At 38.1% G+C, this 144,179-nt stretch overlaps 1 pseudogene; it reads left to right on the forward strand.

Moving 5' to 3' along the window:
* The first annotated feature begins 15,569 nt into the window (after nt 1–15,569).
* Nucleotides 15,570–95,107, forward strand: LOC122225957 (annotated as a pseudogene).
* Nucleotides 95,108–144,179: the final 49,072 nt, after the last annotated feature.

Consider the following 144,179-nt stretch of genomic DNA (forward strand, 5'->3'; position numbering starts at 1 on the left):
TTTATTTCTTTTTGAGAGACAGACAGAGACAGAGTGTGTGCAGAGGAGGGGAAGAGAGAGAAGGAGACAGAATTGGAAGCAGGCTCCAGGCTCTGAGCTGTCAGCACAGAGCACCATGTAGGGCTCTAACTCACAAGCCACTCGATTGTGACCTGGACTAAGTTCGGACACTTACTGACTGAGCCACCCAGGTGCTCCTGTAAAGACTTTTTTCAATGTTTATTTATTTATTTATTTTTGAGACCGAGAGAGAGAGAGAATCTGAAGCAGGCTCTGTGCTGCCAGCACAGAGCCCAATGAGGGGCTCAATCTCATGAACCTGAGATCATGACCCCAGCTGAAATCAAAAGTTGGATGTTTAACCAACTGAGCCACCCAGGTGCTCCCACTTAGTAGAGACTTTAGTAACAGGCAAAGGCATTTAGATATTATTCAGTGGGCAAAAGGGAAGTGATAAATGTTTTAGATAGGTAAACAATATGATCAAAATTGTAATTTAGAGTGACTGCTATGGTGAGAGCAGAAAGAGATGGAAGGCATGTAGACTAGTTAGGAACTTTCAAGGACTTTCAACTCCTTTTCAGGGAGGTGATAATTTAAGAACATGAACTGACAGAATCAAAGAATGAATAGAAGAAACGAAGAGGAGGTGACTAATACATAAATGAAGCCATCATGGATTGATTGGTTCAGCAAGGGTAGAGTGCACTATTAAAGGAAGTGGCAGGATTCTTGTCAAGACACAAGGCAGGTATCTCCAGAGCATACAGAGAAAGACTTGAGCAATGTTTCTCTCTGCAAGGTAAAACTCCATTTTTTATCTTTTTTCAGATGGAATGTGATTGAACACTCCTCCCCCTCCATTTCTGTTCTGTGGCTCCACGAGCCCTATCGCTCCAGAGGCTCTGACCTTTCTTTAGTTGCCTGGCATCCAGGCAAGTTCTTAGCTGTCAAATTTCTATCCAGGTGGCCTCCATAAATATCTCAACAGAATTTATTTTCTTTAATTTTCTTTGGCCTTGCTTGAGAATTTGCTGATTGGGAGACTGTTTGGGGGCCAGTATGCCCCAAGATGGATAGCCACATCTGCTAGCCATTTGGATTAATTATTACACCTGTGTCATAAAACCTGCATTAATAAAGAGGTGGCAAGAAAACTCATACTGAAACCTAGACAGGACCCTGATTCCTTCCCAACTTTCCGTCCTCATCAATGGCGTGCTACCATCCTACTTTCTTGGCACACCACCTGGAGCGTTACAGGTTACTTCCTCCAGAACCCCCATGACTAGCGTGTCTCTAAGTCCTCATCTTTCTTTATCCGAAACACCTTTCAGAGCCATCCTTTCCTACTTCTTTCTAGTCCATGTTCTAGTCTTGGCCTTCTCTAATCACATGACACCTAAAATATTACAAATCATCCCCCTTGCCAGCTGCCTGCCCCTTCAGTCTGCCCTTTATACAGTAGAAACAATTTTCCTTCTCCAACATTTGTATGAAGTTAGACTCCAGTGCCTTGACTGGTAAGCATGAATCTCATCTTTGATCTATTGATAGGTTCTCAGGAATTTACTGGTTTTCTGTTGTCTTGGTCTTTTTAATTACAAACAAACGTTTCATACTAGTCTTTAAGACTGTCTATCAACATCCCTTAGTATTCTTGTTCTTGTTCTTCTATAATTACTTTATGCTCCAGACAAGTAAACTTGCTCGGTCTCATGTGCACAAATGTTTGATTCTTTGCTGCTGGGTGCTTCAAACCTTAGCTGCACACAATACCCCTAAACACCTTTCCCTTTCTTTCCACTAAGCCCCTCTGCAAGATGCTCTCCAGGAGTCACAGCTGACACAGCCTTCAGACCCCAGGATATGGGGTCCATATTAACAAGAGATCTATAGCCTTATGGGAAGCTGTTGAGAATCCAATGCATGAAAATCCAGAGTTGGCATTGAAGATGAAAAGGGAAATAGCCTTTGTACCTTTAACATCCAGCTTTTGTAATGTATCAGCCCCTGGCAGAAGCTTTTTCCATGTTGCAGAGCCTTTGACACATGTGGGGAAGTGGTCTAGGCTGTCAGACCTGGAAAATCAACTATATCAATAAATAAGGTGACAGATGTTACAACTCACATCCCTCATGATAGGATATCGATAAGTATAGATGCATCATATATATGCAACATATCATGCTAATCTTTTGGTGGTCAGGTAGAGATGACTTAAAAACAAAAGTTTTATAGTGGGGGAGAACCTCTTTTAATTTTCCTTTCTCTTTACTGTTTTCAGTAGAGTGTATTATTTAGGTAATATTGACCTAAGTAACTTGCTATACTTATGAGGGGCAGAAGTAGAATCCTTTATATTAGGAGAAAACATACCGTTCTAATTCTATGAAATGTTCTCTAATATCGAAAAATTATTTTCTTTCCTTTCCTCCTCTTATATAGTTTCCCCCTTTTTACTTTTGCATCTCGGCCCTCTCCCTCATTCCTCTTCTTCAGCCTATTTCTCTCCCTTTCTTTCTGAAACACATTGCTCCTAAACATAAAGGGAAAGAAAAATCATTAATCACGCTGCAGGACACAGTGCTTAGATGGCTATAGTTGCTAAAGGAGGTCTGTTTAGCATCAGCCGATTTTTCATTTCCTTTCAGTGGGGACAGTGGGCTGCTCTGGGTCCCTGGGGCCAGCCAGCATGAATGCAGGTATTGAGTGTTCAAGAGGAGACAATTAGGACCAAGTGCTGGAGATACAATAGCATTTAAATTAATCTAGTATCTGGGCTGGAGTTCTTCAGCCCCTCTTTTCCTTTCTCTGGCTTAAAGATACAGATTTAACAGGCTAGACATCAGTCATTGTTAACTCTGCATTTTCTGATGGACAATGATTCCTTCTCACATAATTTATTCTCCTCCGTTGAAATTGTGTTCCTCAATTCTAAAAATTAAACTCTATAGTTTCAAAAGGATGGAAACACATGCCTAGTTTTCCCAGCAAACATTTGCTGAATTTGGGGACAGGGAGCCTAGGAAGCTGGAGTGCAAACTTCTAAAAATCAGAATGAAATTTCCATCACCTTGGAGTACTTAGGGAATAAAGTCCCAACAGAGTGGAGGACTCAAGATTATTGCTATTATTTTGAAACTGCATGGGGCAGGAACCTCAAAAGGTAAGTTCAAAATCTCTTCAGGGTAAAACCAAATCTCACATGGTATTTCAGGGTCAAAATTTCTCAGGCTGTCAAAGCTGATATATAAGAAGCATAGTACATTATGACTAAGTGCGATTGGTTTATTCCAAGGCTGGTTTAACAGAAAAAATCAACCAATGTAATTAACCATTTTAAAAGAATAAAGCGGCGGTGGGGGGGGGGGGAGGGACATGTTTATCTCAATAGACACAGAGCATTTGATAAAACTCAACATGTTTATGTTACAAACTCCCAGCAAACTAAGGATAGAATTTTTAACCTGATAAAAGCCATCTATAAAAACCCTACAGATAGCATACTTGCTGTTGTGACATTAAAAATTTCCTCCTAGGGCACCTGGGTGCCTCAGTCGGTTGAGTATCTGACTTAGGCTCAAGTCATGATCTCGTGGTCCATGAGTTCAAGCCCCACAGTGGGCTCTGTGATGACAGCTCAGAGCCTGGAGCCTGCTTCTGTGTCTCCTCTCTCTGCCCCACTTGCACTCTGTCTTTCTCTGTCTCTGTCTCTGTCTCTGTCTCTCTCCTCTCTCTCTCAAACATAAATAAACATCAAAAAAAAAAGTTAAAAAAATTTCCTTCTGAGGTCAGAAATAAGGCAAAGATATCTGTTTTTACTACTTTGATTCACTCCCATACTCCAGTGTACTAAAAGAAAAAGAAATGAAAGGAAGAAGCAAAACTACTTTTATTCATAAATGATGTAGTTTTGTACTATTGAAAAGTCCCAAATCTACAATTTGAGTCAACGAGTTAATTTAGCAAGGCTATCATTGATAAATTAACTCACAAAAGGGGCACCTAGGTGGCTCAATCCGTTAACCATCCGACTTCAGCTCAGGTCATGATCTCATGGCTCATGAGTTCGAGCCCCATGATAGTCTCTGTGCTGCAGCTCAGAGCCTGGAGCCTGCTTCGGATTCTGTGTCTCCCTCTCTCTCTGCTCCTCCCCTGCTCACACTCTCTCTCTCTCAATAATAAATAAACATTAAAAATGTAAAAACAATTAACTCACACAAGGTGAATATATAAAAATCAATTGTACATCCTAATAACAATTTGAAAATAAATTATTAAATACCATTTACAGTAGCTTCAAAAATAATAAATATCAGGCTAACAAAATACTAATACTAAAGCTAGCAAAAAGGAAAATTAAAGATCCAAATAAATGGAGAGATATCCCATGGTCATAGATTGAAAGATTCATGTTATTAAGATATCAATTCTCACCAAATTTGTCTATAATCAGCATTTAATTATTTGAAAACTTCAATAAAATTGGTAACTCCCAGCGGGGTTGATATAAAATAAAAATATATAGTAAAATATATTTTTAATCACAGAAAACATAAGTTGCTTTAACTCACCTAGAAGAGAGAGATTTTCAAACAGGATGAAAAACAAAAAACCCTATTTTGTTTACCTGAGATTAACCTGAATATAATATCACAAAATAATAGCCGTTTACCAGAAAGAAGAGGAAATCCAAATGGCTAGTAAACATATGGAAGGTTGTACAATCTCACTGTTAACAGAGAAATGCAAAAAACAGTAATGAAATGCCACTCCTCAAGTGACTCTTATTTTTTAATAGTTTTTTTTAAGTTTATTTATTTTGAGAGAGAGAGAGAGAGTGAGAGAGAGAGCACAAGCATGGGAGGGACAGGGAGAAAGGGAGAGAGAGAATCCTAAGGAGGCTCTATGCTGTCAGGACAGCACCTGACACAGGGCTGGATCTCACTAACTGTGGGTCCTGACCTAAGCTGAAATCAAAAGAGTTGGCTGCTTAACTGACTGAGTCACCCAGGCACCACCCCCCAGCCCCCGCATCAAGTGATTCTGTAAGTACTGATGAAAGTGAGGGAAAATAGTAAGTCCTATGCATAACTAATGGAGTTATAAATTTGCAAAGCAGTAGGTCAATATGTAGTAAAGTGAAAACATACATATCTAAGGCTCAGAAGTAGAATGTTAGAAAAAACTTGCACTTGGACATCAGGATACGTGTTTGAAAATGGTCGCTGCATCACTGCTTATACTACCTGAAGTTGGAAACAATGTAAATGTCAGTCAATACAGATGCATAAAAACTGTAGCATACTTAGGGTGACCTTACCTCCTGATTTACCTGGCATAATCCTAAGTTACTCCTATTACACTGATGTCAGTATTAATTGACCCTATTTTTAATTCTCAAAAGAGGGTGCTTTGATAATAAATTATATAGTCATCCTGATATATCCATATAATGGAATACTGAATAGTTAATTAAATGAAATAAACATGTTGGCATAATGTGTTTAGCCTGGATGAATCTAGAAAAAAGCATAATGTTGAATGAAAACAGTCAAGTTGAAAATAGATATACACCCCTCTTGATACCATTTATGTAAAATTTACAATAAAAAGCAGTACTATCTATAGATATATACATATATATATGCATATATGACATAGGTGTGAATGTATATACATGCCTGTATATGTAAAATTTTATTTTTTAAATTTATTTTCTCAAGTTTATTTATTTATTTTTGAGAGAGAGAGAGAGAGGAGGGGCATAGAGAGAGGGAAAGAGAGGGAGAGAGAATCTTAAGCAGGTTCTGCACTGTTAACGCAGGGCCCAATGCAGGGTTTGATCTCACAAACAGTGGGATCATGACCTGAGCAGAGATCAAGACATCAGGTGCCCCAAAAACTTTATTTTTTTTAAATATCTGTCAAAAATTTTTTGTTAAATCCGGGGTTTGCTATACTACTGAGATTATTTCACAATTAAAAAAAAAAATTTTAATATTTTTAAACCATTGGTGGTCCCATCCATCATTTGTACTTCAGAAAATGTTTTTGGTATGGCAAGGAGATTGGCCTGGATGAGCTTTAAGATATTTTTGAATTTCATTACTCCATAAATATAAAAGCCTTTCTTTATTAGAGGATGAATCATCTTTGCTTTGAGGTCAAACAACAGCCTGACTTTGAACAAAGCCTATGCACTTATAAAAAAAAGGCCGAATGTGTTGGTCTTGGATAGGTCTTAAGCTTGGAAAATATTTCCTTAACCATTTTCCATTACCCTTTGTACAACAAAAGCAGCTTTCTGTGTTTGGCTAGATCTGAGAACACTCTTTGGTGTCTGGTCTGATCTGACCCACTGATAAAAGGAGGAGGCAATTTTTATTAGAGTGAAAGTTCCATGTTATTACCCATCTGTTTGATATGATAAGTTTATGTCTGGGGAGCTCACAGGTGGGGTCATGAGCCTTGTCATAGATCACAGATCTAAGAATGGCTTTGTGATGAGCAAGTGTGTTGCTATGGCAGGTAGGGCTGCATTTTAAAATAAGATGGTTAACAGCTGCACTCGGAACTTGTTTCTTCTTGCTTATTGAGTTACTTTTTTTGATGGAATTTAGAAAAGGTTGATGCTCTCTGAGCACAGGAAATACCTCGGACTGGTCATGGGCAAGAGGACATGTCTAGTGTGCCTCCTGCCTGGGGTCATCAGGCCTGAGTGACCGAACACTGGTGTGAACCTGGGTCCAGGTGTGCTTCTAGAACCTGCATGTAGCCCAGTGATGGAAGGAATCTGGGCCAGTGCCCCAGCCCCCTTCTCTTCTCAGGGGCCTGCTGTTTCCTCCAGTGTCAGACTTAGTATGATCACAAATGCTAGAGTCAAACAGGACATTGAAAACAAAGTTCCACTTAATCATAAATTATATCACCTTCATGCAGATCTGGTGCCCAGCGTTTCTCATAACAAAAATCAAAGGATGCTTTCCTTAATTATCATCTCATTAAAAACAAAACACAGGAGATACAATGCAATAATGTTTGCCTGCAGTACTTAATAAAGTGAAAAGCATAGGAATATTTGAAGTCAGACCTTGGGTTGAATCCTGATTGTACTACTTACTAGACTTTTTTTTTTTTTTTAATTCAATTTAGTTAACATACAGTGTAGTCTTGGCTTCAGGAGTTGAGCCCCGTGGTTCGTTCATCTCTTACATATGACACCCAGTGCTCATCCCAAATGCCCATCACCCATTTAACCCATGCCCCCACCTATCTCCCTTCTAGCAAGCCTCAGTTTGTTCTCTGTATTTATGAGTCTGGGGGCACCTGGGTGGCTCAGTCAATTCAGCCACCGACTCTTGATTTCGGTTCAGATCATGATCTCACAGTTCATGAGTTCAGGCCCCACCTTGGGCTCTGCTCTGACAGGGCGGAGCCTGCTTGAGATTCTATCTTCCTCTCTCTCCACCCCTCCCCCACTCATACTCTTTTTTCTCTCTCTCAAAATAAATAAATATTTAAGAGGCGCCTGGGTGGCTCAGTCGTCCATCTTCAGCCTAAGTCATGATCTCACCATTCCCAAGTTCAAGCCCCCTGTTGGGCTCTGTGCTGACAGCTCAGAACCTGAAGCCTGTTTCAGATTCTGTGTCTCCCTCTCGCTCTCTGCCCCTCCCCCACTCACACTCTGTCTCTCTCAAAAATAAATATTAAAAATAAAAAAAATTTTTTAAATTTTTTTGAAGAGTCTCCTATGGTTTGCCTCCTGTTTTTATCTTATTTTCCCTTCCCTTCTCCTATGTTCATCTGTTGTGTTTCTCAAATTCCATACATGAATGAAATCATATGATATCTGTCTTTCTCTGACTTATTTCACTTAGCATAATACCCTTTTAGTTCCATCCACATAGTCGTGAATGGCAAATGTCATGGATGTGTTGTTTTCCTCGCCGAGTAGTATTCCATTGTATATATATTATCCATTCATCAGTAGATATACATTTGGGCTCTTTCCATGGCTTGGTTATTGTTGATAGCACTGCTGTAAACATTGGGGTGCATGTGCCCTTTTAAATCAGCATTTTTGTATCCTTTGGATAAATACCTAGTAGTGCAATTGCTGGGTCTTAGGGTAGTTCTTTTAATTTTTCTGAGGAACCGCCGTACTGTTTTCCAGAATGGCTGCGCCAGTCTGCATTCCCACCAGCAGTACAAAAGGGTTCCCCTTTCTCTGCATCCTTGCCAACATCTATTGTTTCCTGAGTTAACTTTACCCATTCTGACAGGCGTGAGGTGGCATCTCATCTTTTTCACTAGATCACTTTCACTGTACCTGAGTCAGTGTCCTTAGTGTACCATCTATTCTATCTTACTTTGCCCTCACTTGTGTTTACCTTTCTAAAGCTTTTCTTAGTGTGTAATTTTGATTTCCAGAGAGGCAACTCCATGGAGGACATATCCTGGTTTTACTTATTTCGTGTCCTAATCTCCATTATGTATAGTGAATATTTGGTTTTCACTGAATACTCAATAGAGCAGGAAAAGCTCTGACCTCAGGTAATACCTCCATGGTAGGGATAAAATGGCTCAGGGATAAAATGGCTCCACTTTTGGTGAATCCAGTTTGCTGTGTTACTGATTCTGTCCTATATGTTCACACCCAACTAAGCAAGGTACATCTTAGTTTTGTGCTGCATTTTTAAAGAAAACATTTTAAAACTGAGAAGCAGAGATAGAGTGGTAGAAGCAAATAATTTAAAAATAATAAGGATGCACACATACACACACACACAGAGGAAGAGAAAGGCCAATTCTGTAATGTGCCTGCCAAACAGAATATGGCCCTAAAAAATTTCAGAAGTCATGGAAGTATTTTATTAAGTATTTAGATATTTATGTACTTTAACATGAAAAACTCCAGTGGAGTACTTAATTTTTCAATAGAAAAGATACTAGTCAGGCCTGAAATACTGATTTATAGGTCATTAATGGCACACTAAAAACTGGTTTGCTTTTTGACCAGGAATCACTAAAAAAAAGCAGGGGTGGGGGATCACTTAAAGCACTTCAGTATGAATAAAAGAGACTAGTAAGGCTAGAATATTGAGGGTTGGGAGGTAAGATATGGTATGCTTCAATGGTAATGGAAACCAGTTGCTCCGATCATTTACCAGTTGAGTTATTCTTTTAAAAGATTCCCCTACTTCTAAATACCCGTTCAAACAAAAATAACATGGACAATGCATATGGGATCCCTTTCAATTTAAAGGCTGGAGATGAATAGGAGATGATGGATAAGAGATAGCTTATGCCAACAGACACATGTGTTATATTGGAACGACCACTGGATTTGGCTTCAGGACACAAGGACAAGCCTCTTATTTGGCCACTGGCTGACTAATCAGCCAAGAGTCAGATCTACCACGTATGTCTCATACATAGTGGATCAGTAATAAACAGAGGAAAATGTTTATTTTATTTATTAAGTGTTTTTATAGCATCTAATTGTACTATATCTTTTTTTTTTAAGAGAGAGATAAACCATGAAACACTCTTTTTTTTGAAAATGTTTAATGTTTCTTTTGGAGAGAGCACAAGTGGGGCAAGAGCAGAGAGAATGGGACACAAGATCCAAAGCAGGCTCTGCACTGATAGCAGCGAGCCCAATGTGGGGCTCGAACTCACAAACTGCGAGATCATGACCCAAGCCAAAGTTGGACATTCAAACAACTGAGCCACCCAGGTGCCCCTGTAATTATATATTTCTCTACCACATGTTCACCACCATTTTTCTTGTTCACTTGCAGATGAAGAAACTATAGCTGAGTAACTTGTCCAAGTTGAGGCAAGTGTAGAGATAAGTCCATTTCCAGAGGTGTTGTTGGGAGACCTGTGTTCTAGCCCTGATTTTACTTCTTACTAGCTGGTAGGTTTTAGGTAGCTGAATTCATCTTTTTGAACCTTAGTTTGTGATTCTATAATAAGATAATTACCAGTATAATAATAATGCATGACAAGGTTAGTGATAGAACTGAGTTTACCAATTACTGAGCACTGACTACCAAGATTAAAGAAGACACACATGATTACATCTGACACAAGATAGCAAAAAATGCTATCAAACCACATGCTGTGGGATTATGGAAGTATAAATAAAGACATAGGACTTCCAGCTGGGGTAACATGGAAGGAAGAGATAGAATTTCCAGTGGGTCTTAAAAGAAAACAGTGCTTTGATGACAAGTAATGAACACTGAATGGGCAAAGAAGGATCAAACAAAAGGAATTAGTATCTTGTAGAAAGGCACAGACCAATGAAAATGTAGATTTAATTCAGAGAATTTCAAGTATATGATCGGCTCTTTAAGAATTGGGACCATATGTGTATCTTGTTCGTTGCTTATCTCTGGGACCCGCACAATATCTGACATGTAGTGATAGCTGAAGTTTACTTGACAGTTACTTTATCTGTATTATCTACTTTAATCCTCATAGCAACAATATAATGGAATAGAATTATTCTCTTCCATTAGAGATAGGGATACTGAAGATTAGAGAGATTCATTTACCCACGGCCATGCAACTAGGAAGGGGCAGAGCAAGAATTGGAATCTGGGGTTTTAATCATTACACGCTGCTGCCTCCCCAGGTAGCAGAGAAGGTTCAGTAATAGTCTTTGAATGTTCACATTAATGCAAAAATGATATGTCCAAATACAGAGTAAATGGGAAAGTGTTTTTGGAAAATGACAAAAATGGGAGCCATACTATGAGTATGTAGGACTTTAAAACCTGTCTGCACACAGCTACAACCATTCAGAGGAAGAAACACTTCAGCACCTGATCATAGGTGGAATATAATGTCCTTTTATTACATTTCTTTTTCAAAGAAACCTAGTCTAGAGCCATGAGACTTTAATCAGAACGGTGACATTTCACTAGTTATGTGACCTTGAGAAAGATAACCTCTGTGGGCCTCAATTTCCTCCTTGGTAAAATCAGGGGACTGGACTTACTTATTTTAAATCCCTTTTAGCTCTCTCATCCTATACCTTTATGATGTTAGGAATTTACTCTGTTTCTGCCATGTGAACTGTCTATCTTTAAGGCAGTCCTGGCTACACAGTTCCAGGAGTTGCCTAATCTAGCTTTCAGCCCCCCATCAGTCCAAATCTTCAAGTTTCTTTTTTTTAAATTTTTTTTAATGTTTATTTATTTTTGAGAGAGACAGAGACAGAATGCGAGTGGGTTAGGGGCAGAGAGAGAGGGAGACACAGAATCCAAAGCAGGCTCCAGGCTCTGAGCTGTCAGCACAGAGTCCGATGCGGGACTTGAACTTATGAGCTGTGAGATCATAACCTGAGCCGAAGTCGGACACTCAACTAACTGAGCCACACAGGTGCCCCCCACATCTTCAAGTTTCTTTATCAGATGTGAATATAACGCTGACTTTTCTCACCTTTTTTTGATACACATAAAATATCCTACACCAATAAGGAATGGTTGACTATGTATATTATGGAATATTACATACCACATAGCTGCTTATTATATATTACATATAACTTTATGACAATAAATTGGATATGTGTATATGGGTTTTTATGAACAAGAATAAGTTTTTTCCTTATAAATTTCTAAATAATTTGACTATTTAAAATAAGCATTATTTCCTTTATAATTATAATAAGGAGGAAAGAAAATAATAACCTTCTAACTTTCAAAAAATTTACTTACATACCCTCTCTACAAAATACTAATCCCTCCTCATTTTCCTTCTCTAATATTATGGATCTTTCCCTCTTCCCACACAGAATCACTACTTCCATATATTCTTCATGAGCTAAGCAGATTTTCATAGAGGTTTACTTAATATTAGCAAAATAAAATGCCCCCCTCCATGTTTTTCCAAATAGCAGATTTCTATTGTGCTATTGGATATGCTTTTGGGGGAAAAAACCCTCCTAGAGACTGGCAACTACTCTCTGTCCCCACAGAACCCCACCCCCCCCAGTAATGAATTCCCACTCCAGGACAGCAATTTATGAGTTTATGTTGCTGGCAAGGTATCACTAAGATCATGCATGTGTTCATATGTTTCAAAAGAAAATGTCTCTTTAACATTTGTAGAAGAATGCTAAACAATCCTTTTTAATGTCTGACCCACAGAGAAAATCTGGGAATGTTATTGCTATCCAAATCAAATCCTTTTGTGGTTCACAGGCCAAAAAAGAGGGGAGGGAGGCAGAACAAAAGAAAAGCAGCCAATAATATATATATATATATATATATATATATATATATATATATATATATATTTGCCAGCAACATTTGATATGTTGAAATCCACAAAGAAATTAGAGGCGATTTGAGTATCAGTATTAGGATGGAAAAGCTAAGACAGAAACCAATGAATCCAACCTCTGAATTTTACAAATAAAGCAGCTGAAGCCCGGAGAGATTAGCTTATTTGCACAATATCACACATGGTGGCAGTGGAGTTGGAATTACACCCTCCATCCCTCACTTCCCAGTTTACAGGTAAACACATACAGAGGCTTGGGGTGCAGGCTGACCTATTTGAGGTCTTGGATCCTCCACTGAGTAGTTGTGTGACATTCTGGTTCATCATCCATAAAAGGAGGAATGTAATAATATCCAATTCATGGGTTTATTGTAAAGATTAAATGAAATGATGCATACATATGGCTTAGTACAATGCTTGGGGCACAAGAGGTATTCATAAAATGTTAGGCTTAGTGTCCCTTCAAATGTTCTGTTCACTGTGTGTATTTTCTTTGCATTTCATGGATTACCTCTACTTCCAGCACATTTTATCTTTTCTTACATTCATGAGGTAAAACAAGGCCATCCAAAATCATCCTCTTACATCACTGTTCTTATCTTCCATGTTTATCATGGCCCAGACGTTCTTAGTCTTCATCTGATCACATCCTACCGTAACACTGCCAAGTCACTTCTATCTTAGAAAAAACAAACATAACAGGATCTTTGGGGCCTAGGCCATGGTAGCAGACTGTCTAGATAGCTTTCTTATCCAAATCATCTCTGAACTGCTACTCTTTAGCCTAGAAATGGCTGAGCAGAAAGAAAGGTAGAATTAATTGTGCTCTGCAATATGATAGCCACTACCCATATGTAGTTAAATAAACTAAAATTAAATAATATTAAAAATTAAGTTCCCCAGTCACACAAGTTAATGGCTACCATATTGGACAGTGCAGATTATAGAACATGACCGTCACTGCAGCAAGTTCTAGCGAGCAGTGCTGGAACAGAACGTGATGCTGGAGTAAACAGATGGAGGAAATGTAGTTATTAACCAGAACCTGTAGATAATGGTCACTATTATCAGACCAAATCTGAAGGAACTAGAGAAGAGACCTTAAAGGTGAAAAATGATTAAGACCAAGCTCATGTGAGAGAAAGAAGGTGATAAGCCTTGCTATCCAATATAATTCACAGCAAAAGAATGAGTCCATCAACAGAAAAGTGACTATCAAAAGACAGTGAGCTTCAAATTCCTCAGAGTTTCAACTGTTTCATGAAGGTGTTTTCACAACGAAGGTGTTTTCAATAGTCCAGTCCTTGTCCAACATGCTAGGACTGTAGTCTCCAGGAGCCACTCTCAGTAGAAGACAAAGACTGTCGAGAAATAGAGGGTCATTTTTTTAATGTTTATTTATTTATTTTGAGACAGAGAGAAAGAGTAGGGGAGGGACAGAGAGAAAGATAAAGAGAGAGAGAGAGACAGAGAGGGAGAATCCCAAGCAGGCTCCATGTTGTAGCACAGAGATTTAATAATAATTCACACAGTTAATAACAGACCATGAAAATATATGAAGCAAAAATTGACATAACTGAAGAGAGAAATAGATCGAATAATTCAAAACACCATTCTCAATAACAGATAGAAGAACCAGACAAAAGTCTTGCCATTTGCAACAACGTGGACGTAGCTAGAGAGTATCAGGCTAAGCAAAATAAGTCAGTCAGAGAAGGACAAATACCATATGATTTCACTCATATGTGGAATTTAAGAAACAAAACAAATGATCATGGGGAAAAAAAGAAAAGAGGCAAACCAAGAAACAGATTCTTAACTAGAGAGAATAAATTGATGGTTACCAGAAGAGAGGCGGGTGGGAGTATAGCTTAATAGGTGATGGGGTTAAGGAGTGCACTTGTGATAAGCACCAGGTATCATATGTAAGTGCTGAACCACTAAATTGTACACCTGAAACTAATAATACACTGTATGTTAACTAACTTGAATTTAAATAAAAACGTTAAAAAAAGAATGTAAGGAAATGGAGTATTTTTTTTTTTTTTCAACGTTTTTTATTTATTTTTGGGACAGAGAGAGACAGAGCATGAACGGGGGAGGGGCAGAGAGAGAGGGAGACACAGAATCCGAAACAGGCTCCAGGCTCCGAGCCATCAGCCCAGAGCCTGACGCGGGGCTCGAACTCACAGACCGCGAGATCGTGACCTGGCTGAAGTCGGACGCTTAACCGACTGCGCCACCCAGGCGCCCCAGGAAACTGAGTATTTGAACAACACCATAAACAAAGTAAATACATACAGAACATACTTCACAGTCGCAAGTGCATACACATTCTTCTCGATTGCACATGGGGCATTCTCCAGGACAGACCATATTTGAGGCCACAAAATTAAGTTCAATATTTGAAAAGATACATATCATGCAAAGTATCTTTTCTGACAAAATGAAGTTATAAATCATAACATAAATAAAACTAGAAGTGTCACAAATTTGTGGCAATTAAGTGACACACTCAAACAATAAATGAACCAAAGGAAAAATCACAAAGGAAATTATAAAATACTTAGAGATGGATAAAGATGAAGATACAACATACCAAAACATCTGGAACACAGTGATAATAACAAGGGGAAATGTATAACTATAAGCACACATTAAAAAATGAAATCTCAACGAACAACCTAATTCTACAACTTCAAAAACTAGAAAAAGAAGGACAAATTAAACTCAAAGCTAGCAGAAGGAAAGAAATAATAAAAATTAAAGTAGAGATGAAAGAAAGAAAGATAAAAATAACAGATAAAATCAACAAATTTAAAAGTTGGTTCTTAGCAAATATCAACAAAACTGACAAACCTTTAGCTAGATTAAAGAAAAAGAGACCAGTCAATTACTAAAACCTGAAATGAAAGTAGGGACATTACTACTGGTTCTACAGAAAGAAAAAGGATTATAAGGGAGTGCTGTGAAAATTATACACCAACAAATTGGATAAACTTAGTTGAGATGGACACTTTCCTAGAAACACAAAATCTACCAAGATTGAATCACAAAGAAATAGAAAAAGGAACGGACCTATAACTAGTAAGAAGATTGAATCAATCATCAAAAATCTCCCAACAAAGAAGAACCCTGAATTTGATGGCTTCACTGGTAAGTTACACACAACATTTAAAGAAGAGCTAACGCTAAGCCTTCTCAAACCTCTTCACCAATGTAACTGCTTGTGCTCCTGCCTGCTATCCCTGACCAGAGCCACCATGCCTAGAGGTCAGAAGAGTAAGCTCCATGCCCTTGAGAAACGCCACCAGGCCCGTGGTGAGACCCAGGGTCTGGGGGGGCACTCAGGCTACTGCAGGAGCAGCAGCAGCTTTGGGAGAGTCCTCCTGCCCTGCCTGCCCTCTCTCTGGGGATAGACCTCAGAATTTGCCTGCTGCTGTGACACCCAGCTGTCCTAAGGCGGCTGAGTGAACCCCATCTCCTGCCAGTGCCAGTGCAGCTGTTTCATGCACCGATTCGGATGAAGGTGCCAAAAGCCAAGAGGCGGGAAGCCCAAAATCCTCTAATGGCACTGAGGTCTCATGCAGAGACCCATTAAACAAAAGGTGGTTTGGTTAGTGCAGTTCCTGCTGCAGAAGTATCAAAAGAAAGAGACAATTACGAAGGCAGACATGCTGAAGTTTGTCATCCGGAAAGTACAAGTATCATTTCAATGAGATCCTCAAGAGAGCCTCTGAGCACATGGAACTGGCCTTTGGTGTTGATTTGAAGGAAGTGGATCCCATCTGGCACTGCTAGGCCCTTGTCAGCAAATTAAACCTCACCGTGGAGAACTATTTATCATGCCACTGGAAGTCAAAAGAAAGCTGGAGTAGCCATACTTATATCAGACAAGCCAGACTTTAAATTAAAGGCTGTAACAAGAGATGAAGAAGGGCATTATATAATAATCACAGGGTCTATCCACCAGGAAGAGCTAACAATTATAAGTCTATGCGCCGAATACAGGAGCCCCCAAATATATAAAACAATTACTCACAAACATAAGCAACCTTATTGATAAGAATGTGGTAATTGCAGGGGACTTTAACACTCCGCTTACAGAAATGGATAGATCATCTAGACACACGGTCAATAAAGAAACAAGGGCCCTGAATGATACATTGGATCAGATGGACTTGACAGATATATTTAGAACTCTGCATCCCAAAGCAACAGAATATACTTTCTTCTCGAGTGCACATGGAACATTCTCTAAGATAGATCACATACTGGGTCACAAAACAGCCCTTCATAAGTATACAAGAATTGAAGTCATACCATGCATACTTTCAGACCACAATGCTATGAAGCTTGAAATCAACCACAGGAAAAAGTCTGGAAAACCTCCAAAAGCATGGAGGTTAAAGAACACCCTACTAAAGAATGAATGGGTCAATCAGGCAATTAGAGAAGAAATTTAAAAATATATGGAAACAAACGAAAATGAAAATACAACAATCCAAACGCTTTGGGATGCAGCGAAGGCAGTCCTGAGAGGAAAATACATTGCAATCCAGGCCTATCTCAAGAAACAAGAAAAATCCCAAATACAAAATCTAACAGCACACCTAAAGGAAATAGAAGCAGAACAGCAAAGATAGCCTAAATCCAGCAGAAGAAGAGAAATAATAAAGATCAGAGCAGAAATAAACAATATACAATCTAAAAAAACTGTAGAGCAGATCAACGAAACCAAGAGTTGGTTTTTTGAAAAAATAAACAAAATTGATAAACCTCTAGCCAGGCTTCTCAAAAAGAAAAGGGAGATGACCCAAATAGATAAAATCATGAATGAAAATGGAATTATTACAACCAATCCCTCAGAGATACAAGCAATTATCAGGGAATACTATGAAAAATTATATGCCAACAAACTGGATAACCTGGAAGAAATGGACAAATTCCTAAACACCCACAAGCTTCCAAAACTCAAACAGGAGGAAATAGAAAGCTTGAACAGACCCATAACCAGCGAAGAAATTGAATCAGTCATCAAAAATCTCCCAACAAATAAGAGTCCAGGACCAGATGGCTTCCCAGGGGAGTTCTACCAGATGTTTAAAGCAGAGATAATACCTATCCTTCTCAAGCTATTCCAAGAAATAGAAAGGGAAGGAAAACTTCCAGATTCATTCTATGAAGCCAGTATTACTTTGATTCCTAAACCAGACAGAGACCCAGTAAAAAAAGAGAACTACAGGCCAATATCCCTGATGAATATGGATGCAAAAATTCTCAATAAGATACTAGCAAATCGAATTCGACAGCATATAAAAAGAATTATTCACCATGATCAAGTGGGATTCATTCCTGGGATGCAGGGCTGGTTCAACATTCGCAAATCAATCAATGTGATACATCACATTAATAAAAGAAAAGATAAGAACCGTATGATCCTGTCAATCGATGCAGAAATGCCTTTGATAAAATTCAGCAACCTTTCTTAATAAAAACCCTCGAGAAAGTCGGGATAGAAGGAACATACTTAAAGATCATAAAAGCCATTTATGAAAAGCCCACAGCTAACATCATCCTCAATGGGGAAAAACTGAGAGCTTTTTCCTTAGATCAGGAACACGACAGGGATGTCCACTCTCACCGCTGTTGTTTCACATAGTTTTGGAAGTTCTAGCATCAGCATTCAGACAACAAAAGGAAATCAAAGGCATCAAAACTGGCAAAGATGAAGTTAAGCTTTCACTTTTTGCAGATGACATGATATTATACATGGAAAATCCGACAGTCCCCACCAGAAGTCTGCTAGAACTGATACATGAATTTAGCAAAGTTGCAGGATATAAAATCAATGTACAGAAATCAGTTGCATTCTTATACACTAACAATGAAGCAACAGAAAGACAAATAAAGAAACTGATCCCATTCACAATTGCACCAAGAAGCATAAAATACCTAGGAATAAATCTAACCAAAGATGTAAAAGATCTGTATGCTGAAAACTATAGAAAGCTTATGAAGGAAATTGAAGAAGATATAAAGAAATGGAAAAACATTCCGTGCTCATGGATTGGAAGAATAAATATTGTCAAAATGTGAATACTACCCAAAGCTATCTACACATTCAATGCAATCCCAATCAAAATTGCACCAGCATTCTTCTCGAAACTAGAACAAGCAATCCTAAAATTCATATGGAACCACAAAAGGCCCCGAATAGCCAAAGTAATTTTGAAGAAGAAGACCAAAGCAGGAGGCATCACATTCCCAGACTTTAGCCTCTACTACAAAGCTGTAATCATCAAGACAGCATGGTATTGGCACAAAAACAGACACATAGACCAATGGAATAGAATAGAAAGCCCAGAACTAGACCCACAAAACTATGGCCAACTAATCTTTGACAAAGCAGGAAAGAACATCCAACGGAAAAAAGATAGTCTCTTTAACAAATGGTGCTGGGAGAACTGGACAGCAACATGCAGAAGATTGAAACTAGACCACTTTCTCACACCATTCACAAAAATAAACTCAAAATGGATAAAGGACCTGAATGTGAGACAGGAAACCATCAAAACCCTAGAGGAGAAAGCAGGAAAAGACCTCTCTGACCTCAGCCGTAGCAGTTTCTTACTTGACACATCCCCAAAGGCAAGGGAATTAAAAGCAAAAATGAACTCCTGGGACCTTATGAAGATAAAAAGCTTCTGCACAGCAAAGGAAACAACCAACAAAACTAAAAGGCAACCAACGGAATGGGAACAGATATTTGCAAATGACATATCGGACAAAGGGCTAGTATCTAAAATCTATAAAGAGCTCACCAAACTCCATACCCGAAAAACAAATAACCCAGTGAAGAAATGGGCAGAAAACATGAATAGACACTTCTCTAAAGAAGACATCCGGATGGCCAACAGGCACATGAAAAGATGCTCAACGTAGCTCCTCATCAGGGAAATGCAAATCAAAACCACACTCAGATATCACCTCACGCCAGTCAGAGTGGCCAAAATGAACAAATTGGAGACTATGGATGCTGGAGAGGATGTAGAGAAACGGGAACCCTCTTGCACTGTTGGTGGGAATGCAAATTGGTGCAGCCACTATGGAAAACAGTATGATGGTTCCTCACAAAATTAAAAATAGATTTATCATATGATCCAGCAATTTTGCTTCTGTGTATATATGCAAAAGAAATGAAAGCAGGGTCTTGAAGAGATACCTGTACACCTCTACATATAGCGGCATCATTCACAGTAGTTAAAACGTGGAAGCAAAGTGCCCATCAACATATGGAAAGATACGCACAATGTGGTATATAATGTAATATTATTCAGGTTATAAAGGAAAGGAAAATTTGGTTTTCGAAGAAAATTCTGATAAATGTTACAATATGGATGAAACTTGAGGACATTATGCTAAGTGAAATAAGCCAATCACAAACCGACAAATACTATACAATTGCACTTACACGAGGTGCCTAGACTAGCTAAAATCAGAGACAGAAAGAATGGTGGTTGCCAGGAGATGGGAGTGCAGGAAATAAGGTGTTCTTGTTTCATGACAATAGAGTTTCAGTTTTACTAGATGAAAATAGTTCTGGAGATAAATGTACTTAATACCACTCAACTATACACTAAAAAAGTATGATGATGATAAACTTATTTTATATGTATTTTATCACAGTAAAAAATGTGGGGCAACAGCTGGAATGTAATTTTCCCAGTAATTTCGTAGACACTTTATCCTATTGCTGTTTTTGTCAACTTGATTGGCCCTTTTTCCTATGTTGTCTTTTAAGAGGAAAATATCTGCTTATGCCCTTCAAAATACTTAGTGTTATTTTCATGGGAGCCCTGGTTCCCAGGGATCATTCAGTGGACTCGCTGTTTTGTCCCAGTTCCCGGAACATGTACAGATGGATGTACTACGGACTCCCAGTTACCACCTTTCTGAATGCTCTTTTACACAACAAGCCTGAAGGATGCTGACTTGGATTGGTTGTGGCTGAAGTGTTTTCTGGTTTGGTGTTCCAATCCTTCCTTCCATATCCAATGATTACTGGATATCCATCAGTCCCCAAATGGTGATTTAGTCAGCAGTGAGGAAAGGCAAACACAGATGTTCTCCAAATGTATCAAAGGATCAACAAAGTGGAAACAAGAAACTTTAAGTAATAATTAGAAGATTTTAAATTTGTTGAGCAGAACTGAACACCAGTTAGTAGCTTGTTTTCTCCCCAAACCTCTTGTATTCTTTTCTGTTTCACAGACAGAGAAATTAAGACTCAAACTTCGTGAATACTATCAACAGATCAACTCTCTCTCCCTTAGGTTCTGAGGTTTCTGGCTATACGTTAATTAATTATAAGCAGAAACTTTCTATCTTAAGTACCTTTGAATTCATCTCAGCAGTGAGCACAGTGACTAGCACACACTCAGTTTTCAATAAATATTTCATAAAGGAACAAATGTCCTAATAATCAGGACATATGCTTAAGCACAAATAATCTAATTTTCTAAAACCCAAATGGCACGGTTGAATAGTTCCTGAGCCACCTTCTTAGTTTTGCTTCCGTCATGAGGAAAAGAAAAAAGATAGTAAAATAAACACTTTCTTTAGAGAAATAAACTCTTTTCTTTAGATAACCAGACATCTGTGTTACTTAAACTGCCATTTCTCCAGTTCTGGCTAATTATTATGCATTTTATCATAGATTTTCCCTTGTATTTCCTGCAAGAGAAAATTTCTGTTGTATTCTTTCTTTTAAGTCTACTTTTTACTTCGATCAGCTTCTCAAAACACCTGGAGGACTAATGTGAACCACCCAGAGAAATGCTATCTGAAACCTACCAGCAGCTCATGGTAGCATAAAAATCAATGGTTGCCATAATAGCCCTGAGCTATCATGATTTCATCTCTGCCATTACCTAGCTGTGACATTGAACAGGTCACTTAACTTCTCTGTACCTCTCTTTCTTTGCGTGGGGTGTTATGAGGCTCAAAAGAAATAATGTATTTAAAAAACTTTGTTCTTTGAACGTACAAAGCATGGTTACAAACTTTTATAGAGTCTTATGAATTAAAATCTTATGGGTCTTCATGACCACCCACACTGCCATCTGTGAAAGAAAGGAGAAGTTCTTTGTTTTTTATTTTGTTGCTGCATTCTTTGGCAAAAGGGAAAACTTGTCTCCCTGCTAGAACCATAATAAAACAATAATAGGAGCGACGGCCTCCATTTGGTAATCAACTATCCATATCCATAAAATATCTCATACTTCCAGTGGCCAGTAGTTAAATTCTCACATTAAAAACCCCTGCACTTGGGGTGCCTGGGTGGCTCAGTCGGTTAAGCATCTGACTTCGGCTCAGGTCATGATCTCATGGTTCATGAGTTCAAGCCCTGCATCAGGCTCTGTGCCAACAGCTCAGAGCCTGGAGCCTGCTTTGGATTCTGTGTCTCCCTCTCTCTCTGTTCCTCTCCCACTCACACTCTGTCTCTGTCTCTCTCAAAAATAAATAAAGATTAAAAAAATTTTTTTAAACCCATGTGCTTGGTTCTTCCCCTACTTCAGATTGTGTGCTAATAAGCATATGGGACAACAGATCTGAGTGTGTAAATATATAATGTGGTAAAGAAGAACTTTTAGAACAAATGCCACCTTCCCCCCAAATAAGAAGGCCTCATGGTTATTATAATCTTGCAGGAATTCTCCCTAGGTAACTAATTTTGTGGATATTGCTGAATGGCATTATTTCCCCATCTTTCGCCTTCTTGAAAATATCTGAAATAAAAGATTTCTTAGACTAATCTCTTTGGATTGTAAATGACGGAAATCTAACTTGAAGTAGCTTAAGCAAAAAAAAAAAAAAAAAGGGACTTTATTGACTTGTGAAGTCCAGGACTTATTTTAACATTGGCTTGTTCCTGTGATATAAGTCCTTCCTCATAATCAATTTCAAGCTACTGATGTGACATTACAGGATGTGGAGCTGGGAAGAAAGGTGCCACTTGAGCACACCCCTGCTCAGATGCTGGGCACGGTGCTGCGTCAGTTACCGAGGTAAACAGGGTAAACCATGGTCCCTCTTCTGACACAGGGAATGAGGAGGAAATAACATTTATTATAACATTAAGAACTTGCCAGATGTCTCGCACTTATTTCCATTCTCTATTTGTTACAAGAGCTTAGACTCTGAATACAGATTGCCTGAGTTTAAACATCAGTACTATAGTTTACTTAGTGTTTGATTCTGAACAAATTAGTTAACCTGTGTCTCAGTTCTCTCATCTACAGAAAGAGGATAGTAACAACATCTGTTTTATAAAGCTGTTTGGGGAATGAGATGTATTGATACATGTAAAACATTTAGCGTAATTTATCATTCATGGTGATCAATCATCAGGGGTTCACTGTTCACACATTGTTATTGCCATTTTCTAATCCTACAAAGAGCCTTTTGACTGATAGGTACAATTGTCTCCAGTGAAGAAACTGAGAGGTTAAGTGGTTTTTCTCAAAGACAAATAAAATGCACGTAAGTTGGTATTTGACTCTGAGTCTGTATAATTCCAGGTTTCATACTTGCTGTACATACAACAGTAAAAACAACAGCACTATTTATCATATGCCCATTCTGAACCAGTAGCTTTAAATATATTTCCTAGTGTATTACTCATAATAGTACAATGGACTTGGGTTTTTCTTTCCATTTGACAGATAAGAAGACTGAGGGTCAGAGGGTTAAGTAATTTTTAAGGCTATATAGCCAGTTGGGATTTGAAGCAAGTCTGCCAGATTCATAAAAATGTCATCTTAATTACTCTGCTAAATGACTTACAAGTATTTTTTTAATCATTATTTGGAGCTGTATTTCTTCATTTTACTCGGACAAAAGATGTGGATCATGGGTAATGTGGAAAGTGCCATATAGGAATTCCAAGAGATAGGAATCTAATGCATAACATAAACAGAAAGAAGGGAGAGAGATTTTAGTCTTTGTTTTCCTTATTGTAGGGTCAGAGGACTTCTCAGAGATGGCATTTTAGCTGGGTCTTGTTGGATAAACTTTAACAGGCTGATGGTGGTGGGGTGTGCACTTCCTATATAGGAAATTCTATGAATAAAAGCATACAGGCCTGAGAGTAGCTGTATATTTAGTGAATAGCAAACAGACTCAACAGGCGTTATGCAATGGACAGCTGAAGATGGAAAGGGAAATATTGCCTTGATTGTAGAGGGTTTTTCTGAGCACCACACTAAGGAATTTGGACTTCACTATTTGGCACTAAGAAGCCCCTAAAGGTTTTTGAGAAGGGGGATTACATGAACTGGACTGTATTTAGGAAAACAAGGCTTATAGCATTATGTAGAGTAGACTGGAGTGGAAGGAGTCTGGAGCCAGGAAGATGAGTTATATGTAATTGCAACAGTTTATGCAAGAGATTATGAAAGCCAGAATTAGGGTGGAGTGGGACAGTAAGAAATGACGAAATAGCATTAACAGGATCATCCTCGCTCATTAAAAACAACAAAAACAAAAACAAAAAAACTCTACATATGTAGCTACTGGTGGCACACTGGTAACAACATTTTAATGCATTACCATCTTTACTGAGCGCCTGATAGAGACAGGTATTATATTAGGTAGTGTCAGGAATATAAAAATAAATATGAAAGAGCTTCTAAACAATTTTTTTTCGTTACTTACTATTTGCCATGTACCATTCCAAGCATTTTACATGTAGTTTCTAAATTAATTCTCATAACAACCATAGGCAGTAGTTACTATTTTCTCCAATTTGCAGATGAGGACACCAAAGGTGGGAGGCAGGATCACTGGCTGAAGACCACATGGTACTCCTAGTCCCTTGTACGATACACAAATAACCATATTGGTGTCCGCCACGGCATCCCTCTCTGGGCTGGACAGTTGCGGTAGCCTTCTTAGCTGATCTTTGTGCTTCCACTCCTTCCTTAAGAACTCTTCTTTACTCAGTAACCAGAATAGTATTTTTAAAAACAAACATAAATCACTTCCCTGCTTAAAAGCTTGCTGTGGTTTCCCACTGTGCTTAGAATACACTCCCAAATCCTTTCCCACCCTGAATAATTGGTCCTGACCATTGGCTATCATAGTCCAACAATACTTACTTTTTTGCAGGACTATTTTAAGCACTTTCTCACCTCAGAGCCTTTGCAAATGCAGTTTTCTCTTACTGGCCTCATCCCCCATTCTTTATCAGCTAAAATTCTTACATATACTTTTTTGTTCTGGTGTGTGTTTACCGGTTTTGTTTTCATTTTTGTGTGTCTTTGTTTGTTGAAGCATGATACTGAGCCATACTGGAGGCTGGGGCAAAAGGAGAAATTAGTAATATTGATCCTAACCTTATTTAATATTTTTATTTCTTTCTACATGGAATTTTTGCATCGATTTTTATTTTTTTAAATATTGCATTCATAGGTTATTGATCTTGATGATTTTTGAGTTTTAGGGTGCCCCTTTATTTATTTTTTTAAATGTTTAGTTTTGAGAGAGAGAGAGAGAGCAGGGGAGGGGAAGCAAGAGAGGGAGACACAGAATCTGAAGCAGGCTCCAGGCTCTGAGCTGTCAGCCCAGAGCCTGACACGGGGCTCGAGCTCACGATTTGTGAGATCATGACCTGAGCCGAAGTCGGACGCTCAACAACAGAGCCACCCAGGCGCCCCTGGTGGGGGGTACCCCTTTAAAACTTATACCAGAGGCAAGAGCCTCCCTCTCTTCACCCTCATCCTAGCCCTGGTTATCTGTCTCTCTCACTAACCTGCAAGCTTCAGGATAGAGGGGCCATGCCTGTTTTGTTCGCTACTACATCTGCTGTGTGTAGCAGAGTGACTGGCATAGAAAAAGCAAAAAAAAAAAAAAATCTGCTGAATGATTGAATGAGTGTTCAAATGTATCATCATATTTTGTCATCATCTAACCCTGTTTGGGGCTTTTCTCTCTTGTTTATAGATGAAGAAACTGATGCTTAAAGATGTTAAGTAACCTGGTCAAAATATGTACACAGTTAATTAGTGCACAGAAGAGCTGGAACTGGAATCCAAGCCTCTGACTTTAGACCCAGGGCTAGTTCACAAGCCCCTCCCCCGAGGTGCTTCAAACAAGAGCTGAATAGACATTTACCAGGGCGGTTGCAGAAAGAGGTGCTGGAATGTATGGGAAGCCTGACTCGTTGACTCACTTCTCTTCCAATACTTAATGGTCTTTAATTCCATGATGATCACCTTATAATATAACCTGCAGTCTCTGTAGAACTTGGTAATCTCAGTGTATTCATCTGCAAAGTAGGAAAATAGCACCCATCTAACTAACTTGTTGGAAGCATTAAATAAGATGGTGTATGCCAGTTTCCTAATACAGTGTTTGTCATATAAGAGATATCAAATGTCATTAATTTCAATAATAATAAAAATAAATGACTTTGGTGAAAGAACTCTGGAGTTTGAAAGTAAAATAATGTCTCCTTTCCTTGACTTTCACAGGAAGGGCCACTCTTCCAGTTGGAAGAAGAGAATTAGACCCGCTATGTCACTTCTGTACTTGCCTTCCTGGTAAGAGCCTGGTCAACCCTGTTTGAAAGTTGAGAGTCTTGGGCTCTGAAAGTAACAGAAATAGAACCACACTCAAGATCACCTGCTTTTCACCTAACTCTCTTGCCTCCTTACTTTCTCAAATGGAACTAATTTCCAGTAGCCTGTAACCAAGCCCTCTTTCCTGGCTCTTTTCTTTTAGTCAGAAAGAACTTCCTCCTTGAGAGGAACAGGGAGGAGGCTCCACTTTACAGAGAACTTCTCTCCAGCAAAAGCAGCATTATCTATAAAAACTCTCCACATGGAAGGGAGGGAGAAGAGTGATGTTTTATCTACTGAGAGTAAAGTCACAGTGAGTGTTTCACGGGAGAGAGTATGGTTTCAATCAGTTGATGCTGCACGCGGCAGCCTCTTGGCTCCTCTCCTTCACCTTTTCTTATGCCAGAATCTTTCTCCAAGAAGGAGGAACCAGACCAGTGATAGAATCATATCCAGTGCAACGCTCACCCCTGGGGTCAACTTCATAACCTCCAGAATGGTGTGGGTCTTGTAGCAGACACCCAATAAACACATGTTGAGTGACTGATAAAACCGAAGTGTATAATGGACAACTTTACACACATGCTCACACATTTTCAGGCCTCTGGTATGAGGCAGCTGTCTTCAGACACTTTCTCCTTTGAATTCCCTTTTATGTTTTTTCTTTCACTTTCTTGGTTCATTTCTTTGCCCCCTCCCATCCTTACATACACTCACACATACACATGCATGTGTGGGCACATACACACACATGCACACACCCCCTGAAGATCAAAAAGATGTGGAGGGATAACAGATCAATTTTACTTATACTTCAAGGAAACTTACATTTCAAATGAGATGTACTGCAGGAAAAGTTCCTATTTCAATTGTTATAAAACAATTTCAATTTCCTAGTTCAATTGTTATCAAAATGAAAGCAAGGCTTGGCTGAGTTTGCTTCAATATCTAGACAACTTAGTATTCTATATCATTTCAGAATGAGTTGGTGAAGCATACTGGCTATTCAAATTTAAGTGAAACACACAGGAAAGCAGACTCTGAGACTAGAAAATAAACAGAGGAGAAAATGGAGTAAGAATATGTATTGACAAGGGGTGAAAAGATAGATCAAGGGCAAAGTACAGCAAAGCAGAATGGACAGAGGGTACAAAAGGTACGGTACTTACCTTGCTCTCACTGCTAAAACCAATGTGATCTGACAGACAATGTAAGAGACCCAGCATGTACTTTATGTCACATTGAATACAAGTACCCATGGGATGCTTGGGTACTGAATACAAGGCCATAGGATGCAGCAGAAGGTATTTAAAATAATGTAAAAGCATATACTATCAGCTAAAACAACACAGGAATGAGGAATCTAATGTGTGTAACAATAAGGAGTCCAGATGGGTAGCAAGTTGGAGATCTGCCAATGAATAAGTAACAGTGCCCCAAGTCACAAAGACTGGCACCTGATGTGGGGCTGACTGGTAAGAGCAGGGCATGCTCCAAACTTGGCAGGAAGTACAGTGTAGCTGATCACAAAAATGGCCCCTCTGCCATGTAAACTTTGCAGCTTATCCCTTCAAGAGGTATAATCTATTCTCCATCCATTGATTCTCCACCCATTTGACCATTTAACCTATTCTGTCATGTTTCGAGTGGATGCTTGAAAATAACTTGCTCACTGGGGCTTACCTCTTCTCTCCTGATATTGGAACCCTGACCATCACCACCATGTGAAGATTCCAAGCCTACTGAATGATGAGAGATGCTTTTCCCTGTCACCCTTATCACCCAAGCCAACAGACACCTACCAACCATCAGAAGCAGAATCATCTACCTGACCAGCATGTGAGTGAGCCTGGCCAAGATCAGAAGAAGAATTACCCAACCAAGCCACGTTCAAATTACTAACATACAGAATTATACACTAAATTGATGGTTATTGTTTTAAGCCACTAAGTTTAGGAGTGGTTTGTTTTTGTTATGCTTCAAAAAATAACTGCTATACAAGGGTATCAGATGGGTCATTAGCCTAGGGACTTGAGAACAAGAATTCAGTAAACAGAAAAACTCAGCCTTGGGAACAAACTAGGAGGCCAGTAACAAGAACTTGAATAAAAGGGGTACAAGATCTCAGAAAAAGAAGCAAATTTGTAAGATTTGGGGACCTCACAATAGAATTAGGCAGTCTTAAAAGTAGACATGTTTAACATCAAAATGTGGACAAAATTCACTAAGTGCCTTCAAGATCAGGTCAGGACTGTTGCTAGGAACATTGATTTTAAAAAATTTCCTACCCGTATCTTTTATGATTACTATCCACAGAAGCTATCCCAAACCTTTTCCAAACTCCTCAGGAGCAAAATCACACTTCATTTTTCTTACTCTCTTTCAGGACTCATTCAATGTTCTGCCACAAAAGGTATAGACTTGACCATGGTCATCCAGATTTGCCTCCCTCTCCCCCACATGATGGAATAAATGTCTTCCTTGTGCCTGATGTTCCTCATCCTACCTGTGCTCTAGAACCTCCGGGAGGATTTCCATCACTCATTTCCTCTCTTCCGTATCTTCACTCTTTTACTCAGTTTTTCCCATCAGAATGGAAATATTCCAATAGGTTCCATTTTAAAAATTCTCCCTTATTCCACTTTGTTCTTGTGACCACACTGCTTCTCTCTTCCCCTTTACTCTGGGAAAAAGTGGTGTACTTGTTGCTCCTATATTCTCCCTTCATTTAGCTTCCAACTTTGGTTGTTGTTGTTGTTTTTTTTTTAATGTCTGCCTTCAACACTCCATGAAATTGCTCTCACCCAAAGCCAGGAACCAGATTAAGCCTGACATAGGCAATGACATTAACCTCGTTCTTCCTGATTATGTGTGAAGGGTTACAATAATCTGTTAGACATTCTAGTTTCCCTTAGGATATTTTCCTGGAAGTGACCTACAACTTCTCCAAACTACAGGATGTCTGTTCAATTATTTATTCGGAATTGTCCTCCTTGGTTTAAGAATTTAAAAGGAATGGACGACAAGGCCAGAGCTGAATTCTGGTCAATCATGAGGGATCTGTATGATACTGACATTCTTTACGACTGAAAAGTCATAGCCAGAGGGCTACCTACTTTTTAAAAAGGCCATGCTAATACTATTAGCCCAAAAATAGTCACTGGCTCTAAAGTCCAGGAGATCAGTATAGATGGGAAGAGAAAGAGAAAGCTGTAGTCTAAGTTTTGTACCTGGGAGTTAGTCAATCTAGAAAGGGCCATGCAATCTGGAAAGGGCCTTTCTTGTAACTTGTAAGCTGGAAATACTCACATGTCTCCGATTTTACTTGCCACCTTGCTGGTGCCAACCTGTCTGGTTTACTCAAGTTTTTGTCACTGACCTCCTGTCACAGTTTTGTTCTAGAAAAAAACTAATTTCCAATCAAACCCAGCAGCAAGAGAAGAAAGAAAATGGAGTTTTTTTGTTTCCAACTTCTGCAATTCAGGAAAATACAGGGAATGGGAATGGCCAGAGTACTAACAGATTATATCCAGAAACAAATCTTCCTAAATATTAAAAGAAGCACTCATAAAAAGCCAAATAGGCAAGGCTCTTTAGGAGCTATTTAAACTGGGGAAATTCCAGAAATTAATAGGCAACACTAAAAGAAAACATCTATGTTAAATGAGTAAATGTAATGCACTAATGTTACCTAATAAAAGAAAAAGTCTTTCCAACTGGACAACAAAGCAAACTCACACTTAACACTAAAAATAAGGCACACACCTAAAATAAAGTTACTGAAAAAACTGATGATCAGGGTGCCTGGGTGGCTCAGTTAGTTAAGTGTCCAACTTCCGCTCAGGTCATGATCTCATGGTTCATGAGCTCAAACCCCGCGTCGGGCTCTGTGCTGACAGCTCAGAGCCTGGAGCCTGCTTCAGATTCTGTGTCTCCCTCTCTCTCTGCACCTGCCCTGCTTGTGCACATGCTCTCTCTCTCTTTCTCTCTCTCTCTCACCCCCTCTCAAAAATAAACATTAAAGAAAAAAAACATGATCAAAGACTGTGCAAATATACAGTAGGTAGATGCAAACAAAAAGAAGATGAAGGTCTAATCTTAACACAAGATTAAATTCAACTTGAAAAAATTAGAAAACAAAGAATACTTTGTAATGTTAAATTTTCTATCAACAATAAATATTAAACAGTTATAGCAAATAATTTAACATCATAAAGCAAAAACTATAGGAGATAAAAAGGAAGAATTGGTAGAAACAAACTAGTGACAACAGACTTTAATTACCCCATTTATATTAACTTCCATCTATATAACTCTCTGACTATGATAGCTTAAACCCATAAAATATTTCCCACAATTAGCCAAATATAAAGCCACAAAGAAAACTTCCAAATTCCCCAAAGTGGAAATCTTAACAGATTATATCCTCTAAACATAATATAATATAACTGGAAATTAACATCTAGTCAGAACACAAAGAATAGTTCATCACTTGGAAATTAGAATTCTTACTTAAAGAATTCTTAAATGAAAAAGAAAACCCTAATACAAATTAGAGAAATAAAAAACAGAAGTTCCTGAAATGCTATGTACTGGATCTATGAGTTAGCAAGTAAAACAGGGCTCACAAGAAAATTTGTAATCTTAAATATTTATTTTAATACAGAATAAAAATCAGTATTTAACCTAAGAAATTAGAAAAGGAAAAACTAACTTAAACAAGGGAAGAAGAAAATTAGTAGAGAAAAGGCAAACATTTGTGTGCTAATAGATGATAAATAGGAAAGATCATATCAAAAAAATTCAAAGCTGATAGTTGGGAAAAACCCACAATGGTTACCACTAGCCAACAAATTGAATGAAACTACACAAAGAGAGAAACCACAAAATCACACACAAAAGAAATTGTCATAAGGAAATAATCACAGACTTAGAGAAGAATAAAAGGTTATATACTCTTTGCCTAATGTTTTAGAGACAAATTTTAAAACTTTATTGAAATGGACATTTATCTAGAAAATATAAATTATAAGATCTAACTCTAGAAGAAATGGAAAATCTAAACAATCCTATGGAAGAAACAGAAGTTGTTAATGAGGTACCCCTTCATGATTTACCGTGATGAACACTCAGTAATGTACACAAGTGGTGAATCGTTATATTGTACACCTGAAACTAAGAGAACACTGTATGTTATTTATACTTGAATTTAAAAAATACTATAGATCCAGATGTTTTCATAAGGAAGTTATGCCAAATATTTAAGAAGTTCTTAACTGGTCCTGAATGTATAAAATGGATGCATTTTCTTAAGTATTACATTGGTATCAAAACATGTAAAAGATTCCCTAAGAAGAGGAAATTGCAGACCAAACTAATATATTAGCACAGTGCAATATTAACAAATAAAATTCAGGTATTAAAAAACTAATAGCTAGATGAGATTTATTTAAGAAATGCACAGAAGTTTCCAACAGAATTGATCAAATGAGAAAAATAACAATATTATAGTGGTTACACTTCTCTCAGTGTTTCCTATGTACTAGTCATTATTCTAAGCACTTTACATATGTTAACTCACTATTTTTTGTGACATCTATATGAAATAAGAATTATTATTCTATTTTATAGATAAAAAAATTGCTATTGAGAAGCATTAAGAAACTTGCCCAGGATTATACACTTAGTAAGTGACAGATACACTTTCCAGAACCCAAGCAATGACTGACTTGAGACTCTTATCTTCCCAACCACTATGGTGTACTGCCTATCTTTTATCATCTTCATAGATTCTAAAACACTGTTTGAAACAATTCAGCATCCCTTCCTGAATTTTAAAATATACTCATAAAATATAAAGATATGAAAATTTCCTTAATGTGATAAAATGTATTTATTTGCTTGAAACACAGATTACATTTAATAGAGAAACCATTAGAAGCGTTCCATCTAAAGTCAAGAATAGAAGAGGAATTGTATTCCTTTGGTATTCTTGTGAATCAGACTGTTTTCTTAATTTATTTTTCTTTTTTTCTTTAATTTTTTTTATGTTTATTTCTGAGACAGAGAGAGACAGAGCATGAGTGGGGGAGGGGCAGAGAGAGAGGGAGACACAGAATCCGAAGCAGGCTCCAGGCTCTGAGCTGTCAGCACAGAGCCCGACGCGGGGCTCGAACTCACAAACCGCGAGATCATGACCTGAGCCGAAGTCGGTCACTCAACCTACTGAGCCACCCAGGCGCCCCCTTAATTTATTTTTCAAATAGTTCCTTTTTATATATAGAAATGCAACTGATTTTTTTATGTTGATTTTGTATACTGCAACTTTACTGAATCAGTTTATTTGTTCTAACAGTTTTTTTGGTGGATCTTTAGGTTTTTCTACATATAAGATCACATCATCTCCAAAAATATAATTTTATTTCTTCCTTTCTGATTTGAATTCCTTTTATTTCCTTTTCTGGCCTAACTGCTCTGGCTAGTACTTCCAGTCTACTTTGAATAGAAGTAGCAAGAGTGGGTATCCTTGTCTTGTTCCTGATCTTACAGGAAATCTTTCACCATTGAATATGATGTACGTTGTGGGCTTGACATAAATGGCCTTTATTATGTTGAGGTACATTCCATCTATACCTGGTTTGTTGAGCTTTTTTATCATAAAAGGGTGATGAATTCTGTCAAATGCTTTTTCTTCATCTATTGAGAGTGACTTATCTTTCATCTTGCTACTGTGGTATATCACATTGACTGATTTGCATATGTTGACACATCCTTGCATTCCAGGAATAAATCCTACTTGATCATATTAATATGATCCTATTCATGTGTTGCTATGCTAGTTTCTGTGTGAGAGAGAGTGTGTGTGTGTGTGTGTTTCACATTTATGTTTATCAGAAATACTGGCCAGTAGTTTTCTTTACTTGTAGCGTCTTTGTCCGACTTTGGTATTAGGAGAATGCTGGACTCATAAAATGAGTTGAGAAGTGTTCCCTCCTCTTTAATTTTTTCAAAGAGTTTGAGAAACATTGGCATTAATTCTTTTTCAAATATTTGGTAGAATTCACTGGTTAAGCCATTTGGTCATGAGATTTTCTGTGTTGGGAGGTTTTTGATTACTAATTCAGTCTCCTTATTTATTATTGGTCTGTTCAGCTTTTCTATTTCTTCAATATTCATTCTTGGTAGTTTGTATGTTTCTAGGAATTTATCTATTTCTTCTATGTTATCCAATTTGTTGGCATATAATTTTTCATAGTATCTTTTATGCCCCTTGGTATTTCTGTGGTATCATTTGCAATATTTCCTCTTTCATTTCTGATTTATTAACTTGAATTTTGTTTTTCTTAGTGTAGATAAAGGTTTATCAATTTTGTCTTTTCAAAACATGACCTATTTTTCCACTGTTTTTTCCTATTATTTTCATAGTCTCAATTTCATTTATTTGTACTATAATTTTATTGTTTCCTTCCTTCTGCTGACTTTGGGCTTAGTTTGGTCTTCTTTTTCTAGTACCTTGAAGTATAATTTTGGGTTGTTTATATGAAACATTTCTGTCTTTTAAATGTAGGTGTTTATTGCTGTCAGCTTCCTGCTTAATACTCCTTTTGTGACAGGTAAAAGACTTGTACATTGAAAACTATAAAACATGGATGACAGAATTGAAGAAGAAACAAATAAAAGGAAAGATAACCTGTGTTCATAATTTGGAAGTTAATATTTCTAAAATGTCCATGCTACCCAAAGCAATGTACAGGTTCAATGATATCCCCATCAAGATTCTGATAGAACTTTTTACAGAAATAGAAAAAACAATAATAAAATTCATATGGAACTGCAAAAGACACAGAACAGCCACAGTGATCTAAGAAAAAAAAAGGCGCGGGGTGCCTGGGTGGCTTAGTCAGTTGAGCATCTGACTCTTGATTTCAGCTCAGATCATGATCTCATGGTTCATGAGTTCGAGCCCTGCATCAGGCTCTGTGCTGACAGTGTGGAGCCTGCTTGAGATCCTCTCTCTCTCTCTCTCTCTCTCTCTCTCCCCTGTCCCATGTTCTCTCTCTCCCTCTCTCAAAATAAATAATAAAAAAAAGAACAAACCTGGAGGCATCATACTTTCTGATTTCAAAGTATATTACAAAGCTATAGTAATTAAATCAGTAATTTACTGGCATAAAGACATATAGAACACTGAAACAGAATAGAGACCCCAGAAATAAATCCACACATATATTGTCACTGATCTTTAACAGGGGTGGCCAACAACAAACAATGGGGAAAAAATAGTCTCTTTAACAACTGGTCCTGGAAAACTGGACATCCACATACAAGAGAATGAAATTGGACCCCAACCTTACATCATACATAAATCAGTGCAAAATGGATTAAAGACCTGAACATCAGAACTGAAACTGTAAAACTCATAGAAAAAAAAACAGATAAGCTTCTTGACATTGGTCTTGGAAATGATTTCTTGAATATGACACCGAAAGCACAGGCAAAAAAAAAAAAAAAGCTAAAACAAACAAGTGGGTCTACATCAAACTAAAAAATCTGCAGAGCAAAGGAAACAATGAGCAGAATGGAAAGGCAACCTGCAGATGGGGAGGAATATTTGCAAACCATGTCTGATAAGGGGTTAATTTTCAAAATATATAAGGTTCTCCTAAAAATCAATAGTAAAAAACAACCCTATTTTTAAAATGGGCAAAAAACTTAACAGATATTTTTCCAAAAAAGGCATGCAAATGGTCAATAGGTATACAAAAAAATGGTCAATAGGTATACAAAAATAGGTATACACAAAGTGTGCAAAATATGTACTGTGGAATAGTATTTGGCTTTAAAAAGGAAATCTTGCAATATTCCACACCACAGATGAACCCCAAGGACATTTGCTAAGTGAAATAAACCAGACACAAAAGGATAAATACTGCATGACTCCACTTATATGGGATATCCTAAATAGTCAAACTCATAGAAGCAGAGAATACAATAGTGGTTATTATGGGCTAGGGACTAGGAAATATAGGGAGTTGTTATTCAGTGGATATAATGTTTCACTGATGCTCAATTAGTAAATTCTAGATCTGTTATATAACAGTGGCTATAGTTAACAATATAGTATTGTGCACTTCAAAATTTAAAAGGATAAATGTTCCTACAACAACAACAACAACAACAAAAAAAAAACCAAAGAGACACAAGGAAACTCTGAGAGGTGTTGGATATGTCTTACCTTGCTTGTGGTGGTATTATGGGAGTTTGCATATGCCCAAACTCATTAAATCAAACACATTAAATATACTCAGTGCTTTGTAATCATTTATACCTGAATAATGTTCTTTAAAAAAAAAGAGGAAGGACACCCACTATCACCACTATTTGTTTGTTTGTTTATTTATTTACTTATTTATTTTAATATGAAATTAAAATTTTTTTTAATGTTTTTATTTATTTTTGCAACAGAGAGAGACAGAGCATGAGCAGGGGAGGGGCAGAGAGAGAGAGAGGGAGACACAGAATCCGAAGCAGGCTCCAGGCTCTGAGCTGTGAGCGCAGAGCCCGATGCCGGGCTCGAACCCACACACTGTGAGATCATGACCTGAGCTGAAGTCAGATGCTTAACCGACTGAGCCACCCAGGCGCCCCTGAAATTTATTGTCAAATTGGTTTCCATACAACACCCAGTCCTCATCCCAACAGGTGCTCTCATCAATGCCCATCACCCACCCTGCCCTCCCTTCCACCCCCCATCAAACCTCAGTTTATTCTCAGTTTTTAAGAGTCTCTTATAATTTGGCTCTCTCCCTCTCTAACTTTTTATTTTTTCCTTCCCCTGCCCCAAGGTCACCACTATTTTTTAACTTTATTTGGAAGTACTAGGAAACCCAATGAGACAATAGAAATAAATTTAAAATGTGAAAATTAGAAAGGAGAAAAAATTATCATTACATTCACACAACATAATAGTTCAATGGAAAACCCAAGATGATACATTTTTTAAAATTATAAACAATAAGATAAATTCAAGAAAGTAGCAGAGACCCCTTTGACCAATAAATCCCTATCACCTGAGTGACCCAACATGCAACCAGCAGAACTGCCCAACTGAGTCCACTGTGACCAAATAAAGTGGTTATTGTTTTAAGATGCTAAATGTTTAAATGATTTGTTACACAGCAGGAGATAACAGATACAATATATGACAAATGTGGTATATCTAATCAGTGAAGAAAAGATTCATTATTTAATATATCTACTTGGAGAACAGGTAGTCATCTAGAAATAAATTAGTTATTTATTTAAATCATACCTTGAATTTTAAATCCATACTTTATATTTTGCCAGGATTAATTCCAAATAAAAAATATATTCAAATTAGAAATATAAAAACACAAGGTACTATAAGAAATCATGGGAACTTTTTACAACATTAGGAGCATGAAGAAGAGCATTCTAACTACATATTAAACACAGAAATCATAAAATAAACACTGATATATTTAACAACATAAAAATTAAAACTCCTGTGTGGCAGAATATCATGATGGGAAAGGAAAATAAAAAGACAAATTATAAACTGGGAGGAAATATTTTCAACATCTATCACAGGAAAAGGACTAATTTTATTACTATATAGAGAACTCCTACAAAATTACTACAAAGAATGAATAGATCCAACAGAAAACTGGGAAAAAATATTTTATTTATTTATTTATTTATTTATTTATTTATTTATTTATGTATGTATGTTTATTTATTTGAGAGAGAGAGAGAGAGAGCAAGCGAGCTCATGGGGGGATGGGCAGAAAGAGGAGAGCATCCCAACCAGGCTCCCAGATAACTGTGCAAAGCCTAATGTGGAGCTCAATCTCACAAACTGTAAGATCATAATCTGAGTGGAAATCAAGAGTCTGATGCTTAACTGACTGAGCCACCCAGGCTAGAAAAAAATGATTTTAATATACAAGTCACAAAAAAAGAAATACAAATAGCTCTTAAAAATATGAAGATACATATGGTAAGAAAAATACTATACTAATGTTAAGAAACACTTTATTTAAAGATTCAATTCTAGGGGCACCTGGGTGGCTCAGTCGGCTGAGCATCTGACTTCGGCTCGAGTTTGAGCCCCACGTCGGGCTCTGTGCTGACAGCTCAGAGCCTGGAGCCTGCTTCGGATTCTATGTCTCCCTCTCTCTCTGCCCCGCCCCTGCTCATGCTCTGTCTCTCCCTCTCTCTCAAAATAAATAAACAAACAAACAAACATAAAGATTCAATTCTACACTATTTTTCACTTAAGTGTGCAAAGAGCAAAGTTGATAACACGGTGTGGTGTCAAATGTGGAAAAATGGGCACTTTCTTTTTGTTTCAATTTTCGATTTAAATTCTTGCTAGTTAATATATAGTGTAATATTAGTTGCAGTATAGAATTTAGTGATTCATCACTTACATCTAACACCCAGCGCTCATCACAAGTGCCCTCCTTAATACGCATCACTCATTTAACCCATCCCCCACCTGTATCCCCCTCCATCAACTTCTTCTCAATAGCTTCTTCTCTATAGTTAAGTCTGTTTTGTGGCTTGCCTCTGTGTTTTTTTTTTTTTTCTGGGTGTGTGTGTCCCCTTATGTTCATGTTTCATTTCTTAAATTTCACATATGAGTGAAATCATATGGTATTTATCTTTCTCTGACTGACTTATTTCACTTAGCATAATACATGCTAGCTCCATCTATGTGACTGCAAATGGCAAAATATCATTTTTTTGATGACTGAGTAATATTTCATTTTATTTATATACCACATTTTCTTTATCCATTCATCAGTTGATGGATGTTTGGGCTCTTTCCATAATTTGCCTTTTGTTGATAATGCTGATATAAACATAGGGGTGCATGCGCCTGTTTGAATCAGCATTTTTGTAATCCTTTGAATAAATTCCAAGTTGTCAGGTAGTTCTATGTGTAACTTTTTGAGGAACCTCCATACTGTTTTCCAGAGTGGCTGCACCAGTTTGCATTTCCACTGACAGTGGAAGAGGGTCCCCCTTTCTCCATGTCCTCACCAACATCTGTTGTTTCCTGTGTTGTTAATTTTAGCCATCTGACAGGTGTGAGGTGGTATCTCATTGTAGTTTTGATTTGTATTTCCCTGATGATGAGTGATACTGAGCATCTTTTCATGTGTCTGTTATCCATCTGTATGTGTTCTTTGGAAAAAATGTGTATTCATGTCTTCTGTCCATTTTTTAGCTGGATTATTTGTTCTTTGGCTGCTGAGTTTGGTAAGTCCTTTACAGATTTTGGATACTAACCCTTTATCAGATAGGTCATTTACAAATATATTCTCCCATATTGAAGGTTTCCTTTTAGTTTTGTTGATTGTTTCCTTCTAGGTACAGAAGCTTTTTATCTTGATGAAGTTCCAATAGTTCATGTTTGCTTTTGTTTCCCTTGCCTCTGGCAACGTGTTTAATAAAAATTTCCTCCAGTCAAGGCCCAAGAGGCTGCTGCCTGTGTTCTCCTCTAGGATTTTGATGGTTTCCTGTCTCACATTTAGGTCGTTGATCCATTTTGAATTCATTTTTGTGCATGGTGTAATAAAGTGGTCCAGTTCATTCTTCTGCATGTCACTGTCCAGTTTTCCCAGAACCACTTGCTGAAGAGACTGTCTTTATTCCACTGGGTATTCTTTCCTGCTTTGTCAAAGATTAATTGACCATATAGTTGTGGGTCCATCTCTGGGTTTTCTATTCTGTTCCACTGATCTATGCGTTTGGTTTTGTGCCAGTATCATACCGTCTTGATGACTACAGCTTTGTAATATAGCTTGAAGTCTGGACTTGTGATGCCTCCAGCTTTGCTTTGCTTTTTCACGATTGCTTTGGCTATTGCTTTGGAGTCTTTTGTGGCTCCACACAAATTGCAGGATTGTCTGTCACAGCTCTGTGAAAGATGTTGGTGTTATTCTGATAGGGAGCAAATGTGTAGATTGCTTTGGGTAGTACAGACATTTTAACAATATTTGTTCTTCCAATCCATGGGCATGAAATGTGTTTTTTCATTTCTTTGTGTCCTCTTCAATTCCTTTCACAAATTTATATAGTTTTCAGAGTACAGATCTTTTAATTCTTTGGTTCGATTTATTCCTAGGTATCTTATGGTTTTGCTGCAACTGTAAATGGGATCATCCTTGATTTCTCTTTCTGTTGTTTCCTCAATGGTGTGTGGAAATGCAACAGAATTCTGTACATTGATTCTGTATCCTGTCGCTTTACTGAATTCATGTATCAGTTCTAGCAATTTTTTGGTACAGTCTTTTGGGTTTTCTACACAGCGTATCATGTCATCTGCAAATAGTGAAATTTTGTCTTCTTCCTTGCCACTGTGGATGCCTTTTACTTCTTTTTGATATCTGATTGCTAAGGCTAGGACTTCCAGTACGATGTTAAATAACAATGGTGAGAGTGGACATCCCTGTCTTGTTCCTGACAGTAGGGGAAAAGCTTTCAGTTTTTCCCTATTGAGGATGATATTAGCTGTGGGTCTTTCGTTTATGGCCTTTACAATGTTGAGGTATGTTCCCTCTATCCCTATTTGTTGAGGGTTTTTATCAAGAATGGATGCTGTACTTGGTGAAATGCTTCTTCTGTATCTACTGGGAGGATCATATGGTTCTTATCTTTTCTTTTGTTAATGTGGTGTATCACATTGATTTGTGAATATTGAAACACTCTTGAAGCCCAAGAATAAATCCCACCTGACGGTGGTGAATGATTCTTTTAAGGCACTGTTGTATTTGATTTGCTAGTATTTTGCTGAGAATTTTTGCATCCATGTTCATCATGGATATTGGCCTGTAATTGTCCTTTTTAAGGGGGACTTTTTCTGGTTTTGGAACCAAGACAATGCTGGCCTAGCAGAATGAGTTTGGAAGTTTTCCTTCCATTTCTATATTTTGGAATAGCTTGAGAAGAATAGGTATTGACTCTTCTTTAAATGTTTAGTAGAATTCCCTTGGGAAGCCCTCTGGCCCTGGACTTTCATTTGTTGGGAGGTTTTGATTACTGATTCAATCTCTTTGCTGCTTATTGGTCTGTTCATATTTCTTAGTTTGATTTTAGGAATGTAAATTGATAGCAATATCTATCAAAATTATAAATGCATACAATTGTATTTATTGGGATTTATCCTATATAGAAAATATTTGCATGGTGTGAAACGTATGTTAAAAGTGAGTAATGTCAGGAGCACCTCAGTGGCTGTCAGATGAGCATCCAACTCCTGATTTTGGCTCAGGTCATAATCTCACTTTAAGAAATCAAGACCCACGTTGGGCTTGTGCTAACAGCATTGAGCCTGCTTGGGATTCTGTCTCCCTTCTCTGTTTGTCCCTCCCCCTACTTGTGCTCTCACTCTCTTTCAAAATAAATAAATAAACTTGAAAAAAAAGCAATGTCAGCATTTTTCTAATTGCAAAATATTGGAAAAGAAATGACCACTAAGAAATTGATAAAATAAATTACGGTATAGTCTTAAAATGGAATATATTTTAGTCATACAAAAGGAAAAGGAAGCTCTTTATATTTTAATAAGAAAGATATATAAATCTATTACTAAAGATAAAGCAAAATATGGACTATCCCCAAACTGCACTTGCGATCATGACCAAAGAGATATAGTCACATATAGTCCTGATATATATAAAATGTCCTGGATATACTTGGGAAGACCCTGAAGAAAGTAATAACAGCTGTTTATAGGGATGGAACTGTGTAGCTTGGGAACAGAGACAGCAGGATGAATTTTCACAGCATACTCCCTTATGGTTTTTTTTTTTCTTTTACTTTTTCAAGACATTTACTTTAAATGTATTACCCATGTAAGATTTAATTTAAAAAATGGAAAGCAAAAGGATCAAACATGAAAACAAAAACAAAACGCTATGAAGAAGAATGACATGTGGGAAGCTTTGTGTTTCTTTGTCAGAGAGTTTAAGAAAAACAGAAATATTAAGGTAGAATTATACTATCTATTTATGGATGAATCAACAGATCAATGGACCAGAATAAATAGTCCAGAAAAAGACCCACAGAAATAGTGGTAGTTGAACTGTAACAGAAGCGCAGATGAGTGGTGCTAAAATACTTGGATTCCCATATACAAAAAAAACTTGAAATTAGATCCAAAAATTTGAAATTGGATCCCTACTTCCCATTATATATAAAAATCAGTTCTAGACAGATTAAGAAGGAGGATATTTTCATGATGCTAGAAGACTTTTTTTAAGGGACAAAAAAATGCAGTTCTAAAGGGAAGAAGGAGTTGACACTTGACTACATTAAAATTAATAACATTGGTTCATCAAAATTCAAAACACAAAAGTAAAAAGCCAAGCCCAAACACACACACACACACACACACACACACACACACACACACACACAATGAATCAATAAGAAAAAGACAAAAAATGATAAAATGTCATGAATAAACATTTCACAGAAGAGGAAAAATAAATAACAGAAATTGCCAAAAAACATATAAGAATATGTATTTTTACCAATCAAGAAAATACACATGAAAACCCCAATGATATATATACATATATATATATACCTTATGTTCACTAGAAGGTCAAAAACTAACTCATATATTGAGAACTCATATATTGCTGGTAGCAGTATACTTTGGTACAAACACCATGGATATAATTTAGGGTTATCCAGTAAAGTTAAAAGAGCAAATATCTGGGGTGCCCTGGGTGGCTCAGTCGGTTGAGCATCTGACTTCAGCCCAGGTCATGATCTCATGCATCGTGAGTTCAAGCCGTGCGCTAACAGTTCAGGGCCTGGAGCCTGCTTCGGATTCCGTGACTCCCTCTCTCTTTGCCCCTCTCCTGCTTGTGCTCTGTTTCTTTCTCTCAAAAATAAACATTAAATAATAAAAAAAAGAGCACATACCCTACAACATAGCTATTCCTCTCCCAAGTACACACCTTGGGAAACTTGCCTATAATGCAACAGGGCAGGTGGATAAGAATGTTAATGGCAGAATTATTCTCAATTAAAACAACACACAAAATGAACAAAAACAAAACAAAGAAACAAAAAACAATGGCAACCAGCCACATATCCATTCTTGGAAAATTTTAAAAACAAATTATAGAATAGTATATAGCAATGAAAATGACTGAACTTGTCAAACATACACGACATAGACAAAAATCACAATGTTGAGCCAAAAAGAATTTCAGATTAGCATTTACCTCTAGTAGTGAAGGAAAGTTATTGTAATTTGGAAAGGAAGCAAAAGATGCTTCAAAGGAATTGTTGAAATATTTTTTTCCTGAAACATTGTGCTTTTTTTCATAATTGCTCCCTATTTTCCCCACCATCCAGCCCCTGGTGACCACTCTTCTACTCTCTGTCTATGAGTCCGATTTTGTTTTTAATTCCACATGTAAGTGACACCATGTGGTATTTTTCTTTCTCTGTCTGGCTTACATCACTTAGCATAATGCTCTCCAGGTTCATCCATGTTGTCTCAGATGACAGGATTTTCCTCTTTTTAAATGCTGAATAATATTCCATTTTCTCTCTTCCTCTACAGATATATCTATATTTTCTTTATCCCTTCTTCCATCAGTGAACACTCAGGCTATTTCTATATCTCTGCTATTGTGAATAATGCTGTGGCAAACATGGGAATGTAGACATCTTTTTGGGATTCTGTTTCATTTCCTTTCCTCATCTCTAGAAATAAGACTGCTGAGTTACGTGGTAATTCTAGTTTTAATTCCTCGAGAAATTACTATGCTGTTTTCCATAGTGACTGCACCAGTTTACATTCCCACCATATTTCTCCATATCAAAAGGGCTCCCTTGTCTCCATATCCTTGCCAGCATTTGTTATCTCTTGTGTATTTTCATAATACTAACAGGTGTGAGGTGATATCTCATTGTGGTTTTGATCTGTATTTTCCTGACGAGGAATGATACTGAGCACCTTTTCATATACCTGTTAGCTGTCTTTTGTTGTTGTTGTTGTTTTTGAAAAACGTCTATTTAAGTCCTTGCCTATTTTTAAATTGAGTTGGGTTTTTTTTGGTGTTTGTTTTTGTTTTTTGCTATTGACTTACACAAGCTCCTTGCATATTTTGATATTAAACCCCTTATTGGATACATGATTTGCAAATACTTTTTCTCATTCTACAGGATGCCTTTTCATTTTGTTGATGATCTCCTTTGTTGTGCAGAAGCTTGCACTTTGATGTAGTCCCATTATCTATTTTTGCTTCTGTCATAAAATATATTTCTTTTTAAGTTGAGTGATGGGTACATGTTTTAATTTTATTATTATTCTTTAAATCACATATAGATATATGATCACAGACTATTTAAAAAAATTTTTTTAATGTTTTATTTATTTTTGAGACAGAGAGAGAGAGACAGAGCATGAGCAGGGGAGGGGCAGAGAGAGAGAGGGAGACACAGAATCGGAAGCAGGCTCCAGGCTCTGAGCTGTCAGCACAGAGCTCGATGCGGGGCTTGAACTCACAAACTGTGAAATCATGACCTGAGCTGAAGTCAGATGTTCAACCAACTGAGCCACCCAGGCGCCCCCACAGACTATTTTTTAACTTAAAATAACATTTAATAGAATAAAATTCCTAGGAATTTGTAAACTATTAGAGTTTTTTAATGGTCATGTACATGACTTAAGCAAACTAACAAAACCAGATAGTAAGTATTTGTATGTAGGCCAGGATGGGGTAAAGTAATTAGATAGCAAGTTTTATCATCAGCATGTAGCTATAATCCTGACATATAATAGACATTTTATAAATGTTTGCTGAATGAATGGACGAATAAAAAGCAAGGATTGAAAATTCTTGGGCTGGGCCTTGAAAACTATAGGCTTCATTCTATTACTAATGTGAAATAAGGCTTTAAGAGAATATGATGGAATACTTTGAAAATGTTCCCTAAGGGACATAGGCTATTAAAAATGCATTAATAAAATGCTTATAATTAGAGGGAGTCATAGGCATAATGAAAACAACTCATCAATTCATTTCATCTGTTAGCCTTATAGCCCTTACAAGACATACAGCTTAATAATTTATTCACATAGCAGATGAATATTAGGAGTATCCTGTGGGAAAATACACTCTTCATAAGAAAATACTTAATAACATATTCCTAGAAATATAGCTCTCTTATGTAGTGTTTAGTGTTTTATGTGTGTAAACTGATGTCAAATACTTTGTATCAATTACTTATAAAATTTCTATGGTCATATTCATATTTCACACGAAAAACAGAAAGACCTAATGTATCACCCTGTCACACAACTAATTATATAAATACTCAGCTGAGCTGAGACTGCCCTAACATAGCAGAGTTAAGTGCTCAGAATTAAGGGATATGTGGTTCAGGATATAGATATGTAATCTGCTTAAATTTACTTGAAGTTTTAACGCCAAATGATTCATTTAACTAGGGCAGGGAGTGAACCAGAGGAAATGTGTCTTTCGAATCTGTTACCATGTTGTTTCTGCAGCCATCTTCCATGTTTTTTTTTTCCTCCAGGCTCTTTGTGTTCCTTTGCTGTCTTGATTGCTGCCCAGCATATATTGTTCCCTCCTAAATCCAGGCTTTCCTAGCAAAACCCCATGCAAAAAAAAACAAAAACAAAAAACAAAAAAACCTATGATGCTTTTCATCCCCAGCCTTAATAAAACAAAACTTTCATACCTAATCTCTCAGTAATCAGATGACTGATTTTTGTCCTAATCAACAATAAATAAACTCATAATTTGTTTTTTGAGTTAAAGTGGTTTAGCATGTCTTCTCTCTCAGGAACATAACCATCTTAACAGATGATGATAGATGATTAGATAACTTTATTATGAGGCTTTTGACAAGCTCTCTTCCTTCCCTACCACTGCTAAAATCCAGTGTCCCTTCTCAGCTTCCCTGAGATGCACTTTTCCTACTTATCACCTATATGATTCACATGCTAGATACCCCTCTTTCAAAAACTATGATTCCTAGTATGCGCTATTGGTAGAGGCAGCTATGCTTCTGCAGAGGAAGCACTTAATAGTTGACAAAGTGTACTAACTCTTTTCGTTCTGGCAACTCTCATATTTGCATGATATATTTGCTTGCAGGGCCAAGGAGTAAATGCTTGTGCTCCGGGCCAGTCTTTCATGTAGCAGAAAGACTGCTACACACACAACTCCCTGATTGCCTTCCCCCATAAGCCCTGAAATGTCACACCATTTGAAACTCGGAGTTAGACACACTTAAAAAAGTTTCTTGGTATTCTTGGAAGATGTAGCACCTTGTAAGTCTTTGAAATCTAAGCACTCACTATTTGTTTTCCCACAGGTCAGTAGTCAAGAAGGCTCCCATGGGAATATGTTACAATTGAGGGATGTTGACCTGGGAAAAGCCGAGGCTAAGTTCCACATATGGGAGCACTGCCCAAGGAAGCCACTCTAGTAAAAGCATTGAGCAGAGAAATTCAAGACTAACAGAGGAAGGAAGAGATAGTCTGCCATCTTGAAAAGGGTATCAAAGGAAGAGAAGTACTGCCTGGATAACTTAATGGAATAGCCCGAGAGCCAGATGTTGTCTACTCTACTATCAGGCACAATGCCTTCCTGTTCATCTGCTGAATACTTCCTAGGGGTTTAAGAAAAAGGAAAGCACCCAGAGAGTTTCAAGGGGTCAAATTACAGTCCAAAGAAGGTTAAAGGATGATTTTTTTAAAAAGTAAACTAGTGCAAAATCAAGTTTTAATACCAAGAGAAAGGATAGAGAATAAGATGTGAAAGATGACCTGGTATAGTTCATTTCAGAGTTCTTCATTCAGTCAATTAGCAACTTTTGAGTAAGAACTGGCAGATGTTACTGTGCCCAGTAATGAGGGGAATCTAGAGAAGAATAAGATATATGGATATCTGATAAGGCATGAAAGTCAATCAGCAGTGGAAACAGTAGATACTATAGTAATTTTTTTATAATTTTTTTTTAATGTTTATTTATTCTTGAGACAGAGACAGAGTGTCAACAGGGGAGGGGCAGAGAGAGAGGGAGACACAGAATCCAAAACAGGCTCCAGGCTCCGAGCTGTCAGCACAGAGCCCGACGCAGGGCTCAAACCCACGAAATGTGAGATCATGACCCGAGGAAGGAGAATTCCTTTTGGACATATATGTTTAATGGAGGAGTAGACATCTGAATAGAACTTCAGAAACGCTTGAAATTATGTTAAAGAAAGGCAAGAAGGCAGTCTGGCAAAAGGAAAGTAGTCAAGCAAAGGCAGTGAGGCAGCAGAGCACAAGATATCTTCAGGAGACAGAGTAGACTGTTACAAAGAGGTGGTGGTACAGTTTCCAAGAGCCCGTAGGGTCAGAATTAACTGCCTACATCAAATTCCAGCTTTCCCGTTAGCAAGACATATAGCTTCTTTGTGCCTCAATTTCATCTTCTTAAAAGAAATGATAATAGCACCTACCTTATAGGAATGCTGTTAAGAACAGAAAGACAAACTATGCACGTAAAACGTTCAGCACAGTGACGGATACATATATTTGATAATTTTATTTACTACTACTTAATGTTATTTTTGCTAACACAGAATATTTATATCTGTTACCAGTAGGAAATAGAGCTATAAAAGCAAGATCATTCCTTAAATGCCAGAAGACAGCACGTGGATTTTACTCTATGGGAAATAAGGGAGTGATTGGAGCTTTTGGAAGCACGTCATATGGGGGAAATTGACCCTGGCAGCAAGGTTCTGGGTGTGTTGTAAGTGCTGGATGGAATGGGAACTTAGAGACTAGAGGGAAAGAAGTTGAATGGGAAGCAATGGGTGCAGCTGACGCATGAGGTAATACGGTCCTGAACTAGGAAATGATAGCAGAGGTGGGAAGGAAGTTATAAACTTGAGGGACACTGTGAAAGAAAGAAGGAGAGTGTGTAATGTCTATTTGAACCTAGAAAGGAAACCAAAGTTGTAGTTGATATTTTGAGCTTTAATGACTAGACTACCATGGTGCTATAATAAAAAGCAGAAAACGAAGACAATAGTGATTTAGGAAATGGGAGAATAATTTGTTTAAAAGCTACTATGACATTTAAGTGCAATGTGCTATAGGCAGCTGGAAATGCAGAGTGAGAATTCAGGAGAGTGCTTGGGCTGGAGATGTGTTGCCTTCCAAGTAATGGTGGAACACGGGTTGATGGATGACTTCTCTGCAAGCAAAAATGTCAAGGTAAGAACCTTCACTCATATCTGAACCTTGGGGATTATGTAGATTTGGGCTTTGGAAGAATGGCATTATTTTATTTTCTCTTGCTGTGATTATGCTGTTACAGAGCTATTAGCAATGAGGCATATATCCATGTTTTCCATTCACATATTCTTTTATTCATCTGTTCACTAATGAATACTCATTATGCCATTTCAAGGTGTCTAATACCCAATAACTACTTGATAAGTGAATGAAATCCATGGTAACCATGGAATCCTACAGAAGAGCTTTTCTGACAGTCCTTCAGACTGTTATCACCTTCGTGGTGAGCACTGCACAGAGATTTGTCTGACATCAGTGGGGCCCACAGCCCCTTGGCCATGCATATGCAGGCTGTAGCTTGGGAGAAAGCTGATATCCCTCTTGAAGAGCTTCTCTTTTCCTCATGACCAAGCACTTTCATTCAACATTTACCAAAAATATTTTGACTCCATTCCATTTTGTGTAATCAACAACCAGACTTGGGAGTGTGAAGAGGACAGACTGCCCCTGAGAGCCTCACGTTGGCAGCACATGCTCCACAACTCACCCTTACTCACTTTGGCAGGAGTAACTCCCTAGTGGGACAGTGCTTTGCATTTTAACACTATGAACTGAGGTTGTAATTGGCATAAAATCACCAACTAAACACTGCTAGGTCCCTCACTTCTTTAAAACAAAACAAAACCCTACAGCTAATTGTCCTTAAGTGCCTAAGCCACACTGGGGCAAAGAACACTTTGTACCCCTTCTCACCTCCCAAGACCTGCCCCCCATCCTTTCTCCCAGATCTCCATGGCAACCTCTAAAACAAGCCGTTACAATCCTGACATGGCACCAGGCTGACACCTTGGGCTGGGATTTAATTTTGAGTTATGACCGCGTTAGGAAAACATATGATGTGGCCATTTGCTTACAGAAAGAGGGGGGAGAATCATAAAACCCTCTTTTTTTATGAGCTGTCGCTTGATTCGTTCCTGGAGCCCCAAGTAGCAAGCTTCTAAATCAATGTGTGCAGCTGTTTTGGCTTCTTGGAGCCCAGCAGGTGTATTGCTCAGCTCGGCTGCCATCTCCCTACACTCACATAACAAATAATAACGTCTTACACACACCAGCCATCCATCAGAGTTACTGCTGGTCCCTGAGAGGCTTCCTTCCCTCTTCCCTACAACCCTTTATCCTCCTCCTTTCTTTTTTCCTTGCCTTTTTTTTTTTAATTCTTTAACAGTAGATGTACTCCATCCATGGATTTTTCATCACACTTTCTGGACACTTTTAATTGAATAACCTTTGGGTCTTTGGCAAGAGGAGAGAGGGAGAAGGAGGAGAAAATCCACCACAGTGTTTATTTGTGTTTTAAAAAAATAAAACAATAGAAGTATTGTGACTAGTGAAATCAATTAGTCTTCCTAAGCAGTAAAGGCCCACATCTGGTGTGACTTAAGTTAATGTAAGGGAAAGGGCTGCAGAGGCCCAGAGACCTTGCATTCTCATTTCAACAGGTGAGAGAAGGCATAAAAGGCTAATAATATACTACAAGTGCAGAGATGGTGCGATAAATACTGGGGGAGCTTGCCTAGGAGGTAAAATCCTCACTGGCCCATGACAACCAAATAAATGTTCCTTCTTAAGGTTGACCATCAACTTCAGGGAACTGAAGGGCTGAGAGTATTCTGAAGGGTCAACCAGCCCAACTCCCAGGGCAATGCAAAGGTAAGAGCTAGAACTCTAAGACTTCCAAGACTGGTGGTGGTGGGCAGGGGGAGCAGGTGAAGACAGATTTGACAACTTGTAGACTCTCCAATCTGTGTGGGTCAATTGAAAGAGGGCTATGGCAATGCCAGGCACAGTGATTATTGCCTAGTGGAGGCTGCTAGATGATTCAAACATATGGCTCAGAACTTGACCTTGTGGTAGGGTTGCTAGATTTAGCAAATAAAAATGTGGGCACCCACTTAAATTTGCATTTTAACCAAAGAGTGAAAATTTTTGTAATATACATACATCCTATGCCATTTTTAGACATTTTTATACTAAAAACTAATGTGTTGTTTGTCTGACATTAAAATATCCTATACTGAATATCCTATACTTTATCTAGCAATCCTACCTTCTAGGAACTTGTATTTTTTTTAATTAAGTTTATTTATTTTTTGAGAGAGACAGAGGCAGTGTGAGTGGGGGAGGGGCAGGGAAAGGATAAGCATCCCAAGCAGGCTCTGCACTGTTAGCACAGAGCCCAATGTGGGGCTCAAACTCACGAACATGAGATCATGACCTGAGCCCAAACCGAGAGTCCAATGCTTAACTGACTGAGCCAGCCAGATGCCCCGGAACTTGTAATTTTTAATTTGATGCCCTCCTCGATGTTTTCCATATTGTGTTATATAGGTCAAAATAAGAAATAGCCATAATGAAAGCATGTCTGCCATTTCTATAAAGCCACTGCTCATGACAATACCCATAATATTATCTCGTACCCTTTGAATAAGGATACATGGAATAAATCCTTTAAACTTATTTTGAATATTAAGTGTCATTCTTATCTAATGAGCTGTATTCCTTCTTCATAAATGTCTTTTTTTCTTTTTTTTTGCCTAATGCCTAAGGAGCTTGGAATTTAAATTGCTGCTCTGTTCCAGAAATCATTTTGGCATAGGTCCATTTTTCACAAAGCATGTTCTGCAGAACACCATGAAAAAACATGCAGTGGTATCCCTCTCTTGAAAGTTTATAGTACTTTTAAGCAAATTAAAGGATATGGGGAATTTTTCAGTAAAAACATACATGTTTAGCTTTTCTCCACTCAGTTTACTTAATTTGTTTGATTACAGAACAACCTTTTCAAGAAATACCTATTTACACCCAACAGAACTCACCGAGCAAGTTAACATAGTTTGACAAATGCTGGCTTAAGGTTTTGATATGTTTATTTTGTCCTCAGTCTACATGACTTTCAACCTTCTATTTAAATATTAACTGTCTTGTTCTACATGTATTTTATTGCAAGCTATCTCAAGTCTTTCTTCAAAGAATGCAACACATGAATTCTAAACAAATAAGTAATAAATAAATGTCTTGAGGTGGTTGACAGGTATCATATCAATAGCACACAAAATACTTACAAAGAACCTGTGACCCAGAACATTCAGAGAATCATGGTCATTAAAGAGACCTGTTACCCTTCTCCCTCTCTACAACACTGCTCATGTACGTGGGGGGGGTGCCCCTTCCCCCAAACAACCTGCCCCTTTCTGTCACTGGCTCCTGCCCCTATGATAACCCCTCATCTGGGTGGGGAGCTCTGTAAGGTGCTGGCCCTCCCTATGTCCAGTCTCTCCAGGTGTTACCTTCCACCCCAGATATAGTTGAGTTTAGCAGGAGCTTCGCACTTGGGAGCACATTACAATATGCAGCACTTGGGGACCTTTCATGGATAAAGGAGGTGGGGACCATGTGAGTTATTGTTCTAACGGTCTCAATTATTAACTTAGCCTTCAGGCAAGATCCCCCTGGTACCTACCAATCATTCCAGCACAATATAAATCTATTTGTCAGAGAGAAATCTCATTCCAAGGGGGAAAGACTCCCTTATTTATACCAAGGCTGGTGGCAGGTACCAGAAACCTGGAATGACAGGATAGTCCAAGAGTATTTTTATTTTTATTATTTTCTTAAACCAGTTTCCAACAGCTGGTCGCCAGTTGCCCCCTAATGTGGACACATAAAAGTAAAGCCTCCAGTACTGTGCCAGCCAGGATCAGGGAAGAAACACAGCCCTCATAAATCAAGGCTGCACCATTGTACAGCTTTAGCTCAACGAAGTGCATGTGCATGGGAGGAAGGGGACGAGCTCTGGGGAAAAAAAAGAGCAACCCTCCCCCATGGATAAGCCAACACCAGTTTGGATACAGCTTTGTCATCCTCTCAGTCTCCCTGCACCAATCAAATCATTCAGTCAAGAGCCCATGGGAAAGGTTTCAAAAGCCTAGTCTTTGCTCTTTTTAAATAGAGGCCTGATCCCAAGTTGTCTGAGCTTCAGAAAGGAGGATCTCTCAAGGGAGAAGAGCAGGGAGCTGAGCACAGTTCATTCCTGATCCGCTGGGAGGCAGTTCACTAGACATGGTGATGCAGACTTGGGGCTGAGTTTTAGGAGAGAGAGGGGAGAGAAGGTCATCTAAGGAGAGGGAGGAAAGGAATGAAAGGGAAAAAGTGGAAGAAAAGGTGCAAGCACCACCCCCCAAATGACTGAACTTTCATTCAGCACAGAGAAATAACTTTCCAGGGATCAACTCATGTGACGTGCAGAAGACAGTAAAAGCTAAGTATTAAGTCTCAAGATGAACTCTGAGAGTTCAAGAGACCAGGACAAATGCCATAAGAACACAAGAGATTTCCAAAGTGGAGTTCCAAACTGACTTTTAATAACGGTGGTCCGCTTACAGTGAGGGCCAGAGTGGATACCTCACCCACATTGCTAGATGAAAAGAACCAGAAATGTGTCAGTCAACAGAGAATACAATCAAAGGAGAATTTACTAGGGCATTCAGTCTTAGGTTACTGTTCAGCACTGGTATGCCTAAGACCATCCACTGGCAAAGCATTCACAATTCCTCAACATAATTATACACCCTTACCTAACCTCCCAGAGCTAGAAGGGAGGTCAGGAAAAATTTGGCCTTAACACTTAAAAGGGCCTAGATGCTAATGTAAGGGGGGGAAATATTAATGAATTCAGTGTGGTCCATAATTAAGTAATTCATTCATATGTGAAGGTTAATTCTATGCCAGACATTGTGCCAAGTGGCTGTCCAGGTAGGGTAGGAATCCCAGACCCAGCATTCCTACCACCTTCCAAACTTATTCTAGCACAGATGCACAGTACTGGAGGGTGTGAGACTGAGTGCCATTAGAAAGAGCAGGAAACAGGAGGCATCAGATTTTAATTGGAGATTAGAAATCGTGTGGTTGATATTACTCACATATTTTTAATGTCTCAATACAGTCATATACCTCTGGAATAGTCAGGATAGACCATGTTATTTCCATTTTATAGCTGAGAAAACTGAAGCTCTGGAGAGCTAAAGGATTAGCCAAAGGTCACCCAGTCCCTAAGCAACAGATACAGACTGACTTCACTACCCAATACCACCTTCCCAGAGGGCCTTCTTTTCCTTAACTGGTTAGGAAGGTCAACTAAGGATCTCTTATACCTCCATATATCCACTGCCTTCATTTCCAACAATGTCTCCTCTCTGCACAATGCCCCATGGAAAACCAGCTGCTAAAAAAGTCAGGTGTTTGTACAACTATTTTAATTAACATAACTTCCCAAAGTAAACTCCTAAACTCAATAGCCTTCTGCAATTAGTGGATGATTCTAAGAGAATTAGGAAAAAATCGAAGGAAAAAATTAAACCTATAAAACACAACCCTTATTCTTATATGCTCTTTAACAGGAAACTCTACCTCATCAATCATAGGCCAGACCATAAAAGGCATAACACTATACAAAATTTAATTATATGAGTAAATTTGATAACAGAGAAAAGGTAGTTATCATAAGCTCACTGATCTAAGTGTAAAAAATAGTACTCAGGATTCTAATTTTTTAAAGAGACACCATCAAAATTAAATCTTTCCATCCACAGATTCTCATCTTAAAAAGAAAACAGTGAATTACTCTGACAACCTAAGATATTTTGCATTAAGATTTGGAAAAATATTTAAAAGAACTATCATCATTTCTTCTAATTAAAATTGGAGCAAATTACTTTTATAATTAACAAAACATATTGCATGTTTTCTCAACCATGAATTGTAGACAATAGTGTATGTTGCTTATTCCTGAATGCCAGATGAGAGGAAAGGTTCCGGAAGGAGTTTTGATATCCTTATAGAATTAAGAGAGAGCTTTGCTGTATTTTGCATCGCTATTATTATTTCTGTGTTTGTTTATGGGTTCTACTAATTTACCATTCTACATTATCTATTCTTTCCTCTTAAAGCTCCAGTAACCACAGTTCTTCTATGATTATGGAGAATAATTCAGAAGTCTGTGGGTTTCACAACAATAATATTCATAAGAAAAGAGTTATTTTTAATCTATTTCTGTGATATTTTTGACACTACTCCTATAGATAATTGTTTCAGTTCACTGCCCACTCAGTTTCTTAAACTTCTCACCTCTAATGATCCTCTCACCCTACTTCAGCCACTCACACACATGCTTATCCCTTGTCATTAACAGTAAGTACATGTTCCACACAATCTCAATTTTAAGTATACTACTCTCCAGCCAGCAGCTCCCATCTCTCCATATTATTTATTTTTTAGTACCTTACCTCCCATCAATTCTTTGATTTTGCTAAGACCAAAAACAAAACAAAACAAAAAGACAAAGAAATTATCTTTGTATGCTTTTTAGGACTTTATGACCTCACCCCCTTCTTAACATAGTTTGGATACTCTGGTTCATCATCACAATCGCTTTCTTGCTGAATACCATCACTTCCTTTGGCCAACTCTCCATTTATTATACCGTTTTGGGAAAATTGCAACAATGATTAAATCTTAAATTCTGTCTACTTCACACCTGACTTTATCCAGCTGAATATTTCCAGAAAAAACACACATCTAAATTGATGGGTCTCATTCTAATTTCCTGACCAGTAACACCAGGAGGACCCTTGTGCTACCTAGCAGTCCCACTGCATTCCCTTAGACTTTCCTTTTCTGATCTTAGATGCCTTAATCTGTTTTTCTCTTCTCCAAAACTCCATCATCTCCTCCTTCATCTTTACTCTAAGTTGATGACCTGACTTCCTATTTCACTAAGAAAAGAGAAGCAGTCAACAAGAGATACTTTAAGAAAAAAAAATGTGGAGCTAAGAAACTAGTATAGAGAAAAAACAAAATTTTACAATACTCAGTCAAAAACAGTAATTATATATAAACAAATTAAATATTCAAATGAAAAGACAAATATCATCACACTCAAAAACACTAAAATCCAACTACATGCTGCTCATAAGAGGAATATTTTAAATACAATGACATAGAAAAGTTTATAGTAAAAATCTCTAAGAAAAGATACAGCTTTTAACACAAACTAAAATAAACCTAGAATAGATTTACTAATATCGGACAAAGTAAACCTTAAGAAAAGAAGCATTACTAAGCATAGATATTCGTAATGATAAATGCTTAATCCAAGAACATAAAATAATTCTAATTTATATGCACCTATTAATATAACTCCCGAATTTATAAAGCAAATGCTGTCAGAAATGAAGAATAAATATAAATAGTTCTACAATGATAGAAAGATATTTTAATACATTCTCTCAGTAACACATAGACCAAAGATCTAAAAAGCAGTAGGATGAGTACTGGGTATTGTATGTAAGCGATCAATCAATAAATTCTACACTGGAAACTAATATTGCACTATATGTTTTTTTTAATATTACACTGTATTTTAAATTTTTTGTTAATGTTTATTTTTGAGACAGAGAGAGAGAGACAGAGCATGAATGGGGGAGGGTCAGAGAGAGGGAGACACAGAATCTGAAATAGACTCCAGGCTCCGAGCGGTCAGACCAGAGCCCGATGTGGGGCTCAAACTCACAGACTGCGAGATCATGACCTGAGCCGAAGTTGGCCGCTTACCAACTGAGCCACCAAGGCGCCCCAATATTACACTGTATTTTAACTAACTGGAATGTAAATAAAATTTTGAAGAAAAAAATGAATATAAGTATAGATGCAAAAAAAAAAAAAAAAAGAACAGCTCTATACCCATATGCTTCTACACATCAGTTTACAACAATTATATCCGAAAAAAAGATGTTACTTGACAGTTTGTATGTGTACAGTTTCAAGGAGTTAAGCACATGGCTGTTTTCATATGCTTTTACATATAAGTTTTCATACACTTCTATCTTAACGAAAGAAGATATTACCTGAAAGATGGATTCTACATAGTGTAGTTTCAGTAAGTTAAGAACAGCAATTGTGAACTGCAAGATACCATACACATACCCTAGCCCTAACCAAAACCCTAACCCTAACCAGTTCTATAACCCTAACCCTAAACCTAACACTCTGGAGAGGTCTCTGAACTGCAGATTACTGGCACATATCCTACATTAACCCTAACCACAGATTTGACAAAGTGGGTCCCCGAGTACATGATAAGAAAAGCTGAGAAACAGCCTAGTTATTCTCAAGAAGATACAGAACCTTTTAGAATTGATAATATTTATAGAAATGGGTGTGAAGTTAGAAATAAAACAGAAAGAACAATTGAATATTTGTTTAAAGAGCATTTAGAGGCCCAATTCCCTCTTTGCCTCAGCTCAGTAGATGGCTGTCATGTCTACTCTCACCCCAGCAGAAGTCTAGCATTTTCTTCTCTGGAGAGATCTCTGAACTGCATGATACCAGGCATATACCATAAACGTAACCCTAACCTCAACACTAAACATAACTGTAACACATAACCCCTACCATCTAACACCTAACTCTTACTCTAACACTAACCCTAAACCTAACACTCCAGAGAGGTCTCTGAACTGCAGGATACCAGGCACATACCCTTACCCTGTCCCTACATCTAACCCTCACCCTGTCCCTAACCCAAACCCTAATCCTACACCTGAGGGGAAAAAAGGAAGATGTATTATATACACATGTATATACAATGGATTATATGGATTATTACTCAGCCATAAAAAAGTACAAAATCTTGCCATTTGCAATGACATGGATGGGGTTAGAGGGTACTATGCTAAGTGCAATAAGTCAGCCATAGAAAGACAAATACCATACGTGGAAATTAAGAAACAAAACAAATGAACAAAGGGAAAGAGAAGAGAGAGAGCGAGATGAACCATGAAACAGACTCTTAACTATACAGAACAAACTGATGGTTACTAGAAGGGAGGTGGGTGCAGAAAGGGGTTAAATAGGTGATGGGGATTAAGGAGTGCACTTGTGATGAGCACTGGGTGTTGTGTGGAAGTGGTGAGTCACTATATTGTATACCTAAAACAAATATTATACTGCATGCTAACTGGAATTTAAAGAAAATCTTTTTAAAAAGCAGTAGGATATAGAAGACTTGAAAAATACAATAAAGAAAATCATCAGACATCTGTAAAATATTGGAGCCAACAACAATAGACCATTAATAAAAATGACATATGCTGGGTAATAAAAGAGTCTGAACAAAGGAGTGAAATCATTCAGAGTCCACATTCTGAACACAGCATAACAATTAATTATTAATTAGAAATTAATAACAAAAAGGTTACTAAGAAAATTGCCAGGCTTAGAAAGTTTAAAAATAAACTTCAAGACACTGATAAACTTGTGGGAAAAAATCACAATAAAATTGTTTAAATGATTTGAACTGAATGCTAATAGCACATATTAAAACTTCTTGGATGCAGCTAAAGTTTTACTCAAGAAGAAGGCTGAAAACTAATTTTCTCAGTATCCATCTTAAAAAGTAGAAGACAACAGCAAATTAAACATAAAACAAATGCAGAAGGAAGAAAATAATAAAAGCAAGAAATTAAGAAACTGGAAATATACGTATACAATAAAAAGAATCAATTGTTCCAAAAATTGTGTTTTTTTAAAAGACTAATAAAATTGAATTAAATTAAGACTTCTGCCAAAGCTCATCAAGAAAGAAAAGACAGAAAGCAAGACTTTCTTACTATGGGCACATAGTAAGAAATTTAGATATTACTGCAAATACTACTACAGAGGTTAAAAAATATAATAAGAGAATATTAAGGACAAATTTGGGTTAATAAATTCATTTCACTTCATTCTGAGAAAGAGAGAGCATGAGCAGGGGAGAAGAGCAGAGAGAGAGAGAGAGAGAAAGAGAGAGAGAGAGACTCAAGCAGGCTCCATGCTCAGCATGGAGCCCAACACAGGGCCCAATCCCACAACCCTGGGATCATGACCTGAGCCAAAATCAAAAGTCAGACACTCAACCAACTAAGCCACCCAGGTGCCCCTGGGCCAATGAATTTTAAAATGTAGTTGTAAAAGACATTCCTAGAAGAATAAAACTTACTAACACAGACACAAAAAGATTTCAAATTAATAAGCATTCACCATTACAAACTATAAAAAGAAGAACAAATTAAATCTAAAGCAAGCAGAAGGAAAGAATAAAGATCAGAGGGGAGATCAATAAAACATAAAAGAGAAAATAGAGAAAAATAAATGAAAACAAAACTCATGCATATAAAAAGATTTTTAAAAATTCATAAGCTGGGGCGCCCAGGTGGCTCAGTCGGTTGAGCGTCCGACTTCAGCTCAGGTCATGACCTCACGGTCCGTGAGTTCGAGCCCCACGTAGGGCTCTGGGCTGATGGCTCAGAGCCTGGAGCCTGCTTCCAATTCTGTGTCTCCCTCTCTCTCTGCCCCTCCCCCGTTCATGCTCTGTCTCTCTCTGTCTCAAAAATAAATAAACGTTAAAAAAAAAATTAAAAAAAAAATTCATAAGCCTTTAGCAAGACTAATCAAAAATAGAGAGAGAGAGAGAGAGAAAACAAAAATTACCAAATATCACTACCAACCTACAAAAATTAAAAGGATTTTAAAGGAATATCATGAGCAATTTTGTTCCAACAAATTAAACAACTTATATGAAATGAAAAAATATATAATTACAGAACTTTAACTTAATATAAATTTAAATTGAATTCATTTAAAATCTTACCACAATCTAAAGATCAGACTTAGATGGCTTCACTAGTAAATTTTTTCAAATATTTGAAAAAGAAAAAAAAAAAATGTGAATTCTACACAAACTTTTTCAGACAACAGAGGAGGAAGAAACACTTCCAAACTCATTATTTAAAGCCAGCATTACTCTGATACTAAAGCCAAAGATATGGCAAAGAAAATATTTCTCATAAATGTAGATGCAAACATCCTTTACAAAATATTAAACTGAATAGAACATGTAAAAAAAATCAACATTACCAACTGAGATTTATCCCAGGAATGCAAGGTTGGCAATCTGAAAATCAATCAATGTAATTCACCATATTAATAACATAAAGGACAAATAATACATGATCATCTTCATAGACACAGAAAAGCTATTTGACAAAATTTAATCTTTATTCATGATAGAAGCTTTCAACAAAATAGGAAGAAGGGGTGCCTGGGTGGCTCAGCCGGTTAAGCGTCTGACTTCAGCTCAGGTCATGATCTCACAGCTTGTGAGTTTGAGCCCCGTGTTGGGCTCTATATTGACAGCTCAGAGCCTGGAGCCTGCTTGGGACTCTGTATCTCCCCCTCTCTGCGCCCCTCCCCCACTCATGCGCGCCCCCCCCAAATATAAATAAACATTAAAAAAATAGGAAGAAAAGGGAACTGCCTCAACCAGAAAAAAAAGGCATCAACAAAAAAACCCTACAGCTAGTATTACACTTAATGTTGAATGCTTAAATCCCTCCAAGATGAAGAACAAGACACCATTTCTATTCAACATTGTAACAGGATGTTCTAGTTCATGCAATAAGATAAGAAAAAGAAATAAAAAGCAACCATATTAGATAGGAAGAAGTAAAACTATCTATTTTCACAGATTATATGTTAGTCTATGCAGCAAATCTGACAGAATCTGCAAAAAAAGCTAACAGAAGTAACAGGTAAATTTAAGAAGATTGCAGGGCAGAAGATCAATGCTGAAAATGAACTGAATTTCTGTATGTTACCATTGAATAACTGGAAAATGAAATTAAGAAAACAATTTCATTATATCAAAATTACTTAGGAATAATTTTGACAAAAAGTGCAAAAAATCACTGCTGAGAAAAATTAAGGATCTAAATAAATAGAAAAACACACCGTATTCATGAATTCGGAAGATCAATATTGTTAAGATGGTAATTTCCCTAAACTGATCTACAGTTTCAGTGCAATACCAATATAAACATTAGCAAAATTTTTTTGTAGAAAATGACAAGCTGGGAGCGCCTGGGTGGCTCAGTCAGTGGAGTGTCTGACTTTGGCTCAGGTTATGATTTCATGGTTTGTGAGTTCAAGACCCGCATTGGGCTCTGTGCAGACAAGTTCAGAGCCTGGAGCTTATTTCAGATTCTGTGTCTCCCTCTCTCTCTCTGCCTTCCCTTGCTCATGCTCAGTCTCTCTCTCTCTCTCTCTCTAGGAAATAAAATAAATATTAAAAAAAAAAATGACAAGCTGATCTCATGATTTATATGGAAATGCTAAGGACCAAGCAAAAACACTATTTTTAAAGAGAAGACCAAAGTTTGAACCCATGCTACTGTTTACAAAACCTATTATAAATCTTCATTAAGACAGTGGGGGTATTGGGGTGCCTGGGTGGCTCAGTCGGTTGAGCGGCCGACTTCGGCTCAGGTCATGATCTCACAGTCCGTGGGTTTGAGCCCCGCATCAGGCTCTGTGCTGAAAGCTCAGAGCCTGGAGCCTGTTTCAGATTCTGTCTCCCTCTCTCTGACCCTCCCCCATTCATGCTCTGTCTCTCTGTCTCAAAAATAAATAAATGTTAAAAAAAAAAATTTAAAAAGACAGTGGGGGTATTGAAAGACTAGACAGACACTGGGGCACCTGGGGGGTTCAGTGGGTTAAGTGCCCAACTCTTGATTTCAGCTCAGGTTATGGTCTCACAGTTTTGTAGGTTTGAGCCCCACACTGGGCTTTGCACTATTAGCACGGACAGCACAGAGCCTGCTTAGGATTCTCTCTTTCCCTCTCTCTCTACCCCTTACACACACACTCTCTCAAAATAAATAAATTAATTAAAAAAAAAAAGAATAGACACATAGATCAATGGAACAGAATAGAGAGTCTAGAAATACACCCACATATCTATGGCCAACTGATTTCTTACAAAGGTGCCAAGGAAATTCAGTGAAAAATGAATACTCTTTTCCATAAATAGAGTGGAATAACTATGTCTATATGCAAAAAGAAGAAAAATTAATATTGAACCATACTTCACAACATATGCAAAATTACCTTAAAATGAATCCTAAATCCAAATAAAAAGCCTACAACTAAAAAACTTCTAGAAGAACAGAGGATAAAATTTTTGTGACCCTGGGTCAGGCAAAGATATCTTAGACAAAAATCATGAATCATAAAATTTTAAAATGGATAAAATAGACTTCATCAAATGAAAAATAATGTCTTTGAAAGACACTAAGAGAAAAAATAAAAAGATAATTCACAGGATGAGAGAAAATATTTGCAAGATACAATATCTGATAAAGATATATAAAAATGAATCCTCAAAATTCAATAATAAAACACCATTAAAAATGAGCAAAATATTTGAAAAGATACTCCACTAAAAATGAGATACAACTGGCAAATAAGGAAATGAAAAGATGATCAACATAATAATTAATTAGGAAAATTCATATTAAAATAACATTAGATCCCAGTACCTACTATTTGCTTATATATGTATTGGGGGGGGGGGGGAGTGCAAGTGGGGGAGGGGCAGAGAGAGAGGAAAGGAGGATCCTAAGCAGGCTCTGCCCTGACAGTCTAACAGCAGTGAGCCAATGTGGGGCTCAAACTCAGGAACGGGGAGATCATGACCCGAGCCAAAGTCAGACACAACCGGTTGAGCCACCTAGGTACCCCCAGGACCTGCTATTTGAATGCTGGTGTGAATAAAGAGCATCTAGAAGTTTCATACACTGCTGATGGAAATGCAAAATAGTTCAGCCATTTTGGAAAATACTTCAGCAGTTTCTTATAAAATATAAACTACTGTACAACTCATCGATCTTCCAAGTATTTACTCAAGAGAAATGAAGATATATATATATATATATATATATATATATGAGAAATGAAGATATATATATGTATATACATACATGTATATATACATGTATATACATATACGTATATACATATACATATATATACATATATACATATATGTGTATATATACATACATGTATATATACACATATATACATATATACACATGTATACATATATACACATATACACATTTATATGTATATATATGTATATATACACATATATGCATATATATACATATATACATATATATACATGTGTGTATATATATACATGTATATATATGTATATACATATGTATACATGTGTGTATATATATACATGTATATATATGTATATACATATGTATATGTATATACACACACATATATATACATATATATCCATACAAAAACTTAAATATGAATGCTTAGAGTAGCTTTACTGACAATTGTCAGAAACTGGAAAAACAACAGAAAACAAATGTTCATCAGCTGGTGAATGGATAAACAAACTATGATACATTTACATAGTGGGATTCTGCTTAGCAACAAAAATTAAGGAGTTATAGATATTTTCAGCAACATATATGTAAAAGGAGCCAGATTTATATGCACACTATATACTGCATGGTTATATTTATACTATATTCTTACAAAGGCAAAGCTATAGGGGCAGAGAACAGCATTACCAGGGAATGGGGACGAGAGTAGGGACCTGACTATGGAAGAAAATATGTACTCTTCAGCGTGATGGAGTAATTCCATATATTGATATCTTGCTAGCAGTGAAGTTACACAACTGTATGCCTTGTCAAAAATGATAGAAATTTACACCTAAACTAAGAGATTTTATAGCATGCAAATTGTAGTTAAATAAACTTGACATAAAAAGTAATCTGGGAGTGGAGTAGGATTGAGTGGGGATATTTATGAAACAAGGCTGGCCATTAGTTGATCACCACGGAAGACAGATGAAAGGGTAAATCATTCTGTTCTATCAACATTTATGTGTGTTTATATATAAAGGTTTTTAAAAACCTTCAATTACAGTTTAGTCTAAAGGAAATATTTTTAAATTAATGATAATAATAACCAGGGAAGTACAATACAAGTAAACTTGCCATAAATAATTATGGTAAATAAAGAATTACTGGGGCAACTGGGTGGCTCAGTCGGTTGAGGTTGAGCGTCCAACTTCGGCTCAGGTCATGATCTCATGGTCTGTGAGTTTGAGCCCTGCATCGGGCTCTGTGCTGACAGCTCAGAGTCTGGAGCCTGCTTCGGATTCTGTGTCTCCCTCTCTCTCTGCCCCTCCCCGGCTCATGCTCTGTCTCTCTCTCTTTCAAAAATAAATAAACATGAAAAAACATTTTTTTTTAAGAATTACCATTGAGAATTAGGAGTAGAGGGGTGACTGAGTGACTCAGTTGGTTAAAGCATTTGACTCTTGATTACAGCTCAGGTCATGATCTCGAGGTTCATGAGTTTGAGCCCTGCAGACTCCTTGCTGGCAGCTCAGGGCCTGCCTGGGATTCTTTCTCTCTCCCTCTCTTTCTGCCCCTCCTCTGCTCTCTCTCTCTCCTCTCTCTCTCTCTAAATAAACTAAATAAATAAATAAATAAATAAATAAATAAATAAATAAATAGAATTAGAGGTAGATATAAGCTATTGCTAAAGTTTAAGTGTATTTAGTTTTTATTTTTCAAAGTTGGTATAAAAGTGTGCGATGCATATAGCAATGATGATGTGTCATGAACTAGAAGTTGACAACAAATCCAATTTTACACTGAGATTTTCAAACATGTAATACAACTTTACTCCCCCAGTTGAAACACTTCAATGCCTTCTGATCTCATTCAAAGTAAAAACCAAAATCCCTTCAAGGTCCTACATGATCTAGGCACTAGCTACCTCTCTGATTTTATATACTACTACTTTTTCATTCTCTTCAACATATGCTGGCCTCTTTGCTATTCTTCAGGTACACCAAACACGGTCCCCCCTTGCCATCTTAATCTTGCGGCACACTCTGCCTGGAACTCTCTTTTTCTCTGAATAAGCCAATGGCTTGCTTCCTCACTTCTTTCAGGTCTCTGCTCAAGTGCCCCCTTGTAAGTGAGGACTTCAGTGAACACACTACATAAAATAGCACACATGTACGCAAACACAACATTTTTTTAATGGCATTCGTCTTCTTCGTCTGTTCCTCCCTCACTCTATTAACTAAGAATCTACCTAACAATTCCTTAACCTGAATCAAAAATTCACCCCATTGAAATTAATTTACAAGATTTCCTAACAAAAATAATGACAATAGAGAATATTTTGCTATTAAATCTTCTGGGCTAAAGGTAGTGGCTTAAATAGCCTCAATATATAACTCTCTCTGGTTCCCTCCCATTCCTATGCATCAGTCTGCTTAACTCCTACTCCATACAAGGCAATGTACTGAGTGATGAAAGGTTCTTGAGAACAGTCAGGTATGAATAAAGTCTTCCAGAGTTTATAATCCAGTTTTGTGAGGCGAGATCTTTACATGTATGAAGAGAAACCACAGCACCTCACAGAAAATGATGTGTGGGGAAAAAAGTGTTAAAGACAATAAGGGATGAGAGCTCAAATGAGGAAAACATCACTGGACATCTGAGCGTAAAACTTTACAGAGGAAATAGTTTGTGGACAGTTCTGAATGTGGATAAACGGGAGGAAGCTGAGGACAGTGATATGACTGAGTGGCAAATATGACATGTGCAAGATGTTTGGGAGACAGATGGCTGGAGTGATGGATTTGGGTAAGACTACAGTGGCAAATAAGGTTACAATGTCAAGTTGAGGCTCTGCATGAAGTAAAAGGTTTCCTGTGCTTCAAATGGGCAGAACTGGAGTATGCAGGAACTGACCATGTATGTGTCTATTTATGTCTATTTATGCCTATGTGTTCAGTTGTATACATACACAGTGAATAAACACAATGTGGAGAATCTGATATTTGCTTATTACTTCATACTTCAACCCTGCTCTTCCTTAAGAAAGTGTGGTAAGAACTTTATGTGTTGCATTCCTTTAAATTTTGGTCAGCCTATTTTGTATTATTGCAGGGCTCTCATTATTTACTAGCTAAACATATATCTACATTAGCTGCTGGGTTATTAACTATTTTCTGCACAGAGTATAGACATATTTACATAGCTGCTATGTGATTTATTAACTTGTTATACTATGTGAAACACAATTAGGTACTCCTACTCAGAATATTTTGTTCGCTCCATGTTCTGGCATAAGAATTAGAGTTCTGTATATTTGCTTATTTTTCAGATACATTTTTTTAAAAATCCCCACTGCGTTTTTTATGAGTTGGAGCCATTAATGAGAGTAAAATCAACACAACTTAGCTATATAAATTCTGTCTAGGAGTCCTTTCCATCCAAAAGGGAAGGTGAAAAAAATAGGAATTTGGCTTATTCCATGGCCTGTGAGTTAGGAAATAAGGCTTTGTTGACACAGGAAAGGAAGGGAAGCCCCAAGCCAGGGCCTCCCAGAGGGAAATATCTTGTTGCTTCCTGGGGTCTGGCTTCCTGCAGTCGCCAAGTTGTTAACACAAGTGCCGCTGTTCATATCTGCAAGCCCACAGCGTGGTGGGGAGGAGGTGGGGAAGTGGCTGGAAGGTGATCAGGAGAGGAGGGTGGGACCTGAGTTCTTCTCTAAGTGTTAATGTAGTTAAGTGCTCTCTTGTGTCTTTCCCACTTCATTATACTTCTAGCTAAGAAACCCGTCAAAGAGTGGAAGCTGTGGACCACAGACCACCCCCATCTTTGTGACAAGTGGAATTAAGAGACTGTCCCAGAAACCACATGGGAGCAAAGAGGCTTACAGACATGGAAGGAATCTGTTTCCAGGGCCTCAAGTGGTTACTATCACTTAATGCTAAGTTGTATTAGCCAAGGCAGAAAAACAAAACTCTCTCTCTAACAATTCATTAGTTCTTTTTGTATCAATAACTCATCTAATAGTAAAAAGCTTGGTCAGGAGATTTGTCCCTTAGAGCTGTCTTAGGAGAAGGAGAAGGGTGGAAAGAAATACCCAGGAGTCTGATGTGAACTTCCTGGGTCATGGCAATGAGGAAAAGCAAACTCAGAGATACTTGGATTTGGGGAGCAAAAATGTTCTTGACTGTGGAACAAACACTGCTTTTCTGACTTATATCCTATCCCACACAAAACAAAACAGAACAAAAACCTATGCTCTCTGATAATGACAGGCCACAATTCCTGGCATGACGCCTGCCGCCTGGCAGGTCCTGAGCAAGTGTTAATCTCTCCTTTTTCCTCTCTTATACACTACTATGCGGAAGTATGCCTCCAAAAATAAGTACACTTAATACATAAAGTCCAAATTTACACAACAGATACATTAGATGTTTATTATCTATAAAAGTATTTCTCTTTTCCTTAGCAAATTGATTAATATACTTGAACTATTACTCAGCTTGCAACTATCTGATTTGTACGTATTTCAGGGATAAACCAGTTACATAAAGTGAGGCAGAACTATAGACATGTTTTCCAAATGTGTGTAAATCTAATTTTGATTAGTTGAATCAAATATTAAATTTCCTTGGAGAGTTGGTTATTTGAAAGGGCCCCAAGGTGAATTCTTTTGGTAAAGCATAAACTCTTTCTGAATGGTGAAAAATTTCTGTGAAACGTGATGACAACTTCTCTTGGCCAGAAGAAGTGCTTGTCAAGTTTCCCAACAGTGGAGTCTAGGCAAAGTTCAGAGAGCAGCTCCGGGAGGGTAAAGGAAAGAACAGGTTATGGGAGGGGGTGGGCAGATGATCAAGCAAGGATTTCTAACCTTGGCTAACAGAGGGATGCGTGGTTTCCAAGCACAAAATCATGCATGCCTTTTTATTTTTCAGATTTTGGCAGTGAGTCTTCCTCATGCATATACTAGCAACATTTTAGAAACTGAAAATGCAGTATTGACTAAATCTGGAGAGCATTACGTATGGAGCTTCACATTACATATGAAGGCAAGATAAATGATACTTAAAACCATGAGCGAATATGAGGGCACTCAAAGGAGTGTGCAGCAGCTCAAGAAGGAGAGAAGGGACAAAAGCCCCTAAGAAACCCTAATAATCAAGGCACAGCAAAGGAATAGACTGAGAAGGGGTAGTCTGAAAGGAGGAGAAAAAGTAGGAGGGTATGGTATCACAGGAAGCCAATAGAGAGAGCCTTTCAAGAAGAGAGTGGTCACCCAGATCAACTACTACAGATAGGTCAAGTTACATAAAGTTTGGGAGGTGTCCTATAGAGTTAGCATTCATAAGATTAGGGACAGTTGACAGACCAGTGTCAGTGAGGAAGGAGGACAGAGTTGGAAATGGAGGTGACACATGCCTGTCACACTTCAGTTGTCCCAGAGAAGCTGTTGAGAATCAGGTAGTGGTTCTCAAATCAAGACTGGATTCCCTTAGAAAACCTGCAGACAAGGTAGTGTGTTGCCATTTAAAGAAAAGCAATGTTCTCAGAGATACCAGGTATGGGGTCGCACAGGTGCTTTACTGTGGCACCTACAGGAGTAGTTATGTATTCTTAATGGTCCATCTCAACTTGCCTACATAAAAGTTCTGTTGCAAGTAAATTTTATACCTTCCTCAGTAAGCAATTCTGAATCTCCTTGTTATCCCACATGCCACTGACCCCATGATAATCTGACATCATTTGTAGACAATACTTACTTCTAGTCTTCTCCAACACAAGGACAAGTCTATGTCCTTGTCACTTGATAATTCCTACACCTATATTAATTATATGTGTGTATTGGTGGCCCATATATTCATCATTTATTTATTCAATGAGCACTTGTGGAAAGAAAGCACTCTAAGAGATAACCAGAATGAATAAGGCATGTATCTAAACCTGCTAGATGAAATGACATAACAAATAACTGCACATATGATAGAATCAAATATATGTTATAAGATGAATACAAGCAAATTCCCAGAAAAATATAAACAAAAGAGAAATTAGATCCAACGCACGGTAGGGGCTGATTCCGAATGATTCAAGTAAGAATGTGTGTTAAGGTGTACTTGGCTTCCCCTCTCTCGTTCACTATTCTTATATATCTTATTTCTCTAATTTTGAAATATTTGCAGCTCTTCTTTGAAATTATTTTCCAAGCTTTATAAATCCCACAGAATCCAATGCCTGGCCCAATGTAAATGCAAAAATTAATGTATAAATGTCACAAATGAATGTGGTGACAGGTAGTGTTTATTGGCCTCCGTGTGTCTTGTGACAGTAAATGCCACAGACTGTGTTTGAGGTCAGAACGCATGATGCTTCTGATGGATGGGCAACAAGAGTTTGCCCTTGGCCTCCCACTCGTGCTGGGAGAATTTCCAGACAGCACCTCCATATCCTGTTTCAGTCTGCAAAGGTATTACCATTAATACAAACATAGCTGACAACCAAAAGGTGATGCAAAACTGCCCAACGTGGCTTAGGAAGTAAGGAAAGTTGATTAACTGTTATTTCCTGATCTATAAATCATCAATTTCTAACCTCTTTGTGTGCTATCCATAAAATATTGGCTGTGGGCCTTTGTTATACAAGGACATCTTATTTTTTACGATGATCTTGTAAATAATAATTAATATGCTAAATGAAAAAGTATCCTGTTGTAAACCATGCAAAATCAGGTCACATATTCAACTGCTTTGGTAGTTAAGGAACATGCTAACCATGTGTGTGCCTATATGTCCTAGTAAGCACTTCATTAAGGCTATGCATCTCAGAATATTCATTTGTGTTAGTTTGCCAATAAAGTTACTGTGTACTTATAGAAAGATCGTCCTTACTAGTCACCTCTACTTAAGGACTAACAGTAATCTTGCTAATTTAAAAAATAAGGGATTATACATGCAGAATACTTTCAAGTTATAAAAAACCTCCATATGCATTATATCATTTGATTCACATAATCAGTCAGGTAGGTATCATTTTCCCAACTGAAAGATGAGGAGAGTAAGATTCAAAAAGAGTAACTTTCCCAAGATCACACCACTCATAAGTGACAGAAATGCAATATGAGCCATGACTTTCAGTTGCTTCCCATATTGCTGCTGTCTAGTAAAGACATTCTTGTTACTAAAGGTGAGATTCATAGACTAGTAAACACTGGCATCTCCTAGGAGCTTGTTAGAAATGCAGCATCTTAGGCCTCATTTTAGACTGACTGAATCTGAAGCTACATTTTAAGAAGATTAACAGATGATCTATGGACCACTTTCTTACACCATACACAAAAATAAATTCAAAATGGAGGAAAGACCTAAATGTGACACAGGAAATAATCAAAAGTCTACCAGAGAAAACAGGCAGAAACCTCTTTGACCTCGGCCACAGCAACTTCTTACTCAACACATCTCTAGAGGCAAGGGAAATAAAAGCAAAAATGAACTATTGAGACCTCATCAAGATAACCTTCTGCAAAGTGAAGGAAATAATCCACAAAACTAAAAGGCAACCGTCAAAATGGGAGAAAATATTTGCAAATGACATATTGGATAAAGGGTTAGTGTCCAAAATCTATAAAGAACTTACCAAACTCAACACCCAAAAAAACCAAATGATCCAATGAAGAAATGAGCAGAAAACATGATTAGACACTTTTCCAAAGAAGACATCCAGATGGATAACAGACACATGCAAAGATGCTAAACATTACTCAGCATGAGGGAAATACAAATCAAAACCACAACGAGATACCACCTCACACCTGTCCGAATGGCTAAAATTAACAACTCAGGCAACAACAGATGTTGGCAAGGATGAGGAGAAAGAGGATCTCTTTTGCACTGCTGGTGGGAATGCAAACTGATGCAGCCACTATGGAGAACAGTATGGAGAGTCCTCAAAAAATTAAAAATAGAACTATCCTATGACCCTAGCAATTGCACTACTAGGTATTTATAAAAAGGATAAAAAAATGCTGATTCAAAGAGGCACATGCACCCCAATGTTTACAGCACCCTATCAACAATAGCCAAAAAAAAAAAATAGCCGAATTATGGAAAGAGCCCAAATATCCATTGACTGAGGAATGGATAAAGATGTGGTGTATATATATGATGGAATACTACTGGGTGATCAAGAATAATGAAATGTTGCGATTTGCAACAATGTGGATGGAACTAGAGTGTATTATGCTAAAGAAAGTAAGTCAGGCAGAGAAAGACAAATATCATATGATTTCACTCATGTGGAATTTGAGAAACACAACAGATAATAGGGGAAGGGAAGGAAAAGTAAGATAAAAACAGAGAAAGAGGCAAACCATAAGAGACTCTTAAATACAGAGAACAAACTGAGGGTTGCTGGAGGGGAGGTGGGTGGGATCATGGGCTAAATGGGTGACGGGCATTAACGAGCGGATTTGTTGGGATGAGCACTGGGTGTTATATGTAAGTGATGAATTACTGGGTTCTACTTCTAAAACCCATACTACACTGTATGTTAACTAACTTGAATTTGAATAAACAAATTTTAAAAATTAAAAAAATAATAAAAGATTAGCAGATGATTCATAGGTACATTACAATGATAGAAGGAATGAAATCAATTATTTCAGAATCATTTTTCAATGAATTATTGAATGAAATAATTATTCATTGATTCAGTACATGTTCAGTACCTGTTAAGTATTATTTACTCAATAACTGATTTGAAAGTTAGAAAGTTTAATTGGTAACGGTTGTAAATTTAACATAGTAGGAACTACAAAAACATTCAAGTATGGCTCTCTCTAAAGCTGTTTACTTGCTTAATGATTTTGATTGAATTCACAGGTCAAGTCAATCAACTAGTTGATTAAAAAAACAAGTTTTCCCCATTTTCTAATAAAATTGATATTAATGTAAAAGGTGGTGAAAAGTGAAAATGCCCTTCTACTACTATTTTTCCTTAATGACTGATCGGTCTGCCTCACACATTACACACAAGGCCATTGGACAGAGATCATCGTTGGTACCCTTCCAAACACAACACTGGAATTACCATTGAGCAGATTCTCAAAAATGGTCAAGTGAATTAATGAATTACTAACTTAAAAGTTTGGGGTGGTTAGAGAATTATTCCATATATTGTTTGTATAATTAATCCAATTTATTTAATTAACTACATTTCTTGAAGAAAAAAAAACACTGAATACATTTCCTCTTGATTTCTGTATTTAGGACACAACAAAATGGCCTGCTGATTATTGCTGTCACTGATTACTGTTGCTGATTATTGAAGCAACAATTCATTTTTTAGGACTTTACAAAGGGAATTAAAAGAGATAGTTAATAAAGTTTATTAAAAACAGGCAAATATCAGGAAGGAGACATTAAACCAGAGAGGGAGGTAGATTTCATGAGTCTGGGAAAAAACAGAATCAGAATTGGAATACTACCTCAAGGAGATGCAACTGATTAAGGTCTTAAGCAAACTGTTCTTTATTATTATTAATAGCAGTGTTTTTCTGGAACACACTACACTGTATGCTTTTCCTATCTCTCTTTTACTCTTTTATTTTAAAATTTTGTAATGTTTTATTCATTCTTGAGAGAGAGAGACAGAGAGACAGAGGCAGAGAGAGAGACAGAGACAGAGACAGAGACAGAGCATGAACAGGAGAGGGGCAGAGAGAGAGGGAGACACAGAATCTGAAGCAGGATCCAGGCTCCAAGCTGTCACTTGCCATTTGCCATTTGCGACTGTGTGGATGGAACTAAAGGATAGTATGCTAAGTGAAATAAGTCAGAGAAATACAGATATCATATGATTTCATTCATATGTGGAATTTGAGAAACAACAGATGAACATAGGGGAAGGGAAGGAAAAATAAGATAAAAACAGGAAGCAAACCATAAGAGACTCTTTAAAAATTTCTTAAATGTTTTTTTTATTTTTAGTATTTATTTTTGAGAGAGACAGAGTGTGAGTGGGAGAGGGGAACAGAGAGAGAGAGACGGAGACACAGAATCTGAAACAGGCTCCAGGCTCTGAGCTGTCAGCACAGAACCCGACGCAGGGCTGGAACCCACAAGCGGTGAGATCATGACCTGAGCTGAAGTCGAATGCTCAACTGACTGAGCCACTCAGAGGCCCCTCTTTTACTCTTTATTCAACATTTTATCTCCCAATCCTGTCATCTATCTTTTTATTCAGAACCCATATGAATAAATGCAGATTTATGACGATATCCTTCTTTTTGCTTTAGTTTGTATTCATATCAAAACTTACATTTATTTTATTTTATCATTACCTGAAGCACAGTATACCTTTGCTTCATTCAAACTAGATAACAACAGCAAAGACTAATGACATTTTAGACAACCTGGTTATTCTGGAGGTTTGGAAGATCCCATGGATTATCATGTGCCACCAACTGACCACCAATCTATCAAGGATATGGTCAGAGTTCTGAATCAACTATTCCATGGGGGATCTTCTTGCAATGCACAAGCATGGCCTTATTGTTTGTATGGGGACTTTTCATTCTCATCTGATGCTTGGAGGCTGACATTCCCAGTCTTAATGGGCCTTTGAGTGATCCCCACATTAAAAAATATATTAAAAACCACTTTTCTTTATGCCTGTGAAATTATGAAATCAAGACTATAAGATTTATTCCTAACAATATACAAGGCTTCTCTTGCAATAGGTGTTATGCTGCATTAACAGAGATACTACACATCTCTAAATAGCCTTTTGTTAGGGTATAATAAAATGTTTTGTATTCAACACATATTCGTGAATGTTATACAAATTTAGAATTCCATGTGAAAATCCAGGAAAAGACATGAAATGCACACACAAAATCTGATTTCTATCTCTCACCCTGACTTCCCATTTGACTTAGAGAAAAATCATAAAATCATAAGGTCAGACGGTCATCTAAATAATCAAGTACATGTATTTGCATTTTGTGTCCCACTAACTTCCAAAAGGATTTAATTGACTTATAGATTGAAATGCCCAAAGAATAAGATATAAAAAGAAAACAGATACTACAGTAACTCTTTAAAAGTTATTTAATGCACTGATGTTTTAACTGATTCCAATATTTGGGCATTACCTCTGGGTTAAGCTTTTTGGGAAAGAAAAACAAAGAAATGCACCCATAGTATTTTAAGGTCTCACCCACAAATTTTCTAAGAAACCTGGGTACTTATTTATTTCAAAGGAGTAAATCCTGCTTCCAAATGCCAAGACAGAGAAAGGACTGGATGGCTACCATGTATAGTTGCCATTGTTTCTGCTGCTACTACTTAATCTTATGAGGGTTTTTAAAAATACTTTTTATGTTTATTTATCTTTTTTTTTTTTTTTTTTGAGAAAGAGAGAAAGAGAGAAGAGCATGAGCACAAGCTGGGGAGGGGCAGAGAGAGGGAGAGACAGAGAAATCCAAAGCAGGCTCCAAGTGGTCAGTGTAAAGCCTGATGTGGGGCTCAAACTCATAAACCGTGAGATCATGACTGAGTCGAAACCAAGAGTCGGACCCTCAACCGACTGAAACCCCCAGCTTCCCCAGTCTGATGAGTTTTTATTCATGGCTATCCCCTTCACTGGTTAGGCAGTGTAATGTGCTCAGGACTCATAAAGTTATGGCTATGTTTAGCTTACATGCCTAAGCCTGACCATTCTTTCTGAAGCAGGTCAGTTGGGCAAGGGTAGCTGAGCCTCGGAAAGCTATTCTAGCTGTAGCCACAAATTGGGCTTTTACCAACTCGCTTCCAAAAACCCCACCAAAAGTCAGAAATTTCCTTTTCTCCTTATGAATTTATTTTTGGGGCCCTTGATGCATTTTTCTTCCAGTGACTTTTAATCAGGTTATTCCCTTTTTTTTAAATATATGAAATTTATTGTCAAATTGGTTTCCATACAACACCCAGTGCTCATCCCAAAAGATACCCTCTTCAATACCCATCACCCGCCCTCCCCGCCCTCCCACCCCCCATCTAATCAGGTTATTCCTAATAGTAACACCGAACCTCAAAGGCATCTATTTCTTCTCCTTCCAGGAAGATTCTTGATTCCATATCTTTGCCCACTTCCTTCCCAAAAGTCAGCATTGTGTACTAAGAGATATAGGGAGAAGCCATTTCTTGAGGCTTTGAAGGATCACTTAAACCATATTCAAGAAAATAAGTGGACAATAGACTTCTATTTCATTCATTTATGAGTGAATAAATGAATATGTGGATATGTGTGAATATGAAAAACTCACACCTTTATGAGTGCCTCCAATCTGCCAGACACTGTTCTAGGCTCCCAGGAAACCGCAGTGTATAAGGCCGACCAAGTCCCTGAAACCAAGAAGTTACATTCTAGTAAAAAGATGAAAAACAAAAAAAAACAAACATCAAGATATTTAATAGAAGGTAATGGTATGTATTATGAAAATAAAGCAATGACCTAGATAGAGAATGAGGTTATTTTAGACAGAATTGTCACAAAAGGACAATATAACACTGAGTGAAGTAGGGAGTAAGTCATGTAGATTCTGAGAAAAGAAAATTACAGGAAACGAGCACGTGCACAGCGCTGAGGGAAGCATATGCTTGGCAAGCTCGAGGAACAGCAAGGAGACCAGGGCATTTGCAGCAGAGTGAGCAATGGAGAAGCAGCAGATGAGGCCAGAAATACACTCAGGAGCAAAAACTGTAGAGCCTTAAAGATCATGGTAAGAACTCTGGATTGAATTCTATGTGAATTGGGAGGACTTTGAAAGGTTTTTAGCAGAAGACTGCACAATATATTCTGTGTTTTAGAAGAAAAATCCTGACTATTACGTGAAGGCTAAATAGTGTGGGGCATGGGGTGGTGGGGTAACAGTGACAACACAGCATAATAGGAGCAGCTGGAAAAAAAATAGCACTGATAATTTGCCATTGGATTTAATACGATGGAGCTGATTGGTAGCCTTGACAAGAGCTGTTTCATCAGACTGGTAGAGACAAAAAGCTTTTTGTTCAGTCTTCTGCCCTCTACTTCTATCATGGGCTGGCTTTGAGATTCTAGTGGAATTCATTCATTTGGTATGGCATTTGGGAGGGGGGCAGGGGAGAATTACTATGTGCCGAGGACCCACCTTCTTATTAGAGATGTCACAGATTAATGAGGCACTGGTTCTTACTTATCACCAGCTAGGAAAGACAGACACATAAAATGATGAATTATAACTCAATATAGTAAATACATAATCTTCTTGTTGGAATGGAATTTATATAATAAGAGCTCAATCACTTCTCTTAATGAGTGTTTAACCCAGTGGAAAATGGTCAGAGGCTTAGGAAACACATCAAACGAGTTCTTTACTCCCTTAATTTGAATACAATATTTTCAAAAATGAGAACCTAAATTGTTAAATGGCTTCCCATATAGTATTCTCACATCTGAAAATGGTTTTCTTGTTTTGCATTTATTAGATATTGTCCCAGCCCATTTACACAGGACATGTATGGGATGATTTTTTTTTTTTCACCTCCTGGAAGAGAAAAGAAGGTAACGTAAAGGATGAAAGCGGGAAAGAACTTCTGCAGCAAGGACACTTACAAACCTAAGGAAGGGCGTTTATATCACCAAACCGCACAAGAGCCTAATAAACCAGGCAAATGAACATACCTGAGTGGCCACACCATAACCTCTTCAAATAAACACCCTGTGAATTACCTGAATGCTTTGTGTGTGCAAGGGTGTGTGTGTATGTGCATGTATGTGTGTTTGTGTGGTCATACGATTTAATAAGTGCAGCTGTGTTTATTCAACGATGTAACATTCCACATATACACAGAGCACACATGTTGCTGGAGATCACTCATAGCTTCATTCTTGGAAAGAGTATAAGTAGAAATATTGTAGAACCCATGAAAACCAATTCACACTGGCTTACATACACATAAATGCAGAGAGATGCTTAAAGTAAATTTACAGTTGAAATCACTGCTTTGAAACCTGAAACTATTGATTCAACTGAATAACTAGATGTAGTCCATTTAGAAGCACTTCTGAGAACAGTCACACACATGATTAAAAGGATTGGAAAATCATATTTACATGAAAATGTTGAAAGAAACTGAGATCACATGACATGGAAAAGAACAAAGAGTGATAACTTATTGTTTTGAAATATATAAAAGTTATACTACAAAAAACAATAACCCACATTTTCTGAAAAATAAAATAGAAGAGCTACATATGAGAATTTTGTCTTGCAAAAGAATCTTTGTCAAATACTGACCTGCACTGCAAAAATGAAGATTAAGAGCTTATTTCCATTCGACAGATTTTTCACATGTAAACAACCATAAAAGCAAGGCAATTCTCTTTAGGAACTTATCATCTTTTCTCAGAACCTTCTTTTTCTATCTTGCCCTGTGGTAAAGCATGAAGAATGTGGGATTTAATGACTCCTGTGGGAAAAAAAAGTCAGGGAAAAAGAGAGGGAACTGATAACTCCAAATGTACACCTGGAACTCTCATACATTGCAGGTGGAAGTACACAATGACACCAAAAGCTGAGAAAACTGTTTGGGTTATTATCAAGATAAACAGACATTTACTCTATGGCCCACCAATCCTACCCTTAGGCATGTTCTCAAAAGAGATGAAAATATATACCCACAAAAAGACACATGTGCTATAACGTTCACGGAAGTTTTACTTGTAGTGGATAAAAACTGGAAACAACCCAAATGTCCAAATGTCGCAGTTGGGTAAGCCAACTGTGATATTTTCACAGAACTAATCAGCAATAAAAAAATAATCTACTGATGCATGCAACAAGGATGAATCTCAAAAACATTTTTTAAGTGAAGGAAGGCAGATAAAAAATAGTATGCACTATACAATTTCGCTTTGTAAAATTTCATTTATATTAAGTTCCAGAATAAGTAAAAGTGACCTACAGTGGTGAAAATCAGAATGGTGGTTTCCTATTAGACAGGGAGGGGGATTGATGGATAGGGAGCAAAAGATAACTTTTTGTGATGATTGGTTAAGCACATTGGAGTATACATTTGTCAAAGCGTATCAAACTGTGTGCATTTTGTTTCATGTAAATTTTACCTCAATAAAAAAATACAATGATCAAAATTCTCCAATGACTTTTCATCTCACTGAGAATCAAATTAAACTTCCTTTACGTGGCCTCCAAGTCCTTCACTTTCTCTCAGCTCCTTCTGCCCCTTGCACATTCCTTTCCAAACTCAAAGGCCTCCTTATCATTTTTTGAACGTGTGGGTGTGCTCCTGCCACAGACCTTACACTGTTTGTCCTTCTGCTAGGAACTCTCCTCCCCTAGGGATCTATCTAACCAGCTCCCTCATTTCATTCTGATCTGTGCTCAAGTATCACCTCATTAGACGGTGTTTCCCCAACACCTTGGCTAAAATGGCAACAAGTTTCCCTAAGACATACGCGTCTCATCACTCGTTATACCATCTCCTTTTTCTTCATAGTACCTATCAATCCCAGACATTATATAATTTATTCTTTTACTTTTTTGTCTTTCTCCCCTCTACAGAATGAAGAATTCTGCAGCCAAGACCTTTTTGTTATTCACTGATGCATTCCCCAGTGCCTAGGAAATGTCTGATACATAAACGCTGAATAAATATTTGTTGAATGATTGGACAGACAAGCAGAGCTTAGATAAGTGACAGGGTAGAGGAGATGTAAACATCAGAGGGGAACAAACTAGATGTTATACCTATCTATTGTTGCCTAACAAACCTCCCCAAAACAACAAAAGTTTTGTTCAAATCTATCATTTGGGCAGGGCTCAGCAGGAACAGCCAGTATCTTTCATGTAGGGTCAGCCTTGGTAGGGCTGGAGTAAAAAGGATGCACTTTCAAGGAAGCTCATTCACATGTGGGCTGGGAGCTCAGCAACTTACAGGCATCTGTCTCTCTCATATGGGCACAGTGGCTGAGTTCTAAGAGCAAGCAGCACAAGAGACAGGAAGTTGAAACATCACATCCACATCATGATATGTAAGTAGTTACAGAGCCCAGATTCAATGGGAGGCAATATAAACCTCACCTCTTGATAAGAGCTGAAGAATTTTAGGGTCATTTTTTATAACCACCACACAAGATGATCTTTAGGTATGTTCTACCACCCTTGGATTTATAAATCTGTGGCTTATTTCACTGTAGACCTTTTCAAAATTCATGTGAAGAGAAGTTGTTTAACACTAAACAAAGCCATGATACAATAATCACTAGCTATTATGTACTAGATATAGGGTGTTAAAATGTTTTATATACCAAATCTCAGTATTTTTAAATTTAACATTTAAATAATGTTTAGCATATACCAGGCATTGTTCTTACTGCTTTAAAGATAAAACCTAATTTAGTCCATGCAATAATCCCATAAATTAAATGCTATTATTATCCCCATGCTATTGAGTGGAAAGCCTACACAAGAAGAGATTAAATACCTCGCAAAAGTCACACAGCCAATGAGAATGGAGCCAGATTTGAACCTGCAGTCTGATCCCAGAGCCTGTACCCTTAAGCACAGTGTCATTCTATCTCTTGTAATCTACTCAGTAATCCTATAAGGTAAATACTATGGTTATCCCCATGTGACAGAAGAAAAAAAAAAAAAACTGATGCTTTCAGCCATTATATCACCTTCCCAAGCAAGGTCTGTCTACTTACAATATTTTATACAATGTTTCTATCCTCATAACAATACTGCAAGATAGATGTGTCAAAACTGAGAATCAAATGTGAAGTCAGTTGCTCTAGGTCACATAGCTAGCAAGTATTAGAGCTGGGATTCCAACTCAGGTGTATGTGGCTGCAAAACCTTGCTGCACTGCCCCCATCTTCAGGGGCAGGGCAAGAAGGCAGGGCTGGAGCAGCTGATACCAGAAAGAAGATCCCTCCCACGCTGGGATTCCTGGTAAACCTCTGAGAGGGCTCAAACAGAGATGCCCAAAGATGACAAGAGTTCTATGGATTATTAAGAGAAGTTTCCTGGTTCTATTGTGAGATTATAAATGCCAGCTCCGTATTTTTCTCTCTTCCTTTGAGAAGTAGTTTTACTTCCCTCTCTCATGCTAGGGCATGACCTGTTTTTCATTGCAGCCATCATCTTTAGCCCAACTGATAGAGGAAGAAGGTAAAGTGATGAAAGTCAACATCTACCCAGGGACCTCTTGTGGTTTAGTCAATTAATTGTTGGTCCTGTGGGGAGAGGGGAGTAGAAGAAGACTGAGGGGCAAAGGAAGAGATGAGAAAAAAAGAAATCAACTAATCTCCTGAACCTGTCAGGGTTCCTCTCAACTTTTCCTATGAAGATGTCCCCTGTGGCCCATTTAGAGCCATTTACCAAACCTTTTTCAGACTTCTTTGATTTTAACATCTGCTTTCCTCCTTCTTCCCTGCACAGTCCTATGCTTCCTGGATACATGGCAGTCAGCCTTTGATCTTGGTGCCTCTGGATAGCTGCATGCTGTAAGTTATCCCTCCTCAACCTCATTCTGGGTAATGATGAAATCTACATCCCTTCCTCCTTCACCCTCTTTATCACAAACCTCCCATCCAGTCTGACATGGGTTGGACCATCTCTCCCAGGGGGACTCACAGCACTCACTAATCCTTTACAGAGAAGAGGGACTTCAGGCTATTCACAATCCCAGAGTCATTATGTTAATCGTATAAATCAACCATCCTGAAAAGTCAGAGAGGCCCCAAAGAAATTAGATTATCAGCAAATAAGTTTAGTATAATTTTCAAACACAATTAGGTTAGGTAGGGAAAGTCTCTGAGTTATTTGCATCATCACCATTATTATTGTTACATGATTTCTGTCAACCTCAACTTTGCCATGATACTGATCGGAGTGCAGGAAGAGCTGGAAAATACTTTAAAGGCAAGCTAAGTGGGGAAGGCTAATGTAACAAGGTGGCTAAATTGCAGAAGCTTTTAAAAGAACACAATTATAAAAAAAAAAAAAGAACACAATTATATTCTTATAAATTATCCTTATAAAATTACTCCAATTATCTATATTCCTAAGGATCTTTGCATAAGAGATAAGATAATTTTCAATAAACTTTAAAAACTGTTTTAATGTTTATTTATTTTTTGTGAGAGAGAGAGAGAGAGAGAGAGAATGGGCAGGGGAGGGGCAGAGAGAGAGGGAGACAGAATCTGAAGCAGTCTCCAGACTCTGAGCTGTCAGAACAGAGCCCGACGTGGGGCTCGAATTCACGAACCATGAGATCATGACCTGAGCCAAAGTCAGACGCCTAATTGACTGAGCCATCCAGGAACCCCTACAATAAACTTTTAAATGTAATTAAACATTTCTTCAGAAGATTCTCTCCAACAATTTTAATATTTCCAGGTGATAACTCCATCATAGAACATTTGTATTCAAATTATTCTTTAATGACAGTAAAGACATAGGTGAATGTTAGACCATTTCCTAGACAAATAATCACAAATTCTGAATAATGAAGATTTTATTGTACTACTTTTCTACCCTCTGAGGAAAACACAATTAATATGTAAAATGTTTCTTCTACTGAACAGGAATTGCTTCCTACATTCAAAAATTATCATTATTTTAAGTTCCCCAGAGGAAACCATGTCCTGGTACTGTTAATTCTTGATATCCCAGGAAATTTTTCATTTTGTGACTTTTCCATGGCCAATATACACTACTATTTACATTTTAGTCACAGACTCTCTCTACTCTACAGCATGTTTCTGGTAGTTATTCTCCACCTCCTAGCTGGTAGGAAAGCTGAGGGAAATATTCAATGTGGTATCAGACTGAACTAAACAACTGGAGTTTTAAGCATATCACTTTTTAATTATCTGGTATTTACGGGTGACCCATATCGTGCCCCTTTATAGATAATTAAGTTTTATTCTTCTACCACGTTAGAAGAGGGCCAGAGGAAAGTAAAGAACATTTTTCTGTGTATACAATGATTTATTAGTAACCAAAGAAGTAAAACACATGCACAATCTTGTATAAAAAATGGATAATAATAATAATAATAATAATAATAATGTGGTTTTGGGGGCACGTGGGTGGCTCAGTCAGTTAAGTGTCCGACTTTGGCTCAGGTCATGATCTCATGGCTCATGAGCTCAAGCCCCATGTCGGGCTCTGCGCTGACAGCTTGGAGCCTGGCGCCTGCTTTGGATTCTGTGTCTCCCTCTCTCTCTCTCTGCCCTTCTCCTGATCATGCTCTCATGCTCTCTCTCTCTCTCAAAAATTAATAAACATTAAAGAAATTTTAAATAATAAGATTGTTTTGGCTGAAACACTCAAAATATAAAACAACCATGGAAAGAAGAAAGTTGACTTTTAGATCCATGCTTTTTAAACTGTTCTGTGGCCACTAAATTGAGCGATGTTCCAACAACTAAACAGAATACAGGGAAGAGAAGGAAACTGAAACGGGAAGGGTTAGGGAAACCATTCAGAGACAGAGGTTCTTAACTGGATTGGGGGGGTGGGTGGTGAAGTATGAAGATGGCAGAAAGAAGGGAGAATATCTGTCCTAAGCAGTGGTGATGGGCACCTGCTCAGAGCAGACCTCCTCCCCACTGGCAGATGTTTTCAGACCTTCTTTGAAGCAATGAGCTACCCTTGCAGAACCTGGGGTGGGCTGTCCTCATCCTACTCAGGCAGGGGTTCAACTTTGCTGACTCCATCATGTGCTCCTGATGGCGAAGGGCAAAGGCCCTGGGGTGCCTGTCTTTGAGCCTCATCCCTCTTCATGACTCCCTAGACAGAACTGTCAGTGGGGCGTTCCTGGCCATAAAAAATGATCCTCTTCCTGGGGACTAGATTATTTCACCTGGAAAACTCAAGCATTTCTTCCTGCAAGCATTTGTCAATGGGACAGGACCTACTGCTCTCCAGATTGGGGATAGCTCTCCTGTCTTCACTGCCTGGCCCCTGAAGTTCTGACATTCAGCTGCTGGGCATTACTGCGGTCTCTGCTCTTCCCTAACTGCCCATATCCCCAGCACCATGTGGTCTTTTAGAGCTTACAACCTCTGTACACAATTCTCTCTAAGAGGGTAGCCTCTGAGACAAATATTTCTCGACCTGCCTACTTCCAGTGAACCAATTAAACCTAACAGCTGGTGTTGACACAGCACTTCCTTCCAGGCCTTTTCCAGTGATAGACTCTAATCCTCTCCCAAGCTCTACTCAGTAATAGGTATTAATACAATTCCTCTGAATACGTTAAGAGGAAGATTGAGTCAAGGAACATGTAATGGTTTGCTGAATACTGCTTTGTTGATAAGTGGTTCATTCATTCAACATTTCCCCCCAATTATGTTCTTGTCACTGTACTGTAAGGTATTTTCATATATATTAACTCATTTTTTCCCCAAATTTTCCCAATAAGAATCACTTGAGGCTCTTGTTAAACAAACAACTTCCCTGACCCCTGTCCTGGACATTCTCATTAAGGGATCTGCGATGAGACCCAGGAAGTTGTGTGCTTGTCCAGGTGATATTCTCTCTTTCTCTCTTTCTCTCTCTCTCTCTCTCTCTGTCCCTCCCTCCCTCCCTTAATGAATTATAACATCACAGACGATTATTATCATTAGGAAAGTTTGGAAGCACCATTTATTTCATTTAATTTTCACAGTCACCCTGGGTGATATTATTATGCACCTTTCTTGAAAAAGAAACATGAGACCACTGTATCAATATAAAAGGCTGAGATATAAAATCAACTCTAACTCCCACAGACAAGAGGTAACAGTTGATTAATTTCTTATATTCCTTCCTTGGGTTTTCCCAAGCACACTTTCTCAGTTAAACAGTTTTTTAAAAAGCTATTCATCCAGGGTTTGAGCTATATACATAATTTCTGCCTAGACCTGTGCCATACACTGGTGTCATGAGAAATTCTTAGTAGAAATTGTAAAAATAGTAGAAATAGTATTTCTATTTCTCCTCGCCCTCAATCACTCGTGCTCTCTTCCTGTCATCATGGCCAATTTTAAGCTACCAAAGACTTAACAGCCAGCTTAAAAGATTCCTGAATATTTAACAGGCATGAACCAGCCCCAGCACACTGCTGTGTAAATCTGATCCCAGAAAAAAAATAATTCATTTTCCCCTGGATCTTCTATTGCTTCCTACTGGGTACCTTATTTACTAGTAGACAAAGATTACTGACTCCTCCCCAGACATGCTCTGTGATATCGCACCACTATGCCTTTCTTCATGATGGTCTATTTGCCAGGAGTCTCCTTCTTCCTCATCTCCTCAAGGCCTATTTCAAATGCTTCCTGTTTCCTGAATCTTCATAGCCCTTGATCTATAACTCTCTTATGAGACTTACAGCTTTCTATCTTACATTAGAGCTATTTTTCAACTTGTGTCCCATACAATTACTGGATAAAAGCTCTCTGTTTGCATCACCCCTGTATTCTGACAGCACTGAGATCAATGTCTGGTGCACAGCAAGCACTTAAAGCCACTTTGACAACATCTATCACATGCTTTCAATGTAGCAGGCACTGTCCTAACCCAAAGGAGAAAAAACTCAGCATTTGGAAGAATTGGAGACCTTAAATTGAGGTTCCATGGGGAAACTTCAGAGTCAAATGGTCCATGTAAGTTGACTACTAACCGAGCCCAATATATTTGGAAGTTGTAGACAGCTTCCACCCAAGATCATTGGAACAATTAGTCTAGTCAGCAAAAATTTTTTATAAAGGACCAAATAGTAAATTTTGTAAGCTCTTTTGGTCCAGAGGGTCTCTAACAGAATGGTTCAACTCTGCCACTGTAGTGCAAACGCTGTTATAGGCTACAAATAAACAAATGAGCATGGCTGTGTGCCAATAAAACTTTATTTATAAACACAGACAGCAAGCAAGATTTGGCCCACAGGTTGTAATTTGTAAACTGCTGGTCTAGACACTTGAAAGCTCTGATTTCCAAACAGTCATGTGAATGTTTCTGTTCACATTCCTTTGGGTGTTATCATTCCTTTTTACTAGTTTCTAATAGCCCATCGTGATTTTCTTATTAATAAACTGGGTTAAGTCTAGGCTTTATTAGAGATAATCATTAGTCTAATTATAATTTAGCTAATTTGGGTATTTGTAGTGCAGCCAATCTGTTAAAACAGTATAAAGACATGTTACACTGACTTTGCCAGTAATGATACAACTTATAGATAATATATAAATAAAGTAAAATGTCCTTGCAATAGAAGATGATACAGATGTTATCAGGATGCAACTATTACTGCTGTCATGATAACATCTAGAGATAATATACTGAAGTTCCACTGAGGTTAACTGTATCTCATAAAGTACCTGAGTTCCTTTTCCTATGGTGAAATCAGCATCTTCAATGCCAACACAGAACCAAGACTAATTGTTCTGCGGCACTTGTAGATCATTTCTAGTGTATAATTCCCTAACACCCTAAATGTTTCCTACAAGAAGTCTGTATGGATAAAACTCTTCCCAAGAAAATAAACACTAATTGGTAAAACAGACTCCAAAGGTTAATGATCTTACTGTAGAAGCTGAAAAACTTGATACGGTCATCAAAAATAAGTTCCTTACTTTGGCTGCCGTGGTAAATAACATAGCTCTTACCCTGGGTATACAGGTAACCTTTTTAAACTCCTTTGCCCAAGTAACTATGGAAAAGAAAATAGCCTTAGATTTTCTTCTGGAAAATCAGGGGAAATCTTCCCCCTTTCTAATACTTCATATTGTACCTGGATTAACAACATGGGCAATCTATATCTAAGCTAAAATAAAAGGTGGGGCGCCTGGGTGGCTCAGTCGGTTGAGCAGCCAACTCTTGATTTCAGCTTAGGTCATGATCCCAGGGCCATGGGATTGAGCCCCATGTCAGGCTCCGCACTGAGTGTGGAACCTGTTTTGGATTCTCTGTCTCTCTTTCCCTCCCTCTCTCTTTCTCTCTGTCTCTCTCTCTCTCTGTCCCTCTCCCCCACTCACACTCTGTCTCTCTCTCTAAAATAAAAAATAAAATAAAATAAAATAAAATAAAATAAAATAAAATAAAATGCAACCTGGCCATCTAGGGAAGACCTGAAGAGTCAATGGGATTGCTTTTTCGGTCAAACCTGAGAAGTCGTGTTTATTATTTAAAGTGACTATCGGTTCCTTCTTAGAATACTTTAATTATATTTGTCACACAAATTGTTTAATATGTTTTCAAGTCTTAAATGTTTCCATGCAGCCACTTTTCCAGCAGATGATTGACCAAATAACGACAACAAAAAAAATGAGCGCAAGATAAAATCATGCTTGTCAACACTCAACTGAAATTCAGATATCTACACACAAAACCTCATCTTCAAAGAGATAGTGGAAATATGAAGAATACTTATGTCATTCTTGAAGCTTTAGCTAGAAGAGAACCTAAAGGAAGACTGAAAAAAAATTAATTTCCATACTCCTAGAAGACCAATTGTTCTTACAGCAAGGATGGAAGTAGACACCAGAATCAGTTTTAAACCTGCTTAATCAATAAATAAGAAGTCTGTAGCTATGGAGCCATCAGAATTGGTTTCAAACGTATTTACTCAAATCAAAGTCAACTTGTCTTTGTGAACACACTTCTGTAAGCCAACCAATTATTGAAAACTACCTGCTCCTGAAGGTCAGCCGATCACGAATGGGCTCATTCCAATGACCTGCTTCTGGAAGTATACAATCAATAAGTCTTCCTCACATAATCACACTTCAACCATTGATAATAACTTATTTACAACTCTGAACTTCCATCAATCTCTGAACTCCATGCCGTTGAGTCCTAATACATGATCAACAGTCTTTCCTGCTTAAAGAAACTTCGACTGGAAAACATACCTCCTGTCTTAAGTAAGCAATAAATTCAGCACTGTGGGCTTTTATTTGTTGGTTTCACCACCATTTTTAGTGGAGGTTTCATACTTTGAGAAAATGGAGAAACGTAACAAGACAGAAAGGGCATTAATAGACACCACTGGTAACTTGAACAAAGACACGCAAGTACAAAGGTACTTGGTGAGTTCAGGAATTCAGAGCCCCAGTATTAGCTGCTTGACATCAGAAAAGTCAAGTGAGAACTAAATTTTGAACTTTTGAGGTCAATATAAAGAGGTCATATTTTATCTTCTAGGTGTTGAGCGCTCATTGAATATTTTAAGTGGGGGTATTATAATTAAAGATGAGTTTTAGAGGATGAAAAACTGCAGTGCCAAAGTCACTGGTTGAATTGGCTATGACACAGTCAATATCTATATTAGAGACTCTAATGAATCTTATGACTTATTGCATGAGAGAGGTAAGGAAATTAGAAGCAAGGATGAGATTTTTTTATTTGAATGATTTATAGGAAGGAAAGGGAAGACAAGGGAAGGGAAGGGAATGAAGGCAAGGCATAGGAGGGAAGGAAGAGAGTAGAATTACTGTTAAGATCAGGTAGCTAACAAGTATTGACAATGGAAGGGGTATGAACAAGATTAAATTATGTTAACGTTTTCATACACTCTGCAATCCATTTATCTCTAACCTTTCTATCTCTAGATCAGCACCTTGAACCTTCATCCATCTCAAGAAGACCAGTAGATCAGCACCTTGAACCTTCATCCATCTCAAGAAGACCAGCCTAATGCAAGTGATAAAAGTACAGATAAAGATTTTTTAAAAGGAGATTAAGAGGTACAAACTTCCAGATATAAAGTAAATAAATCACAGAGATGAAAAGTACAGCACAGGGAATATAGTCAACAATACTGCAACAGCGAAAGATGGTAACTACACTTATCATGGAGAGCATTTTTGTAATGTATATAAATGTCAAATTGCTAAGTTGTAACCTGAAACTAACGTAACATTGTATGTTAATTATACTTCAACTTTAAAATAACTTTTTTAAAAGCCGTATAATTTTTGGTGTTTTGTCCTCTCCTCATCCTGGGTTTCTCTCATGCATTTACCTAGAAGCTCTTCCATACTTCCTCAACAATCCACTTTCCAATCCTGGTGATCCACCACCCCAGGGTTGTGCACCAAGTAAAACAATCTGGGGTCTGGGCCCTGCCCTCTCTTCATTTCCCATCTAAACAGACATGGAGTTGTTTGGTGAATTAAAAAGCAAACTCATTTAGGTGGGAGAGTAAGGTCCTGATATTTGGGCTTTTGTTATTAGAAATGGCTTCATGAAAAGACTTACCAAGGCTTTCTTAGAACATGATCAGTTAAGACAATTATCATGGGGCATTGAGGGGCCACTTATTCCCAGTATGCTAGGCTGTGACTTAAGGAAGCAGCCAGCAAAAGAGAAGGCAGGAATGCCAACAGGCTCTCTACTAAAAAGTTGTAAGATTTATGTGCATATCATTCATCCATAATCACTACATCCCCCCATCCCCAATACACACACACACACACAAACACACACACACACACACACACACACACACACACACACACACACACACACCCCTTCGGCACTACCACCATGGGCACACTGGTAAAATGGCTACCAAATAATCCCACTCCTCCATAGACGTCTTCCACCTATTTGGGGTCATTCTTCCCATGAGGTAGTAAATACAAATGAATTTATTCCTTTACTGACATAGGTACCAACTGCTATCAGTGGAAGCTCAAAAATACTAATACTCACTAATACTACTCACTCAATACTACTTTCCAGGTACTTTAAGTGCTTCACATATATTCCCCATAATATAGTACCTATTTTATCTCCATTTATAGGTGAGGAAATGGAATTTGAGAAATTCACCAAGGATATACAGCAGGAATTAATGCAGGTTTGTTTATTTGAGAGCTCAAGCTTTTAACCACTGTGTTATATTACCTTTCCTATACAAACCTAAGAACTAATATTAAACTAATAAGAATATTAAAGCTGTACATAATACAGGACCCATCTAAATATCCTTCCTAAGTTTCAAACACCACTACCACCTTTGTGACTTCTTTTTTCTTCAAATCTGTGTGAAAGTTTCTTTCTAACCTTATTAAACACTAAAATGTTGATTAAGGGGACAATTCTTCACACATTTAGCCAAAGCTTTCACTCCCTTAAAACTTTGGGCCCAAATAACACTGAATAATTATATTTCCATTCATTCTGGGTTATGCGGACAATGCTTCCTTCCCATGTACATTTCCTACTCAGACTTTAATATCTCACCCTTTACATTAATCTCCTAGGACTACCATTAAAAAGTACCAGACACTGAGTGGCTTAAATGACAGAAATTTATTTTCTCACATTTCTGGAGGTCTGAAGTCTGAGATCAAGATACCAGCAGGGATGGTTTCCTCTGAGGCCTCTCTCCCTGGCTTAATAGATGGCTGTCTTCTCCCTATATCTTAACATTGTCTTCCCTCTCCATAGGTCTGCATCTCTTCTTATAAGGACATCAGTCACATTGGATTAGGACCAAACCTAATGACCTATTTTTAACTTAATCACCTATTTAAGAACCCTATCTCCATGTGGTCACATTCTGAGACACTGGGAGTTAGAACTACAACATACAGATTTGGGGTCAGGGGACAAAACTCAACCCATTACACACTCCAAGCCCTGAACCAGCACCTAGCATGATACTGATGGTCAAGAAGTGGCTAAAACCTTTATTGGTCAGATAACTGTCCAGAAAAACAAAAGAAGTAATAAATAAAATGGTGGCTCAAGAGAGAGATTCAAGTAAAGGCTGAATTTAAATTTCCCCTTCTGGGTGAGTAAAGCTGAGCTTCAGATGGAGGGTGTAGTTGGGAGTGTGAGGTGGGGAGGGGAGGTCTAACCTTGGCTCTCCTGGGGACTTGCTGTGTGGCTGAGCAGTTAAATGGCCCCACAACTCAATTTCCTAATCTTTCATTCCCAGGGGCCATGACAGTGAATTAAGGCAAAGGCAGAGTCTTTAGGGGTCCCTCAGTGAGAAAAGCTGAGCTAGTTGAAGGCTTAACTACACATGCCAGGTAGCTTAAACATTCTTCCATCATTATATGTTTAAGCGACAATGTCTTAGACTCACTTTCTAGCTTGCAGCAAATATTTTTTGAGAATTTAGAATTACCTACTGAGATGGTTTTGAGCTGTAGTGCACCAAGGGATCTGACCATAAAAGCTTACCTCTGGCCTTTGCTTAGCTTCGAGCACAGGATTATATTTAGACCTGCTGCTTTATTTTCACACTTAGAGTCTAGAGCCGTAGGAGTCTGAACAAGTTCTCCTGGTCTTCCCTGGACGTTAACATGTCTAAAAACAAAAGGAAGTTTCTCCTTTCAGGCTTTTCTTGGACTGGTTTTAAACAAAAAGAAAAAAGTTGAAGGGATAATGCAAGAGGACAGTTAGGCACTAAATTATTTGGTAAACACGGATGCTATGAACTGTAACTGCCCATCCCTTCACCTTCTTTAGCTATGTGGACAATTAACCCACCGTACAATTCATCTTACATATTTCAGGGACTCTTGGTGCAATTGTTCTCGTGTTCTCGTGTTCCATGGGGACACTCTGGGGCTGAGATTCCTCCGAGGGTCATCTCTCAGGGCTCTAAGCAATAGAACAAGTTGACTTCCTTCAAGCTTTAACTGGAGGTATCATCCTATCCCCTCTTAAAAGCTTAAATCCAAAATGAAGAATTCCTTTTGGAGATCCCAATGCATTCCTAAATGATATTCCTAAATGATTCACCTTTCCCTTCCTCATACTATTTCCTTCTCTCTACTCCTCCATGAACTCTTCATTTTCTCTTTTCTTCTCCTCTCTCTTTTAGGTCACCAGACTTAGAACTCCAAGCCTACTCTCTCTAAATATACCATTTGCTTACTGGAAAGAAGGTTGGGCATAGGGAATTAAAATACCTGGTTCCAAACCTAGCTCTACCATATACTGGTGGCGTGACCTTAAGCAAGACACCTTTTATTTCTTTAGGCTCTAACTCCTATGTCTGTAAGACAGGGATAACAATAATGCCTGACAGTTTTATGGTGAGCAGCTCATAAAATAATATATGCAAATTATCTGGAAAGAGGCACTAAATACATTTGACTTCACATCAACCAGGCCTCTGAATAAATCTCAAATTTGAAAAGCCCCAGAATCCTAATCTGTAAAATGGAAATAATTATAGCTACCCTGCCTTCTTCATGATTATAGAGATTATGAGATAAAATATGTATAAAAGTGCTTTGCAAATTGGAAATCATTCAGTTAGTGTTAAGTATCACTTTCTGATTACTTCTTCACAGGGTGGAGGACGACAGTTCAGGATCAGCCTGAGTGATGCCGCTGCGGGATGGAATCTAAAGTCAGTATCGCCCACTTGTTCTGGTTCTTTTCTCGCTCTCTCTCCCTCAGGATGGAATACTATGTTGAAAGACTCTCCTTTTCTGTCTGACATGATTTCTTTCTGCACTGCAGGCTGTTCTCCAAAATGAATAATGACAATGCCATCTCTTCGATGAGGCAGAACACCAACACTAAATTGTGTCATCGCTTGTCTCATGCTGTAAAGGAGCATGTGGTGGGCCCAGCATCCCAGTTAGGGAATGGCCACCCTGGTGAGCTGGACAGATCTAGCCTGTTGAAACCATTGCTCAGATCCCTTGGCAGCCATTTAATATTATTACTTTCCCTTCTTTTCTTGGAATTGTGCTTCCTCCTGTCTCCATATGAAGCATGAGTGAACTGGGAGAAGGCTAGGAAGACGAAGAGGCTCAAAACAAGAGCAAAAGATAATAATGATAACAACTCACATTTGTAGAGTGTTTTACAGTTTATTAAGCCTTTTAAAATGTTACTTATAGTTCTTACTCCCTGCATAACTCATGCAAATTATTTCACTTCCACACCTCAGTTCCTCATCTATAAAATGGTGAAAACGCCGACTTCATAGGGTTCTGAGGACTGAAAACTAATGTATGAAAACAGTCCAAAAGTGTGTCTGGAACTCAATCCTTCATTTACTTAACAATATTTTGGAATGTCTACTATGTCTTAGATCCTGGCCTAGGAACTGGAAAAAGATCAGTAGAGAGGACACACTAAAGCCCCTTCCCTTATGGTGCTTACACCTTGATGGCATATAATAAGCGCACACACACACACACACACACACACACACACACACACACATATCTGATATTCTTACAGAGAAATGAGAATTGAGAGGAATAAATACTTTAAAGAGAGTATGAAGATATAATTTATTTTGATTAGGAGATCAAATAAGACTGGGGAGGTGGGGAAAGGGCAAAAGCAAGGATTATTCTAAAGGTTCCAAAGGCTCAGGGAAAAGGACTGTGATTCCACACACACAGATGTAGACAGAAAGACAGTCTGGGTGTGGGGTAGGCAGCCTCTATAATGGCTCCCAAAGATCCCCACTCCTAGAGTAAGGGAGTGAGGTCTGGGCCTTTCAATGACAAGTGATGAGACACCACTTTCAAGATTAAGTAAAGGCTGTGACACCAGTCTTGCTTGTTCTATTTTACTTGCTCTCTCTCCCTCTCTCCCTCTCAAACCCTCACTCTGAGAAAAAGCAGCTGCCATGTTGTGAACAGCCCACTGGAGAGGCTTACACGGTGAGCCAACCAGCTTGCTAAATGATAACTGGTGAGGATCTGAGGCTCTCAATTCACATGAAAGAGACCGCAAGTAAATTTTCTGATGCCTACCCAAGTAGTGAGCTTGGAAGTGGCTCCTTCCCCAGTCAAGAGATGACTGCAGTCCTGGCTGACGCCTTGATTTCAACCTTTTGAGAGACTCTAAGTCAACCAGTTAAACTTTGTCCATATTCCTGACCCACAGAAACTAGGAGATAAGACATGTTTGTTGTCTTAAGCCACTACATCTGGGGGTAATTTGTTATGAGAATATCTCTTGTGCAATAAATAACTAACATAGAGTATGAAGACAATGAGTTCATTTTGGAGATTTCAGTTTGAGATGATAAAAACCATCTAAGAGTTAGCCAATAGGCAGCGTGGTATATGTGTCTGGAGGTCATTTCCCTAAGAGGAAGTAGTGAGAATAGAGGCTAGACTATAGTGGATTGAGGAATGATGGAAGGGGAAGACAGGGAGATTGCTCTTTCAACTAGTGTGACGTTCAAGAAGAAGAGAAGTACTGTGTCAGCTTCTTCCCAAGAGGAGAAAAGGAGTTCAAGAAAAGTTTTTTTGTTTTTCAGATACACATTTAAATAGAAAAAAATTTTAATTGATTTGTAAAAGGCGAGAATACTTATATTGAGAGAGAATTGCACAATTTAGAAGGCAAGCTCAAATATAAGAGAAAATGAGAAAATAATTAATGAAACAAGGTTCTAGATAGAGTAAGAGAAGAGGGAGCCAAAAGAATTAGTGGAGGGATTAGACCAAGCCAAGAAAGAATGGCATTTGTTTTCTACTGTTGCATAACAAATTACCACACATGTAGCAGCTTCAAACACAAACATTTACATCTCCTGCTTTTTGGGAGTCAGGAGTCCATGCATGGGTTAGCTGGGTCTTCTTGTCAGGCTCTCACAAGCCTAAGATGAAGGTTTCTTTCTACATTCCTTTCTGTATCTTGGAGTCCTCTTTCAAACTCACACAGTTGTTGAGGAACACAGTTGCTATGACCGTAGGACTGAGGTCCCTGCTTCCTTGCTAGCTGTGAGCCAGGTGTGGTTTGCAGCTCCTTGAGACAACCTTCAGTTCTTTGACACAAGGCCCTGCCATAGACTCTCACACAACATGGCAGCTTACTTCTTCAAAGTCAGCAGAGGAATCTCTCTCTAGTCTGTTAAGATGGACTCTTACATAAGATAATGTAATCAGGGAGTGGCTTGCCCATCATCTTTGTCACATTCCATTGGGTAAAAGCAAATCACAGGTTCTACCTACACTCAAGGGTTAGGGATTGTACAAGAGCATGACTTTTGGGGGGCTCACCTCAGGGTGTATCCATTGCAGGAAGGAAGAACAGAGAGGAACACAGATATTCATGTCATTTTACATGGACATATGCTGGGAAGATTTTTTTTTTTTTTAAGAACTGTTCTGTTGAGCACTGGGCAGGCGATTCTGCTGCCCGCTCTGGATTAAGCGTGCCTCTGAAAAGGCACCTCCCGTTTGCCCTGATGACCCCCACTGGCATTACTTCAGTTATGGGGCATGCCTCCCCCATATCCATGCCAAGGAATGAGCCTAACAAGGAGTTTGAAAGGATATCTGTGTTTGAGCTAGTAATTTTATTTAGAGATGCAAATTTGTAATACAGCAGAAGCAATTCTGAAGATAAGGAGCAATCCTGCCTGAGGTGCAGTGGCTCTAGAGAGACACCACGTAGTATAAAAGAAACACTAGAAAGCCAGAAGCTAAACTGAGCCTATGCAAGCAGATACATATGTAGACTGAAACAACTCATTTCCTGATTCTATAGCTCAGTTTCTCATCTGTATGATGATGCTTCTAAAGTACATTGTGGGTTTCCAAGTGATACTTCTCAAACTATAAAGCAACTTCTACAGAGAAGTTCTCAGTAAATGAAAGAGTGTTTCCACCAAACAATAAGATTTCCGTTTCCTGAAGAACCCATTTAGTCCATCACTTTTATTTATCTGACATTTCAGATTTCCCGGGTAATAAATCTATGAAAAAAAAAGTTCAACTCCTTTTAATTCATGAAAATAAATGTGAAAATCACCAAGCTAGTTAATCTCTAGGGTCTAACTCTGATCTTCTTTGGATCCATGACAGACAGTGTGCTATAAAGAGGTTTTTTTTTTTTTTTCCCTCTTCTTTTTTTGTGGTAAAAACACTAACTACAATATAGTGTTACTATATATAAGTGCAATGTTGTATAGCAGATCTCTAGAATCTATTTGTACTGCCTAACTGAAATTTTAAACCCATTGATTATCAACTCTCAAGTCCCTGGGAACCATCATTCTATTATTTGCTTCTATGAGTTTGACTGTTTTATATATTTCATATAAGTGGAATCATGCAGCATTTGTCCTTCTGTGACTTTGGCATAATATCCTCAAGGTTCATCCATGCTGTTGTATTTTGCAGTATTTCCTTCTATTTTAAAGGCTGAAAAATAGGCGCATCTGGGTGCCTCAGTCAGTTAGACATCTGACTTCAGTTCAGGTCATGATCTCACAGTTTATGAGTTTGAGCCCCGCACTGGGCTCTGTGCTGACAGCTCAGAGTCTGGAGCCTGCTTCAGATTCTGTGTCTCCCTCTCTCTCTGCCCTTCTACCACTCACATTCTGTCTCTGTCTCTGTCTCTGTCTCTGTCTCTCTCTCTCTCTCTCTTTCAAAAATAAATAAACATTAAAAAATTTTTTTAAAATAAATAAAGGCTGAAAAATATTCTATTGTATGTATATACCACATTTTTAAAAATCCATTCATTTTCTGTGGACATTTAGGTTGTGTCCATACCTTGGCTATTGTGAATAGCATTGCAGTGAACATGCGAGTGTTAATATCTCTTCAGACCCTGATTTCACGTATTTTGGATATATATCCAGAAGCTGGATCATATGGTACTTCTATTTTTAACTTTTTAAAGAAGCTCCATTCTCTGTTCCATAGTGGCTGTACTACTTTGCATTCTAACCAACAATGTACAAGTGTTTCAATATCCCCATGTCCTCACCAACATCTGATATATCTTATTTGTGTGTGTGGGCATTGTCGAGGGGGGGAGGAGTACTGGCATAAAGACAGACATAAAAACCAATGTAGCTGAATAGAGATCCCAGAAATAAATCTATGCATGTATGGTTAAATGATCTTCCACAAGGGTGTCAAGAATACAGAATAGGGAAAGGACAGTCTCTTCAATAAATGGTGTCAGAAAATTATATATCCACATAGGAAGGAAGGAAGGAAGGAAGGAAGGAAGGAAGGAAGGAAGGAAAAGGAAAGGAAGGAAGGATGGAAGGAAAGAAGGAAAAGGAAAGGGAAGGAAGGAAGTAAAGAAGGAAGGGGAAGGAAGGAAGGAGGGAAGGAAGGGAAGGAAGGAAGGAAGGGAAGAGGGAAGGAAGGAGGGAAGGAGGGAAGGAGGAGGGAGGAAGGAAGGAAGAAAGGGAGGAAGGAAGGAAGGAAGGAAGGAAGGAAGGAAGGAAGGGAAATTAGACCCTTAGGGCATACACAAAAAAACAATGAATTCAAAATAAAGACTTAAGCATAAGTCCTAAAACTATAAAACTCCTAAAAGAAAACATAGGAGAAAAGCTTCATGACCCTGGTTTTGGCAATGGTTCCATGGAAATGACACCAAAGCACAGGCAACAAAAGCAAAAAATGACAAGTGGAAATACAACAGAAAATGTGTGGAATGGGAAAAAATATTTGCAAATCATGTATCTGATAAGAGGTTAATATCCAAAATATATAACGAATTCCTACAATGTAGTAATTAAAAAACTAATAACCAATTAAAAATTGGCTAAGAACTTAAATAGACATTTCTTCAAAAGTGACATGCCATGGCCAGTAGATATATGAAAAGATATTCAACATCAGTAATCATGAAATGAAAACCAAAACCACAATGAGGTATAATCTCACACCTGTTAGGATGCGTATTATGAAAAAAAAAAAAAAAAGACCAAAGTGTTGGTGAGGATGTGGAGATATCAAAGCCCTTACAGGTACTTAAAACTAGGGCTTTGGAGCCAAAATGTTCTTGGATTGAATTGTCACCACCACTCTGGAACCTTGAACAAGCTACTTAAATTTCCCTGAGACTCTATTCCCTCAGAAAGGTAATAACTGAATCACCCACACAGGACAAATGTGCAGATTTATTCTGAGAGTTAAAGTTAATTTGTCTGAGACTTGTTTCCCCATAGCCCAGCTCCCTGAAAAGTTCAATGGAAGCCAGCTTGATAGAGTCAAATGCTTAAAGTGGTCAATGCTGGCAGAACAGTTTGCCAAGTCATGAAAGCTATAACCCCAAGGCCTTGACCTCAGCTCCCTTCACCAGCAAAAAGGGCTAATGCTTCTGCAACCATTAATGCTGAGGTGGTAAATCATGCCACCTGCCTGCCAGGTCACCCCGTTGCAATTGCATGGCTTCAATTCCTGATCATATCAGGGCAGGGTTTCTCAGTCTCACACTCCTGACATCTTGAATAGGGTAATTCTTTATTTGTGGGCAGCTGCCCTGTGCATCGTAAGATATTTAGCGACATCTCTAGCCTCTACTCCCTAGATGCTAACTGCATGCTTTCCCCACGTGGGAACAATCAAAAATGTCTTCAGCTTTTGCCATTTGTCCCCTAGAGATCAAAATCCCCCTTGGTTAATAATCATTGCACTAGGTGAACCCAGACGAAAAATGCTGAACTGATAGAATAAGGCTGTGGCCAAGTGCTAACCATAATACTGCTGTTGCATCCCAACTCTGATTACACTAGGAAATAAACTGTGCTTCCCTAATCACATACACCTTAAAAGCCCACGAACTTTGAGTCAAGGATTCTGTGGCAGACAGAAAAATGCTCCCCGCACCCAAGACATCAGTTCCAAATCCCTGAAATCTATGAATGTTACTTTATGAAGAAAGGGGGATTTAATTAAGGATATAGGGATGGAAATACTATCTGAGTTATCTGGGGCGGTGGGGAGACCAAAATGAAATTACAAGTGTCTTTAAAAGAAAGGGGAATTTGAGACATAACAGAGGAGACTCACACACAAAGGAGAAGAAAACAATGTGAGCATGGAGGCAGAGAACAGAGTGATTGGGGCCCCAAGTCAAAGAATGCTAGCCGTCACCAGAGGTCGGAAGAGTCAGAGAGTGGACTCTCCCCAAAACCTCTGGAGACAGCCCTGCCCTGCCCGCAACTTAAGTGTCACCGATGATAACTGATTTCACACTTCTGGCCTACAGAATGGTTATTTCAAGTCGTCAAGTTTGAAGGTAATTTGTTACGGCAGCCACAGGAAATCCATACAGGTCCTACCCAGCATTTGGCTCTGGTCCTGCTCTATCCCTGTGTGCTGTCCCTGCTCGTCTCTGTGCGATTTCCATGATAAATTCCACTCCAGCAGGCCCTGTGTGTGCTATTGGAAAGTAGGCCTTGGTTTGCACAACACAGTCAGAAACAAAAACTCTTTCAGTATCTATTATATGTCAATGTTCAAGGCCCTGAAAACACAGTAATGAATAAAACTAGCCCTATTTCAGGCTGGGAGCAAAAATTTCAGGCTGGGAGAAAGAAGAAAGGAGGTAGGATAAAACACAATAAATAAACAAAGCTAAATAAATAACAACAGATAGAAAGCCCAGAAACAAACACGGACCTTAACAAAAGGAACACTGAAATGCCAGTGGGAAAGCATGTATTTTGGTAAATGGTGCTAGTCAACTGGGTGTGCCTATGGGTGGAAAATGAATATTAAGCCTTTATCTACCATTATGCTCCCATATCAATTTCAAATGAACTGCAGATCTGAATGTGAAATGAGAAACTGTAAAGCTTTTAGAATAAAACATAAAACACCTTCATGATGTGGGGTAGGCAAAAATTCCCTAACATGTTTTGAAATGAACTAGCCATAAAAGAAAAAAAATAAAGTAGGCTAAATTAAGAACTACTACTAGGGCACCTGGGTGGCTCGGTTGGTTGGGCGTCTGACTTCGGCTCAGGTCAGGATCTCGTGGTCAGTGAGTTGGAGCCCCACGCCAGGTTCTGTGCTGACAGCTCAGAGCCTGGAGCCTGCTTATGATTCTGTGTCTCCCTCTCTCTCTGCCCCTCCCCAGCTCACGCTCTGTTCTGTCTCTCAAAAATGAATAAACATTAAAAAAAAGTAAGAAAAAAAAGAACTTCTGTTAATCAAGACATTATTAATAGAGTGAAAGGCAGCCCAGCCCACAGAATGGGAGAAATACTGCGATTTCTTTTTCAGACAACTGAAAAAAATAGACAAAACACTTGGACAGTTTAAAAACGAAATGATGCAAATGACAATAAATATATGAAAAAGTTCTCAATCTCACCCATCATCGGGGAAAAGCAAAGTAAAACCATAACGATACGCGTACTTATCATGGCACAATGCTGTTCCGGCGTAGAGAAGGATATGTGGTATGGGTGAGACCCTGCCAAAACATATTTCAAAGTGTCCTTGTGATGAGGGAGCATAAGGCAAGCTGACAGGCCAGGTGGGATATGTGGGATATTCCTCTGGCACTTCTGGCTTCCCAAGAACAAAGGAAAGGGGAGAATGATGTGGGAAACAAAGGCAGAAGGAAATGGCAGATAGAATTAAATTTCCTTATAATCAGCAGCCCATTGACAAATACTTGTGGCGGGCAGAGTAAGTTTCTCCAGGAACTCCCTAATGTCTTGATGCTAATACTTTGCTAGAGGGAAAACAACCCTAGCTTGACAATAGCTGGGAAAACAACCCTAGCTTGACAATAGCTAGGCCTCCACTATCCTGTGAGTCTTTAGCATATGAAAATCTCACTGGAAACATCCCCTGGACTTTACCTCCCTCAACCCCATAGGGTTGACACCAGCCTTCACCAGTCTCTCACCAGAGACATCAGTCTCTCCTCATGGTCCCCCAGCAGCTCTTCCTGCCCACCAGTCCTGTCTCGTACTTCAATAAAAATCACCTTTTTGCACCAAAGACGTCTTCAAGAATTCTTTCTTGGCCATTGGGTCCGGACCCCATGAACCCCACTACTACCCCCAAAAAACCTCATCACTTGGACACAGGCAAAGTGAGCTCCAGGCCTGATGCCTTCCTTGACTCTGCTTTTACCTGATTCACACATCCATCCCACACTTACTTCTAATACTGTGGACAGATACAGTGGATACAGTGGCCAATAAAACTGACATGGGTTTTACCTTCATGAAGTCTAGTGAGAAATCCAGACACTCAGCAAACTCCTAAATATATTATTACAAATGGTATGTGCTACAACATAAAATAATAGTTACTGTGAGAGAGAAAAATAGGGGGAAGGGCTAAGCAAAGGCCACAGAGGGACTGCTACTTAGGCTGAGAAGTGAAGGCAAGAATAAAAAGAAATGCCCTTCAGGTAGAAGTGATAGCCTAAGGCCTGAAGGCTGGCAGAAACATGAGGTTACAAGAACAGAAATAGGGGCAGCAAGGGTGTTATTGGTACTTTAGGTGAGGGTGGGACGAGACCGGAGCTATACAAGGGTCCAGGGTCATACACGTCTTTGCAGACTATTTATACCTTTGAACTGTATGTTAAGTGCAGTGGAAGCCATTATAAGATTTTAAGCATGAAATTAATATAGTCCAATTTAGATTTTTTTAAAAATCTGGCTGGCTTCTGTGTGGAAGATAAATTGAATGAAGAGATCAAGACTGGAAACCTGGAGGCCAATTAAAAAGATGTGTCCATCGTTCAAGTGGAAGATGAAAGGGGCCATGTCACTAAGTCTCAGCTCATTCTGTTTGTCCACTGTGGACAGGTCAATAAATCAAACTCAAGATGTTGGGGTAAGAAAAGCAACTTTACTTGGAAAGCCAGCAAACCAAGCAGATGGCACACTGTCGTCCCAAGGAACCGTCTCCCCAAGCATTAGATTTGAGTTTCTTTTATGTAGGAAGAGGGGGAAGCAGGAGAGGGTTGGAGTCAAAAGGTGACCGACATCTGTAGACATCAAGGAAGGTCATGTAACTTCTTTGTCTTTGGTCAGTTGATCGTCGTGTATAGAAATCTGGTCAACATAGCAGTCATTTCTGTACATATTTCCTTATCTCCTCAGGTGAGGTAAATTTCAGGTAAAAAGCAGTTTTTGCAAATCTTAGCTGTAACATGCCTACATGTAAAGCTAAGCAGAAATTTCTAAGCTATAGGTCACAGCAACAAGGGAAAGAGAAGCAATATGGAGTCAGACATGCTAAGTTTCTCCTGTTACAGCTGGACCAGGAGAGTGGTCCTGGAGATGGAGAGAGGTGGATGAGTCAAGTTACTTTGGAGATAAAACCAAACAGTTCAATGGAATAGGGCCATGCTGCATCTGAGAAGGATTGTATTTTCAACTTCACAGAAGAGAATCAGCTCCATGGGCATGACTTTTTCCATCATGCACAGGACTTGAGATTGTTCAGGGGTGGGAAAGAAATCAGCCTGTCTTTCCCACTTCTGAATTCTCCTTCTCAATTAGGCAAATGTGAGGATCAGCCCCCAGCTCTTTGGCTATTGGATGCAGTTGTTTTCCCTCTCTTTTATATCCTCTCAAGTAATTCCAAAGATAGTTGCGAAAACAATCCAATATTAGATATGTGTACTTAATTAACTCTAACCTGAATCCTTTATGCTGTAGAGGTTAAATTCAAGCTTCCTGTTGGAAAATGACTTTCTTCTTCCCAGCAGGAGGCAGTGTGAGATTTTTGCAGAAACCTCTGAACCTTACTTCTCACCTTCTCCTCTGAGGCCTCTGGGCTGAGAATCCACTTTATCAGCCATACAAGGGAGTGCAGGAGGCAAAGGCCATCTTCCTTAGCCTGCTTCTGAGGAGGCTATTAAAAAGACAGCTTTACAGGACGTTTATAGTGTTCTTGATCCTAGAGGGCAGGCCTGCAGGGCCTGGCAGGGGAGAGTGTTTGTGTGTGTTCTGGATGAAGCTGCTGTCTTCAAATCCAGATGGCCCATGATGTCACTGGAAAAAACCCTGAAACGTGCTACGAGAAAGAACGTTTTTATGGCTCCCTGTGTAATGTTCCCATACGCTGGGCTTGAGGTGGGGAGAAAAAGGAACTGACAGACTTTTCTACTCCCCACAGCCCTCCCCATCTGTCACTTTGGGCTGTAGGGAAAGGAAGGGCTGGAGGAAGGAAAGGGATTAGGTAGGAAGAGAGGAAACGCAAAAGGACAAAGGGAGTTGAGAGCTAATCCTCTTTCCTTCATCTGGCCTCTGCATCTTGGCACGCGGTACTTACCACATGGGGGTACGGTGATTTGTTTATGGACGTGAGTCCCCTACTGGACTGTTTGAAGTCAGTGTTCCTGCCTTACTTATTTCTTTAACCTAAGAACCTAAGGCAATATCTATTAGACATTAGATGTTCAATAAATGCTAAAAGAAGGGAGTTCTACATTGCAGCCACATTATTAAAGACCAAAGCAGGAAGAATCAAGAAAAAGAAAAGGGGAAAAAAGGTACTGCCTCTTTTATTGTTCTACTGCTCATTTCACATATCGTAACAGACACCTTTGGATAAATTTTCCTTGTTGCTGCTGAGGTGGAAGTTATTAATCCCACTCCACAGAGGAGAAAGCTGAAACCTAGAGAAGGTAAATACAGTGCCCATGACCAGTCTGCAAGTACAGCCAGCACTGAAGCCCAGGCCTGCTTGACTTTGAAGCAATTCTCACTTGCACGACCTGCCTTTCTCAGGAAACAGCCACTCCACGCTCTTCCCTACCTCACAAACAAAACAGAAAGAAGAAGGCCACGTGTGAGGAGCAGTGGGCTGGGAATGTGAGTCCTAATTCAGTACTCATTATAAATAGACTCTGCTGTACCACAGTGCAGGGGTGCTTTTAATAACCCTTACAACTGGATTTCTTATAATTTTCTAGCTATTTCCCCCTGAACTGAAAGTAAGTTCTAAAGAGCCTAAGTTACTCAAGCAGTGGCTTATATAATGAAAAATGATGGCTTACAAGGAGAACCACTCCCTATTTAGGCTAAGGATGACCTAAATCAGCTTTGGTTCTTCAGCTAAAAAAAAAAAAAAAAAAAAAAAAAAGTACAGGGGAGAGTAAGAAAAGAACAAGAAAGAAATAATTAAGAGTTACTCTGTGAAGGGGTGTCTTGGTGGCTCAGTCAGTTAAGCATCCGACTTTAGCTCAGGTCACGATCTCACGGTTTGTGGGTTCGAGCCCCACATTGGGCTCTGTGCTGACAGCTCAGAGCCTGCAACCTGCTTGTTTCCCTCTCTCTCTCTAACCCTCCCCAGCTCATGCTCTGTCTCTATGTCTGTCTCTCTCTCAAAAATAAACATTTAAAAAATAAATTAAAAAAATAAAATCTTAAAAAAAAAGAGGGACTCTGTGAAATACTTCATAGTCAAAGAAGGGGAAAACTCCCCTCTCCTGGATTTGAGAGGGGAACCTTGTTTAGGGGTAAGAGTTGGGGCAAGACTGAGGTACATACCTTGCTAATTATAGACACATAAGATTTCAGAACTGAAAATTCTTTTGATTGTTAAGTTTAAACTCTTAAATATCTAAGCCATCTACTTCACTTCATGTCTGAGAAAACCTGGTCCGGAGGGGAGAGAAACTTGCCAAACGTTGTAACAGGTTATTAATAGAAGTAGCACAGAACTCAGGAGTAGCATAGAACCCCAGTTAAGAGGTCTACTCCATTAAGAAAACACGTAAGGCTCCAGGTGTTAGCCCTTACTTGAGCCACTCTATTCTGGCAATTATCAAGGAATCTCCGGGCCGCTATGGAGATGGTAGGAAGTATCCCTGTCTATGCTCAGCCAAGAAGCCGGGTTTCCCTAACATGTGACCAGATAGCATCAAGAAGTGTAGGTATTTTCCTCTCCAGGCATATTAGGGGTATGTTGCTAAGGACTACAAGATATGAAGGAGAGATTTCAATGGGCATTTCCTCACACACTAATGTGCCATGTAGGTGTATTTTTCAGGTGATTATATATATAATAAAAAAAGTTTCTTCACCTGGCATTAGAATTCTTTTTAAAGAAGGAACTCCCCCTATTTGGAAAATTATGCTTGAAACTGAAGGTAAGCTGTTGAGGGTCAATGCATCTTCAAGGTCAAAATGGCACAGAAGGCAATATAATACAGTGCCTTGAATAAAAATAAGTTTATTTCTTAAAATAAGGAAGTGAAAGCTAAGAGCAAAAGAGGAAGAAGAAAATAGATGCCATGTGAAGGAAGAACCAAGTAAACACACTCATTGGGGATTAAACAAAAAGTATACTTGAGAATGCAATATTTTACACAGTGGGTTTTCTTTATTGTGTGTACTACTAACTTTCCTGTGACATCTCCCCCTATCCAAGCTCTTAGGTAACACTTTCTACACTCATACATACTTTGTGTGATTCAAAACTCTTGGCTGTTCGGTTGGCTGGTTGATGGAGAAACTAATGAAAATGCATATATTGACATGGACAAAACAGGAAGTAAGGCAGAAAAAAAAAAAGCCTGCTTCAATCCTGACCATAACATTCATTCCATACTTACTGAACACTCTCACTGTATGAAAACGAGTACACAATACTTTCCAACTGATTTTATGAGGCCAATATAACCCTGATATTAAAATATGACAAAGTCATCACAAAAATTAAAATTATAGACTAAAAGCACTCATGAACATAGATGTACAAATTACTAAAAGAAATGACAAAACCAAACCCAGCAATCTTCTAAAAAAATACACCATGCCAAGTGGGGTTTACCCAGAACTTAAGGTTGGTTTATCAGTCAGAAACAGATCTATGTATTCATCATATTAGCAGACTAAAAATAAACAAATGAATATCTCAATAGACTTAAAAAGGCACTTGAAAAAATTCAGTGTCAATCAGAATAAAAATTCTCAGAAACCTAAGAATACAAGGGTATTTTGGAAACCATGATTAATATCATAATTGATGGGGAAAGGTACCCTTTCCCTTGAAGATAAGGAATAAGGCAAAAAGATCCACGTTTATTACCTTCATTGAACATTGTGCAGGATGTCCTAGTTAGTGCAAGAACACAAGAAAGAAAAATAAAAGACAGACTTTAGAGACAATTTAAACTTATTTTTTCACAGAAATTATAATTGTTCATACAAAAATCCCAAGGATTCTACAACACAGCTGTGACAATTACTAAGCAAATTTAGCAAGCTTGCAGGACTCACGCTGTGATTCTATATAACCGGCAACAAACAACTAGTAAGAGAAACTTTAAAATTTCCATTTATAATAGCATCCAAAAGCATGAAATAGCAATAACATAACAAAAGATAGACAGATTTTTTTTACAGAAATCCTCAAAACTTTGCTGAAAGAAAGAGAGATGATCGAATATATTTACTATTTCATGAAGTAAAAGGCTCATAATTATTAAAATGTCAATTCTTCTCAAATTAAAGCTGATTCTAAACATAGATGAAAATACAAAAACCTAACACAAATCTGAAAAACAGAACAACAAGCTTAGGATCATACACCAGCTGATTTCGAGAACTTTCGATATAGCTACAGTAATCAACACAGTGGGGCACTAGAATAAGGACAGACATACAGGTCGATAGAGCACAAAAGAAAGTTCAGATACACGCAGATACACACACACACACACACACACACACACACACACACACACACCCCTATACAGACAGACAACTGATTTTTAACAAAGAACCAAGCTAATTTGGTGGGGGGGAAATGATGGTGATAGTCTTCAAAAACTGGTGCTGGAATAAATGGATATCCGTATAAAAGAAAAGAAACTCTAATCCCTATTTGCACGCCATACAAAACAATTAACTGGAGACGGGTTTCAGATACAAATGTGAATGCTAAAACCATAAAAGTTTTAAAAGAAAAATGTAAAAATGTATTTATCATTATTGGACAGGCAAAGATTTCTTAAATAGAGCATACCAAGTACTACCACAAAAGAAACAATTATAAATTAGAGTTCATCAACATAAAAATTTCTCCACTTGAAAACCAGTATGGAGAATATGAAAAGACAAGTCACATGGTGGAAGACAATATCAATGATGCATGCAGCTGACAACAGAGTTTCATCTAGAATATATGGAGAACGCCTGCAAAACATTACCAAGAAGATAAACAATGCAATAAAAATGGGTAAAAATCATGAACCAATACTTAACCAAAAAAGACATGCAAATGATCAGTAAACACACATAAAGATTTCAACATTATTGACCATCAGGGAAATACCAACTGAAACCACAGTGAATAAAATTTAAAAGACAGATAACACCAAGTATTGGTGAGAATTTGGAGCAGCAGTTTCATATAGTTTTGGTGAAAATGTAAAATACTACAATCAATTTGGAAAGCAAGTAATTTCTTACAAAGGTAAATATACACACAAAGTCTACAATCTGACAACTCCCACAAGATAGCTTTGTCCGAGAGAAATAAAAAACTATGTCCATAAAATGATGTGTATAAGATATTCATTATTTATATAATAAAAGCTTCTTCATCTGGCATTAGAATTCTTTTTAAAGAAGGAACTCCCCCTTTTTGGAAAACTATGCTTGAAACTGAAGGTAAGCTGCTGAGGGCCAATATCATAATTGCCTAAAACTAAAAACAACCCAAATAGCCATCAACTAGTGAGTGGATATCAACTAGTGAGTATGACGAAACAATGAAAAATAAGCTACTGGGGCGCCTGGGTGGCTCAGTCGGTTGAGCGTCTGACTTCAGCTCAGGTCACGATCTCACAGTTCGTGGGTTCGGGCCCGCATCGGACTCTGGGCTGATGGCTCAGAGTCCAGAGCCTGCTACCAATCCTGTGTCTCCCTCTCTCTCTGCCCCTCCCCCATTCATGCTCTGTCTCTCTCTGTCTCAAAAATAAATAAACATTAAAAAAAAATAAAAAAAAGAGAAAAGAAAAATAAGCTACTGATACATGCTACGACTTTAATCAATCCACAAAATATTAGGCTGAATACAAAAACAAACAAACACCAAAGAGTTCACAGTGTACAACTGAATTTACATGAAGTTCTAAAATAGGAAAAACTAAGCTATGATGACACAGATTAGATCGTAGCTATGTCTTGGGCTGGGAATAAAAGAGTACTAATTGCAAAAGGGCATGATAAAAACTTCTACGATAATAAAAGTGTTCTACATCTTGATTGAAGTGGCGATTTGTATTTCTGTATACACTGAGTGTGTACCTTTGTCAAAACTTGTGGAACTGCACACTTACAGTTTTTGTATTTTATTATACATGAATTGTATTTTAAAAACAAAAATAGAAACAATATTAAAAAGAATGGTTAGGGAGGAAGAAAATGTACCAACCTACACACACACAAACACACATATATATGACACATATATAAACATATATATATATACACACACATGCATATATAATATACATATATATGTATGATAGTGTTATATTTAAAAGTATAACAAGCTTTTTATCCCTGACATGAGGAATACTTTGTAAAAGTTATGTAAAAATTAGATAAGAACGCAAGAGGAACAAAATTATTGATATAATTAAAAAAGAAAGAATATTAAGCCAAGAAGACTAACATCTTACTACTGGAAGCTCCAGAAAATAGTAATAAAAATACTAGGAGACTGGGTTGTGGAGAATTATCAAAGATACAATAATTTTCTCAGTAGTGGATTGCAGCTTCCAAGATAAAACAGCCAATGAATGTCATGCAAAATTAATGAAAAAGATCTACATCAAGGTATAATAACACTGTGACATTTTAAAACACCAGGATAAAGAAGTGATTCTAAGCTCTTCACAGGAGACATAAATGAGTCCTGAGGAAAAAATCAACAGGACAGTGTCAGAATTTTCTAAAGCCATGCTGGAAAACAGAAAAATAGACAAATAGCTATAGCATTCTGCATAGAAATAATTCCCACCCTAAGATTCTAAACCAAGACAAATTTGAAATCTAATGTTAAGGTAAAATACATTTTCAGTGTCACAAGTTGTCAAGAATTTTACCGACCATGGCTTTCTTTTTCTGTAAGAAATTAGATGATGTCCTTCAATAAAATAAAGGGGAAAACCAAGAAAGAAAACAAGGAACCCGGGAAACAAGATCCAACACGTGAGAGAAGTGAAGATGATTTTCTAGCAAGTCTGTAGGCAAAATCCTGTCACACCCTAGCGATCCACCAGCACAAGGCAGATGACCCCAAGAGGGAGTTGTCAAAAAAACAAGAATGAAGCAATGCATTTGACCATTCTGACAGGACTGCTACAGCTCTTTTGTGGTTTCTAAGAAGAATTGGGAGATAGTGTACAGAACACAATCCAAAGGGGCTGGGAGGGGAAAGAATGAAGATAATTACTGATTCCAAGAAAAACAAAATATTGTGCAAAAAAAGTAAAAGTAATTGCAGTATATTCTATGGTTTAACTGTAAATAAATTTACACAGTAATAATAATGTGAACAATTAATGTTCAGTTAGTTAAAATAAGATATAATTTGGAAAACAATAAAATAAAATAGAATAAAATAAAGTAAAATAAAACAAAATAAAATAAAAGGCATCGAAAATAAGCCTTAGAATAAAATAAAATAAAAAATAAAGGCATGGAAAATAAGCATGTGTGCAATTAGGATGGGAGCAAAGTTAATAGGAAAGAAGAGATAAATCCTAAATGTCATAGTAGAAAGCAAGAGATAGTGTCTAACCTACAAAATCAAGTAACTATATAGGCAATATTTAGCTATATGGAAGTGAGTGCCCAAAGAATTAGCTTAATTAGTTAAGATGGTTGCCTCTAGATGATTAAAATGAGAAAATGGGAGCTTCTCTTTCCCTCCCTTTGTTGAAACTACGTAGATATATAATTTTAAAAAATATATAATCTAAATTGGAATGAAAAGAAATAAAAAGCTAAGCAGAAAGTATTACATTCAGAAAAATAAAAATTGTACAATAAGGGAAACTGATCATAATAGATGATTTCCCTGTAAAATATATGTAATCATGTTCTTTTTTCTTAAGTTACTGCAAGTAACTTTATCTTTTTTGGGGGAGACAGAGACAGAAAGAAAGAGAATGTGCATGCAAGCTGGGGAGAGGGGCAGAGGGAGTGAGAGAGACAGAGTGAGAGACACAGAGAGAATCTTAAGGAGGCTCCATGCTCAACACGGAGCCCGATGCTAGGCTTGATCCCATGACCCTGTGACCATGACCCGAGCCAAAATCAAGAGTAAGACATTCAACCAACTGAGACACCCAGGTGCCCCTATAATCATAGTCTAAACATAGGTTGTTAATTTATCAAAAAGCCTGATAAAAACCACATTGATTCATGTGAAAAGAGAAAGATTTACTTATCTATTTCACCCATAGGACTATAAGACCGGAATTGTGCTTTCCCAGGATATAGACACATGTTCCAAGGAATATTACGATAATGAGGAAAAGAGAAAAATAAAGGCTCATTACAGAACTATTTAGCAAAAACTATGATAGAGTATCTTAAGAAATCACAATGAAGGCTGGTCTAAATTATTTTGGAAAGTCAGTAAAATCTTCTGGAAAGGACCCGGACCTCATGAGTTCATGTTAATAAAGTTTTAAAAAGAGAGGTGGGAACTACAGACAGAGAATGGCATGTAGAAAGGGGCAGAAATACCTCATATAGTATGAGGTATTTTAGGAACTACCATTAGTTTGTAATAGCTGCTGCATAATGTGTCTGGTATTTTCACCATAAGCATCCTTTGCCACAAGCATCTTCATCACAAACATTTTTGCCACATAACTAATAGCCTATTAGGATATTTTGCCATAAAAAATAAATCACAGAAAAGAAGAGAGGAACTTTCATTAAGGACATAATGAAACATGAAAAATTAATAAAATTAAAAGATTTTATTGTGGAATATAAAATACCTGAATATATTCAAAATGTACATTGTAGACTCACGTAACTGATTTTATTTTGTGGATTTGTTTGAAAGCATTTGTTTTCAAAGTTTTTCATTCATACTATTTACACATATGTTTTTGCTTGTTGATTTGTCTCCTTCTTTGGCATCACACTTTTTTTTCTCACTAAATGTCTTTTCTTCATTAAGAGAAGTGTCAGTTTCCAAATACGAGAATTGCATATTTGTAACTGAGCTTTATATTGCATTGTGAAAGCTTTCTACACTGTTGTTTGTTCTTGGCGCATTATCACATGTCCACTGATAGATGTTCTGAAGCTTTATGGGAAATGTGGGTTCAAAACTCTGCACCACTGTATAGACCATTATGAGGGCTAAGATTTATATAACATATAAAACATCTGTGTGCAGGGTTTTGTATGGACATGAGTTTTCAATTCAATTTGGATAAATACCAAGAAGCATGACTGCCGGGTCATATGGTAAGAGTATGTTTAGCTTTGTAAAAATCTGCCAAATGTGTGTGTGTGTGTGTGTGTGTGTGTGTGTGTGTGTGTGTGCGGGAGGGGTGTAGTTCAAAATGGCAGTATAGGAAGACCCTGCACTCACCTCTTCCCACAGACACACTGAATCTATAGCTATATTTAGAACAATTATGAAAAGGACCTGAGAACTAGCTGAACAGCTGCTACACAACAAAATAAAAAAGCCACAGCAAACCAGGTAAAAGAGACAGATATAAAATCTCACCAAAACCCCATTTGCAATGCAGTAACCCACAGGCAGGAAGGGTGTCACAAATACGAAGTGTATCCCTGAAGAACAAGGGGTTTGAGCCCCACGTAACTTCCCATCCTTGGAACCTGCACTGAAGATATGAAACCCTAAATTTTCAGGGTTTGAAAAACAATGGGCTTCTCTCCAGGAGACGCAAGAGGCTGTAGAAAACTGAGACTTTGTTCTAAAGGGCTCATAGAGACTTATTTGCTGTAGGGCCCAATGAAAAAGCAGCAGGTTGAAAAGTGTCTAGACCATATGTGAAAGAGATTCATCAGTTTATCTTAAAGCATCTGCTACAGGGGAAGGAGTCTTCTGGTACTCCCTCTGGGGACAGAAGTACTGGTGGGCACTATTTATACACTCTCCTTCCTTGCTAATGCTGGCCCTGGTGGGAGCCATCTTTGTACTCTCCCCCTACCTTGCTACTGATGCTTGCTTTACCCCTGCACTGTCCCATGGCCCCAGCCCACCAAACCCAGTGAGTGAGTGTGCCCTGGCCCAGCACTCCTTTACAAACCAGTTCACCAAACTCAACAGGCATCATGCCCTGAGCTGTCACTCTCCTACAGCCCTGCCCCATCAAAGCCCATAGGAGGGTTTGACCTGGGCCAGCACTTCTCCCTGGTACCCAGGGAGGTTTTCCTTACAGGGCCCCATGGACTAAAACAATCAGAGGAACAGTTCTTAGCAGGCTACTACCCCCAGGGTACTACACAGACAGCAGATTGAAACACACTCTCATTCTTTCTGTGACCCTCCTTCAAGACCAGAGAAATAGATGTTTTGCCAAAAACAGAAGAAAACAGAGACAGTCAAGCAAAATGAGGAAATAAACGTGTTCCAAATAAAAGAACAAGATAAAACCACAAGGAAAAAAAACCAATGAAATAGAAATAAATAATTTACCTGATAAAGACTTCAAAGTAACAGTCGTAATGCTCATCAATTCCAGAAGAAAAAATGAACACAGAAAGAACTGCAACAAAGATATAGAAAAATATAAGAACATACCAAATAAAAGTTACAGACCTAAAGAACACAGTAACAAACTGAAAATACAATAGAAGGGTTCAACAACAAACTATAAAAAGGAGAAGAAAGGATCAGTGATCCAGAAGACAAGACACTTCAACAACCCAAACAGAGCAGAAATATAAGGGTTTTTTTTAAAGAACTTTTAAGAAAATACCTTTAAAGACAAATGATAATGAAAATAAAATCTATGGGATACAATAGAAGCAGTTCTAAGAGGGAAGTTCATAGCACACAGGCCTGCCTCAAGAAACAAACAAGGGTCACCTGGGTGACTCAGTCGTTTAAGCATCTGACTTCAACTCAGGTCATGATCTCATGGTTCATGAGTTCAAGTCCACCTCGGGTGAGCTTGTGCCCTGATTTGGGTGAACACAAGCCCCACATCAGGTGAGCATAAGCCCTCCTTCAGGTGAGCCCTGTTTCTCTTTCTCTCTCTCTCTCCCTCCCTCACTCTCCCTCTCCCTCTCCCTCTCTCTCTCCCTCTCCCTTTCTCTCTCTCTGCCCCTTATGGGATTCTCTCTCTCTCCCTCTCTCTGCCCTCACTCACTTGTGCATTCTCTCTAAAAAACAAACAAATTCTCAAATAAACAGTATAACTTTACACCTAAAGGAACTAGAAAAAGAACAAATAAAGCCCAAAGTTATTATATAAAAATAAAATAATAAATATTAGAGAAAAAATAAATGAAACAGAAATTAAAAGACAATAGAAAAGGCCAATGAAACCAAGGGCAAGACCTACTTCTCTGAAAAGATAAACAAAATTGACAAACCTTTAGCTAGATTTTTTTAAAAAGAGGGGTCAAGTAAGAGATACTAGAAATGAAAGGGGGGATTTACAACTGATACCAAAATATGCAAAGGATCATAAGAAACTACTATAAATAATTACACAGCAACAAATTGGAAAACCTAGAAAAATGGATAAATTTGTAAAAACATACAATCTCCCAAGACTGAGTCATCAAGAAATAGAAAATCTGAATAGACCAATTACTAGCAAGGAGTTTGAGACAGTTATCAAAAACCTCCCAACAAAGAAAAAGTCCAGGACAGATGGCTTCACTGGTGAATTCTAACATTCAAAGATTTAATACCCATCCTTTTAAAAACTCTTTCAATAAAACTGAAGAGGAGGGAGTATTTCAAAACTTAATTTACAAGGCCAACATTACTATAAGTCCAAAATCAGACGACATCACAATAAAAAAAATTATAGACCAATATCCCTGATGAACATAGATGCAATAATCTTTAACAAAATATTAGCAAACTAAATTCAATAATACATTAAAAAGATCGCATACCATGACAAAGTGGGATTTATTCCAAGAAACAAATTTCATTTGTAGTTCAACATCCATAAATTAATCAACATGCTAAACCACATTAACAAGATGAAGGATAAAAATGATATGATCTCTCAACAAGTACAGAAAAAGCATTTGACAAAATTCAACATCCGTTTATGATAAAATCTCAGCAAAGCAAGTAAAGAGGAAACATAACTCAACATAAAGGCCACAAATGACAAGCCAACAGCTAATGCTATCCTCCATGGAGAAAAGCTGAAAGTTTTTCCTCTAAGATCAGGAACAAAACAAGGATGCTCCCTCTCACCACTTCAATTCAACATAGTTCTAGAAGTTTTAGCCAGGGCAATTAGGCAAGAAAAAGAAATAAAATGCATCCAAGTTAAAAAAGAAAAAGTGAGGGGCGCCTGGGTGGCTCAGTCAGTTAAGCATCTGACTTCAGCTCAGGTCATGATCTCGCGGTCCGTGAGTTCAAGCCCCGCATCGGGCTCTGTGCTGACAGCTCAGAGCCTGGAGCCTGTTTTGGATTCTGTGTCTCCCTCTCTCTCTGACCCTTCCCCGTTCATGCTCTGTCTCTCTCTGTCTCAAAAATAAATAAATGTTAAAAAAAAAAATTAAAAAAAAAAAAAAGAAAAAGTGAAACTATCACTATTTGGGGATGACATGATTTTATATAGAGAAACCCTAAATACTCCACCAAAAAAAAAAAACCCCAAACAGACAAACAAACAAAAAACCATTAGAATTAATAAACAAATTCAGTAAAGTTTCAGAATACAAAATCAATATAAAAAAAACTGTCACATTTTTATACACTAACAATAAAATACCAAATGATAAATTAGGAAAAAATCACATTTACAATTTTATCAAAAAGAATAAAATACCTAGGAAAAATTTTACAAAGACCTGTACACAGAAAACTACAAGGCATTGATAAAAGAAATTGAAGAAGACACAAACAAATGGAAAGATATTCTGTGCTCGTGAACTGGAAGAATTAATATTGTTAAAATGTCCATACCACGCAAAGCAATCTACGGATTCAGTTCAATCCCTATCAAAATCCCAATGGCATTTTTCATAGAAATATAACAAATAATCCTAAAATTTGTATAGAACCACAAAAGATCCCAAATAGCCAAAGCAATCTTCAAGGGGGGGAAAAAAAGAACAAAGCTGGAGGCATCATGAAATACTGAATATAGCAATATTTCAAAACTATAGTAATGAAAACAGTATCATGTTGGCATAAAAAATAGACAAACATATCAGTAGAACAGAATAGACAATGCATAAATAAATCCATGCATATATGTTGTATTAATTTATAACAAAGGAGGCAAGACTATACAATGAGAAAAGAATAGTCTCTCAATAAATGGTATTCAGGAAACTGGACAGTCACATGCAAAAAATTGAAACTGGACTCCTATTTTACACCACACATAAAAATTAGCTCAAAATCTATTAAAGACTTTAATATAAGACCAGAAACCACTAAACTCCTAAAAGAAAACATAGGTGTTAAATTCCTTGACATCATTCTTGGTGACACATTTTTGGTTCTGACTCCAAAGGCAATGGCAATAAAAGCAAAAACAAACACATGGGACTACATCATACTAAAAAACTTCTGTACAGCAAAGGAAACCATCAACAAAATAAAAAGGTAATCTACTGAATGGGAAAAGATATTTGCAAGTCATATATCCAATAAGAAGTTAATATCCAAAATCTATGAATAACCCATACATCTCAGTAACAACAAGAACAACAACACAACAATAACAACAACAACAACAATCTAATTGCAAATGGGCAAAGGATCTAAATAGATGTTTTTCCAAAGAAGACACATAGATAACCAATAGGCACATGAAAAAATGCTCAACATCATTAATCATCATGGAAATGCAAATCAAAATCACAATGACATACCATCTCACACCAGTCAGAAGAGCTACTATCACAGAACAAGAAATAAAAAGTGTTGGCAAGGATTGAGAGAAAAGAGAAACCTTGTGCACTGTTGGTAGGAATGTAAATTGATGCAGATACTATGGAAAAATAGAATCAAAGTTCTTCAAAAAACTAAAAATATAACTACCATATGATCCAGAAATTCCACTTCTGGATATTTATCCAAAGAAATAAAGAGATGAATTTGAAAAGATATGTACACCCATATATTTGTTATAGCATTATTTATAATAGCTAAGATATGGAAACAACCAAACTGTGCAATGATACATGGACAGAGTATGTGAGATACATATATATAAAATACGCATAAACACATACTCACACACAATGGAATACTTACTCAGCCATAAAAAAGAATAAAATCTTGCCTTTTGTGATTAACATGGATGGAACTTGATGGTATATTATGTTAAGTTAAATAAGACAGAGAAAAATGAATTCCATATGATTTCACTTTACGTGCAATCTAGAAAACAAAACAGGTGGCTCAGTCAGTTGAGTGTCCAACTCTTGATCTCTGTTCAGGTCATGCATGATCCCAGGATCATGGGATCCTGGGATCCCATGGGTCATGAGCCTGCTAAAGATTCTCTCTCTCTCTCTCTCTCTCTCTCTCTCTCTCTCTCTCTCTGCCTTTAAAATAAAAAATAAATAAACAAAACAATACAAAACTCACAGATGCAAAGAAGAAACTGGTGGTTGCCACAGAGGAGGGGTGATGGTGAGTGGGCAAAATGGGAGATGGGTGTCAAGACGTACAAACTTCCAGTCATAAAGCATGTAAGTCTTAGGAATATAATGTACAGTGTGGTAAGTAAAGTCAATAACAAATTATTGCATATTCTGTAATGTTATATGTTAAAGGATGGAAAGTAGACTTATTAGGGTGATCATAGTGTGTACAAATACTGAGTCATCATGTTGTACACCTGAAACCAGTATGTTATATATCAATTATACTTCAAAACAAAAACAAAACAAAACAAAAAAAAACCCTGTCTTGTAAAGTGGATTTACCATGTTGCATTCTCACTAGCAATCAATGAGAGAGATTTCCTCTTGTTCCATGTCCTCGTCAGGATTTAGTGGTGTCAGTGTTTCAGATTTTGCCATTCTAATAGGTGTGTAGGTGTATCTTGTTGTTTTTGAAATCCCTGATGATATACGTATGAAGTGGAGCATCTTTTCACATTGATTACTTGCCATTGGAATATTTTCTTTGGTGAGGTGTCTGTTCAGGTCTTTTGCCCATTTTTTTAATCAGGTTGTTTTGTGTGTGTGTGTGTGTGTGTGTGTGTGTGTGTGTGTGTGTGTGTGTCTTAAGAGTTCTTTGTATATTTTGGATAATAGTCCTTTATCAGGTATGTCTTTCAGAAATACTTTCCTCTGGCTTCTTTAAACACTTTATCTTTGATTTTCTTAAGATTGAATATGATATACCCAAATGTAGGGAGGTTTTTTGTGTTGTTTTGCTTTAGCATTTATCCTGATTTGTGTTTTCTGAGTTTCTTTAATCTGTGGTTTGGTGTGTGATGATAATTTGGAGAGATTCTTAGTCATTATTGCTTCAAATATTGTTTCTGTTCCTTTTTCTATTTCTTCTCACATCCCCATTATGGATATATTACACCTGTTTATGGCTGTCTTGCTGTTTCACTTTATTCAGTCTTTTTTCTCTTTGCCTTTCAGTTCTGGAAGTTTCTCTTGTTATAATATCAAGCTCATAGAATCTTTCTTCAGGGGTGCCTGGGTGGCTCAGTCGGCTAAGCATCCGACTTTGCCTCAGGTCATGATCTCACGGCTCATGAGTTTGAGCCCCACATCAGGCTCTGGGCTGACAGCTCAGAGCCTGGAGCCTGTTTCAGATTCTGTGTCTCCCTCTCTCTCTTTCTGTCTGCCCCTCCTTTTCCCTCTCTCTCTCTCTCTCTCTCTCTCAAAAATAAGTAAAAACATTAAAAAAATTAAAAAAAAATCTTTCTTCAATCATGTCCAGTCTACTAATAAACCCATCAAAGGCATTCTTCATTTCAGTTACTATTTTAGAACTCTTCTCTCTCTGCTTACATTATCCATCTATGCTCATATGTTGTCTGCCTCTCCACTGAAGCCCTCAGCATATCAATCATAATTTTAAAAACATCCTGGCCTGATCATTTCAACATTCCTGCCATATCTGATTCTGTTTCTGATGCTTGTTCAGTCTCTTCAAACTGTGTGATTTTTTTTTTTTTTTGGCTTCTTTGCCTTGTAAATTTTTGTTGAACAGCAGACATGATGTACTGAGTAAAATGAATAATGGAAATAGAACTTCAGTAATGCAATGGTAAGCTGTCAAGTGAGGGCAAGAATGCTGTAGTCCCATAATTAGGTTTCAGTCTTTTGGTGAGCCTGTGTTCCTAGACTGTGAACTTCATCAGGGCTATTCAGGTTTTCACCCTCCTTACATGGGATAGGATGGCAAGAAGGGGCTGGAGTTGGGTATTTCCCTTCCTTTAGGTAGGTTAGATTTTGGTAAAATAGCTTCCCCTGAGTGAAGACCTGGTTAAGAACAGAGTGCTCTGGGATAATTCAGAATGGTTCTTTTTCTTCTCCCCCAGCCAGGAGCATGGCATATACATATACATATACATATACATATACATATACATATACATATACATATACATGTACATATACATACACATATAGTCTCTGTCATGTTCTACTTATAGGCTTTAAATATAAAATCTCCATCTTGTAGCCAAATAGATCTGTTAAATCCAGGAACTCCAAAAAATCATGTCTTACCAGTGTGCCCTTGGGTAGGGTCCTACAGTGCTAACAGCCCAGAAGTGGCTTTTCTCTTCCTCTGAGTCTCTTTGAGCTGGGGTACAGCAGTCAGCACAATTAAGGCAGCCCTTAATTTTAGTGGCCATGACCTTCCATCATGGTGAAGTTACTGTGTGTGTTAACTATCTATCAGAATCAAATATTCTACCTGGTTGCAGTATATAATGGGGTTCTTTTCTCCTTTTTCTCATTTTTTTTTTGACGGGTTTTTGTTCTATTTTTAAATATGGAAAACCAAAAAAGGAAAAGAATAAGATTGGCTTGGTCTGGCGGGGGAGAGTTTCGTACAAAAGTAATATCAAAGTCTAGATTAACCTACTGGGACAGTGTATCAAGTCTAACCATAAACACACCTAGGAGAAAAAGTTTTTAAAGGTAGAAGACTAGGGACACTGTATCAACTGTTGTTGCATTTTCCTACAAAGAACTGGTCATTCACTGCAGTCAGACACACACCAACATTTAAGTACAAGGAAGAAAACATGGTGATACATAAAAAGAAAACTAGAAAGTGAGTGGGTTTAAGAGATCAGGAGAATAGGTCTGATCGTTTCAGTACCGGGTATGTGGCTCTGTACAGGGCTCTCAACTTTGGAGGGCCTGTCTGGGTTCCTATCTGTGAAACAAGAGTCTGCTTAGATTAGTCTTAAATTGGTCCCTGACTAGGTCCCATTGGCAGAGTTAGGAATGCTAGTACATGGAGTTATGTTTAGTAGAACAGTAGGGGCAGCCCTAGACTGGTCCCAGAGGGACTGGAAACACCATTATCAGGTGGGTGAGCTCAACGTATAGCTCTAGGGGGAAGCCAAGAATCAGAGCCAAAGGGGAAGTACTAACTCCCAAGTCTAAAGTCTTAGTATGAACTGTATGAAGAAAATGTATATAGTATTTAGAAACTGAGAAGATCAAAGAGAGGTTAGAAACACATTATAAAAATAAAGTAGCAGTTCAAGACGTACTTAAGCCATAAAGGAGAACAAGGTGGTAAGAGCCTCTTCCTGTTAGAAACATGACAGCTGGCTCAGCAGCACAGAAAGGGATTTGACCTTGGTTGGGTCTCGTAAAGGAACAGATCTAAAAAGTCCACGGCTCTAAGTGAATGGTAAGACTTAATAATTTCAGGATAATGTGAGATTTTAAAAATTATCTGTCCATAATCTTCACCATCATCATGATTCATCCTCACCACAGATGTTCACTCATTGATCTGATGTCATGACCAAGTCCTGTGCAATGATTTTTCTTCCCTTTCCTCTTGTGCACTTTCTCTCACTCATACTATCCCCACACTGCACATTATAGCTTTTAAGTTTTATTTTTCACGATTTCCTTATGAGGTTAGTTTCAATAATTGGATTTCTGTTGGTAGCCTGTAGATTTTACTAATTTAGGAGTAAAATTTTTTCACTGTGAAAAGAGCACCTGGTAAAGTTGAAGTTAGTGTGGTTTTTTGTTTTTGTTTTTGTTTTTTTGTTTTTGTTTTTTAAATTTTATAGACTTGCCTTTAGGCAAAAACTGGCCAGGTTGTTTGCCACAAAGGTAAATTTGGCTTATGACTAAAATATTGTAACAGTTACACTAACAGATTGCAAGTGGCTACTGAAAGTTTAAACACAAGTGCCAAAGGGTCCTTTATTTTCTCTAACTGTAGCTGTTAGAGAAACCTAACCTAAACTGTTTCAAACAGACCCTTTTAAAAGTCACACCAAGGATAATTACATTTGTTTTCTCCCTTTTATGGACATAAGAATCAATGAGACTGTCACATTCAGAAAAACACACACATACATTTTGAGGCCACGAAAAATGTATTATGTTTACACTCGGTTTTCTTTTATTATTATTATGATTATTTATTTATTTATTTATTTAAAACATGGGTGCAAATGTTTATTTATTTTTGAGAGAGAGGAAGACAGAGTGTGAGTGGGAGAGGGGCAGAGAGAGAGGGAGACACAGAATCCGAAGCAGGCTCCAGGCTCCGAGCTGTCAGCACAGAGTCCTATGCAGGGTTCGAACTCACGAACCATAAGATCAAGACCTGAGCCCAAGTCAGATGCTCAACTGGCTAAGCCATCCAGGTACCCCACTACTAGGTTTTCTTGAACCTGGATTTAAGAGCTATGATAAGAAAAGCAGTTGGTATAAATATTGAGAGGATTGGAGGTACTCTGAAGATTCACATTTAGCACTCCCTATTCCTGCTATCTAACGCTGTGTAACAAACCACCCCGAAAGTTGTAAAATAATTATATCATTTATTTGACTATAAACTCTCCAATTTGGGCAGGGCTCAGCGGAGATAGTTAATCTTTGTTCCACTTGGGATCAGCTGAATAGAAAACGGAGGCTGGAAGTCTCTCATGGCTCGCTCACTCACAAGTCTGGTGGTTGATTCTGGCTGCTGGCTAGGAGTCTCAGTTCCTTTCCATATGGGCCTCTCCATGCGGTCTCGGTATAAGCTACTTTGGGTTTTCTCACAGCACACTGGCTTGTGTGAAGGTTGAGCATCCAAAGAGCAACCCAGGCAGAAGCAACGGTTGCCTTTTGTGACTTGGCCTCAGAAGTTATGCAACATCACTTGTGCCACATACTTTTGAACTATTGATCAAATCAGTTACAAAAGTCTGCTGGGGTTTAAGGGGAGGGGACACAGACCTTGCTTCTAAATGGAGGAGTGTCAATGTCACATTCTAGGAAGACTATGTGGAATATATAGGAAGCCATGATGGGATAATACACTGATCTGCCACAGGACCTACACAGAAAAGTGCCTCTGCATCTAAATAGGAGGACACTACTTCTCAACTACTACATATCAAACACAGAAACAATTACCACCTCCTCAGCTTGTCACTACCGGTCATTCAATTCCTTGTCTTTAGTAATCAAATGGATTTTAGGAGAGGATGATGCAGTCACTTCCTGAGGACCATGCATTCACTTTTCCTTTTCCCATCCTAGAATAGCTGCTCTGCTCTAAGCCTGGAGCAAGAAAATTACTGCCTGTGCCCCACCAAGCCTTCTCCAACCCCATGCTCTTTCCCAATGTTCCTCAGAAAGGGTGATACCCAGGCAAAAGAGAGTGCCATGATACAGCAACCTACCCAGGTTGTACTCCAAGCTCTTTCCCTTCCGATGTTAATACCCCTGTTAGTGAGTAAGAGCATTTCAGTTCAAGAAGAGTCTCTCTTGAATTTCACAAAGCAAAAGAAATATTTATTCCAAATGGGGATTTATACTGCATTGTCTTTTTAAAAACTACTTCAATCTTTTTTTGTAAGTTTCTGAGGCAGGCCAAGAAGTTCTGCGGCCCATACAAACTTTCAAGGTAGCTCTAATTTCCAACAACGTCTCCCAACCTTTCTAATTTTTTACTTAGCTTGGTCACTAGTCCTCTTATCTGAATATTCCTTTAAAAGCCAACTTGGGAATCAAGATACTATTTTTTTTCTTGAAACAAATGAGAAACCATTACTTGACCTAGCAGCTTGAATCTAACTATATTTCTGAGGATCCAATTCCAAAACCCAATTTCTAAAGAACTATGTTCAACTGTGCTATGGGTTCAATGCCTACTAAAATGTCAGGAGATCTTATTCATTTCAGAAAAATTGGAATTCCCTATAGCTAAGAAAATAAGGCTACAATTAAGACTTCAATACTTCTTACAAGATAATATATTTATAAAGTTAATTATAAATTAAACGTAAACATATGTGTTCACCTTTCCTACGCTCCCCAAATACCTTAAAACAAAGGCTTAGAAATTGACAAGCGTGGGTAGGGGAAGAACTTGTTGCTGAATATACTTATCAGGGACAAGACCAAAAGCTTCCACCAAAGACTGATGTACAACTATATAAGTACAAATGGGAGTCCTCTTACACAGTTCTATCTTCCCTACAAAATGTAAATTTTAGGGAAATATAAAGGGAAAATAACATTGCACTCTCTTTCCGCTTACATACCCCAGACCCTGTAAGTCTTCACTTTTCAAAGTAGGGGATCTCTTCAGTATCAAGAGATACCCCAAATTCTGCTTTTTCCCCCATCGATGGCAATTTTCGATTAAGATACAAATGAATTAGTAAGAAATCTGCCCCTTCCCCAGAGCAAAGCCGAACTGGATGAAATGAGCAGTGTCTCTCATTTACATGAGGACATCACATGGTAGGAACTCAGTCATATTGATTCTACCTCTGGGGCCTCTCTGAAGTGTCTCAAGTTTAAGGAACATGCTGCATGTGAAAATCTCCCATGCTCTTTCCCACATAATTTGGACAGAACCTAAATAACATATAGGATTTTAATATTCTTGATATCAACAGTAGCTATTTAGTTTATGCCATTCAGTTGAGTTGAAATATCATGTAGTCATTTCCCCTCTCTGGTTCCATAATTACTCAATTTATGTATTTTCTGCAGACAGATTTAAAAACTATGATTAAATGAGGACACTTTTCTTGCCATTCAAATAGTTTGTATTAGGTTTCAGCATCAATTAGAAAGGATATTTAGTTACTAGAAAACAGACCAACATAAAGTGATATAAGTAATATTGAAGCTAATTCCTCTTTTCTGTAAAATAAGTCTAGAAATGAGAAGTTGAAGCAAATGAGCACGGTTTCATTTGGGACCTGAGTTCCACTATCTTTACTCCATGTCTTCTTTCTTCATGATCCAAGAGGCTTGCCCATCTATCATTCTCATTAGTTTTTAAGTGTCTCAAGGGCAAGAATCATTTATTTCCTTTTTTAGCCACGGCCCCTACCACATATAGGCTCCAAACAGTATTTGTTGAATGAATAAATGGATGAAACAAAAAAATGAACAAACGAGTGAAAAAACAAATAGAGGACAAGTCTAGTGAGGGTACATTTAAATGTACAAATCCTGAACAGGCAGCAGTCCATTTATTGCTCAGTACTTCATTCATGGAGGTATTATTAGTGCATATACCAGAGAAAATCTTATGGGGAGAAGAGCTATTTAAACTGAGTATTGACCTAGGAATAAATCTAACCAAAGATGTAAAAGATCTGTATGCTGAAAACTATAGAAAGCTTATGAAGGTAATTGAAGAAGATATAAAGAAATGCAAAGACATTCCCTGCTCATGGATTGGAAGAATAAATATTGTCAAAATGTCAATACTACCCAAAGCTATCTACACATTCAATGCAATCCCAATCAAAATTGCACCAGCATTCTTCTCGAAACTAGAACAAGCAATCCTAAAATTCATATGGAACCACAAAAGGCCCCGAATAGCCAAAGTAATTTTGAAGAAGAAGACCAAAGCAGGAGGCATCACAATCCCAGACTTTAGCCTCTACTACAAAGCTGTCATCATCAAGACAGCATGGTATTGGCACAAAAACAGACACATAGACCAATGGAATAGAATAGAAACCCCAGAACTAGACCCACAAACGTATGGCCAACTCATCTTTGACAAAGCAGGAAAGAACATCCAATGGAAAAAAGACAGTCTCTTTAACAAATGGTGCTGGGAGAACTGGACAGCAACATGCAGAAGGTTGAAACTAGACCACTTTCTCACACCATTCACAAAAATAAACTCAAAATGGATAAAGGACCTGAATGTGAGACAGGAAACCATCAAAACCCTAGAGGAGAAAGCAGGAAAAGACCTTTCTGACCTCAGCCGTAGCAATCTCTTACTCGACACATCCCCAAAGGCAAGGGAATTAAAAGCAAAAGTGAATTACTGGGACCTTATGAAGATAAAAAGCTTCTGCATAGCAAAGGAAACAACCAACAAAACTAAAAGGCAACCAACACAATGGGAAAAGATATTTGCAAATGACATATCAGACAAAGGGCTAGTATCCAAAATCTATAAAGAGCTCACCAAACTCCACACCCGAAAAACAAATAACCCAGTGAAGAAATGGGCAGAAAACATGAATAGACACTTCTCTAAAGAAGACATCCAGATGGCCAACAGGCACATGAAAAGATGTTCAACGTCGCTCCTTATCAGGGAAATACAAATCAAAACCACACTCGGATATCACCTCACGCCAGTCAGAGTGGCCAAAATGAACAAATCAGGAGACTATAGATGCTGGAGAGGATGTGGAGAAACGGGAACCCTCTTGCACTGTTGGTGGGAATGCAAATTGGTGCAGCCGCTCTGGAAAGCAGTGTGGAGGTTCCTCAGAAAATTAAAAATAGACCTATCCTATGACCCAGCAATAGCACTGCTAGGAATTTATCCAAGGGATATAGGAGTACTGATGCATAGGGGCACTTGTACCCCAATGTTTATAGCAGCACTCTCAACAATAGCCAAATTATGGAAAGAGCCTAAATGTCCATCAACTGATGAATGGATAAAGAAATTGTGGTTTATATACACAATGCAATATGACGTGGCAATGAGAAAGAATGAAATATGGCCTTTTGTAGCAACGTGAATGGAACTGGAGAGTGTGATGCTAAGTGAAATAAGCCATACAGAGAAAGACAGATACCATATGGTTTCAGTCTTATGTGGATCCTGAGAAACTTAACAGAAACCCATGGGGAGGGGAAGGAAAAAAAAAAAAAAAAAAAAGAGGTTAGAGTGGGAGAGAGCCAAAGCATAAGAGACTGTTAAAAACTGAGAACAAACTGAGGGTTGATGGGGGGTGGGAGGGAGGGGAGGGTGGGTGGTGGGTATTGAGGAGGGCACCTTTTGGGATGAGCACTGGGTGTTGTATGGAAACCAATTTGACAATAAATTTCATATATTAAAAAAAATAAAAAATAATAAAAAAAATTAAAAAAAAATAAACTGAGTATTGAGTGATGGGCAAAACGTGAATAAAAAATAAAGTTGTTATTTTGGTGCTAGGACATAGAATTTGGAGTCAAAAGACTGGCTTGCAGCCCTCCCTAACTCAACCATTTACCAGATGTGTAATTTTTGGCAAAGTAAGAAAAACTCTTGGAGCCTCTAGCCTCATCTACAAAATGGAGATAATAATAACGGACTACCTTTTAGATTATTGTGAGGTCTTCTTTATTCTTTAAGTTTTTTTTAAATGTATGCCATCTCATTTTATTCCATGTTGTATATTAATTCTTCTATAAAAGTATACATACTTAGAAATGTACCAGTCTTATTAAACATTCTTATGATGGTTAATTTTATGTGTCAACTTCATGGGGCCAAGGGGTGCCCAGATTAAATATTACTTCTGGGTGCTTTTGATTGAGATTGGCATTTGAAATCAGTGGACTCAGTGAAGTAGATTGCCCTCCCCAATAGGGGCAAGTATCAGCCAATCCACTGAGGGCCTGAGTAGAGCAAGATGCAGACCAGAAAAAGGAATTGTCTTCTTCCTGCTTGCCCACTGAGATAGAACACTGGTGTTCTCCTGCCCTGGGACTGGGATTAACACCTAGTTCTCAGGTCTTTGGATTTAAGACTAGAATTAAACAGATTGACAGAATGCTCAGATTCCATTCCACCCTATCTATCCATTTACAGGCATACCTCATTTTATTGCACTATGCATTACTGTGCTTCACAGACATCACACTTTTACAAGTTGAAGGTTTCTAGAAACCGTACATGAAGCAAGTCTATCAGCACCATTTTCCAACAGCATTTGCTCATTTCGTATCTCTGTGTCACATTTTGGTAATTCTCTTAATATTTCAAACTTTTTCAATAGTATTATATTTTTTATGGTGATCTGTGATCAGTGATCTTTGATGTCACTAATGAAATTGTTTTGGGGTGCCAGAAACTGCCTATGTAATTCAGGGAACTTAACTGACAAATGCTGTATGTGTTCTGCCTACTCCACCTACCAGCTGCTCACCCATCTCTCTCCCTTTCCTCAGACCTCCCTATTGCCTGAGACACAATAATATTGAAAGGAGGGCAATTAATAACTCTACAATGGCCTATAAGTGTTCAAGTGAAAGGAAGAATAACATGTCTTTCACTTTTTTTTTTAATTCTGAGAGAGTGAGGAGGAGCAGAGAGAGAGGAAGAGAGAGAGAGAGAAAGAGAGAATCCCAAGCAGGCTCTGCACTGTCATGCCAGAGCCCAGTGTGGGGCTCGAACTCACAAACCCATGATATCATGACCTGAGCCGAAATCACGAGTCAGACATTTAACCGACTGAGCCACCCAGGTGCCCCAATGTCTTTCACTTGAAATCAAAAGCTAGAAATGATTATGTTTAGCGAGGAACAGTTGTTGAAAGCTGAGACAGACCAAAGACTAGGCCTCTTGTATCAGTTAACCAAGTTGCAAATGCAAAGGAAAAGTTCTTGGAGGAAATTAAAAGTGCTACTCCAGTGAACATGCTAATGATGAGAATGTGGAACAGTCTTATTACTGACATTGAGAAAGTTCTAGTGGCCTGCATGAAGGATCAAACCAGCCACAATATTCCCTTAAGACAAAGGCTAATCCACAGCAAGGCCCTAACTCTCTTTAATTCTAAGAAGACTAAGAGGTGAGGAAGCTGCAGAAGAGAAGTTTAAAGCTAACAAAAGTTAGAGGTTTAAGGAAAGAAGCCATCTCCACAATATAAAGTGCAAGGTGAAGCAGCAAGTCCTGATGTGGAAGCTGCAGGAAGGCATCCAGAAGATCCAGCTAAGACAATTCATTGAAGTGGCTACACTAAACAGATGTTCGATGTAGACAAAACAGCCTCCTACTAGAAAAAGATGCCATTTAGAACTACCATAGCTAGAGAGGAGAAATCGAGCTTTGCTGCATCAAAAACAGGCTGACAGTCTTGATAAAGGCTAGCAGCTGGTGACTCTAAGTTGAAGCCAGTGCTCATTGGTCATTCCAAAAATCCTTCAGAACTATGCTGAATCTACTCTTCCCGGACTAAATAAATGGAACAACAAAGCCTGGATGAGAGCACATCTGTTTACAATATGGTTTACTGAATATCTTAAACACACTGTTGAGACCTAGTTTTCAGAAAAAAAGATTCCTTTCAAAATAGTATGGCTCACTGATAATGTACCTGGTCACCTGAAAAGCTCTGATGGAGATACCATGAGATTAACGTTGTTTTCATGCCTGCTAACACAACATCCATTCTGGTCCAGTCCATTGATTAAGGAGTCATTTCAACTTTCAAGTCTTATTGTTTAAGAAACACATTTTGTAAGGCGATAGCTGCCATACATAGTGGTTCCTCTGATGGTTCTGGGCAAAGTAAATGGAAAACCCTCTGGAAAGGATTCACCATTCTAGATGTCATTAAGAACATTCATGGTTCAAGGGAAGGGGTCAAAATATCAACATTAGCAGGAGTTTGATAGAAGCTGATTCCAACCTTCATGGATGACTTTGAGCAGGTCAAGACTTTAGTGGAGGAAGTGACTGTAGATGTGCTAGAAATACCAAGAGAAGTAGAATGAGAAGTGGAGCCTAGAGATATGCCTGACTTTCACTGCAATCTCATAAGAAAACTTTCGTAGATGAGGAGCTGCTTCTTACAGATGAACAAGAAAGTAGTTTCTTGAGGTAAAATCTACTCCTGGTGAAGATGCTGTGAAGATTGTTGAAATGACAACAAAGGATTTTGAATATTACATAAACTTAGACGAGAAAGCAGTGGCAGGGTTTGAGGATTGACTACAATTTTGAAATACGCTCTACTGTAAGTAAAATGCTATCAAGCGGCATTACATGCTACAGAGAAACTTTTCATGAAAGGAAGAGTCAGTTAACGTGGCAAACTTCAGTGTTTGTCTTATGTTAGGAAATTACCACAGGCACTCCAACCCTCAGCAACCACCACCCTGATCAGTCAGCAGCCATCAACAATGAGGCAAGACCCTCCACCAGGAAAAAGTTTATTAATTACAATCTGCTGAAAGCTCAGATGACGGTTTACATTTTTAAGCAATAAAATATTTTAATTAAGGTGTGCATATTGAATTTTTAGACATAATGTTATTGCACGCTTCATAGATTACAGTATAGTGTAAACACAACTTTATGTGCACTGGGAAACCAAAAAATTCATTTGATTCATTTTACTGCAATATTCACTTTATTGCAGTGGTCTGGAACCAAATCTGCAATATGTCTAAGGTATGCCTGCATGTACATATATTCTACATATATATGTTTAATGTATTTTATCTATGTATGTACAGTATATATCCATTATATACTTATATATTATATAGATACATATCCATATATTACGTGTGTGTATATATATCTATATATACACATATAAATGTATATACAAACTTTAAAATGGTGCAAAAATGATACACATTCAGTAGAAACTGTATATACATTGAATTTTGAATTTTGATCTTTTCCTGGGCTAGCAATATGTGGTACAATACTTTCTCATGATTCTGGACAGCATCAGCAAGCTCCCAGTCAGCCTGGCAATCACAATGGTGAACAATGAACACACTGACAACCATTCTGTACCCACACAGCCATTCTGGTTTTCCCTTTCAATACAGTAGTCAGTAAATGATATGAGACATTCAACGCTTCATTGTAAAATAGGATTTGTGTTCGATAATGTTGCTCAAATGCAGGTTTATATAAGTACTCTGAGCATCTTTAAGGTAGGCTAAGCTAAAGTACGGTAGGTTAGGTGTGTTAAATGCATTTTCCACATGATATTTTCAACCCATGATGGGTTTGAGATATATCCCCATCGTAGGTCAAAGAATATATGTACATATGCATATACATATACACCCTCTGCTGGTTCTATGTATCATATATATGTGATATATTATACATGTGGAGATATGTGTATATATATATATATATATATATATATATACACACATATATACATATATACATACGTATATATGTGTATATATATATGCATATGTGTGTGTGTGTATATATATATATAGGCTATATATATATATACACACATATATATACATATATATAATAGGCTATGTATATATACATATATATACATATATATAATAGGCTATATATATATATACATAGCCTATTGGCTCTATTTCTCTGGAGAACCCTAATACCCTTATCATAAAGAATACATTTTCTTATCACCGAATAGATCAACATTTTCTTTGGTCCCAAGACACTGCTCAGTGTCTATTAAACATTTTATTTTTTTTCACTTGCTCATTCAATTCACTGATTTATTTTCAGGCAATATTCTGTCCCTGAGGATTACATACCAAGCAAGACTGATGATGTGAACCTGTTTCTTAGATTCTGGTGAATGAGACAGACAATAAAAGGGGAAATATAAGCTGGGGAAAATCCTCTGACAGAAGTAAACATGGTGATAAGAGAGAAGACAGTCATTTCAGGCAGGGGGATTATGAGAACCTTGTCTGAGTCATTAAGACTTGGGCTAAGATGTGGAGAATCCATGACCCAGCCATACAGAGAGCTGGAAAATAAATGTTCTAGGAAGAAGAAACAGCAAGTGCAGTGAATGAAAGCTTGATGTGTTTGAGAAAGAGAAAAAGAGTGTAGCAGGTAAGGTAATGCTGGCTGTTATAATAAACTTCAAAATCTCAGTGGCTTAGCAGTAAAAATTTATTTTCCATTTACTTAAAGTATAATTGATGCCTGAGGCTTTCATCCATATCAATATCCAGCTAAAAGATGAAGGAAGAAAGGGTTATGTCTGGAGGTCCTAATTTATGGTCTGGGCTTCTAAGTGATACCTGTCACCTGTCACCTCCACTCCCATTTCACTGGCAGGACTCGGGCAAAGGCCATACTTAATAGCAAGGGGTAATGAGAAATGTAATTTTAGGCTCTCAGTCTAATTTAGAGTTCAGAGGTGTGGTTTGCCATGGAACTAGTCGGTCTCTGAGATAGGAGGCCAGTGTGGCTAAAGGTTAATCAGTGAGGAAGGGGAAGAGACGAAAAAAGAAAAGAAGGACAGTGAGGAAGGAGGGAGGAAGAAGAGGACGAGGAGAAGAAGGAGAATGAAAAAGGAGGAGAAAGTGGAGGAGAAAGAGGGAGGAAGGGAGGGAGAAAAATTAGTAATTTGACACTGAGAAGTAGGCAGGAGCAAAATCATGCAGAGCCTTTTAGGACACAGGAATTCTCATTTTAATCAATGAGCAATCCTCTGTGAAGTTTTAAGTGTGAAGTGACATGCTCAGCTTTACTTTTTAAAAATATGTCTCCGCTGTGGAAATGCATTTGAGAGGAATAAGAGTACAAGATTTAAGTTGCTACTGGAAAAATTTATGTAGAAGAGGACCGTAACTTGCTGAAGGATACTGAAAGTGAAGATGGAGAGGAGTGGTTGGATTTGAGATATATTTTGGATATAAAGCCAACAAGTATGTAGATGATTGGTAACCATTTTGTGAATAAATGAATCAACAGTAATGCCTAATATTTACTGAGCACATACTGTATCAGACTCCATGCTGAGAGCTTTTAATGGATTATGACAACTAACATAACAATCTTCCGAAGCGAGTATTATCCACCCATTTTATGGATGAAGAAATCGAGGCACAGAGAGCTAAAATCACTTGCTCCTGGGTAAAGGAGCCAGGATCAGAACACAGGCACTCTGACTTCACAGCCCTTACCCTACTGGCCCTAAACAATCCACAATTCTCTCCTAAAGGTAATAAGTCTGTTAATGATGATCTGAAATGATTCCAAACTCCAAGACACCTTTCCCCTTAGCCCCAGGTACAGAGAAGTCTCCAAGTAACACAGTCAAGTGTCACAGGTAAACTCAAAGATGTTGGAGGTATTCATGGTGCCCCATCTTTTGGGGAGTTCACATCTTGTTTCTGAAATCCCTGCCTTTGGTAACTCCTGTTAAAGCCAGTTGTAATGTACTTGTAAGATCAAATGCTCAGAGGAGAGTCTGTTCTGAATTAGAAAATTGTTGCTGCTAAGGAGCCCCTGGGGCATGGGGGGTTGGGGTGGAGGGCTGCACATGGGTTCAGCATGGCAGGCCCCTATACTGATAATGAATGGGGAAACGTGGCCAGTAAGGCCCACAGAAAGAAAAACACTTAAGCCTCTTGATGAAAGGCCAGATGAGAAGGTAAGTGTTATAATTCAACTGAAAATAAAAGCCAGCGGCAGGTTATCCTTCCTTCCAGGCAGACAGTTTACGGGACTGCTTTCCTGCAGCTACAGTGGCAGTGATGGATTATCTGGGAAGGTGAAGCAGCTGAGCGGATCGCCCCCTCCTTTTCCACCTCCAAATCCCCCTCAGGCTACAAGGTTTCAGAGCAGCTTTAATCCCTCTTAGCCTCCACTCTCTCTCCCACAAATCCCAAGACAAGTCCCAGCAGTTGTGAGGACTGGAGAGCATCCTCCCAAGCTGTTTCCTGAAACCCAAGCCTGAGAGACAGGAGTTGGCCTTCAGGTGCTTGCCAGAAGCCTCCATTCATTACCCTGCTGGGAAGATTGTTTGAGGAGTCTGGAGCTAAGAAGGATTGTTTGAGTCTGGCCTCAGAGGGAGTGTTGGTTGTTCAAGAGTGGCTTGTTGGAGGTATGTCTGGAGTGAGCTGTTCATTTCAGAAGGCCATCAGCAAGCCTTCCTGGAGGATGCAATGTTGAGGTTGACTGGGGTCAGCATGGAGAGTGGGTCCTCTGCCCCAGCCAGTTTCTGCCTCTGCTCTTTAATAAAGAGGACTCTGAGTTCTTCTGTTCTTTCTGCCCCTAATTCTCGTTCCCATAATGATCGGCTTGAGTTGCCAGCCCTTTGAAAGCCATTTTATTTATATTGGGAACTCCGGACTCCTCAAAACCTTCCAAGAGGTATGAATATGTCTCTGGTTTTGGAATTCCAAGGCTCTTGGAGAAATGTTCTTGGATAAGAAGGCTATTCTGGAGCCTCTCAAGTCTCTCTACAGGGGAAGCTATCATGCTTCCTGTTCAAAGGCTGGCCAGAATCTCTGGATGTAAAGAAAACAGACAGAACAACAGACAAGTTATCTTTTTCCACACTTTGCTGATCTCCTCTAAGGATCTTGCGTTCAATACTTGATGCAACAAGTAATACAGGAAGAGTGAGAGGAAGTAAAGGGCACAAGCCCCTGAAATCAAATCATACAGGGTTGATGAACCTCTTTCAAGAAAAGATAATTCTCCCCCAAGTACCTCTCCATCTTTTAGTCCCAGCCACATTTTGTAGGAAATCCCCTTTGGACCTATTCCACGAATATCTACCATGTTACACCATATCAATTTTATAAACCTGGAATAAAAAAATCCTACCCCACAATCATAACTGTTATGTACTCTAAGTCTTAGCACTGAAGGAACATTTGGGTGTGATAAAATGGTATGGGTTTTAGACTGGGACAAATATGGATCCAGATCATACCATTTATATATAGGGTCTTAAACAAGTCTATTTTGTCAGCTATAAAATGAAGGTAGTCCCTGAAAAACTACTGTGAGAATTAACGGAGGTATGTAAATCCCCAGACAATAATGAAATAGCATCCTTTTCCCACAGAGGCAAATTTGAATTAAACCAGAAAGGAGGTTGAGATTTTCCTGTTTTCTATAATTCCCTATAACATATTTCTGGGGAAGCAAAAAACTAAAGATAGTTGTTTTTCTTTCTAGTCACAACAGCAATCTGATCTTTTATATATACATAACATGTAATGCCTTCCAAAGAATATTTGCGTTCACTTTGTATCACATGGAGTGTTCAGAGTCATTCCATAAATATATACTACTTCAGCCCTAGGTCAACAGCAGGGTAACTATGCTTTTAATAACACAGAAGCACAGGTTTTAGTACTGGTGGTTTAGAAAGGAGAAGGGAAGCAGAGGTCTGCAGAGAGAGTGAGCAGACTGTATTCCTGACCGCCAAGGCGCCTTGCCTTCCAGCCGGGGACACAAAACCAACGCCCACAAGAGCAAGACACAATGTTTGCCGGGGCATGGCGAAAAGCAGAACACGTGAAACCCACGAGTGCCCCAGGTCTTCAGAGAAGGGAGAGAGCAGCAGCGTGAACTATGTGAGCCAGGCCTCATGGGAAAGATAAACTGAACACACAGAAAGAATGAGTAAGAATAACGCACTTGTGGCAAGAGCCAAAGCCAGAGATTCCCAAACCTGCCTGCATATCGGAATCATCTGCGAAGATCCTTTAGAATTCGGATACCTGGTCCCCAGCCCCAGAAATTCTGCTTTAACTGGGCTGGGCTGGGGACCGGGCGTCAGAATTTTTTTTAAAGTTTCCCCTATTGATTCTAATGTAGTGAAGGTATTGCACCATACTGTGTTGTGATTTACCTACTTCCACAGAACTAGATATTTAAATCTCTCATGATAAAATAAAATACATTTATGAGAATTAGTTTAGGAGTTCCGATTTTGCTCCTCGGGTTTTCCGTAAATCTTCCTGAACAAAGATGCAGGATATTTGTTATAAATTATGTCTCCTGAAAATGTGTTATCTAAGCCTGCTCTGGTTAACTCCTGCTCCATCATGTTCTTGTTATGTAAACGTATCTAGGTGAGGGTGCACTGTCACACTAACCAGGTGTTTGGTTTCAGCACACGTCTGGGCTTCAGGTTCTTCACATACAGGGCAGCAGAGGAGGAGTAACTCAGGGGCCTTTAAAACTGGGCTCCACGTAGAACTGCAGACTGCGTGGGGAGGGCAGTGTGTTCTAATTTGAGGCCACCTACCAGCCTTCAACTAGAGAATCCGCATTTCTATCCATTTGTAACTATTATACATCTGGCTTCTGATAATAATTCATTTAAAAAAGGAATGAGGGTAGGGGCGCCTGGGTGGCTCAGTCGGTTAAGCGGCCGACTTCGGCTCGGGTCATGATCTCATGGTCCGTGAGTTTGAGCCCCGCGTCGGGCTCTGTGCTGACAGCTCAGAGCCTGGAGCCCGTTTCAGATTCTGTGTCTCCCTCTCTCTCTGACCCTCCCCTGCTCATGCTCTGTCTCTGTCTCAAAAATAAATAAACGTTAAAAAAAATTAAAAAAAAAAAAAAAAAGGAATGAGGGTAGATGTCAGTAAGATAGAGTAGGGAGTTCCAAATACCTGTTCCAACAGAGCACTCTTCACAACAGTCAAAACCCGGAAATAGCTCCAATGTCTATCAATGGATGAAGGGATAAACGAATTATAATATGTACATACAATGAAGTATTATTCATTTATTTTTAAAAGTACTGATATACGTGAATGAACATAAAATATGAATGAACCTCTATAATGTCATGCTAAGTACAAGAAGCCAGACTTAAAAGGCCCCATGTTGCATGACTCCACTTATGTGAAATATTCATAGAGTTGGAATGCAGACTGGTGGCTGGCAGGGACTGGGGAAAGAGGGAGGAGGGAGAGACAGCTTAATAGGTGTGGGGTTCTACTCTGGAGTGGCAGAAATGTCTCCAAAATAGCTAAAGGCAGTGGCTGTGTAATATTTGAATGCACTGAATGCCACTGAATCGTTCACTTTAAAGTGGCTCCTTTTACCTCACTAAGTTATTTTTATTCTAAAAAAGGAATGACCTGTGGGGTTAGATGATAGGTCCATCTCAGCTCTAAAATTGTACAACTAGAACTCTATGAATTAAGTATCATTTTTAAAGTATGATAAGTACCAAGGAAAACATATAGAAAAAGTGTTCCGTGGGGTTCACATGAAGAGTTGGGGGCAAGAGAAAAGGTTTCATGAAGGAGACATTTAAGAGAGGTGCTGAAGGAGACAGGGAATTCTACATGGAGACGGCAGAGCGTGTTCACACAGACATGGAGATAGGAACCTGCAGAGGAACAGCCGGTGGGAGAGTTGGTCCATACAGGGGATGGGGATCTAAGGCTGGAAATATGGGTGTGAGCCACACTATCGACCTAAATGCCAGGGTAGAAATGTTTAAACTTCATTTGGACTCAGACAGATTATCTTTTAAAAGTCGTGGAGTGAACGAGCTCCAGGAAATTGTAATAAGAATTGGAATTCTACCTTATCCGGCTGTCCTGGCCTCAGAGTATAAGGGGGACACTGTAGAAAGGCAGCACAGTGGCATGGTTAAGGGTGAGGACTCTGACGCCAGACCGCCTGCACGTGAATCCTGGTTCTGACTCAAGTCAGGTGCATTTGAGCAAGTTACTTAACCTCTTCCTGCCCCAGTGTTGTCTTCTATAAAATGGAACAATGTCCGCCTGATAGAATTGTTGACAAGATTAAAAAATTAAAACAAGTACTTAGAATAACACATGGAGCAAAGTAAGTGCTCAATAAATGTTAGTTGCTATTGTTACTGGAATGAGGGTTGTGCGTATTCAGAAAAGAATGGGATTAGTGGGGAAAATCAGGCCTGCTGCTATTCTATGTTGCGGGTGAAGAAGTCTTTTGTGTGAATTCAACGTTACACTGGACTCGGAAGAATACAATGTTTATTATAACGTTTACGCAAGAGTAAACACTGAACAAAGAAGTTTTATAAATTTACTGGGGCATGCAATACAGACTTAACCAGGAATTGGTGAGACATGAACAGTATCAGGATGATGACCTTTCAAAGTATCCTCAGATGACCTTGGGAGTTTCCTATGCCCAGACTCCTCAGGAGTGTGTGGCAATACGTCTGGCTGCAGGGACATCGTTACTTTGGAATGGACACGCATTGATGAAAATATTGGAGGGAAACCACGCGGTGTGGAGCAAAGTCTGGCAAGAGGAGATGGTACTGTTTGAGGACACCTGTTTTTATCAGCAAGACTGACACAGTGCTTGAGGGGAAAGGACAGAGCTGAAGCTGAGGTCAACTGAGTTCAGAGGGGAGGCAACTCTCGTGGTCACATCAGGAAGGTGCTAGCTGCTAAAACTGACAGCACAAGGTTCTTCAATAAACTCACCCCCTAAGCTAGAATTCAAGCCTTTTGTATCAATCAGTCAACAAATCCACTGCACGCCTATAATGCAGCAGGTGATAGGGTAGCTTCCCAGTACGAAGTGATGAAAAAGACAAAAATATCCTGACTTTGTTATACTCTAGCAGAGGAGAAGGAATCAAGTGTGTTGATGTCTCAAAGGCATTTGAAAACCAATGTGTACAAAAGTGACTTCCAGAACTTCCCTCTGGGCTTCTTCTAAGTTTCCTTTTGCAGTAAATTCTATAAGCCAAAATTCATCCTTGATGACTTTGGCTCATTACCCCCACGTCCAACTCATCACTATGTCTTGTACATTTTGCCTCTTAAATATTTTTTAAGTCCATCTACTTTTTTTCATCTCCAAGGTCTCAGTCTCTGAGCCTCCATCTACTGGAGCATAGCAAAAGCCTCCCAACAGGTATCTCATATCCACTCTGTCCTCCTGCCAATCCATCCTTGACTTAGATAAAGTACAAATTCCTTCGTCTTGCCTACAGATCCTTTCCTGACCTGCCTACTGCCTACTTTTCCATTCTCACTACTTTCTTGCCACATCACAATTCCTCAAACTTGACATGTGTCCTCCTGCCACAGGCTTTATGTATGTTGTCCCTGACTGACTTCTCATCCCTTAGTTAACTCCTATTCATTCTTGGGAGCTCAGTTCACACATCACTTCCTTGGAGAAAGCCTCCTTCATTGGCCAAATCAGACCTTCCAGTTAGTAACTTCTCTTAGCACTATGCATCCTGTCTCCATAGGTCTTATACAATTAGTAACTATATATTTATTTGTGTGATTATTTAATTAAGTTCTGCCTCTCCCTAAGGACAGATTCCTATCTGTTTGCTTATCATTATTTCCCCAGTATCTAGCATAGTGCCAGGTGATAATTTGTTCAATGATTGAATGAAAGGAAGAATAAATGAATTACCAATAATCCCTTGCCAGCGCTCTGTGGTCTTTCAACAATCAGAGCCATCGAGGAAGGCTTCCATGAGGTTTTGATATTCAAACAGCTATTGAGAGAATGAATAGAAATTAGATAGCTGAAGAAAGTAGAAAGGCACACTCCAGACAGAGGGAACAGCACTGAGATGAAAGGGAGCACAAAACAATCACAGACTTAGACACATCCAGTGTGGAGAGAAGAGCAAAGAATGGCCCAGTGCTAATGGGCATATTAACAGTGGCTGGGGGTGGCGGGGGGGGGGGGGGGGGGGGGGGGCTGGGTGGCTCAGTCAGTTGAGCGTCTGGCTTCAGCTCAGGTTATGATCTCGTGGTTCTTGAGCTCCAGCCCTGCGTCGGGCTCTGCGCTGACAGCTTGGGGCTTGGATCCTGCTTCGGATTCTGTGTCTCCCTCTCTCTCTGCCCTTCCACTGCTCACACTCATCTCTCTCTCAAAAATCAATAAACATTAAAAAATTAAAAAATAAATAGTGGCTAGGGAAACATGATGTAGAGGCTTTGTTTCTACTAGACTTTAATTCTATGGTCAGTGAAAAGCCATTAATGTTTTTACAAGTTAAATATCACATTTGGTATATAAAAAGGCTTTTAAAAGATTACCCAAGCTTAAGTAAGACAAATGGAAAAGAACCTGAGAAAGAGAGACTGTTTTTCGGAGGCCATATCTGTGGCTTGGATAAGAGGCTATGATAGCCTGGATTAGGATAGAGTAGAGCTGGACAGAGCAGACAGAAGAACATTTAGGAAGTTTGTGAAAATCCTCATAATAGTGTGTGTCGGGGGGGGGGGGGGGGGGGCAGGGGGATGATACCTGAAAGAGATTTCTCTAAACTATCAATAACAGTTACCATTAGGCTATACCAATGAGTGGTTCTGAGGGATCCTGGCCCTTGCTCTATAATGTCTTTTACCCCAAATTGTAACATAATCTAGGTACAAACGGTGTGCTACTTATAGTGCAAACACAACCTCAAGATAAGTCTTGCAGCAATTCCTTTTAATCTCTAAGTTCTTCCTATACATACTTGACCCCCAAAAGCCATCATATGTGCTACTGTAATTTTAAGCCAAGATTTTAGAACATCATTTAATAAGTATTTTCGTATTTTGTTTTACTTAATAATTACAACTTTATTGCTTCCTGGTCTTTCCAGATACAAAACTGAAGTACAATAAAGAAAACAAAATTATGTCCCAAATTATAAAGTCAGAAATGGCTGAGTCAGGGTTCAAATCCAGATGGGTCTGATTGCAAGATTGTAAAACCCTCTAGGTCCTTTCCTCCACCATGTGGCAAACTGACATGCCAGGCAGCTTCTCCTGAAAGCGCTTTGGACCCCAGGCCTCAGCACTAATGGGGCATTAGCATTTCTCTTTGCATTCATCCCCAGACATCCTTTCAGCTTGGCTTATTCTGACACCAAATTTCCTATAGCAAAGGAAATGCTGTAAAATATGGGAGCTTTCAGATGTGGACTTGATTGAAATGGGTGAAGTTTGTTTTCTTTTATGTTCTATTTCTCTCTCATGCCTTCATAAGCTAGTGGATCCAGATGGCTGAAAACACCAATTAAAAACAAAGAGAACACTAGGGAAGGAGCAAGGGAGAGAGAGAGATACCAAGTGGTAATTAGGGATGAGACAGCTGAAATGGCTTCATGATGGTAAAGATTCTTTCATTCCAGAAGAATGTATGTGCAAATTAGAGTCTTTTTCTCCTTCTGCACTGTAAAAGCAATTTAACATTAATAAATTGCCACCAGAGTTCTTTATTTCTGTAAGAAAATGTATGCCAGTGTATATTTCCACAGTAAGCAAAGTATATCATTTAATTTACAGATTGGCCGGTGGAAAAAGGTGAAGGAAAAAGCCAGGCTTCACAGATCCTTAAACCCACGGTCAGACAACCTATGTGACTAGTCCAGGGCCAGCTGCTTAGACGACAGACATTTTTAAGGCCCACCAGCCTCACCTCAAAGCAACTGAGAGAAAGACTTAGCACCTTGGAAGCACATAGACTGACCACTTTTGCATTCAGGAAACCACATGCATATAAACTTCTTTCAACTTAGAAGCAAAAGTGACAGAGGCAGAGAGAGTGAGAGGAGGGGAGGTGGTGGGTGGGAGGAAGAGAGAGAGAAAAGAGGAAAGGGAAAGGGGGAATGAGACAGGCTACAGAAAAGGGAAAGACAAAAGGAAGGGGTCAGGAGACATGGGGGAGAAGGGAAAAGGGAAGAAAGAACGTAACATGGGAAAAACTAGAGAGGAGAATTACAGGCTATTTCACAAAAAATATATATATTACTTTCTGATACCAGAAATATTGTGAAATAAGTTAAATAACTTCTTCTATGTACTAGATTCACTACTAGCAAATTTAGGAACAGCTCTATAATGACTTGTGATTAGCTTTATACTTGCTCACTTCTAATAAAAACTTTGCATATGCTTGAAAGCAGGTTTACTCAAGTTTATAGAAGCAGTTTGTTTGAGAAATTTGGGGGGCAGGCGGTTTCCATTGGGGAAACAAGAAACAGAAAATCTGAACAGAACAAATTACTAGCAAAGAGACTGAATCAGTAATCAAAACTTCCCAACAACAACAAAAAGTCCAGGACCGGATGGCTTCATTGGTGAACATTTAAAGAAAAATTAATACTACTCTTTCTCAAGCTCTTCCAAAAAAACTGAAGAGATGAGAACAAACACATCCAAACTAATTTTATAAGGCCAGCACAATCCTGATACCAAAGACAGACAAGGACACTACAAGAAAATTACAGGCCAATATCCCTGATGAATATAGACGCAAAAATACTCAACAAAATATCAGCAAGTGAAATTCAACAGCATATTAAAAGAATCATACACCATGATGAAGTGTAATTCAGTCCAGGATGGTTCAACATCCACAAATCAATAAATGTGATACAGCACATTAACAAAATGAAGGATAAAAATCATATGATCGTCTCAATAGATGCAAAAAGAGCATGTGTCAAAATTTAACATTCTTTCAAATTAAAAACTCTCAACAAATTTGGTGGAGATGGAATGTACCTCAATGTAACATGGGCCATATATGACAAGCCCACTGCTAACATCATACTCGATGGTAACTGAAAGCTTGTCCTCTAAGATCAGGAACAAAACGAGTTTGTCCACTCTTGCCACTTTTATTCAATATAGTACTGGAAGTTCTAGCCAGAGCAATTAGGGAAGAAACAGATTTTTAAAAATCCAAATCAGAAAGCAAAAAGTAAAATTGTAATTGTTTGCAGATGACTTGGTATTATGTACATGAAATGTTAAAGACTCCACCAAAAAACTATTAGAACTAATAAATGAATTCAGTAAAGATGCAGGATACAAAACTAGTATCAAATATCAATTGTGCTTCTATATACTAGCAATAAACTATTGAAAAGAGAAATAAGGAAATAATCCCATTTACAATGGCATCAAAAAGAATAAAATACTTTGGAATAAACTTAATGAAGAGGGTGAAAGATCCGTACACTAAAAAACTATAAAATATTAATGAAGCAAATTGAAAAAGACACAAAAATATGGGAAGATGTTCCACATTCATGGGTTGGAAGCATTAATACTGCTTAAATGCTCATACTACACAAAGCAATCTACAGATTGAATGCAGTCTCTATCAAAATTCCAATGGGATTTTTTTTTTGCAGAAATAGAAAAAATAATCCTACAATTCTTATGGAACCACAAAAGATCCAAATAGCCAAAGCAATTCTGAGAAAGAACAACAAAGCTGGAGGCATTACACTTACTGATTTCAGATTATATTACAAAGCTACAGTAATCAAACACTATGGTATGAGTATAAAAACAAACACATAGATTAATGGAACAGAATAAGCCCATAAATAAACCTATGCATATATGGTCAATTAATGTCCAACAAAGGAGCCAATAATATATGGGGAATAATGGGAAAAGGATGGTCTCTTCAGTAAATGGTGCTGTGAAAACTAGACATCCATATGCAAGAAAATGAAACTGTACCCCTATCTTACACTATACACAAAAATAATCTCAAATGGATAAAAGCCTTAAATGTAGCACGTGAAAGCGTAAAACTCCTGGAAGAAAACATGATGGGTAACCTCCTTAACACTGGTATTTGCAATGACATTTTGGATTTGACACCAAAAGCAAAGGCAAGAAAAGCAAAAATAAACAAACGGAACAACATCAAACTAAAAAGCTTCTGCACAACAAAAGAAATAATCAACAAAATGAAGAGGCAACCGTCTTGGAACAGGAAAAAAATGTTTGCAAACCACAGACCTAATAAGGGGCTAATATCCAAGATAAATAAAGAACCTATACAACTCAATAGCAAAAAAAAAAAGCCTTAATAACCTGATTTTAAAATGGGCAAAGGACCTAAAGAGACAGTTTTCCAGGGAAATACAAATAGCCAACAACTACCTGAAGAGCTGTTGAACATCACTAATCATCAGGAAAAGGGAAATCACAACACCTCAGTGACATATCACCTCATGACTGTTAGAATGGCTATTATCAAAAAAGAGATAAATACTGACAAGGATGTGGAGAAAAGGGAACCCTTGGTACAGTGCTGGTGGGAACGTAAACTTGTACAGCCACTATGGAACAGTATACAGGCTCTTCAGGAAATTAAAAACACAACTATATGATCTGGCAACCCTACTTCTGGGTTTATATCCAAAGACAATGAAATTATCTCAGAGAGACAGCAGCACCCATATGTTCACTGCAGCTTTATTCATAATCGCCAAGATATGGAAGCAACACAAGTGTCCATCAATAGATGAATAAGGAAAATGTGGTATACATTTACATTATTCAACCTAAAAAAAAAAGGAAATCCTGCCACTTGAGACAACATGGATGTACCTGGAGGGCATTATGCTAAGTGAAATAAACCAAAGACAAAAACTGCATGGTATCACATACATGAGGAATCTTAAAAAAAAAAAAAAAAAAAAAAAAAAAAAAAAAAGTCAAACTCATTGAAACTCCTTAGCTTCACCTCCAGGGCATCTGATTCACTAAATAGAAAGGTTGGGAGAGCAGGGAAAGTACCTGGGAATTTGCATATAAATAAAAATTTGCCCATCAGGCAATCCTAAACTATCTTTGAGAACCCCCCAGACTTAACTTTTAGTGTTCAGCCTCATTCTCTTCACTTCCAGTAATGTCTGTACACTCCCACTAATTTTCTGCATAGTGCCTACTTAAGCAAATTACTGCGTGAATTCTCCTGGGTTTTCATTGTATTTATCTTGTCACTTGGTTTAGAATTAGGTCAATCTAGGGGCGCCTGGGTGGCTCAGTCAGTTAAGAGTCCGACTCGTTTTCGGCTCAGGTCATGATCTCACAGTGTGTGAGTTCGAGCCCCGCGTCAGGCTCCGTGCTGACAGCACAGAGCCTGCTTGGGATTCTCTCTCTCTCTCCCTCTCTCTGCCCCTCCCCTACTCACTCTCTCTGTCTCTTTCTCAAAAATAAATAAATAAAACTTAAAAAAAAAAAAAAAGAATTAGGTCAATCTACAGTGATTTAGGGTAGAAGTAAGAGAAAGCAATTTTAGCCAGGAAGAAAATCAAAAGACAAAAGGTTACTCTTACCAAGCCATTATATTTTTTTTAGTGGCAAAAAAAAAAAAATTAATTTCAAAAATAAAGCCAAGAAACAAAAGCTTCTTAGGATCCAACTGCTTTCAAAACTCCATTCATTCATGTGTTTTGAATTGAGAATACTGGAGCTGTAATAGTAGTGTCAGCAAAGCCACTAGACTGTTTAGTCACTGTCTGGAATCCTCTCATTTAGGGACTCCTAGCCCTGCTTTCAAAATCATACACTTTTTCAATCATCCCGGGATGTCATAGAGTACTCAAAACCAATTTCAGTTTAACTTCATTTAAACACAGCAATTTCTACTTAAAATAACACTTAGGATACAATTAAAGAAAAAAGTTATGAGATAATGTCCAATTCTTCCTATAAAAACAGTTGATATATATCTCTTTACATTTTATTTATTTAGCAAAAGGTCTAAGAATATAGTCACTAAAATGTCAACAATGATTCCCCCTGAAGAGTACAAATCTAGATAAACTCAAATTTTTTCACCTTTCCTATTCAGTGTCTTTTTCTGAATTTTTCTAAATTAATATATAAACAGGAAATAGGAAAAAAGAAATATCTTCCTGAACAGTTATAGAAATCCAGCAGTTACAGAAATGATTATGTCAATTCTCAGTTCATAATCAATCCATCGTCAAGAGCATCTTTTCTCTTAAATAGTTTCTTTTCCTCAGATTATTTCTCCTCAGAGTCATTCAAATATACACCTGGTAGGGTGCCTGGGTGGTTCTCTTGGTTAAGTGTCCAACTTAGACTCAGGTCATGATTTCATGGTTCATGAGTTCAAGCCCTGCATTGGGCTCTGTGCTGTCAGCTCAGAACCTGGAACCTGCTTGGGATTCTGTGTCTCCCTCTCTTTTTGCTCCTCCCCTGCTCATGCACTGTCTCTTAAAAATAAACACATTGTCTCTCTGCCTCTTAAAAATAAACACAAAAACATTTTAAAAATTAATAAAATATATTTTAAAAAATACACCTGGTACTGTAATACTGGAATGAATGAATCTCTCTTTTGTATTCCCTTTCCCTCTGGTTACCAACCCTGGACATCTTTCATAGAAGAGTTTTCTTCACTTTGCACACCCTTTCTCCCCCAACAGTAGCACATTACTTCTATAAAATCTGTGGTTGTATTACATTTAAAATTGTTTTCCTTCTCATTTTAAATAATGCACAATTATAAACAATTTGGAAAAATAAAATAAAAACCACCCGTAAGTGCATTATCCAAAAATACACTAAAATATTAGCTGATGTTATTTCCTATTAAGTTTGTATATAAATATGGGTATATGTGTGTGTGTGTGTGTGTGTGTGTGTGTGTCTAGTTGAGTGCAATTCACTGGGCCCTCCAGAAAAAAATTTAGCCAAAGAGGTGAAAGACCTAAACTCTGAAAACTGTTAAGACATTGATGAAAGAAACTGAAGATGACATAAATGGAAGACATAACACTCTCTGGACTGGAAGAACTAATATTGTTAAAATGTCCATTATACACAAAGCAAGCTACTGATTCAACGCAATCTCTACTAAAATCCCAATACTATTTTTCATAGCACTAGGACAAAAAAATGCTAAAATCTGTACAGAGCCACAAAAGACCCTGAATAGCCAAAGCAATCTTGAGAAAAAAAGAACAAGGCTGGAGGTATCACAATCCCAGATTTCAAACTATACTCCAAAGCTAGAGTAATAAAAGCAGTATGGTACTGGCACAAAAACAGATACATAGATCAATGAAATAGAATTGAGAGCCCAGATCAACTCATGTTCATGTAGTCAACTAATCTATGACAAAAGGGGCAAAAATATACAATGGGAAAAGAGAATCTCTTCATAAATGTTTTTGGAAAACTGGAAAGCTACATACAAAAGAATGAAACTGTACCACTGTCTTATACCACACACAAAAATAAACTCAAAATGGATTAAAGACCTAAATGTAAGACTCCAAACCATAAAACTCCTGAAAGAAAACATAGGTGGTAATCTCTTGGACATCAACCTTGGTAATATTTTTCTGAATATGTCTTCCCCAGGCAAGGATAACAAAAGCAAAATAAGCAACTGTGACCGAATCAAACTAAAAAGTTTTTGCACAGTGAAGGAAAACATCAGCATAATGAACTGGTAGCCTATTAAATAGGAGAAGATATTTGCAAATGATGTTACAGTAAGAGGTTAATATCCAAAATACGTAATGAATTCATACAACTCAACAACAACAAAATAAGAGTAGTAATAACCCAATTTCAAAATGGGCAGAGGACCTGAATAGACATTTTGCAAAGAAGATATACAGATGGCCAACAGACACATGAAAAGATGCTCATCACTAATCATCAGAGAAATGCAAATCACAACCACAATGAGCTATCACTTCACACTAGTCAGAATGGCTGACCATCAAAAAGTCAAGAAATAACAAATGTTGGAGACCATGTGGAGAAAAGAAACCCCTCGCACACTGTTGGTAAGAATGTAAATTGGTGCAGCTACTGTGGGAAAGTATGAAGGTCCCTCAAAAAACTGAAAATAAAAGTATCATAAAATCCAGTAATTTCACTTCTGGGTATCTACCCAAAGCAAACGGAAACACTAATTTCAAAAGATATATGTTTATTGCAGCATTATTTATAATATTCAAGATATGAAAGCAACCTAAGTGTCCATTAACAGATGAACAGATAAATAAGATGTGGTATGTACACACACAGACACACACACACAGAGGAATATTACGCAGCCATAAAAAAGAATGAAATATTGCCATTTGCAACAACATGGATGGATCTACAGAGTATGGTGCTAAGTAAAATCAGTTAGACAAAGAAAAATACCATGTGATTTCACCTATATGTGAAATCTAATAATAACAAACAACAAAAAACAAACAGACTCATAAATATAGAGAACACATTAATGATTGCTAGAAGGGAGGGGGACTGGGGAGATGGGAAAAATAGGTGAAGGAGTTTAAGAGGCACAAATTTCCTGTTATAACTTAAATAAGTCATGGGATGAAAAGTACAGCATAGGAAATTCAGTCAATAATATTGTAATAATGTTGTATGTAACCACACATATGCTGTATATATTATATATAATGTGTATAATTGTCAAATCACTATGTTGTATACCCAAAACTAATATATTATATGTTAACGATACTTCAAGTAAACTTTTTTTAAAAAAAGATGTCTGAATCTCTTTCCCATACCCATTTCAAATCCCCTGGAAGAAGGCTCAAATTGGCTCAGTTACCCATTTCTAGTCCTATCAACTATGGACAATGTGAGGTCATTAACAGGGCTCCTAGAAGCTGATCACTGGGAATGGAGTCCACAGCAAAAGGGACTCCATTAAGCAGGGTAGATATTTCAAATATACCTTACCATATAATCAAAAACTGGTAGAAGACCTACTGGGTGCACACTTGTCTCTGAAAGGGAAAACTCAGGCTGATGTCTTTAGAGAGGAAACATCATTTCAGTAACTGATGGTGTTTTGTCTGTGTATTAGGTGAGTTTCATTTTATTATGGCTAACTATTCAGTAGTCCATAACTTCAAAATTGTCCACTTGGATATAACTCTTCTATACTTTTTCTGGAAAGTAAGAGCTGAACACCACTCTGCTTTTTCTTTTTTTGAAATATGAATTTTAAAGATATAGTTGAAAGTATTAACATGAATTCATGGTTTTAATTTATATAGGTGATAGATAGATAGATAGATAGATAGATAGATAGATAGATAGATAGATGTGCGTGTGTATACACTGAGAAATGGCAAAGTGGCCCATGACATCCAGACACTGGATGACACCCACAACTAGGCCTTGATGTTCTCCTTTATAAATGATCTCCAATATAAATGATCTTACAGAGCATAAATACCAGATAAAGCCACTCTGTGACTATCTCATATCAAC

The sequence above is a fragment of the Panthera leo genome, chromosome C1 (assembly GCF_018350215.1).
Source record: "Panthera leo isolate Ple1 chromosome C1, P.leo_Ple1_pat1.1, whole genome shotgun sequence".
In the NCBI taxonomy this organism is placed as follows: Eukaryota; Metazoa; Chordata; class Mammalia; order Carnivora; family Felidae; genus Panthera; species Panthera leo.